This window comes from Plodia interpunctella, chromosome 22, assembly GCF_027563975.2.
Source record: "Plodia interpunctella isolate USDA-ARS_2022_Savannah chromosome 22, ilPloInte3.2, whole genome shotgun sequence".
Taxonomy (NCBI): domain Eukaryota; kingdom Metazoa; phylum Arthropoda; class Insecta; order Lepidoptera; family Pyralidae; genus Plodia; species Plodia interpunctella.
The window spans coordinates 5,956,497-6,057,819 of record NC_071315.1 but is presented as its reverse complement, the minus strand read 5'-3'; the positions used below and the strand labels follow the sequence as shown (position 1 = coordinate 6,057,819).

General features: G+C 34.8%; 6 protein-coding genes and 1 non-coding gene across 10 annotated transcripts; 2 read left to right on the top strand and 5 right to left on the bottom strand.

The window, feature by feature from the left end:
* Nucleotides 1-1,163: 1,163 nt before the first annotated feature.
* Nucleotides 1,164-30,478, bottom strand: LOC128679888 (uncharacterized). Of its 3 annotated transcripts, XM_053762377.1 has the most exons (5): nucleotides 30,307-30,478; nucleotides 10,164-10,242; nucleotides 8,936-8,962; nucleotides 4,168-4,263; nucleotides 1,164-3,467 (listed from the first exon to the last, which is right to left on the bottom strand). In XM_053762377.1, the coding sequence occupies exons 2-5, from the start codon at nucleotides 10,240-10,242 to the stop codon at nucleotides 1,690-1,692; spliced, it is 1,980 nt and encodes a 659-aa protein (XP_053618352.1). In that variant the 5' UTR covers nucleotides 30,307-30,478; the 3' UTR covers nucleotides 1,164-1,689. The 3 variants fall into 3 exon arrangements, with proteins under 3 accessions (XP_053618352.1, XP_053618353.1, XP_053618354.1); XM_053762378.1 differs by lacking the exon at nucleotides 8,936-8,962; XM_053762379.1 differs by lacking the exons at nucleotides 4,168-4,263; nucleotides 8,936-8,962 and having other exon boundaries at nucleotides 1,165-3,467.
* A 12,782-nt stretch (nucleotides 30,479-43,260) lies between these two features.
* LOC128679914 (facilitated trehalose transporter Tret1-like) lies at nucleotides 43,261-52,313 on the top strand. The gene is made up of 9 exons (XM_053762416.1): nucleotides 43,261-43,374; nucleotides 43,976-44,205; nucleotides 44,716-44,878; nucleotides 45,582-45,739; nucleotides 46,519-46,657; nucleotides 47,487-47,567; nucleotides 48,884-49,101; nucleotides 49,888-50,070; nucleotides 51,284-52,313. The coding sequence occupies exons 1-9, from the start codon at nucleotides 43,329-43,331 to the stop codon at nucleotides 51,524-51,526; spliced, it is 1,461 nt and encodes a 486-aa protein (XP_053618391.1). The 5' UTR covers nucleotides 43,261-43,328; the 3' UTR covers nucleotides 51,527-52,313.
* A 7,724-nt stretch (nucleotides 52,314-60,037) lies between these two features.
* Nucleotides 60,038-60,110, bottom strand: TRNAV-AAC (transfer RNA valine (anticodon AAC)). Its single transcript has one exon. It is a non-coding gene; the product is annotated as a tRNA-Val (tRNA).
* Nucleotides 60,111-61,022: 912 nt separating this feature from the next.
* strat (stratum) lies at nucleotides 61,023-61,539 on the bottom strand. The gene is made up of 2 exons (XM_053762471.2): nucleotides 61,393-61,539; nucleotides 61,023-61,262 (listed from the first exon to the last, which is right to left on the bottom strand). Exons 1-2 carry the CDS (start codon nucleotides 61,537-61,539, stop codon nucleotides 61,023-61,025), a joined length of 387 nt encoding a protein of 128 aa, XP_053618446.1.
* A 612-nt stretch (nucleotides 61,540-62,151) lies between these two features.
* On the top strand, nucleotides 62,152-68,233 carry LOC128679609 (uncharacterized protein). Its single transcript, XM_053761978.2, has 7 exons — nucleotides 62,152-62,364; nucleotides 62,553-62,651; nucleotides 63,171-63,291; nucleotides 63,529-63,646; nucleotides 64,658-64,746; nucleotides 65,368-65,503; nucleotides 65,848-68,233. The coding sequence occupies exons 1-7, from the start codon at nucleotides 62,268-62,270 to the stop codon at nucleotides 65,920-65,922; spliced, it is 735 nt and encodes a 244-aa protein (XP_053617953.1). The 5' UTR covers nucleotides 62,152-62,267; the 3' UTR covers nucleotides 65,923-68,233.
* LOC128679607 (zinc finger protein 37-like) lies at nucleotides 65,950-88,478 on the bottom strand. Of its 2 annotated transcripts, none has more exons than XM_053761976.2 (14): nucleotides 88,231-88,477; nucleotides 87,603-87,734; nucleotides 86,562-87,308; nucleotides 85,817-85,941; nucleotides 84,617-84,691; nucleotides 83,820-83,952; nucleotides 83,117-83,238; nucleotides 81,734-81,797; nucleotides 80,820-80,842; nucleotides 80,575-80,665; nucleotides 80,176-80,304; nucleotides 79,451-79,561; nucleotides 69,587-69,702; nucleotides 65,950-69,092 (listed from the first exon to the last, which is right to left on the bottom strand). In XM_053761976.2, the coding sequence occupies exons 1-14, from the start codon at nucleotides 88,336-88,338 to the stop codon at nucleotides 69,047-69,049; spliced, it is 2,022 nt and encodes a 673-aa protein (XP_053617951.1). In that variant the 5' UTR covers nucleotides 88,339-88,477; the 3' UTR covers nucleotides 65,950-69,046. The 2 variants fall into 2 exon arrangements, with proteins under 2 accessions (XP_053617951.1, XP_053617950.1); XM_053761975.1 differs by lacking the exons at nucleotides 65,950-69,092; nucleotides 69,587-69,702 and adding exons at nucleotides 75,346-76,483; nucleotides 77,280-77,395 and having other exon boundaries at nucleotides 88,231-88,478.
* An 802-nt stretch (nucleotides 88,479-89,280) lies between these two features.
* On the bottom strand, nucleotides 89,281-101,015 carry LOC128679608 (zinc finger protein 37-like). Its single transcript, XM_053761977.2, has 14 exons — nucleotides 100,755-101,015; nucleotides 100,464-100,595; nucleotides 99,449-100,003; nucleotides 98,619-98,746; nucleotides 97,920-97,994; nucleotides 97,320-97,452; nucleotides 96,534-96,649; nucleotides 95,616-95,670; nucleotides 94,566-94,588; nucleotides 93,933-94,026; nucleotides 93,016-93,138; nucleotides 91,373-91,483; nucleotides 90,543-90,658; nucleotides 89,281-89,498 (listed from the first exon to the last, which is right to left on the bottom strand). The coding sequence occupies exons 1-14, from the start codon at nucleotides 100,860-100,862 to the stop codon at nucleotides 89,315-89,317; spliced, it is 1,953 nt and encodes a 650-aa protein (XP_053617952.1). The 5' UTR covers nucleotides 100,863-101,015; the 3' UTR covers nucleotides 89,281-89,314.
* Between the last annotated feature and the right edge of the window lie 308 nt (nucleotides 101,016-101,323).

Below are 101,323 nucleotides of genomic sequence, written 5' to 3'. Positions count from 1 at the left end.
TTGTTTACGTTTTGTCTCAGTCCAAGATTAATAGGGTATAGGTCAATACATTTTGAATACACTTATGGAGTTATTGAATAAATCTGTCACATGCTTTCGTCTGATTGTGCTGGAAGCGAACAATCCCAACGAATGCTGGCTTGATGTCGTCAAGGACGATATGCGTGCCAATGGTCTGACAACTAGGGATGTCGACGACCGTGCGAAGTGGAGAAGAAAATTGCAGAACACTGAGCTTTGTTATATTACGCTGGTTACATACTATGGCAATTAGTTCGCCAATCTTTGGCAGATTCGGCGTACATTATTGGTTTCATTGCGGTAAATGAAATCTCCCATACAAACTACGTAATCTGCGCAAAAATCTACTCAAACTTCGCATTCTCCTTTGATACTCATACTGGATATAGATGATTAGTATTAGGTGCGTTCAACTGGATAAAATAATTCAGCCGAACTGGCATGGTCTCGATAGCTCAGTGGTTAAGAGCACTGTCCCGGATAGATAGGGGCGCGGGTTCAATTCCAGAATGCTCGATTCCAGAACTTTTTCATCTCATTATTATTTTCAAAAATAAGTTAAAATGCATGTGTGACATGTATAACAAATCCATTTAAATGGATAAAATAACTTGGAAAGAGATACCTACGATAGACTATTTTATTGGGAAGGTTTAAAATAGGTTTGTTGCACCACATTGAGAAACAACTTCCAGGTTTTAATCAACGGCATTGATCAAACATTTTAAACACAAGATAAACTCTGGTAATAATGAATTGATAACAGCGCTGGCATCCCACTTCGATTTGTCTTATCATCACATCTCTTGTCATATCTAAGAATTAATTCTTCTCTGTCTCGTCTTCGCATGTTAGATGCATTCGTGACCATTTGGTAGACCTTAAAATTGTCGGCAGTTATTTTACATCAGGTTATTTTACATGACGTTAACGCTCATTGGATACAACTGTTGCCTATAAACTGACAGACAAGGCTATGTGTCCCTTACTCGCCTCATACAACATCCATAAGCAACATCCTGAGAATAGGATTCTTCAACATTTTAAGGTTATTTATTACGTTGAAGCCAACTGCACGCCCTGAATTCATCCGAGAACATGTGAAGTTGAGAAAAGTAAAAAAAGACAATATCTACTTAATACTTTATTTCACAATTACATCTATATCTAATATGTACAAAATGATAGTTATATTTACGAATACAACACTCATAAGTTATTGACAAATTCATATTTTATTAATGTTCTAAAACTAGAATACTTAATTTCCTTAAGGTTAAGTATATAAACATATTATATATATTATTTATTATACAAAATATATATGCTTAACTGGCAGTGTTCCTTAATATTAACATATCACTTTTTTCGTTGTACAAAATGTGATGTTAATATAAATAATAATTATTACTGTAAATAATTAATATTCATTAATTCACATTTTAGTTTAAAATTATTTTTTATTTAACTTAAAAATGTGGAGGATTTTGTTACATATTCTATAAAAATTCGATGCAATTTTAATAAATGAAGTGACAGACAAAAAATACTAACGCATTTTTTAACATCATCCTATTCATTTTTCAAATGTCACAGCATTTTGACTTCAATTTCTTCATTTTATTATAAACGACTGAACCGGTTCTCTTGCTGCGCCATAAAAAAAAATCAGGGAGATTTTGGTGATGACCTGGACTTCATAAAGCACATGGAAACCATTACACTACTTAACAAAGACCCTAGGAGTACCAAAACGCTCCCCCATAACGCTGCATTAGGAGACACACAAAATCCAGTGGTTTGCTGAGGCAAGTCTTCAGCAAACACCACTTTTAGACCTTTACTAATAGTAGTTGATGGTTCAACTGTTCTGTTACCAACGTGAATGACGTCACGTCTTCTTCTCTTGGGCTCAAGACTTCCAGGTGTAGGGCATACGTCACAATCCGTCTTGCATAACTCAACGTCACATTGAATCACCAAGTCCATTTCGTCAGGGAATTTGAATGCATTGAAGAACGCGTAAGCGATAATCGAAGCACCTGTGTTGCCTGTCTCCCTGGTCTTCTGGAACGCTCCAAAGAGTTTGGGTTTGAGCACACAACCATTATTATCAGTTAAAGGTACAACATGATTGCTTCCTGAATCGCGGGCAACACATTCTCGAACAAGAATATCAAAGCCTGCATCACCTGTTACTGATACGACTAAAGTCATGGTTTCTCCAATCTTTACTAAACCATTAGCTTCAGGAGCAAACGGACCACGTCCTGTTTGAATGTCTAATCTAGCCATTGCTGTGTCACCACTGAAGTTGCTGGTTATTTGGTTCAGCATGCCAACGCTCAGAGATGAAACTAATTGTTTTGTCAAATTTCCCTCCCACAGGCATCTTACTCTGCGAATGTGATCCCATACTTCTTGGATACCAGGCTCGTTCTGCAATACTAGTACATTTTCTAGATATGCCTGTCCTTCGTTCTGGAAGTCACTGAAGAATCTAGTGCCACATGTGTTCAAGCTGACAGTGAACGAGAATTTCACTTGGTTTGAGTTCTCTCTTACGTAAACGCAGCTGTCATCATTGTAATGATCTTGAGAGTAGATGATGCCGTTATAAGGTTTGTTGAATTCAATGTTGATTGTCATCATTTCTTTGCCACAATCGACTGTGATCGCGTGAATGTGAGGTGGATGACGGTCATCGTCATCAGGAGCCGTTGGATTGCCAGATTGTGAAGAGCTGCCTTGAGATTCCTCGGGATTTTGTGGCTGTTCAGATGGGTTCTCCTCTGGTTGGCTGGGCTGGTACGGTGGTTGAGTTGGTTGGTTTGTTATCGGCTGATATGGCTGGCTTGGTTCGTTCGGTTGACTTGGGGAACTAGGTAGATATGACGTTTGAGGTGGTGTATATGATGGCTGAGAGGGTACATTTGAAGGTTGCGACGGTGTGTAAGAAGGTTGAGAAGGAGTGTAAGATGGAGAGCTTGGTTGACTTGGTTGGCTGGGTTGACTTGGAGTATATGAAGGTTGACTTGGTTGGCTGGGTTGACTTGGAGTATATGAAGGTTGACTTGGTTTGCTGGGTTGACCTGGAGTATATAAAGGCTGGCTTGGTTGACTTGGAGTGTAAGTCGGCTGGTTTGGTTGACTAGGCGTGTACGAAGGCTGGCTGGGAGTGTAAGAAGGTTGGCTCGGTTGATAAGATGGTTGACTTGGCTGATAAGTGGGTTGACTTGGTTGGTAAGAAGGTTGGGTTGGCTGGCTCGGTTGATAAGAAGGTTGTTCAGGTTTAGAAGGGGGTTGGTACGGTTGGTTCGTCACTGGTCCTTCGTTGTAAGATGGTGTTGGTCTGTTCCCGGCTGGAGGGTAACCAGTTGGTGGCAAATAGGTGGCAGGTTCAAATGGTCTTGGCTTCTCCGGTTTGCCTCCGAAATATTGTCGTGCTGTAATGTAAAAAGAAAGATATTAGTCATTATATTTTGATTGTTTGCTTTCGTGATAATAATATTTACAGTGCCGACTCCAAATCCTTGTGTCACTTCATAATATTAATTGCGATCATGAAGCTCGAAGCAAGCGTATTGAAAGTGAATTGATGGATCATTTCATTTTGACCTACTTAATACGTGTCACCTCTGTTTCAAAGAAAAAAGGTTATGATAAACTGGAGTATTGTCAAAAATCAGTATGTAATCAGTATCTATCCACCTACTACAATATATCATATGGCTTATGTAGTCAATATTATTGGTGAACGTTCCCATGCATTGCGGTGCCCACATGCCCGTGAACATCAGCGAGTTCAAAATCGTTGAGGTTGTCGCCATGACCGAAATTGGTCTGACACCATCATCATCACAACATATCATATATTTTCCCATTTTTTAAACGGCTGAACAGATTTTCATGAAACATGGCTAAGAATACCCGGGAAAAAATTATCTATGACACAATAAAAATCGGTTCATCCGTTTGGGAGATACGATGCCACAGGCAGACACGTTAAGCTTTTAACACCCCTCTTTTCGCGTCGGGGTTTAAAAACATGGACTTCGAATTAGTATCTTGCTTATTCTAATGTAGTCATTTAGAATGAGATAAATAGGTCTAGTATAACTATTCTATCTGTTCTGAACTCCAGACCTTTTCTCTTGTTGTCCTGGTATAAGCCCTGTATCCACTGAAGCAAGTTATGTACCATGTCGTCTGCCTCTGCCTGGCTGCTCGCTTGTAAGTCAGCTGGAAATGTCATGATGATCATCATTAAATTCATCATTAATGATGGAAGACACCCTCACCAAGAAGGAGAATCTGATAAAATAGATTTTCATATTGGAACAATTCTGTTTAATACAGGAAGGAAGAACACTGAAGATTGAAGAATTTACAAATTGGACCATTGTTAATAAGTAGTTAACTTAATATGTAAACTATCTACAGTTTAGTAATATGCACTAACATCCAAAACAAATACAAAAATTTAAATATATAAATGTAAAAATTGAAGAAAGAAACATCAACCGAGGACCAACAAGTGATGGAAGGAACCCTCACCACGGAACCAGATGTCAACACTTGTAGTTAACCAAATTTGAAAGTAGTATGTTGCCAAATAAACTGTTAGATTTTTAAAGAGATTAAGACACAAACAATTTCAGATATAAAAATCCCATTTTACCAAAGGATGTTTACCAACTACCGCCCTTAATTATAGACACGAAGAAAATCGATATACATATATAGAGATTATAAAGATGACCTAAAATTACAAATCGGTCACAAAAAAAGTTTTCAATGCTGAATTTGTGTTACTGCTTTACCAACTTATTTCGAAAATAATAATGCGATGGAAAAAATCTGGAATCGAACTGGAATTGAACTGAATTGAGAAAATAAGCCCCCAGGGGGCTTACCATCATCTCTTAACGCAATCCACTTTCCGATCTAAAATTCTTACCGTCGACTTAATTTTTAGTATGAATGCGATTCATTTTAGATCCCTAAATTGAACTGAGTTGCATTGGAATCGTTCTGTAAACGTTGATGGTAGGCCTACAGGTGTCCCACTGCTGGGTAAAGGGTCTCCATTCGTTCATTTACGTGTTAAAGTTTTCCAGTTTTTGAGGAACCTGCCAAAGTCGTCCTATTTTTAAAGCCAATCAAGTAATATCTTTATCCAGGAATAGTTGGGCATTTAATGATTTAGGTATTACGAAATGTAATTTTTATTTACGAATACATATAACTGAAGGTCACTTACAGGTCACTAGTTCATCAATTACATATCGCATTACATAGGTATTACATAATCAGTGTGTTTACTTGAATTTAGGTGCCTTTGAGTATCAAAACTTGCGTGTTATATTATGTTATTATGCCGTGCGCGTGTTCTGTGCAATATAGGTATAATAATTTATGTACAATTTAATAAAATTCTCAATTTTAAAATAGATTTAAATGTTCTGTGTGATGTCATAAAATTTAATAATATTGTAGGTGTTTTAGAAAGAAAGAAAAACGTGTATTTGGTTAAAATTTATTTATTTCAAAATAATTTAATATTTAATTGACGATATTAAACCTCTGAATGATCCCCGGTCTGGTCATGATGGAAAATGATATTTTTCTGATTGGCCCGGGTCTTGGAAGTTTATCAGCATATGTATTTGTTATAAAATATAGTATCGTTGAGTTAGTATCCCATAACACAAGTCTCGAACTTACTTTGGGGCTAGCTCATTGTGATTTATCCTAGTGTATATATTTATTTTCAAGATTTTATTGAACTTGCGATTTATGCATGTAAAAGGGTTTGATCGTTCGGGTAGTGTTCGTTCGGATGGAATCTTATCAACTCGATTTTGCAGAGATGTCTTTAGCAATATTTTTTGGTCACTATGTTGGGATGACAGAAGATCATAACATAACAATGCGTTATTATGGTAGGCATAATCTGATGGCGCACCCCGAATCGGCTCCCGACGAGGAAACTCTTAAACCGTTACTGGACATGATTTTTTTTATCCGACGTCAATAAATGCCAAAAGTGTCGAATTTTTTTTTTCAATATTATTATAGAATAATGAACGCCGTATTTGTTAAATCAAATGTGAATTTCAATCGAGGTGAAAGTTTACGAGTAACTCACATGTATCGTTTGAAAGTATGAATAAATTCGAATGTCTGTTGAAATGCAGTAAATACCGGTAAATATATATAATTGGTGTTATGTATACTTATGTCGGAAGTCATAAGATATGAACGGGTGTTATTTCTCTCGTATTGATATTTTATTTACACATAATATGTATAAATATACATTTAATATATATATATATACTACAGGATATTGAGACAAAAGATTCTAGTTCACAAAGTAGGCAACGCACGTGACACCCCTGGGGGCTTACCATCATCTCTTAACGCGATCCACTTTACGACCTAAACTGAACTGCATCGCAAATTCGTACCGTCGACTTAATTTTTTGTATGAATGCGATTCATTTTAGGTTCCTAAATTGAACTGAGTTGCATTGGAATCATTCTGTAAAAGTTGATGGTAGGCCTGCTGGTTTTGCATGCGTTGATAGGCTACGGTGACCGCTTACCAACAGGTGGGCCGCATACCTCTTCGCCTGCATGGTAGTATAAATTAGATCAATATCACTTTCAAAGTACCTAGGTACTGAGTCTAAGGCTTTAGGCTATGGAAATTAGAAAAAAAAATACAATTTCCGAAAATTTTTGTAAGGAACAGGAAAAGTTAAACGGTCGTAATGTACATAAATATATGTTGAATACGGTTGCTTGGTGGCGCCACAAGAAAAGGAAAAACACACCATTCCCCAGAACAATAATATTTACTTTGTAAGCAACAACTGTGACATATTCGTAATATATGTAATACGGTAAAAACCAAACTATTGCGCGTTTGAATTTCTAATATCGCCATCTATGATTTGGACGAAGAATTACAAAGAAATAAACAAAATCATATTTTTACAAAATAACAATAAATATTTTCAACATATATTTGATTTTACATAATCGCTTTCGCTTTTAAATTGATATATTTAGACGATTACATAATTGACGTAACAAATTAAACAAAAAAATGGACAATTACTTTTAAATAGATTACATTAATCTGAATAATGTGGTCGTCGTGTGATTCATGCGAATCTTATCACGCATCATTATTATAATTTAAAAATGACGCTCTGATAAATTTAAATGCATTCACATAATTTTTTTTACTTTCGGTCCGAAATAAATATTCATAAATAGTCTTTTTATCTCCCGCGCGAAAATAATTTTTAGATTAAAAAAAATTATATTATTATTTTTCATTCGTTTTCGGATGATTATTATATAATTATGTACATACATATATATAATTATTATATACAACTAAAATTAATTTTAATATATTATTCATTTAATATAATATTAATTCTTCTTCACAATGCACGTTTATCTTACGCTGCCTTACTTTGTGCGTTGAATGACGACCTCGGTGGCGCAGTGGTAAAGTGCTTGCCTCTGAACCGAGAGGTCCCGGGTTCGATCCTCGGTCAGGTCATGATGGAAAATGATCTTTTTCTGATTGGCCCGGGTCTTGGATGTTTATCTATATATGTATTTGTTATAAAATATAGTATCGTTGAGTTAGTATCCCATAACACAAGTCTCGAACTTACTTTGGGGCTAGCTCAATCTGTGTGATTTGTCCTAATATATTTATTTATTTATTTATTTATTTAATTATTTCCTTTCAAATACTTGGTTGACTGGAAGAAATCCCTTTCTGGGATAAGTCCGCATTTGTACGCGTTCTTTCTTTATTTTACTGCTTTCTTTGTATGTGTTTTCTTCGTGCAATAAAGAGACATAACAAACAAACTTATAATATGATTATATAATGTGTTAGGTGGTTATACAGCTGTGGTTTGGAGTGCAGTTCATAGATTTATATACAAACTAGACCTTTTCAGTGTGTGCGACACTACCAACAACATAAATAACCATTTAAACCGTAGATAAAATTAATTATTTATTTTATCTATGATTTAAACAAATTCAACCCATGTTACATAAATTTAATCAAATCAAATCATTTTTATTTGTTAAGCAAATAAAAATAGGTTAGTACAATATCCACATGATGGTTTAGAACAAGCCTATTCAGCCGTTGTCAACAACATGCGAATGTTAATAATGGCATATTTAAAAAACTATAAAATGACATCAGATTAAATTAAGATAAAATGTCACTTACAATCTGCATGTATGTTAATTAATGTCATTGCAATCCAGAAAATCTTTGATTGTGTAAAAAAACATTTGTCAAGAAGCCATTTCTTTAATTGTCTTTTAAAATGGTTTAATGGCAATTCGCGTATGAATTTTGGAATCTTGTTGAATATTTTTATAACCATAACATAACAATTTTTTTTTAATATAATGTTGAGTGTGTGAGTGTTTAAGAAACAAATTAATTATTATTATGAAAATGTTGATTTATTTTTGTTTATTTAATCAATAATTTAGATCATTAGTACAGATAAACAATATTGCTATAACAGATAATGCATTTCATAATAAAGTAACTACATATTGTGTGAAATTTGTAGTAAGTAGGTACATTTTTTCTTTATGTAGATGAAATTGTTCGATAATGATATTTTTCAATGTTATATTATACAATAATAAACACCGTATTTTTTAAATCAGATATAATTTTTATTTTTTATATATGATAGTGATTTAGTATCAGGGGTTGAACTTGCTATTTAAGAGTGAATAATATTTCACAATAATTTTGTAAGAATCTGTCAAAATAATGTATTTACCTATTATTTATCAAACTACAGGATTTGCTCTGATTTTAGATTGTAAATAATATACGTACCATTCTTATATCTAGGATTTCGTGGTTCTGTAAGAATAGATAAATTTTAACAAAATATATTACTAGAAAAATGTTGTAATTGTTATTTTATGTTCGTTATATATATGTATTATTATATACTATACATTTTTTCTATACAAATATGAGGTTATTATCGTATAAGATAAAAAAGTTTATTTTTCACCGCATTTATTTGACTAAGGACTTCAACACTTTCTGATAAATATTAACAAGCAAACTAATTCTATACTCTATACTAGATATCTGTTTCTGTTGTCTGTTTTGATTGGCCAGTTAGCCCTATTACAATTGGGACAACTTCCTAACTAACTAACCCTATCTGTATTACAATTGGGACAACTTTTAACCCTATCTGTTCGATATGTTACCTATAGAGTATGAGATAATTTATCAGTAAGCGGTGAAACAGCCCCTAAAATCTGTTTAAGCCTTATCTCATGCAAATTAATCACAAATTGCCATGCAATTGTATAAATATTCTATTACATCTCCATACATAAACGATAAAATATTATGTTTTTAAAATCATGCCCCGTAAAATGCGCTTAGATAATTATTTATTAAGATAAAACTTTAAACTATTCTTCTCAGTAGGTCGTTATTAAAACCATTAAATACTTTAAGATGGTAATCATGAGCCACATTGAAATTTTATTTTAAACGACAGTATTAATTTCAAAAATATATTACAATATATAATAAATATAGGTCTGTATGACGACCTCGGTGGCGCAGTGGTAAAGTGATTGCCTCTGAACCGAGAGGTCCCGGGTTCGATCCCCGGTCGAGTCATGAAGGGAAAGTAATTGTTTCGGGTCTGAGATTATATGTTTATGTTATAAAATTATAGTATCGTTGAGTTAGTATCCTATAACACAAGTCCGAACTTACTTTGGGGCTAGCTCAATCTGTGTGATTTGTCCTAAATATATTTATTTATTTTAAAACAATACACTTATGAACTAATAATGAATTTATCTACTTTGAATCAGGTCAAAATAATGCAAGCTAATTTGTCGATTTTATTACAATAAACATAACATTTTCGATGGACGTAGCTAAAGACGTTTATTTGATATTATCAACAAATGTGAGGCAAACTACAACCAGAGACTCTTGGAAGAAAGAACCAGCCTTTGCCCAGCAATGGGACACAAAGACACGCTAGAATAAATGTCATTTTTGTTAAAATTAGTAATTTACTTACGGAATCTCGACTGTGATTGGCCAGCTGCAATGGTCAGTGCTAATGCGCATACCGCCAGCGCAGGGCACCACCGCGCCATCTGTGAATCAAAAACAAAACAATATTGTGTTACTGAAGTATTTGGAAAAGCATTACTGAATAGAATAGCTAATATAAACTTTCATGCAGACACGTGCCGACGCGAATGCGTGAACATTGCGTAATTAGTATGAGTGCTTTTATTTACCGCAATGAAAACCAGGCAATGTATAGGGAATCCGCCAAATTTGGCAAACTGTTCGACGACAGCGTGGAGCTGGTATTATATTTGTATACAATGTATAGTTTTCTTGGTTTTTTTCAATTACCAAGCAGGCATGCGGCCCATCAGATAGTAAGTGGTTACCTCATCCTATGGATGCATGCAACGCCAAGACCACAGATTATACAGGGTTACTGGTATCGAACGCATAACCTTCCAAAGGCGCATAAGGTATATAGAGACTAACATCTTTTGTTCTACGACTTTTGTCTAAACGTAATAAACACAAAAAAAAATATCCGTTTTTGTTATAAAGTCGTTTCTATAAAACGTTAACTGTATATTCGATTCCGCTATATGACGCTACTGTACTGTCTCGTGTTGCTTAGCTATTACATAGAGTTAAGATGTCTGAATCGCAAATTAAATTGTTTTTTTTTTTATATGAAAAAAAACGAAAAGTCGTATAATAAAAGTTGCTTGTTTTGATATACCCAAGGTAGTCTATCCATGGGAGGTTTTGCGTTTGATACTAGTAACCCTGTATAATAATTCCAATAGCCAAAACCATCAAATGCGCGTTGCAGTCTTTGTGATTTTGCTTCCGGTGAAGGAATACATCGTGAGGGAACCTGCTCACTGGTTGATAATTGACAATTTATGCGACTACTTATCCAGATGTCGATAGGTAGGCGTAAAAGTCATGTGAAGAGCCCCACGCGACTTCAATAAAATCTGACTCCATTACTGGGGTATGATTCCGGTGTTAACACACTCGATTATAAAGATCACGTCCCTTTATCTTACAAGGTAAACAGAGCCATGAATTGCAGCCAATATTTTTTTGGGAATAAATATATATAAAGAGTTTAATCATTGCTATAGGCCTTCTGTTCTGGCATGCAAATTCCTATTCCTGTCCTTCCTTTTATTCCTACATTCGTACGGGACTGGAATGGAACGTCACTGCGTGTGAATTCAAACTTCGCGCGCTACACGATGTCAAGAAACGTCAGTCGAGTTCAACCACAAAAAAATCGCGAATGGCGGGCTGAAACCGTTGCTCTGCTCTTCTCAAAAAGAAAAATATTATCCCAACCGAAAGTAGACTGATCTTGGTGCTAGTGATACTTTTAGTGCGTGTTAGTTCCTGTATCTCTTCAAGTCATCGAAATCCAGAGATTCTACAGCGGGCATACAGCGCAAGAACTTCGCAGCTACTCAAGTAAGTCCCGTACTTGTCCTTTGAAGTCCTTACCTACCTATCCTGTGGGCCCGACGTCGGGGACTCCCAATGGAACTACTGAACGGGTTTAAGAATTATTGGTGGTATTATTGCTCAGGCTTCCTTTGTAATTCAAATAAACACCAACTTCCTTATTATTACAATTATAAAATAAAGTTCTCTATCGCGTCTATCTGTCTGTACTGCATGGATTTTGATGTGGTTTCCTCCAATAAATAATGCGATTCCTAAGGAAGGTTTAGGCGTATAATTTATTATGGTTTTACCAGAGCGAAGCCACAACGGGCTATTTAGATTTATGTAACATTAGCTACGCCCCGGGGCATCGCTTCCGTGAGAATTGCGCGATAAAAAGTACCCAATGTGTTATTCCAGTTTATATTCTACCCATGTACCAAATTTCATAACAATCGATCCAGTAGATTTTGCGTGAAAGAGTGACAAACATACATACACACATTCATCCTCACAAACTTAATGTTGTCAATATTTCAAGTTCCAAGCTACGTATCGCGATTAAAGTTAAACAAGATCTTAAGTTAGACCATTCGCTACACAACTGTTAAAACCGATCCAAATTCTATATACTTAATAGGTATTGTGTGATGCGCGAAAAAAATACAGACAGACAGACAACAATTCGGAGAATTACTCACGTTGATTTCTGTAATTCACATCGCAAATGCATGGGAACTATCTGATGAAAATTCTCGAGAATTTCCGAGAATATTTCCTAACCGAAAATTTCTTGAAAGACACATAGTTATACGTATCTCTAAATAGAACTAAATAAATATACTATATACTAATGTCGACATATAATTTGGTTAAAAAATAATAAATACTCAATTTTACGATTAAACTATAAAAAAAAACACATTATTTTATTAACAGCCAAGATCCAGCGATTTCTCTGGATCCATGAACAAAAACCATCAAATTAACATAAACACGTCAAAAGTATCAACAAATCTACAAGAAACAATTAGTGTAACAGAATTGGCAAACAAAATCTTTGTGTCAAGGACTATTAGACATTAGATAAGCACTATTGTTGCTTCCAGTGATACATCATGCCTGGGAAATCGAATCCACTTCCACAATGGACAATTGGAATGGTTTACGCAACTTAAACTCAAGTTAAATTCATAATGTATGGTCAGTTTAAACTTTAAAGTATGTTTTAGTGCCTATTACTTTATTACATAGTTAATGGAACGCGGTTGAGGTCTGGCGTAGATTTAAGTTATCAAGGCATCAGCTTCATTTGGGTGTAACCATAATTAAAAAGGCATCGCTCTAGCAAAGCCTAAATAATATGTTACTCCTGAAGCTTTCGTTTATCTCTGTGCCAAATTTCATCACAATCGGCCCAGAAATTTATGAATTTATTCATTACATACAAAAACACAAATCTTTTCTCTAGTATGAACTATCGACCCGCCTCGGCTTCGCACGGGTAAAATATCAAGCATTTTATATACATATAAACCTTTCTCTTGAATTACTCTATCTATGAAAATGACCCGCATCAAAATCTGTTGCGTAGTTTTAAAGATCTAAGTATACATTCGGACAGACAGAGAGCGGGAGGCAAATTTGTTTTAAACTGTTTAGTAGTGGTAGCATTAAGTATAGCCTCAAATTAGCCCAAATTTAAAGACATACAAACATACAAATCCCAGTACGCACAGAGGAAAGAGAATCGTTCAACGAAATGACATTGAAAACATCATTTTATAGGTTAATTTATTTATTTTTGAATTGCGCGCGCAATGCTACATTTTTCCTACTGACAACACAATACAACACTTCCCACAGTCGGTTAATTATAATGTTCAATAATGATGTTATCTCGCATTTAACGCGTAAACGCAAGCATTTTGGACGAAATCGAGACTTGTGAATGGCTATTGTTATATTGCATTCTCTGGGGTGAGTTGCACCAGTCAGTTTTGACGTTGATTTAACCTGCGCGTTTACGTTGACTGATTTAACATTCAATAGAGTTAATTTATATACCAAATTAAAATGCAAAATTCGAATTCAAATCATTTATTTTTTATTCACAGGCACTTTTTCACGACAATTTTTATATTAAATAGTTATTTCTCACAGGCTACAAACTAACTGGCATTTCGGAACGACCACTGCTGAGAAGAAATGCCGAAAGAAACTCATTTGAACAGTGTTGGCCCCTATCATGCCAGAAGGGCTTACCATTATTGTTACTTACTTTTTTTTTCTAATAACATACCATAAGTAGTTCCTTCTTGTCTGTCCATAGCGTCCATGAAAATACGCACAATCGGGCTGATTTTAAGACAGCGATTAAGCCATATCGTAGTGACGTTATGAACGTTACATGTGGTCCCGCCCTAGAATAGGGCCACTCCAAACCCTTGACACGAGCCTTGACAACTGATAGGTAACAAAATCATCCCCAAAAAGTTTAGACTTCAGACAGACCGGTTTAAAAGCATAGTATTCAAAATTTTATGGTTGACATTTTACGCGAACCCTGCACTTCAGGGCGTCACAGCTCCGAATGTATCCGATCACGCGAGTAGAGATGATGATGACGATGAAGTAACTGAGGTATATTCAAAGCAGAATCAATCGATCATTTCTTTCCAAAGCCCGAAAAGTTGAATACTAACCTCTAAAACGTCTATGTATAGTTTGTGACCTCCGAACTTTCTTACATTTTAAGAACATGCTATATACTAGCGATTATATAGCGGCGTTTTAAACGCCTTTATATATTATGCTATATATATAAATATGTATAAAACATATTTTATTTTGTTGGAATTAGTACCGTGTACAGTTTTTAATAATATACAATAAATTTTACATAATATTCGGCTGTCATTTTTGTTTTTGTATTTTGAAATGCCCCTTTTTAACTGAATAAAAATCAGTGTGACAAAGAAAAATTAATTAATACTATATATTTAAATTATAAATGCGAAAGTGTGTAAATTTATTTGTTCATTTTATCGACCTCGGTGGCGCAGTGGCAAAGTGAGTGCCCCTGAACCGAGAGGTCGCGGATTAAATCCCCAGTCGGGTCATGAGGGAAAATGATCTTTTTCTGATTGGCCCGGGTCTTGGAAGTTTATCTATATATGTATTTGTTATAAAATATAGCATCGTTGAGTTAGTATCCCATAACACAAATCTCGAACTTACTTTGGGGCTAACTTAATCTGTGTGATTTGTCCTAATATTTATTTATTTATTATTTATTATTATCTTCACAAATATTTTATGTAAAGGTACGTTGCACGGGTAAAAATTAGTATATATTTTTTATATTTATATATTTTTCTCAGTAAGTTATCGACTACGTTTATTGAAGACAACATAACATGACATAAAATAAACGCCCCATGAGAACAGCTCGTCTGCCCAGCCCATTGCACAACATTAGCGAATGTGTGTCGATGCGTGGACTGTCATTATTCAACGGTTTTGTCACCTTTGGCACTCGTGAAAAAAAATATTGCAATACACGTGACAAATTAACATGTGTTAAAAAGCTACACTGTTTTTCCGTTTTCGACTTCTTTACAAATAACGATTGGCAAATCTATTTTAGATACTTACGGACATAAGATAAGATTTCTCTTAGCAAAAATATGTATGCCTATACTGTTGTATTTCTGTTGTATGAAGTCGTATAAGTCATGTCAGGTGTCTTAAGGCGACTTGAATCAAATCTGACACCAGTGTTAGCGATAACACATTATAATAAGCACATAAAAGTATGGTCGGCTGCAAAAGTCCAATCAGATATATATATATATATATATATATATATATATATATATATATATACTCTTTCACGCAAAATTTACTGGAATAACACATGGGTTTTCCCACGAAAATTAGTTTTAACTGAAATGACAATAGGTTTAGATTTAGGGTATTTAGAAAAAGAAAATTTATTTATTAGAATTTGGTCGCGTATGAACTTATTAACGTCATCCTTATATATTATAAAAAAAAACCTTATCGCTTCTGTCTGCATGATAAACTCAAAAACTACCAGGCGGATTTTAGCACAGTTTTCACAAATAGATCTAATTCCTGAGGTTTATGTGCACAATTTATTATGGTTTTACACGAGCAAAGCTGGGACGATCCGCTAGTTATCATGTACATGTTTCTCGTGGCATCCGCAATAGAAATTAGACTACGCACGGGCACATTTTAAATTACACAATATTTCTCATAAAGCTACATAACAAACTACTGTAGGTACCTGGGTGAATCTCCGAGCGTTTCTACCGCTGTGGCCGCACCGTCATTATGATCCGTAAATTTTCATGAGGAAGCATTCATTTCCAAAATCAATTATTCATAAAATTGGCATTGACCACGGTACAGAGTAATGATTTTAAAGTCAAATAGTAAAAATACTTAATTCTTGTCTTTGTTAAAATTTGAAAAATTGACAAAGACTCGCGGCCGTAGCGCTACGCTAGTAAATTCACCCATCTACATACAAGCTATATTATTTTTTAAATCGAAATTATATCAATTACAGATTACCTCAGAACAGATCATCTTAAGACGTTTAGATAGATGAGAACAATTAAAACAACAATTATTCCAATGATTCAACCGTGAAAGCGGAACAAACATGCAAATTCACTTTTAGTTTCTTACGATAAAATAAAAATAAAATAAAATAAAAAACATTTATTGAATAAAAACATATGACATACTTAATACTAAATGTACTGTGACCATGCTCAACCAACTGCCTTCGAACTAGGAATTAACCTGTATCTCGAGTGGCAGAAGGCATTGCAAATGATACACCGAAACAGAAAAGTATTACATTTGAGTATATTTATTCCCAAACTAGTAAAAAACTGTACATTGGGAATTAATTAGTTTTAGAGTATTGTCTACAAATCTATGATAAAAAGAAAAAATGGAAATGCTCTCAGCCGCCTTGTGGTAACAAAATATAATAAGTAGGTACAAGAATAGATATAAAATTATAATGATATGTTCATGATCCCACTAATAAATAAATAGTTGCAACTAATTGTATGGTTAGGTACTCTCTAATAAATTGCCTGAAATTTTGAAAGAATATAATGTGCACCCTCCATCCTGACCCTCCTCCCGCGAGAGTGAAGCTCCATAGGTTGTAATAATAACGTGTAGTATTAAATGAAATATGTAGGTAAGGCGGTGCTAAGTTATTATTATTTCACTATTAGGCAAAAGATTTTCAGTGTTGTCATAATTATATGTCAACAACCATTCCTTTATTTTTTGTTTGGCGATTCTTTTTGTGCACGGATAAATTCTTATTAGTTTAGTTGCCTTATTGTACATTATGCAGCTAAGCACTTTAAAGTGTCGCGCAGCAAAAACAGTTCTGTGTGTAGGTGTTGCACAGACACGATCCCATCTGCGCCTTCTCCTACGCAGCGTGGGGTCGTAAACCAACTGAGAGTGCTTACGAAGTAGCAGCATAGAAAAAAACACTTGACGAACGGTCAAGAGTGAAGTCTCCGAATAGAGTTTATGAGTGGGATGTGTGGGATGGGGTGGGATTTGATGGGATGGGAAGGGGGACGATTATAACATTACATGGAATTTAAATGCTGGTTTAATTGGCGGAATCATGGCGGAACTATATATATTTAGTTTCGATGACAATGCATTATTATGATAAGCATGACTCGATGGTGCACCCAGGAACGGCTCCAGATGTGGGCACTCCTCAACAGTTTACTGCACGGACATGATTGTTTTTGTCACAAATTGATTTCTAGCTCAAAGATCAGTTTTTTTTTTTAATTATTTCTTTGTTATATGTTTGTATATATATATATATATATACATATATAGACATGAAAAATGATCTTTTTCAGATTGACCTGGGTCTTGGATGTTTATATATATATGTATATGTTATAACGATACTATAACGGAGGTCGTCAATGATCATAGGGTTATAGATATATTGCAAGTAAAATAAAAGTTTGTAAAATGTATTTAGAATGAGATAAAGATTAATCTATCAGTGTCCACGAGTCTAGATCTCCTATTGTTACTGTAGTATCTAGGTCGATACGGTGATGTAACGTGTCTATAGATGTTCATTATCAACGTACAAGTCAGCAGTTTACACGTCAAATACTAACAGACATAAAGTCATATCCGCATTTCTAAATTAGGTAATATATTTTCAAAAACTATTAGAATAATAATTTCGCTTCCAAACTACATATATATTACAATTTATACTTTATTGTTTTTACTAAATATACCTATTTCGTAGGTATAATATTCTTGTATATGGAGTTTCAGTTAAGTCCTATAATAAAAAGAATAAGCTAAATCTCTCGTTTTAAACCATTCATTTGTTATCTCGTCTATCTATATACTTAATATAACAAAACTAAAAGTGAGTGGTGTCTTTATTGTAACAGAAGCTAAAACTATTTTTTACTGTCTGTATGTTTGTTCGCGTATCACGCAAAACCTAGGTACTTGATGGAATTTGATGCGGTTATATAGCGGATGGTCTAACTTAAAATCTGATATATGTCTCATCGCGATACGTTGCTTAGAACCCGGAGATATTGGGAAAAATAATAACACGCAGGCGAAACCGCGGGCAAAAGCTAGTTTTCCAATATCTTAACATCTTAGTATGCATGAATGAAAATATATTCTCGTCACATCAGTGTAAAGTCCGGTGTGACCTAGATCTGCAGTCTATTCCTTTATACGACAAAACAATTCTCACCCGAATGAACCTGCTAGTGGAACTTAATATTATTGAGAAGATATTATGCATTTCTAGTTTCTAGATATCAACGGGTTAAACTTGTAGTTAAATTTCTAGAATAGATCTTAGTTCACAGGGCTTGACTTTCACTATTAGCGGGATGAGTCACGAACTGTGTAAGACTGTAAACGCAACCTTGTGTGTGTAATAAAGTTATCGACGATTGAAAGGAAACGTTATCAATTTTATAGTCTTTACCTGCGGTTGTGCTGTCCGCGTGAATTTCGCGTGAAAATTGTATTATCACGGAATTATTAATAGCAGCTTATGTCCATCTCCGTACTCTTAGCTACATGTATGAGAAATTGTAAGAAAATTGTAAGAATAACAAAGAAATAATAAAAAAAACTGAATTTGTTTACACCATGTTTAATGCCGGCTACACTGTCGCAGAATTGAGATGCAGTAACCTATAATTGACTGACATAGGGCAAAGTACACCATTTTTATAATGTTTACATCAGCAATGTGTCGTAAATTTTTGAAAATATAAAAATGAGCTTACGTACTCTAGTTGTAAGTAAATTTGAATGACAATTAAAGCTTAAGGTATTATCAATTAAAACTCCGTGTTCGTTACGGAACTAATAGGTAGTTAAAATAAAATACTTGGAGCTAAGAATTAGATAATTATATTTTTCTTTGTTCTTACAAATTGATATAATGAAAAACAGAAATCGAATCGAATGACAGGAAAAAAAACAATAGAAAAAACTAGATTTGTAGTGCGCGCGCAGGAATCAAATTTAAATTGTTGTGTTCGATAGCCATTGGCTGCCGCGCGAGGGGTCGCGGGCGGGACGGGCCTAGTGTTGTGGTGTACTGGCGTAGACACTCCGAGATACTTGATGTTGTTTGTTAACATAATTTTACTGCATGAACATGTCTGATCAGATAAGCACTTATGTGCTACTATGGAGTAGTTATAATGTGTAGCATTATTGATGTTTCTAATGGAGAATGGGATATATTTTGTTTTGTCAACATTGAGTGTTAGGCCGTTATCAGAGAGCCAAGAACAAACTTTTTTAAAACCTTTTTGGGGATGTTGATATACCTGGTCCCAAGTATCTCCGTGAAAGACTAGAGCTATACATACATAGTTATAGGTTAGGCTGGTACGGGCATATTTTAAGAAGAGATGAAAACCACGTCACTCAAAGGGCATTAAAGATGGAAGTAAAGGGTTCCAGGAATAGAGGAAGACCTGAGAAGAAATGGACGGAGTGTGTCAAGGATAGTATGAACAGGAAAGGAGTATCAATGGCAAATGACAGAACGAAATGAAAGGAACTTGCATACTGTGCCGTATGAGTGGGATAAGGTCAAGAATAAGAAGAATGTAAAACCAGCAATGTATGCCGAATCCGTCAAAGTTTAGCGAACTGAAGGATTCCCATCATCATCTCTTAACGCGATCCACTTCGCAAATTCGTACCATCGAATTAATGTTTAGTGTGAATGCGATTTATATTATCTAGATTCCTAAATTGAACTGAGTTGCATTGGAATAGTTCCGTAAATGTTGATGGTAGACCTGCTGTTCAGCGATAGTGTATAATGTAATAGTGTAATATATATATATATATATATATATATATATATATATATATAGCCGGCATAATGTAGGTATGATGTCGTAACAACACGTTTATTTTTTAAAAACCTATTACCTATTTTTTTTTATTTTACCACAAAACATTTCCCCATAGCACGATCATCACTCAAAATCGTAAAGGCTCATCTACTCGGCACAATAATAGCGATTTACGCAACGTGTTATCGATCAATCGGTACTACAATCGATATATTGACAAGTAATCATCACTATGGCTCAAATGTTAAGTAACTTTAAACGAGGACACTTTGACCCAATTCGGATGGTGGCGGAGTGGTTACGATTATGTACTGAGAAGTTTCAGGTTCCAGTGTCCTTTTCTTGTTTTCTTGTATTACTATATTATGGCTCCATTTTCGCCAAAACGATAATTTTGCCAACGTCATGGTTGAGAAAAGCACAGTATATTACAAAGAAAATAATTTCAAAAAAATGCATTAGGATTAATTTCGCTCCTGTTGGAATTTCGGGATAAAAAGTACAGTCAAATAGATTCTGCGTGAAAGCGTAACAAACATACATCCTCATAAACATTCGCATTTTTAATATCGACAGGCTGAGGGTCGTGTTCATTAAATAGAATGAAACACACGCAACGACTCTCTTGGCTATTTGAATGGAGTGGTTTGCGATTGCATTGTCCATTTCACACTAAGTGGTTCCTCAGGTTCGTATTCTACTCGTGCCATATGAGTTTGTTTATCAATCTGACTCATATATAGTAGTTTCATAGATCACCACTTGCTTCCGGTGTAGGAAAACATCGTGAGGAAACCTGTACACTGGTGGACAGTTTAGTTCACTAGTGTGTACGCGACTACCTGCCACTAGATGGCGGTAAGTAGTCGTAAAAATCATGTCAGATGCCTTTAGGCGACTTGAATAAAATATGACACCAGTGTTAGCAATAACACACTAGATATGATGATGACCAAGTGATTAATAATTAATTAGTGCAGATTTTATCACGATATTTTCCTTCACCGGTAGCAAGTGGTGGTCTATGAGAATGATTAAACATCAGTCAGATTGAGTATTGACGACCTCGATGGCGCAGTGGTAAAGTGCTTGCCTCTGAACCGAGAGGTCCTGGGTTCGATCCCCGGTCGGGTCATGATGGAAAATGATCTTTTTCTGATTGGCCCGGGTCTTGGATGTTTATCTATATATGTATTTGTTATAAAATATAGTATCGTTGAGTTAGTATCCCATAACGCAAGTCTCGAACTTACTTTGGGGCTAGCTCAATCTGTGTGATTTGTCCTAATATATTTATTTATTTATACAAGCTCATGTGGCTCAATTAAGATTCGAACCTTTCGATCACATACGGACGGTCTTATCCACTGGACCACGGCTTCATGAAATGTACAATATAATGACATGGTCTAGCGCGAACTTTGCATCAGTTGACAGTTAAATTAAACGATCATGTGACTGTTAAAATAAATTTAACGCTACGTTAAACTAATTTTTGTTTTAATGCATTTTATTCAAATTCTCCTATTCAGAGATGCGTTTGTATTTAAATTGTGCATTTAAAATTATGCAATAAAATATAAGGTTATGAATTAGCTGAGCATAGCTGCTTGCTTCCGTGGTAATTTTTCGAATTTCGTATAGCCTACAGCGTTCCTCATTAATGTTATTCATATTCTGTGAGGTTAGCACGTGTTTTTGATGTCGACAAAAATATTCATTTATTTATGTACCAAACATTATAGGTATAGTTCTGTATATTATATGTTATATTCTGTAAATATAGATACATCTATATTTACAGTAATAGTAATAGTCTACTATTATCAAAATTATACCTATAATAAAACTGTAAGAGGGCTATATCACATATTACACATATAGTTTAATATATTTAGTATGGATTATTGTATAGATAGATTAGCGTCAAGTATGTCAAGTTAACATAAAAAATACGTTAAAAATAACACACACAAGCTATCTAAACCGTTGATGTGGCATTTGCCTTGCGTAATATTGTGTTTGCACGCAAAAGGTCAGAAACTTCCTTATTTTGTACTTAAGAGTTGAAAGTGCTTTCAAATATGGCGTATTACGTCAATGTGTGTGATATTTAATTTGTAATTTAGAAGTTTTATGTCAATTTAGCGTGATTGGGCAAGTTTGAGAGAATGTAACATTTGGCTAATCGCATGGCGAATCGACGTACGTTGCTTGGTTTTAATTTAATGTGAATTATCGTACTTCGATCCGCTGCGCGTACGAGTACGCGTGTATAAGGTCAGGAAATGCCACAGATGAAATTTTTTTCATGGAATACTAACGGCCCGCAACGGCTTCGCCCAGTAGTTCAAGGTTTTGGTCACCCATCCAATGACCGACTATTGTCAGAATGTCTTAACCGCCACAATCAATTGGCGAGCGCGATAACCAGTGCACCATTGAGCTCCTCCCTAAATTAGGACAACATTTTATGGATGGATGAGAACGCCTACGAAATGAGTCCTGGCCTACTGGAGTCGCTTCCTGACCGAGGACTTAAACCCCAAACATTTGCACAAGAAAATAGTCCAGTAAGACATTTCATTATGTTACAAGCCTTTGCCTTTGTCCGGGTGGATATAGACCTTCTCTTGAACCATTCTATATAATATTTAAAAACCATCGAATATTTAGAATATTTACAATCCATCAAACGCATCAAAATCCGTTGCATAGGTATAATTTTGAAGATCTAAGCATACATAGCGACAGATAGACATCGGGAAGCGACGTTGTTTAATACTATGTAATGATTTCGAGTTAACAAAATATCACTTGACATAACATTCCACATCATTTCAAAATAAATGGACGTTCATGACTGTAATTTGATTGATTCGATGGTTGTCCAATAGGCGTCGACAATGTAAACAAATAAGTATAATAATGTCGAAATGTGATGACAGTCATGTGATAAAATGACTAAACAGACTGTGAAATGTTGTCGGAAACATTTTTCTACTTAGGTAGCGGACTGCACGTTCAATTTTGTTGGACAACGTGTGATTTGATGCCTCCTAATAATTATAGCGCAGCGGTGGTGGTGTAATGGTTAAGCCTGTGGATCGAAAGGTCCCAGGTTCGAATCCTACTCGTGCCACATGAGTTTGTATACCAATCTGACTCATGTATAGTAGTTTTCATCGACCACCACTTGTTGACGGTTAAGGAAAACATCGTGAGGAAATCTGCACACTGGTTGATTCTTATTAACTTGTGTGTGAAATTGAGAAGGCAATGGCAAACCACTCCATTAATAAGGCCAAGAAAGTTGTTGTGTGTGTTTCATTCTACGTAATAACCACGACCCTCAGCCATGAGGAATACGACTATGAAGAATAATTATAGATCTGTCAATCACGTCTTTAATCACCTCGTAGGATATCCACTTGAGGATACGGATTGGTCCTACTTTTGGGTACACGCGATAATTTTATTTCTTAAAATGAAATCATGCAATCAGCACTGCGCTTTTAAATCGATTAATAAGTCTAACCTAATTACCATCTCATCAATCAAAATGACAATTGCACCGGTTCTCAGTAACAAATCTAATTTACCTACATAATACAATGCGATGCTATCATCCACAAAAAACTATCTCACGCACTGATCCGTTTTGCTGCAATTCTAGTGGCATTAAGTCATACATTCTTGAGATATGATACAAGAGATTTGGAATATATTTGAAACAATTTTGATTCTGTTAAAATGTATTGTAGAGAAAAAAAATTGTGGTAACGAAAAGGAAATTAGGAAAACAGAAAAATCTTGAGTATTTAAGCGTTTTAAATGGAATAAAAAATCGTTAATTTTCACCTGTGAAACTATTTTCATAATATTCTCAATACAGAGATAAACAATTTTGAGTGAGTTGTTGTATGACAGTATTATCGAAAATAATAATGAGAGAATGGAATCGAGCGGGAATTTAACCCGCGCCCTATACGGGACAATGCCACCCACTGAGCTATCGAGCCGAACTGGCATGATCTCGATAGATCATTGGTTAAGAGCACTGTCACGCACAGATAGACAGACGGGTTCCATTCCCGCTCGATTCCAGAATTATCCAGTATTATTAAAATTCAAACAATTAACTAGAGCGCGCATCAATTTATATAATTTTAAATCACCACCAACCATTTAAATTCTTTCACTTTTTTTTTCATTTAATTTTTTCTCCAATTTTCTTTTTAATTTATATATTTACTAATTTACCCCTGAAAATCAAACTTATTTAAAAAAATATTTATTTACTCATCTGCGTTTTGATCATAGAATTAAATACTTACTAAATTTCACCTGATTTGGTGCAGTCGTCGATTCGGAGCAAATTAGCTGTGACAGACGGACGGATAGATAGACAGATAGACTCACGAGTAAGAGTTCCGATTTTTTTTTTATACGGAACCATAAAATCCGATAAAACGCGAGTTGTACTCGCAAATCCCGGGAAATTCTATAATATACGACTTCAGTCTTCAAACTTCCTTATTGCTTTAACAATTCATATAATAAATTATGTCAAAAATATTTGCGCCATCTTAACTGAAACCACCCAAGAAGCTTTTATTAGGTAAGGATCTTCTAATTGGCATAGACAGACGATTGGCAGTTCTCGAGTTACTTAACTTTTAAGTCCGCAAACAATTACTGAGCTTTCAAAGCTTTGTGAGCGTATGTTTTCTGTCACGTTTTAACGATGTAATGGGCATTCAATTTTAGGTTATAATGACGAAATTGACGATAATTTGGCCATATTTCGTTGCACATTCAATAATCTTCAATCACCATCTTTGTCTTTCGTCTCAACGTTTTGCTGGTTTCTTACTCAGCGCTGAACGTCGGTGCCCAGGGACCGCTTTCCTATTTTTTCCTGCCCATATTAACCAAGAATCTTACCGTTATTCCACATTTTGTGCTGAAAAGTCGCATGATGTTTTATTTATATGCCCTAGTAGCCCGTCCCGGCTTCGCTCGGATCGGATTCGCTCTATGTATTGGTGAAAACCGCATGAAAATCAGCACTCGGATCACAATCATAACCTGTTTTGATATACCTTTTGACTATGTACATTATGTACTTTTATATATTATTAGAAAAAACAATGTAAGAAACAATAATGGTAAGCCGATCTGGCATGATAGGGACCAACACTGTTTAAATGAGTTTCTTTCGGCATTTCTTCTCAGCAGTGGTCGTTCCGAAATGCCAGTAGTTTGTAGCTTGTGAGAAATAACTATAAATATAAAGATTGACGAGAAAAAGTGCCTGTGAAGGTCTAATTTCTGAATAAATAATTAGAATTTGAATTTGTGAAGTACTTTTTCAGTTTAGACAGTGAATAGACAGACAGATGCGGCAGAGGATTTTGTTTTATAATATGCTTAAGGTTAAGGATTCTATAAGAATATTGCATGTTTTCAATAATTTTCATTGGTACCTGATATGGTTACCGATCCCCTATTTGGTATGTATGTCCCTTGGGAAGTGAAGGAGAACAATTTCTTTCATCTATGGAAAACACTTGCTCGGGAACAAGAATAAAAAACTTCGTACGCGTGTAATAAAATACTTTTTACATGCGTACGAAGTCGCGAGCTAAATCTACTTCAATATAAGAAACCAATTGTACCTAAATCAGTTTTACTATCGCCGCCGTATGTATGTTTGTATGTTACTGTTGTCGTACAGAACATGTTATCGTTATGTCATTCCATTCAAATTGTAGGTCACATATATATATATATATATATATATATTCAAATTGTATTCATCGTAAAAATGAGTAGTGATACTAACACATCATATTTTATGCTATTAAAGATAAATTTTAGCAGACCCTAAAATTATAAAACACTTAGACTCAAATGCCATCCATAGTGTAATGGTGAATATAGTTACAGTCACTGCTATACATACTTAAGTAAATAACAATTCCAGATTTACATAAATGAGAGAATAATATAAATTCATTATCTTATTTTCTGATTTATTGTTATATACATTATTTATTGTTATATTCATTATCATAACAATTAATTTCCATTACCTTTCCCATCAAACTTATATCCGAAATAAAACTTAAAAATACAACTAAGTATTCATGCAAATAACCTACCTATTGAAAGCAAAAATAGTTACATCAATTACAGCGCAAAACATAAATCACAGAACGCGACAAAATTGCGGAACAGCCTCAAGGTTTTCCATTCGTACCTTCAGGTATATCCCGATGAAAGGAAAGTGAGGGTCGAAAGGTGCCGGAGAAAGTTCTAGGTCGGAGCCTGTCCTGGTATGACCTTAGATAGATGTTTGGATAGGCAGGGCTGGCGACCGACGGGTTTCTTTTAATGCCTATATTAATAAATGTTTATATATTATTATTATTCATTTCAATTATTTTACAGCTGACAGTGAAAAGATAACAATAATTGTGAGGTTGGTGGAAAAGTTACACACTGGAGTTACATTAATTTTAATTAAATATAAGGCTCCACAGTTTTGCCAAGGAGTTCGTCGAACTTTGATCTTTCATTGCGGTAAACAAAATCACTCACACATGCTACTCAATGTGACTGTGGCGTCCATATTATATATGGCGACTAAAGGAGACATTACCTAGGCAACTGACAGATAGCAATAGCCTTGGAGCGTTGATCTCAGGTAGGTTATAAAACCACAACCCAATCTTCAAAATTTGAAGGTCAATTTTTGCGTTCAACCCGAGCTTCGCGGCGTTACAGTCCCGAACGAAACCGAAAACATGCGGAGATGAGAGAGTTGAACTATAACTATATCTTATACTAACGGCACGTCCCGGCTTCGCTCGAATAATAACAAAACTATGTACCTACATACGTAAATCTTCCTCAAGAATGACACACAGTCGTTTCCTAGTTTATTGCGGACAGGCAGACGGACAAAGGACTTGTTTTATAATATGTTTGTGTGGTTAATAAATTTTAAATATTAAGAGGTTACCCTAATCTTGCATACAAGTAAACTTCAAGTCAACGAACTCTCAAAGATCACAGCTTACTTGGTAATGGCCGCCGTCACTTAGATTATGTTAATACCTATCTCGATACTATCTCAACTAGAATGAATATCAATTTATATCGATCTAAACTGTATACTTGTTGATCGTAACATTATCTGTTTATTATTTTGTTTATGACTTTTAGTAAACAGATATTATATTCTAATCCTAACTTCCTAACCAAATATTATAAATGCGAAAGTTAGTTTGTTCGTTTGTCACCTCTTCACGCTCTATCTACTCAACCAATCTTCTTGAAATTTTGCATACATGTAGTTTGAAGTATGGACAAGGGCATAGAGTACATTTTATCCCGGAAAATTGACGCGGGCGAAGCCGTGGGCAAAAGCTAGTACTTTATATGTACATATAATAAAACTTCAAATTGGCTGTGTCTGTATAGAGAAGATATTTTATAAAATTAATTTTAAGACAAATACCTAAAAGCCAAAACTTTTATTTTTTATTTTTGTCTGTCTATATGTTTGTTCGCGCATCACGCAAAAACTACTGGATGGAATTTGATGACGTTTGCAGTGCAATTCTCAGAATTATACTTGAACATTACACAAACCAATTTAAAACTAATGACGATATCAAATTGAATGGGCTTAAATCACTATAGGACATTTATCGAAGGACAAAATCTAATGATTTTACAAGTGTAAAATCATCTCATCAAAAATTTCTGCGTTGCCAGAGCAATTTGAGTCTTAATTCCTGTGCAACAATGTACATTTTCGAATTCTTTTATTACATTGTTATAGTCTAATGACTGATATTCGATGTGAAATAATGATGTACAATAAAATTGTGTCAGAATAAAAATGATTTAATAGAAGATATCATACATTGATACAACCTTAAGTCGGTGTAATATAATACTGAATATTTTTTTGTATGAAAGCAAAACCAAGATGGCGTAAAAAAATTTATAAAGGTGCAAAATATTGATGAAAATATAATATGGATCAGCTGATTTCTTTATTTTTTAACGTGTTCTTAACGACAATAATTTGTATAGAAAATGTCAGTTTTGTAATAAAACTTATTGATTTTTTTTATAATGTTTATCTATACTTTACTAATAGATATTATAGAGAGAAAAGATTTGTATTTTTGTTTTTTGTTCGTAATGAACATATTCGAAAACTACGGACTTGACTGATTTTGATGAAATTTGGCACAGAGATAGACGAAACGTTGAGGATTACATTTTTATGGTTTTACCTGAGCGAAGCCGGGACGGGCCGCTATATTTATGTATATAGGTATTATGATAATTTGTTTCCCTAGAATGCTGCGTCCCGGGGCTTCGCTTCCGTGGGAATTTCGGGATAAAATGTACCCTATGTGTTAGACCCGTGTACCAAATTTCATAACAATCCCTCCAGTAGATTTTGCGTGAAAGTGCAAACATCCTCAAACATCCTCACAAACTGAAAATGTTTACTATAAATTATGTAATACATGTAATGTCCAATCTTCACTCAGATAGCATTGTTATATTTTCTGGGTCGCTCTCAATTCATTCGTTTGGCACATTTTTCGAGATTCATTTTATTGCTAAACTTTATGGTCAAATAAACACTTTTGTATAGTAATTGCATAGTTTTATGACATGGTCATGGGGTCAAGTAAATTACGAATTTGACTCTATAGTAATAATGATAATTAGGTAACTATACATAATGTATGAAATTGAATGTTGTCCGTCTTCTTTCTTATCGAGTCTGGTATTGCTAACACTTAAGGCAGAATTTATTCTAGTCGCCTAAAGGCAACTGGATTGCGACTATTTGCCATAGGGCATGGCAAATAGTCGCATATACACAAAGGAACTAAGCAGTCAACCAGTTTGAAGGTTTCCTCGTAATGTTTCCCTTCGTTGGAACCGATTCATATGACACGAATAGGGATCGAACCGGGGAATTTTCGGTCACAGGCGGGCTTCTCAACCTTTTATGATTATAAGTTCCCTGAATAAACAACAAAGTTATGAAACAAAATGTCTAAACTTCATTACCAAAGAGCTAATTGTCTATGTTTGAAACAGCGCTTAAATTATGATTTGCCCGGGAATTTAAAAGCAAATCGTTTAAAATTAATACGAAACTAAAGCATGTATATTATTTTTGGGGAGCGCCCGGGAAAAATGGGAGTAATAAGAATGAAAGACGCGCGATTTCCGAAAACTCCCAGGGTAACGAGAAAAATGAGAATTTTCACAACATTTTAATCAACACGGAATTTGGCAAAAACTAGTTAGATTTTTTTTTTTATATAAAATTGTTGAAAATATTAAGTTAAACCGTTAAAAGGCCTGTGCAGATCGAACAGCAGTCAAAAGTGATGTTAATACAGAGTACTGAACTATGATCTGTGGTCTATTACAACTTGACCTAATTAAACATAACAAATCAATGTAGCGAAACTTTTTAATGTCTTTTATATCGATTTTACGAAGTTTATGGCGCCATTTCTCGACTTGTGCTGACTTACTGGAATAGTACAAGTCGACAGCATGTCTAGCTATCCAAAACAATTTTATTTATTCATAAAAATGTACATTGTGTTTGAACATATGTAATAAAAATATACATAATAAAATTAAGCACATTAAAAAAAATAATTCAATACAAAAATAGTACCGCAAATGTGACATACATAAACCCGCCAAAAAAACATTCGTGTTGTCACATTTTGTAACAAAAAAAAAATAAGTAGCTCAGGTATTCCTAAAAATACTTAGCTAAAATTAACATAAAATTGAGTAATGCCTTCAAAAAACTACAATCATCGTGTTAAAATCTCGAACGAAATGCGGACCCGTTAACAAAAACTCGATCGTGTGAGAATCAGTCGATTTTGTGTGTGAATGTTATTGTGCCGGTGAAATATTACGAGCGGCAGTCACGCACGGTGATCAATGGTGTTTATTTGAGGTTGTGATTTTTTTTTATTTTGTCATGATATTTTATTATTTTTCTTTTTTTTTAGCCATAAATACTGTTTACCCGACTTTTTTTTTCACAAGATAAATTTCAAAATTATAACTATTAGGGTGTCTAATGTATTGAAAATCTTAATAATATTAATTTTACATAACCTTAAATAAAAGAAAACAAAAATCATGCACACTGACCTCAAATTATTTAGTTCTCTTCTTTAAAAAAATCAACACAGAAGACCGAAGTAAAATGTGAAAAATTGCAATCCACAACACTACAGTCACTGTCAAAATCCGAACACACAATATAAAAAAAAAACAAATACAATTTATTTTTAAATTTCAAAAATAGAATGCGCTTGTCTACGTGTCGAAGGCGAATGCACGCGTGCGAACCATAGACCACTGCTTTATAAGCTCTTCCCACATGAACCACCATTTTAGTATGCCCCTTGAAATCGAAAAAATTATTAAACCATAGAGATCAAACTTAGCTGGATGTTTGCGGCGCTTTAGGTACTGTCAAATTAATGAAGATTTAGTAATTAGTTTGAATAAAATACATTGCATTTCAACCAGACTTTGCTTGCGTAAATAACACAATGAGAATTCGAAGGTTTTTTTCTATTGAGTTGTCTCAATAATTAGTCTTCTGAAGTTTCAACGTTATTTGTAATTGATAGTGTAAAATGTCAAAGATGGCGGTGAGATACTCTTCGTTTTTTAATTAGAGACATTGAAATCAATCCGAGGAAGATGTGACAATGTAATTATTTTTGAAACCTGCGTTTTGTAATAAATAAATATCTTGCAGTGGGTAACAAAATTAGCAATAACTAGGAATTTCAGGTAAAAAAATTATCCCTCTTTACATTGTATAATTCTATTGACAATGCAACTCCATAAAAAAAATAGAAAATACATCATTTACTAACAATTTGAACTAGAGTTATAAATTTTAAAATCTATAAAATGGGAGTTTTACTTTGTATTTTTGTTTTAAATTGAGGTTATTAACGAAAAATATGAGTTTCCGTTCCCAAAAAGACTAAATCCCAATCGGCGCATCCTTTAGTCAAAGTCAAAGTCATAAGCATTTATTGCAAAACTACATTTATTGCAAAATCTTTTACGAGAGAACCATAAAATTTTACGAGAATAAATAAATAAATAATAGACACAGAACAGATAGATCTATACAAATTTGGAAATCTTAAAAATAAATAAGTAAGTACTTAGTATTTTAGTCTGTCACCGACAACAAGACATGCAATTTCATTAAGATTTTCAAAAAGCGCAAATAAATTGTATTTTAATAGACACGATAACTAGGTATAAAATAAAAGTTAATTACTTTCTCCCGCCATTTTCACGGTCCGCCATCTTTGATTTTCTGAACTTGACATGCCAAGCGAAAACGGTCAATGTTACACATTGAAATTTAGTATTGGCACGCAAAATTTCAAATTTCTAATAATACTCTAGCCTTTACATGCGGCTTCGCCCGGTCTATTTTCTGAATAAAAATAAATAATTTCATTTGAATGAAGCGGCAAGAGTCTTCGATTTAAATGTTAACATTACTACTTGAAGGATTGCAATAAAATAGGTACATTATTTATATTTAAATAACGATTACATACTTTTAATTGCTTTTAAATCATTTTAAGACCTTTGACGCTATACTTTCTGTGTAATGGAAAGATCATTCTGAATAAGAATAGCTATATTATAGATCGCACGGACAAGAGCAAATATTTTTTTTTTATAATATGAAAACACCCTTGACAAGAGAGAGAGAAAGAGAGAATGATAAGTTTATTTCTAATGTATTGAATACCTACTTATTATTTTTAAAACTTTTCTTTCTTCTTTTCTTCTTTTCTAATCTTCAATGACTTTTACATCTACTGTTGGTTGAGAAGATGAATCAAATCAAAATCAAAATCAAATCATTTATTCAGAAATTAGGCCTTCACAGGCGCTTTTTCACGTCATATTCTAAATAAAATGATGTTTACCAAAGCTACAAACTACTAGAGGAATTAAAATTAAGAGAAAATTATAGGATATAAGTAACCGGGACGAATCATGATTGTGAGATAATAATAGTAGAGGCCAAGACCATCTCCAGTTTCGGTCTAGTCTTATTTCACCTGAAGGTGAAAAGCAGGTAGGTATTGATACACATCTTTACGTTGCTAGTGAAAAATGATCTCAAAAATAATCTGTAATCTCTGCAAAAAAATCGAGAATGAATGTAATTCGATTATTTTTAACCTGATTACTACTATCTCGATAGTAATAATTTTATTATGAATCCGATTACAAATGTAGTCGATTACGCTCATATCTGCTTGAGGAAAGAAAGTAGCAAATAAATGATTTATGATTTAGCCATTGTTCGTAGGAGCCCAGAGTCTGGTTTCCTATGTTTTCGTCTTAATTTCGCATCATCTGTCATCGGCATCCCTAGCTATCAGACCATCGGCACGCATATTATTCTTGAGGACATCAAATTCAAATTCAAATCATTTATTCAGAAATTAGACCTTCACAGGCACTTTTTCTCGTCAATATTTATAGTTATTTCTCACAAGCTACAAACTACCTACATCAGGCCAGCACATCTTCGATTTGCTCCTTCAGCCAGGGCCAAGAACACACTAGTGAACTAGTTTGTGCATCATCGTGTATCTATCACTTATTGTGAATTCTCTTACAAAATTACAAAACATATGAAGTTAGGTTTATTTTAATTCATTGTTTTTGTATATCCGCAGTTTGTCAACAATTTTTAAATTGAGCGCGCTCTGCTTTGGAAAGCTACGCTAACCCAATGTCTATATTCTGTTATATGTTGCAATTGCAACTGAATAAAATCATAAAGATTTGTTAAAGTTCACGGTTAACTTTAACTTTGTTTTTTGGGCCATTTAAAAATATATGTTACTAACGGCCCGTCCCGGCTTCGCACGAGTAAAATCATAATATCATTTCGTCCGTCTCTGTGCCAAATTTCATCTAAATCGTTCCAGTGCTTTTTGACAACAAAAATAGTAATCTTTTCTATTAATGGATACGGATAAAAAATTTGCGTCATAAACTGCAAGGAGTCACTCAACCGATCCCGAGGAGTCCCTCAACACTGTGTATTTAAATTTTAATGAGTATATTTTAGTTTTATAAAAAATATGTTTAATAAAATATTGACACAAATAAAATCTTACGTCATTTTGACATCGACCGTATATTCCACTATCAGTTTCAACTATCAGTTTACCAGAAATTACCACTAAAATAATGCAAAACGTTACACGCATGCGTTTTATTGCATATTATTTGCATGCAAAAACCGTTGGTTTAAAATCGTCAGTTACAAAATTTAACTGCTGCATTGTGATATACTGCGTCTCGGCTCTTGGCATCGTAAAAATTTGCATATTTGTATAACCGTAATCGCATATCGATACTCGTAATTTCCTAAGTTCTTCCTTAAAGGACCATTTATAACGTCATAAAATTAGCCAAGAAATTGTATAGTGAAAAAATATAACGTACGAAGCGGCTTGCGCAAGCGTAAGCGCGGGATGATACCTTTACGGCGCATACTTATTAGCGGCGTCATCACATTGTTATCAATTTTTTATTCAATTTTTAGCGAACAATAAAAAAGTATCTTAACAGATTACCGTACATACTGAAGAATTTTATAAAGTATTAGCTTTTGCCCACAACTTCGTATGTGAGTACAAATACGTTTCCCATGGGAATTTCAGGAAATCGCTCATCTACAGTCCCCCTCGCTCACCTACATGCCAAATTTCAGCTCCCTACGCCCAGTAGTTTCGGCTGTGCGTTGTCTGTCAGTCAAGTTAGTCAATCAGCAACACAAACGGATTTTCGTTCATCCGTTTGGGATCTACGATGCCACAGACAGATACACAGGTACACAGACAGACACATTAAACTTATAACACCCCTCTTTTTGCGTCGGAGGTTAATAAATAAATATGTATTATATACAATCACACGTATTGAGTTAGTCACTAAGTTCGAGACTTGTATATTTTATCTGTACTCTTGGTTACTCATACAATAAACGACCTATAAATTACATAGATCGATTGTTCTAGAATAAAGAAACCGTTATACCTAATCAAGATTGGACCACTGATACCGTCAAACAGATCAAAAATTACAGAAGTAGAAGGTTATATTAGCAAATCTATTATTTATATTATCTACACTATTATTATAAAGAGGCAAGCGTTTGTGAGTTTTGAAAGATGTTTGATGTCTCCGAAACTACAAAATCCGTTTCGTAGTTTTAAAGATCTAAGCATACATAGGGACAGACAGCGAGAAGCGACTTTGTTTTATATTATGTAATGTTGATTTTTCCTATGTTAGATATTATAGATAAAAGCGATATATTTAAAATGCAAACACGCGAGACTTTCTAGGCAATGTAGAGTTTACAATCAGCCGTACCTAATAGAATTATCGTCTGTTCGCTGAATACTATTTCGTAATTGCCATTGAGTAATATTATATGCTTGAGGTTCCGGAAACATTGATATAATACCTATATATATATATATATATACGAGGAGTCTAAGGGACAGTATAGACAGCTGCAAAACTACAATAGCATTTCCAAGGAGGGTCGGGCGAGGCAGGCGGCCGGTTGTAAAATCGCAGCTGAATCTTCAAAATTTAGGTTTTTTGGACCCCGGGTATTGTGGCTTCACAACCCCGAAGCAACCAGGAAAGCCGTCCATGCAGAAATGAGTTATGTATCATAGGTTAAGAAGGTTAGTTGCTAACAATATGGACGATATCTGAAAAAAATATCTTTTAGGTACTCACCGAATTCTACCCGATCGGATCCTATATTGAGATTCAATTGTTTTTATTATCTCCAGGATAGATAATTTTTATCTACAGGATGATTTCTTATACATTGCCATTATTTTATCTACATGCACAGCCGATGGTACTGAACAACTTTTCGTGTGGAAGCAACCTTGAAATGGACAAAAAAAAATCAGCTGATCTATAAAATTTTCCGCAGCTTAGGTAGGTAGCTTATATTTTGTATAGAACATCTGATTTTTGTTACTTATTTCGGTGTTACTCCCATACTAAAAGAATGACTGGACTGAGCATTTATAGACAAAATATTGCCAATGGAAAGAAAGAAAAAACGTTTAAAAACATTACATATATAACACGGGACATATAATAGTAGATATAAAAATATTGTACTAAAATGGTCTTCGCTCAGCACGGTGTCGTGGTGTGAGCCGCGACGCTGGTCTTCCGCGAATGCCACAAATGGAGACACAAAATAAAATAAAAATAATAAAACGTTAGAAGCACAAGTGCATAGCACTATGGCTGTAATTATAACAATAAATGGTTTGAAATGAACAGTGTATTTTTTTTTTATAATGCTGCTACTTTAAGACTTTTGGTTGTTTAAAATAATAATAATAATAAATAGGGACAAATGACACAGATTGGGTTAGCCCCAAAGTAAGTTCGAAACTTGTGTTATGGGATACTAACTTAACGATACTATATTCTATAACATATACATATACAGATAAACATCCAAGACCCAGGTCAATCTGAAAAAGATCATTTTTCATGTTGACCTGACCGGGATTCGAACCCGGGACCTCCACTGTAGCAGTCCGGCATGATGACCATTAAGCCACGGAGGTCGTCAATATATTACTTTAGTTTAATTTTGAAGGTATAAATAATTTTTTAATTTTTTTTTAATTTATTTATTTAAGGTACACCAACAGGTTACATGTTCACATTATCTGATACATTCAAAAGTATTTAATCTAGCATGCAAACCAATTACAGGTGAACACAGCATTCATAAAAGTAAAGTACAAACATTCCAAAAATTTACACTATAACATAATAAAAAGTATAAATGTATAAAAAGTCATCCTGTATTGCTTTTACACAATGCCAAATAATCTTTTTATTTGATATAGTATGATTAGGGCATTAGTATGTTTATTTAGTATGTTTACTGCCACGTTTTCGAAGACAACGTGGAATTAGTTAATATGAGAGAGTATATGTCGGAAGTCATTCTTCCTCAACGAACAGTGTGAACAGGACCAATTTATAGTGAAGAACACGCGGTGTATCAACTTGTGCATAAACATCACTTATTTTTTTCTTCATTTGGAATGGAGCGATGGCGGAAAATCTTTCCCACTCGTCTGCCTCAACCCCACACACTTTTGGTAGAGAAATTTAATAAGACATGTCTTTTTTTTCTTTGTTTTGTCAGTACAACACACATAGAACCACAGACAAATATGCTTTTGCCAGCTGATTCGCCCGCATGAATTTATCTGCGAATGCGGAACAGATACGATTTTCATACAAACTTTGACCCCCATTTAAGGACCATTTAGGGGTTGATTTTTTAAAACATAAGTAGCTTTTCTTTAAACGGCGGTTTTTAACTACATTCGTAACAAATTTCATCAAAATAGGTTTAGCGGTTTAGCCGTGAAAACGGAACAGACAGGCAGACCTAAAAGCCAGACTGACAGATAGATTTCCGCATTTATAATATTAGTATGGAGTAGGTAATCGAACTCAGAACCTTCGGGTGGCACAGCTAAAATGATTACTACGGTAATTATTTAAAGTTATTAAAGTACTTTATAAAACAGCGGTGGTGGTGTAATGGTTAAGACGCCCGCCTGTGGATTGAAAGGTCCCAGGATCGAATCCTACTCTTGCCACATGAGTTTGTATACCAATCTGACTCAAGTATAGTAGTTTTCATCGACCACCACTTGCTTCCGGTGAAGAAAACATCGTGAGGAAACCTGCACACTGGTTGAAAATATTAACTTGTGTGTGAAATGGAGCAGGCAATGACAAACCACTCCATTAATAATGCCAAGAAAGTTGTTGTCTGTGTTCAATTCCACGTAATGACCACGACCCTCAGCCATGAGGAATACGACTATGAAGATAAAACAGCCAGCCATTTTTAAATAGTGTAATTTTTCCTAATGTTCATCATAAAAAAACGAACAAACAAGAATTAGGTATGTTTAGTCTTCATATACAAATATGTATGCCAACACCTTGATACGTATATTGAACTATTTGGCAATTTAAGTCAATTCGATGCCTTAACAATGAAAATCACTACCTATTATTTTAATGTATAAATTGTTCGGTTATCACACGAAGACGAACACGCTTGCATTAGCAAAAGTTATAACCTTGACACTTCTATACATTCTACGATATGGTATTCATATGGATGAAGATCTTGAAACATGCTAAAATTCTACAAATAAAACAATTCCAAAAATATTTATAATAGTATAATAAATAGTCTTTAAATAATATTTTTTTAATCACCCTAATTTTTTTTCCTTAATTTTTATTTGTGAAATATAGATAAACTAGCTGTGGCCGGGGCTTCGCTCCAATGGAAATTTCGGGATAAAAAGTACCTTATATGTTATTCCAGGTTACATTCTACCCATGTAAATATTGCGTGAAAGAGTAACAAACATAAACACATTCTCACAAACTTTCGCATTTATAATATTAGAAGGATTCTCTTATACACGATCTTTTTTTTTTATTTATAAACATTATTGCACAAAATTACAAAATATATGGCTTTATCTACCAGTCAACCATACGAAATCAAAATCAAATCATTTATTCAAAAATTAGGCCTTCACAGGCACTTTTTCACGTCATATTCTAAATTAAATGATGTTTACCAAAGCTACAAACTACTAGCATTTCGGAACGATCACTGCTGAGAAGAAATGCCGAAAGAAACTCATTCAAACAGTGTTGGTCCCTATTATGCCAGAAGGGCTTACCATTTTTTAAATATAAATTTATGTATATTTTTTTATCAGTAATATAACAATGTAAGTACACAATAAAGTACATGGTCAAAAGGTATACTGAAACATATTATGATTGTGATCAAGTGCTGATGAAAGGAAAATATATATATACATATATGTATGTATAATTAACCAAACAAAAAAAAAACTTTTAATAAAAGATCGAGCTGACCAGTTCCCCCGGCAGCACCCGTTCACGAGTTGACGCGTGAGTCAGCCATCGCGAAGCTCAACCACAATAGAGGGAACCTCCCGACCCGATCCACGACGCCGCCACCGGTTTGACCATTTCAGTGTGCATGACATACTCGATCTCCATAATCTAACATAATAGATACCTGTGTTACTTTCAGACACTTGGAGATCACAAATTACGTATATGTTTTACTAGTAAATGTAATGTAAATGACCATGCAAACAGTACACCTCTGTTTGGTCAGGTGTCATAGGTTTGCGAGGTGTCATGATACATTAAAAAAAAAACAACATGTACCTACTTATGTAACTGAAGGTTAGTAATGCAAAACTTAATTAAAGCTTCATAATATAACAATACATTGAAAATTCGCGCCAGTTAAATGATTACACACGCTTCATAATGGAAATGCACCTTAAAATTGAGATCATAAAGTCGTTTTTATCACTTTTTGTAGTAATCAAGGAAGTTTTCGTTTTTAATTTAATCTTAGAAGGATATATGCTTCATTATTTTACCAAATCCTAAGCAGTCTCATCATATCGAAATCTAAAATACTTCCGGACATTTATAAAATAATTCTATTGAGTTTGTTTATACAACACCAATACTTGAATAAATCCTCTGCGTGCCGATGTAAAAATCGGTGTGTACTCTTGATAGATTGCGTGTGATTGTGTAAAATAAAACAGCGACATTGGTATTTGTAAGCGAAACTAATTATTGTTTAAAATTTAAAAATAACAATACATGGCTTCGATTTCATCCGAACATAGAAAAATATTTTAATATGGAACGCATATTTTCACTTATTCCTTTTTAGATCCCAGACGGCCACCGTATTACTCGTATAAAAACATATTTGAACCTATTTTAATCAATACGATAAAAAATTGTTAACCAGTCTGAGTAAAAAAAACCGGGTTGCACTCCGGGAGCGCCGGCAGAAGTGATAACTTGAATATTAACGTTGTGCATTTTTGACATCTTACGAATTTTCGATGAGGGTCACGTGTCCTGACGCGAGTTTAACATTTTTTACCCATCACAAAAAGTGCACAACGCCGGTAAAGAAGTTTTCTTTTCACTTAAAAAAAATGGAATGAATACGTCGGTAATCTACCTTTTCTCATCTTCGTGTGCCTCTTCACGCGTTATCTACTCAAACAATCTTCTTGAAATTTAGACTACTCAAACAATCTTCTTGAAATTTAGAATCTACTCAAACAATCTTCTTGAAATTTAGAAATAATTAATCTACTAAAATAATCTTCTTGAAATTTAGAATCTACTCAAACAATCTTCTTGAAATTTAGAATCTACTCAAACAATCTTCTTGAAATTTAGAATATGGATTAGGATATAGGTTACCTTTCATCCCGGAAAAAACTACTGTTCACGTGCAAAAAACTTGTATTCCATTGTAGGTGGCGCTGAATCCATGTTTAATAACTTTGCAATATAAACACTAGATGGGGCTGTGTGTATTTTAAACGCGCTATGGATATGAAGTTGGTATAAAAATACCAACTATCCCAATCCAAATGGGATTGGAATCCAAATGGTATTATACTAAAAATAATACAAAGAAAAAACTGTTCCCGCGGGAATTTCAGCGGGCGAGGCCGCGTATATACAGCTAGTTAAAATATAATTGAAAGATGACAGATGAAATAATTAGTTACAATAAAACTTTGTTATGCGATTAAGTTGACTAAATACTAGACGGATTGTTATGAAATTCGGTACATTAATAGAGTATAACCTGGAAATACTTTTTTTCCCGAAATTCCCACGGGAACGAAGCCTTGGGGTGTAGCTAGTACTACATAATGTCAAATTTTACGAGCATGAAACGTGAGGAAATATTTTTTCATCTTTGATGGAATAGCTTTCAGAATAAGTACCTATATATATGCGTAATATATATCTATACTATTATTATAAAGAGGTAAGCGTTTGTGAGTTTGTATGTTTGAGGCGGGTAATCTTCGAACGTACCGAACCGATTTCAAAAATTCATTCACCATTAGAAAGGTACATTATCCAAGATTGCTATAGGCTATATTTTATCTCAAAATCTCCACGGGAGCAAAGCCTCGGGCAACGTCTATAATATAATAAAACAGTAGAAAAAAAATCACTAAATTGAATAAATTTACATAAAATTAAATTAGGCGGTAGAGTCATGGTAACAGAGCAAGAATTTGAAAAAAAAAAATCTTTTTGTCTGTATATCTGTCTATTCGTACACGCTAATGATGGTACTTAATGCTAAACTATAGGATGTAAAAAAACTACGTTTTAACAAAAGTTGTTCAGCCTGATGGGTATTTCCTGTTGATGTGTAAAAATCGAAGATCTGGAACACCTGAAGAAGAGTCATAATGGTTCAGCTAAACTATAGTGAATATAGTTTTTCAGTCTGATGAGCATTTTCTGTATGTATAGCTATCGTTACGCATTGTCTGTACAATTAAATTTCTCTAATAATTTTGACTCCTTACCTAAAATTGTTAGGCCGCGCGAACGAAGTTGCGGGCATCGGCTAGTCTATCATATTTTATTTACATTGCGTCACGTAATCTGTTAAAAGCTCTACACTAATGTCACATTACACCATACTAATGTTATCGAATTACAAACATTATGATTAGATTTATGTACTGGTAGTAATCCTTAGATAAAAATATTGTTAATTCAAGTCCTATTACAAAACTGACTATAAAAGTTTTGTTAGAAAGAATTCATCAATTCATGGGTTATCATAAAAAAAACTTACATATTATAAAACAAACCGCGTCTGTCTGCCTGTCTGTATGCGAACACATACAGATAGACAGACGTTAACAAATGTAGGATGAGTGAACTCAAAAACTACTGCACGGATTTTCATGCGGTTTTCACCAATAGATAGTGTGGTGTCCTGAGAAGGTTAAGGTATATAATTTATTACGTTTTTACCCGTGCGAAGCCGGGACTGGACACTAGTAATATATAAATATACCTCCCTCTCATCTCTGCATGTGCCGGTTGAGTTCGGGGTTGTAAACGCACGAAGCCCATTTTTTTTTTTGTTTACCCAGGGGAATGCTTGTTACGCACTGAGTGTGGGACTCCTGGGCCGCTAGTCGGCCCAGCCTACTCACTAAACCCCTGGGGCGTTTTCACGCTGCCGTTATGGGGGACGTCACGGGGTCGCTAGGCATTCGACCGCGACGCCCCCCCGGCCGGCCTTTCGGCCCCGACCTGGGCGGGCAGCAAGCACAAGTGCTAACCACCCGCCCCTTACGCCACGCGAGCGTGGCGCGGACCATCAAGCCCACTCCGCACACCAGTCAGAAAGCTGACGGGGGGAGCGGGCATCACCGACCGCTGGTCCTGAAGGGACCAGCGATCACAACACACACACAAAATCTTGGGTGCCACAGGGCACCCAAGTCTGCCTCTGTACGGGCGCAAGAGGTGATAGGCAGGTGACACCCACACATTGCACCCGATACAGAGGCAGCCACCCTTCGGCCGCAGAGGACAGGGGGATCGTCGAGAGACATACCGTCTCTCCTCTTCCCCTGCGGCCCCACCGCACCGTGTTCAGCGCCACGGCCGCGCTGTGGTCGCGGAGGACAAACCCCCGCGACCCCACCTCTGGTCCCCTCTAGTTTCCACATCCAAAGGCTGGTGGAGGGTCACCAGCCAATGGCAGTACTACTGAGGGGACCGTCCACCAGGCAAAAAAAAAAAAAAACTTTATTCGAAGATTCGGCTATGATTTTACAACCGGCCGCTTGCTTAACGTGAATCCTCCATGGGAATGCTATTGATGCTTTCAGTTGCCTGGGCTGTTCTAGGGCGGAGCCACACGCCACAACTGATACTTGAAACAACATCAACTTCGCTTATGTCGTATTGTTTTATGGCTAAGGAAGTAACCAAGAAAACTCGCAGACGAGAGAAAGATGTGTGAAACACAAATGTCACATTTTAATTTATTTATACACTGCAATAAAAAGTTATTTTAATTTCGTATGACTTATGGTAAGTAATATTCAAATACTATAAATTATACCTAATTAACGGAAAATTCTACATTTCAGGGTAAACGTCACTATTGTTGACCAAAATAATCAGTTTCTATTGACATACCCATTTTTTACTTTCATATATTTCATTTATTTGCAAACATGTACAGCATAACGATTACAAAATATTGTGCAATGAAACATGTACCCAGTATAAATTTAAAATTAAAATTTTATAAAATTATTGCTTCTTATTGAAATTAAGTTTCATTACTCGAGGAGCTAAGGAAGAATTAGGACGAAATGTAGCCTAAAGTTTAAGCAAAAACCTTGCTGTTAAAATCTAAGACATTGTTTAATACTAATAATTATTATAAACGTGCAATTTAAACCTTTTGTAGTATAACTAAATAAAAAAAATTATAAATTATGGAGTAAGGAGTCTTTTGTACTTTTGTCATCTAAACTAATAATAATGTTTTTAATTAATTTTGGTGACAAAATTGTTAATGCAATTGGCACCTGATATTTGATAAGATTAAATTCATGAGAGCAAAACCAACAGAATTATACTTCTTTAAAAAAACATGCTTAAAATAACGTATATTGCTGCATCTGTGTACAAGGAATAACCAGCAATGTATTTCGACTCGGCAAGATTTATATAGCTGATAAATCAAGTAGCAATCTTGTTGTACTCATAGTGAAAGAATTTTTGAAATCGGTTCGGTAGTTTCGGAGATTACCCGCCTCAAACATACAAACTCACAAAGTCACAAACGATTACCTCTTTATAATAATAGTATGTATAGTATGGATATATTAAAAAAACTATATTTATTTAAACATAATATATTGTCGTGAATTTCGGAAAAAAATACAAAATTACTTATATATGGTGTTAACAGTATCGTTTACCCTGCAACGAGCGAACTAATCTCAAGTATTATATGAGATGATGTGTTAGATAAGTAGATTGCTTGATTGAGTTTCATTTCAGTTAATATAACAGTACAGTCAGTACAACATACGCGAACGTGTGCAAAAAAAAAAAAAACAGAAAAAAATATGAGGCTGAAATCATTTTTAGTGCAAGCAGCGGCGTGTCTATCTGGTTTGTTTATATTTTTTTATTATCTCTATGCTGTCCCACTACTGGGCAACTGTCATTATATTATATAATTAATTCATCAAATAAAATAAACTAACCTAACCTAGCGATTCCGGTTTCATGAATTAATTTATATAAAATGTGATTTAACCCTATATAAGTATTTTCTTTGGTAGCTGATATGCAACAGCATTCACAAGGAGGATTGAAGGCTGGATTTAAAAATCACAGTTAAATCTCGAAAGGTTATATTTTTTGCGCTGACTCCTATCTTCGATGCAACTGACGGGAATTACCGATAAATTGGAAGATAAATTGATAATTGATTTGACGACCTCGGTGGCGCAGTTGTAAAGTGCTTGCCTCTGAACCGAGAGGTCCCGGGTTCGATCCCCGGTCGGGGCATGACGGAAAATGATCTTTTTCTGATTGGCCCGGATCTTGGATGTTTATCTATATATGTGAATTTATTAAAAAAATATAGTCTCGTTGAGTTAGTATCACATCACACATAAGTCTAGAACTTACTTTGGGACTAGCTCAATCTGTGTGATTTGTCCTGATATATATTTATTTATATAAATATTTTTTTTAACTTTTCCAGTTTCATATCTGACCGCTCTCACTGGTTACATATACGCTTGGCCATCATTCACACTGGACAATTTTATGTCCAACGAAACAGTGTTATCTCATCCTATGAACTCCATGGAAATCGGTCTGCTCGGCAGTCTGACCAACATTGGAGCATTGGTGACCACACCTTTCTGCAGTTGGACTTTGAATGTTCTTGGGAGGAAGTATTCGGCTGTACTGTTCGGGCTGCCTTTTGTGGTAAGGAGAATCATCACCAGTATTAGCCACTTTAATGCTTCCACTTCTACGTACACTCGTGGAGTTCCTTAAGGAGAATGGGCAGGCTTTATGCGGATTGGTGCATTGAAACGACTGCATATAATGCAGTCGTTTCAATGCACCAATCCGGGAAAAGCCGGGACCCACGGCTTCATAGAAGGAATGAGAGATAACATATTTTTGTTCACCTATCCGATGACCGGCCATAAAGAGACTTAACTGTCTCTATCGCAGTCCGCCAACTATGGAAATCCTCTTTTTTACTGAACAGCTCACCTCAATTACACCAATGAAAACACCAAACAGAACATGGCCTTTAAGTTTCCCAACTCTTGCCTTGGCAGTTCTTTGCATTCTTCTTCACCTTCACCATCTATAGCCGGGTCTTCTTGTACATTTACTCCATGTAGTCAGGGTATTGGGAACCTATCTTTGCGAATCTCTTTTTCCATGTTTTTCTGCATCTTTAATGTGTAATGTTATTTACAGATCGCATGGGCAGTGATATCTATAAACAACACCGTAGGTGTAGTGCTAGCTTGTATTGCTGTAGCCGGTGCAGGGGCAGCAGGCCAAGCTGTTTCATCTGTATTTATAGCAGAAATTGCTGAGGATTCCATCAGAGGAGCATTCGCTTCCACCACTGTTACGGGTGAATTATCTAATCTTTTAAACCTGATATTTACAAATAAACTTTTGTTAATGAAAGCAAGTAAGAGCACCAATAATATCACAACCCTGAGGCAAATGGATAATTTTTTGCCATAAATCTCGACACTTCTCATCGAGACACTAGGGATCCAAAAGCAGATAGTTTCTTTACTATAATAAATAAATAAATATATTAGGACAAATCACACAAATTTACTCAGCGTAAATATATTTGGACAAATCACACAGATTTACTCGGCGTATAAGCCTTGCACTGCAGCGAGAAAATGCTGTCAGAATTCTGGACATATTGCCTCAGTGCGGCACGTATGTGTTTCTTTTATATGGTTTAATATGGTTACAGTTGTAATTTGTTCAATAAGCACCAATATATTGAGCACATCCAACAAATGAATACTGGAAAAGACGGGCCTGAGACAAGATCGTCAGATGACTTAAATGTATTTGACAAGACATTTCTTGTGCGACCAAATACAGGAAATGGAAGAAATTAGGCGAGACTTTTGCTCAGCAGTATGACTTTGATATCTAGAAAAATACACCAATCATATGGACGGCTGACAACACCAACACACACAATAGACACAAACCTAGATCATCAACACTCATTCATTAAAAATTGTCAACATCAATAAATTAGGCATCGCATCCAGTATTGAAAATAAACAATTTGTATTCGACAGGATACTACGTGGGGCTATTAATATCGTACGTTCTGGGTGGACTGCTGGACTATCATCAGGTTGTGTACACGAATCTGATGATGTCACTCCTGTATATAATACTGGTGGCGTTGTTGAAGGAATCTCCGGTTTATCTAATGCAGAAAGGGAATGAAGAGGTAAGGATACTAATGACAATAAAACTGATTTTGCTCCTCTCACATTTAACTATGTCGACAAGTTTTAGTGTCAACAACATCGATATTCAACAAGTAAGAAGGAATATCGAAGATTCTGATAAGTATTTACTTATCTAAAATCAAAATCTCGCATAATTTAATTCGAAAACCCAAATCCAACTTAGGTGTAATTTTATATGCCCATGAAATTTTATTACAAATCAACGTGATATTCGATTCATTTAAACAAATCGTATATATTTTTTCCAATAAAATTGTCTTCCAAAAATATTAATTTGGATTTATATTTAAAAAATGGTAAGCCCTTCTGACATAATAGGGACCAACACTGTTTGAATGAGTTTCTTTCGGCATTTCTTCTCAGCAGTGATCGTTCCGAAATGCTAGTAGTTTGTAGCTTTGGTAAACATCATTTAATTTAGAATATGACGTGAAAAAGTGCCTGTGAGGGCCTAATTTCTGAATAAACGATTTGATTTTGATTTTAATTTTGATTTTGATAATCGAATTCAATTCGCTTCAGGAAGTGAATAGGATTTGCGCACCCCATCCTACGTTCCCGTTAGAGTTTCATGATAAAAGTACTATGTACGATTCTTTTCTTGTCTTATTTTACCCGTGTACCAATTATCGACGAAATACATTCAGAATATTTTCAAGCATCGAGGTTTAAAATCTTCTGGATGATTATTAAACCATCCATTTAACTTTCACGATTATAATCACAATGTACTTAAGCTGATATACTTATGTTTTAGGAAGCAAGAAAATCTCTGGCCTTCTACCGCCAGGCAGATGTGACGTCAAAAGAAGTGGAGGCAGAGATAAACCAAATAAAACTTCAACTGGATCCCAGACTACAGAAGATGCTTGAAGAAGAAGACGTATCATTGGAAGGTATTATGATGATCTCAAACTTTTCGACAATGTTATAAATAGTATTAGATAAAGCTAACGACCACCTACAGTGTACACATATGTATCCGTACACATGTGTATACGTAATACACAGTGAACTGTAGCTACAGTCAGCGATGCGTGCAGAAGTCCTCAATTTTTCTCTTCATCAAAAGGAAGTGATGTCTGATAAGAATAAATCAAAGTACATCATTTTTATACACACATTGTCCCGTTACTTGTTAACATAACCACTGATCCAAATTAATAAAATAATTTATCCATTAATATTTTAGAATAAAAAATATCTAAAACATAACTAAAATTTTCTGAACATTTTAAGATAGCACATAATTAATTTGCAAGTAATTATAAATAGATAAAAGTGTTTATAATGTCAAACTTAGGACATCGTTTTATAGACTGTTTATTTCTTCTGAAATGAAACATGATATTATACGACTAATCAGATGAATAGCAAGAAATCTAATTAAAATACACTACGATCTTTCTAGCACCACCATTAATAAAACAAGCCTAAATTCAGATGCAAAATCTGTCCGATTTGAACAGATAGAGTAACAAGTATACATACCTCACATCCAATATTTTTATTTACAATTTCCCAAGGAATCGAAAGGAAACGTACCACATAATAAATGTGGTTTCTGGAACATAGCTAGTCAAAAATATGTAGATGCCTCGATTTGAATTTGAATTTGGTTCGCAGATAAATAAAATCAGTTCCAATCATAAAACAAATGTAACAGTCACAAGCAATATAAAGACTAAGACTGAACAAAGATTAATAAAACAATAATTGTTGCAGATATGAAAGCGATGGAGTTGCTACTCAAAAATAAGCCTAAAGCGGAGGACGAAAAGAAGGATTCGGAATGGCGGTTTTTACGTAAGTAATAGTGATTACTGTGTTAAACAATTTGTTAGGAAATTATATAATAAAAACAGCTGACGAGAGTAAATATACACTGCACGTGATAAACTCAAGTGTGACTGATAAAAATACTTTCATAAAGACTTCGAATACAAATACTTTCATAATGACTTCGAATAAAAATACTTTCATAATGACTTCGAATAAAAATACTTTCAACACTTTTTTCTTTTTAAATCTTTTAACAAGAACAGAAAAGCTGTCAACGTCAACACAATCTAAAAGGGTTGCAGAAACTTTTTGCGTATTTTTTGAACTATCTATTATTATTTATTTAAACTTTATGTTTTATCATTCTTGATTTTTCAGTTTACTTTTTACTAAGATTAACTGACCAGTTCAATATACTCGTATTGTTATCTGAGCTAAAAAGTGTCTTGGTCTCCAACACAGTCCCGCCAGTCGTCATCAGTTCTTATTTCAGATAGTTCTGATTCTTTTATATTTTTTATTAGATTGTTTACAGTAATTAGAGTATTTTCTTGTTTTGTATTCCATTCAAAGACATTTTCTTCTTCACCATATCTCATTTTTTTTAACGCATAATCCCTGTATAACTTTAGATGACTCGTTTATTTTTAAAATTCCATTGATTGTAACCTCTCAGTTGTATCTATCATCACCAGCCACTATTTTATCACCACTCTATTTGCAAATCTGATACTCTCATCAAGGTTCGACTGAAGGCATTAAGTGATTAAACTATGAACTTTTATTATTCAAGATTATTTATGCAAATGGAGATAAAATTAAACTATTATCTAAAGTCGGGTTTAATCATGATTAAAGGAGTTATTGCACTGCGATTTTCTGTTTTTTCACAAGTTTCATAATATATTTAAAAGACAGTAAGTAGTTAGACTATTAATAGACCTAAAGTTAGACCCACGCATCAGGTAGGCGGCCGGTTATAAAATCAGATCCTAGACCAGAGAGAAAATTTTGAAGTTTTTTTACCCCGACCTCGGGCTTCACGGCGTCACCACTTCGGACGCAACCCGGAACATGCGGTGACGAGAAAATCTGTATTACACCGTCAAGAGACATTGTCTATGGCACAGACTCTTGCTGCATCTGGGAAACCATTGAAATTCTTTTTATCTTTTTATATTCTATCTCCTCACTATCTGAAGATAGAATTTTGGGTCTTTCCATAATTGTCATTATTATAATAAGTGGTAGTTTCCTTTTTTCTTGCTTACCATTATCATCGTGCATGCTATTTTGCATTGATCTGAGTTCTCTTTGGTGACCGTAGTTTTAATTTTCAGTGAAATCAAAGTCGTCAAAGCGCGCTCTCACCACCTGCCTCATCATCATGAGTAGCACAATCATGATGGGATCCGTAGTGATGCAGGTCTATGCTGAGCCTCTCTTCAAAGAAGCTGTTCCTACCATCAATGCTAACCGGTTGTCTATATTCCTGGCTCTGGACTTTATCGTCGCCAGCGCGCTTTGCTCCGTCTGTGTGGATAGATTTGGACGGAAGGTAATTCTTAATCTTGTCATCATCCGTTTACATATGAGTGGATTGAATAATTTCAGATATTCTGTTGACTGGAAGAAATCCCTTCCTGGGATAAGTCCGCCATTGTGCATTATCTCCTATTATGTGTTTTTTTAATTAATTTATGTACAATAAAGAAATATGTTATAAACTGAATTACCATGACGGTGGTATAGTGTTTAAGAGTAACGTGTTCCTAATCTAAAGGTCCCAAGTTCAAAACCTACTCACGGTTGAGCCGTGAAAGCTAGACAGATAGATTTTCGCGTTTAAGACATGCATGTTTGTTTGTTAACGAAATTATTTGTAAAGATATAAGTACGCTTGCTAAAGCTCATAGTACTAAACACTTTTACTGCTCGTAATCATCTCGCAATGAATAGGCATTGATAGCTTCTAAACGTCATTAAATTTTAAGCGTTATGTTTTTAAGATTTGGTATTTTAGTAAATATATTTATTTTGTTAACCTACAATTTTATTAATTAGGTACGCTATAATTTTGACTATCGATGACAGATATCATATTACAGCGAAAATGTGAAAGTATGTTTGTTTGTTTGTTAACTCTTCAAGCTCCATCCACTCAACCAATTTTCTTGAGATTTTGCATACATTTAGTTTGAAGTATGGAGAAGGACATAGGGTACCTTTCATCCCGGAAAAGTAACAGCTCCTGTGGGAAATATATGCGGGCGAAGAATGTTGAAGAATAATAGTAAAAATCGCCTGTGAAGGTCTAATTTCTGAATGTTTTGTTTCTTAACAGCCTCTGATGACGATAACGGCAGCCGCCTCAGGAGTTTGCACGTTCCTCCTAGGCACTCAGATCAGGTTCCGCTGGGCCCCCGACTGGTCCACCGCCTTCATCATATACCTGTACTCATTCGTGTACAACCTTGGAGCTGCCGTGGTGCCTTTCATATTGCCTGCTGAGATGTTCTTGCCCGAGGTGAGAAGGCTAATCGTATTTTTTAATATCCTTCTTTTTCATAGTCTTATTCCTCATGGCTGAGGGTCGTGGTTATTATATGCAATGAAACACACACAACGACTTTCTTGGCACAATTAATGGAGTGGTTTGCCATTGCCTTCTCCATTTCACACACAAGTTGATAGTCAACCTGTGCGCAGGTTTTCTCATTATGTTTTGCTTCACCGGAGGCAAGTAGTGATCTATGAAAACTACTATACATAAGTTAGAGAAAGTACTCTTACCGAACTTCGAGTTTGTATACCAATTTGAATTGGAAACTGGGATATTTCGATCCACAATCTTAACAAAGGTTAAGATTGTGGATCGAAATATCCCAGTGTGCTATAGGATAATAGGAAGCTTCCTACTATCCTATAGCACAGTATATTAAAGAATACTAATGTACCTATAATGCTGGGCAAGGGCATCTACTTTTCCATTCCTGAGCAGAGGTCTATTAGCGCGAAAAAGTCATATATCGGCACACTTATAGCACAACAGAAAGATGACGTTAATTGACAGTGAGTTTTAAAACTAAAGAAATACCATATCATTTTAAAATATACGTAATATGTATATGAAAAAGTGCTTATAATAATAATAATAATTCTTTATTTCGTACACAAGATCCTTATCCAGCAACACAGTGACAATAAAATATAGAACATTTCAAAATAAAAATTATATATTAAATACTTTCATAATATGTAACATGTTAAGAGTTTATGGGTTAACCTTACCCAACACCCATATGTTGAAGTCGTTATAAGAATTTCTGCCAGATGAGGATAGTATTTTTACACCGGTCAATCCGGGATATAAAGGACGCTATTCGTTTTCTCTGGATGGCATGAAAGGATGGCACTCGGGCTTCTGTAAACATTCCTGAAGCACTACAATAGCGCTTCAGGTCCATCAGTTGCCTGAAGATATTATTGTAAGCGACCCTGATGCTGTCCAGTGATTTGACAGTGTAGTCGGTCCAGATTTGACAAGTGTAAAAATTCTGACAGAACGGTCCAAATAGTCTAACTTTCACGTCAGGAGCAGGCCGCGAATTTCCTGGCAATCATGTTGCCTATCACACCTAAAGTCCTACAGTGCCGCTCGATGGCGTAAAGCTTTATGTGTGCCTATGAAGTTCTGAATTCTTAATAAATGTTTGACATTTGATAACGTTGTCTTCCAGGTCCGAGGCCTCTGCAACAGCATCATCATGGCTTGCATGTGGATCACAAATTTCGTCTCTCTTATCATTTTCAACCCACTCGTCGACTGCCTCGGCCTAGGCAATGTGTTTTGCTGTTTCGCCATCACCTGTTTCCTAGGAGCTCTCTATAGCCATTTCTACCTTCCAGAGACGAAAGGTCTTCCAGCCGACGCGATACAACTTCTATTTTTGAAAAAGAAAAAAGTTGTTGTCGCTGCGTAGCTTTTGTTTTTAATTTTGAAACGAAGTCGTTTTTACTGGCCAGTGCTGCGCCATGTTCACTAATGTACAGATTAAATGGAGTATAATCGATGGAACAGATTTAAAAATCGATAAATACTCTTCAGTGTTAGATCGAGGCCTCATTGCTACGTTGTGTCGTGCTGCTCTGTTCTGCTCCGTTAATTTCCGTAAGTTTTAATATACTTAGACGTACTTTGCCGTACGTTGAATCTCCATACAACTGTCAATAGATGTCTTAACAACGGAGTACGATTGAGCAACGGGGCAGCAATGTTTCTGTAAAAAATACGTGTCAATATTTTTTGTATTTTAGGACAATAACTAAATTGGTTTCAAACTTTTGTATGACTGAACTATTGTACTCGTATATGTAAAAAAATATGAGTGGTATCTTTATAAATCAATTATATATTTATATAGAATTTTAAATTATTTCCTATGCCAAATTTTAAAGATTCATTGTGCATATACATTGTTCTACAGATAAAGACTGGATAAGACTAAGATCATGCCAATAGTTTTATTACAAACCTTTATTTAAGTCTTGTCTGTCTGTCTTTAATGAAATCTCGTTTAGAAATTTAATATCTGAATTACAATCCAGTCTTTTAAAGCAATGAGAATGGCAGACAGTAAGTTATAACTTATTACCTCACCTTTGCGTTTTCCTGGCTGCATTCGCGACTGAGACGCCATGAAGCCCAAGGTGACGAAACAGATAAACCATAGTTACCGATTAACTATCGGCCGCCTGACCTAGACCCACCATGGGAATACTGTTGTTTCCTATCATCTGTCAAAGCGTGTTATTCTTTTGATGCTTCGTACGACATCGCCTGAAGGATATAGAGTGGTCTTTTTCTAGGTCGGGAACCACACACCGTTCAACGAATTACAGAAAGCCAAGCAAATCTTTATAATTTGAACGTGAAATATTTTGACTAAAGATTTTATACATACAAAGTATTTGTACTAAACATTTGTTTTATTTTAAAAAAAAACGTGTTACCTTTAACTATGACATTTCCAAATGTTTACGTGTTTTATTATGCAATGTTAAAAGTGTTAACCACAAGTTAAATTCAAAGAACGCATTTGTCAAGCAAATGTATTTTTATTCTTTGTATGAAGTTTGTATCGAATTTTTGGCTAGCGGTCTGAGGTTTGATGTACTGTCGCATACAGTATTTTAAGCTTACTATGTTTTGTTATAAGTATCTAATAATAAAATAAATGTCTAATGAAGTGGCAATTTTCATCCAATTACAAACTAACAAAAAAAAAATTAAGAATGTTTTTTACTGTATTACTTATCTAATGCAGGGATACCTTATAGATGATATTCGTAAGGAAAAACCGATGTTGTGTGTTACGCATTATTTATTGCGTACTAATGCGCGATCCTTACAGGTATACCTAAGCACAGATTATATAATACCCCAGTACCTAAGTATATGGAAAATGGTCTGTGAGTAAACGTCACAATCATAACTTAATACTACCTTTTAAATTTCATCAAAATCAGTCAAACGGTTCGAAATGTATCACGTTACAAAGATATATTTTTGCCCCAAGTGTAAAGCAGAAGGTTTTAAAAAAATATTCGTTTTTTAAAACCTTCTGCTCCAATCGCGTAAAGTTCTAAGTTAATAAATAAATATAAAAAATATATATACTAATATATTTATATATATAAATATATTAGTACAAATCACACAGATTGAGCTAGCCCCAAAGTAAGTTCGAGAATTGTGTTATGGGATACTGACTCAACGATACTATATTTTATAATATATACGTATATAGATAAACATCCAAGACCCGGGCCGATTAGAAAAAGATCATTTTCTATCATGACCCGACCGGGGATCGAACCCGGGACCTCTCGGTTCAGCGGCAAGAACTTTACCACTGCGCCACCGAGGTCGTCAAAAATAAAACAATGTCAGTTTTAAATTTGGAATTCCATCACAACTCTATAACACTTTTTGCATCGATTGTACAAAACTAAGGTCACAATACAAAATCGATAAAAGCTTGACCGTGAATTATGTAAAATTAGCCACATGTGTATAATAGATTTGTCAATCGAGATATGGCAACACCCAACCCTTTGACCTACGATGAATTGCTTATCTAATTGTGAAATATCACTTTAAAATTGACAGTGAGATTTCGATTGCTTTGGTTTGCCCTTAATTTATACTTTTCGAAACTTTTAATGGTTTTAATTGTACGCGTTCACATATTTTTGTTATTTCAGTATAGGTACGATAATTTTTTTAATCTTTCTTGAGTCCGAATCGCACTTGACCGGTTTTTTTATATAGCTACAGCATAATATCCCACTGTAGTATTGAACAATCTGTTCTTATTGGACGACCTCGGTGGCGCAGTGGTAAAGCGCTTGCCTCTGAACCAGAGGTCGCGGGTTCGATCCCCGGTCGGGTCATGATGGAAAATGATCTTTTTCTGAATGGCCCGGGTCTTGGATGTTTATCTATATATGTATTTGTTATAAAATATAGTATCGTTGAGTTAGTATCCCATAACACAAGTCTCGAACTTACTTTGGGGTTAGCTTAATCTGTGTAATTTGTCCTAATTTATTTATTGGAGCTTTATTCTTAAATTGTTAATTGTAATTTCGGATATATTGCCAATTTGTCATTTTATTATTTGTAATTGATTGTTATTATCGAAATACAAAGCACATTATATAGAACTAAAAAAAATAACGAATCAAAACTACATAACTATGTAATTAAAACGGACAAAACGTAACTTCATAGTCGTATTCCTTATGGCTGAGGGTCATGGTCATTACGTGGAATGAAACACACATAACAACTTTCTTTGCATTGTTAATGGAATGGTTTGCCATTGCCCTCTTCCTGCACACTTGTTGATTATTAACTTTTCCTCACGATGTTTTCCTTCACCGGAAGCAAATGGTGGTCGATGTAAACTATTATATATGAGTCAGATTGGTATACAAACTCATGTGGCACGTGTAGGATTCGAACCTGGGACCTTTCGATCCACAGGCGGGCGTCTTAATCATTACACCACCACCGCTCCTACGTAAACGTAACTGCTTAATTGAAATATAAAAAATAGTAAAAAAAAATAATTCAAATAAATTGCATAAAACCATATTAAAGTCTTGAATATATATTTTTTTAATTTATTTGACACAAACAGTCATAAATACAAATTAAACACATATGCAATTTATGAAAAATAGACCAAACAGTGTCGAGTATTATAATAACATTGCGTATTTATAAAGTGCGTGAGATGGTAACAGATAATGCAGACATACAAATAAAAGACAAACTATAAGTGTATTGAAGAAGTCAGGAATAATAATAATAATAATAACAAACTAGACATTTTGCTAGGAATGTTCAAATATTTTGATACAATTATTTTCGTATTGATAGCAATTTAAAATGAACTTCATTTTTTGTACGCTGCATTGTGTTCGAGAAAATATCAACATCAGAGAATTTTTTATTGTAACCGAGTAAACAGTGATAGAAAAAGTAGGGCCCCAAAGGAAAGGAAATCTATATTTTTTTATGCTAAAGCAAAAAATGAATCTCAAGTATGTACTTGAGATTACGGTACATAATGTTATGTACCTGCTTAGGTAGATATTGACTACCAGTTAACCTATGATATCATTGACCTTGGTTTAAACTTTGTCATAGTTTACCAAAAATCAGAAGTCATTGTAGTAAGCTCCACACAGATTGCTTAATCATTGGGTCATGGAATCATGATTATAAATTGGTTACGTCTTCACATGTTACGTTTTATAAATGAACGTAATTATACCACTTTGGACAACGAATACAATAGCACCTGGCATTATTCAACAAACGTCACCTATATACATCAATAAAAATGAAAAAATAAAACAAACATACATAAGACATAAGTATAACCTAAATAGGTTTTTCATTGTAATTTTTTTAATATAATATTTTTTTGGCAAGAGCTTACCTAAACCTTCCGCAGGAATCACGCTATCAATTGCTGAAGAACCGCATTAAAATCCGTGCAGTTGTTGTTCAGTTTATCGCGAACAGGCGGCAGATGACATTGTTAATACTATGTAAAGGATAAATAAGGATAGATAATTATATGTGCCGATTTAAGGAACACGGTGTGCCATTTTTTGTTGTGTTCAAAGTGGAAAGCGTCTATAAATGAATACACAACCTTTACCCACAGTTGTGCTTGCTGTGTTAGATATGCTTCATAATATTTTAATTGAATACTTGAGCAACGATGCGTGTAATTCAACTTTTCCGGAAATAAGCATATTACGAGAGCTTGAGAATTATAAAATTCGATCTCTGTTAGCCTAATGGTCATCATGTCGGCCTGCTATTGGTGGACCCGAGTTCGATAAATCAGAGTCAGAAAGTTAACTTTTTCCGATTGACCTGGGTCTTGGATGTTTTGTCAACTTTGTTTAATTTACTTTGGGGCTAACTCAATCTGTGTGATTAGGTTTAAGATCTTTATTGACTCATAAAGAATAAATTCACTTACAATGAGTATTATAAACTAATACAAATCATATTAAATAATTAGCTTTAAAACAGTGTTCAAATCAGGCACAGTTGTCACTTTAATAATTTTAAACTTGGTTGTAAATATGTTTCTTCAGTCTTTCTGTAAACAAAGTCAGAGATTTACACTCTTTTAGTTCGTTTGGTAGTTTGTTGTACGTTTGCACCCCTTCATACAGTATGTCTCTCTTGCCATAATTGGTTCTAGGTGTAGTAGTTTTTATCTTATTAGTATTTCTTAACTTATGCTTAAAATTTCTTTTGCTGAAACTTATTTGTGAGTGGATTTTTTTGGTAAGAATTTTTTCAACGAGAATACACATTCTGTATTTATAAAGTTGTTTAAGGTTAAACAGATTAGTTATTTTGTATATATATTCGGTTCTAGTTGTCAACAAGATCTTGTCATCAATGGTTATGATTTAGATACCGGGACGTCCCGTGTCTCCAAGTTCCGGGACGTCCCGAAATTTTGATCACGAGCATAGGTTGATCATGTCCCGGGATTTTGAAGTTGTCGACATTATAACCATGGTACTTTACTTACATCTTTTTTTTGCAGTCTGCTATTCCCAATATTGGCGTAGGTTCATTACGTAGGTAGTCGTTTTACGCCTGTAGTTTGTAGCTGTTTGACACAAATATGTAAGTATTTATATAAGAGCATAAATTTGTTGTGAAAAGTGTTTGTAAAGGCCTAATTAATATTTTCAAGCTGCCCAAATTCATTGCAAACTCGCCGCTATTACCGCGACATAGAGGTTCTTGCAGGGTAACTTGGTGTGCTGTTGACTGTACCTACTTAGTCAGTAGGGTTGTCAGGCGACCGGATAAAGTTATAATTAGTAAAATCACTTTTTAAATATTACCTACTTATGTTATTATAAGACCTTGAATAAATAAATGAATAATGTGCTGGCAACCCTATTCGTAGACATCTACTGCATGACACCCGTAACGCGTGGCTTTCGGCGACACTATGAATAGATTGTGCCACCATTATGGCAGCTAACCTCACGATAGTGGGGCCTAATTCTCAGATCAGATTACATAATAGCAATGACGGCAACTTAAAGCGAAAAAGATTATGACAAATGATTTTACATCAAAAGGTGACATGAGTAAGTAAATGTAGAATAAATTTACGACCTCGGTGGCGCAGTGGTAAAGTTCTTGCCACTGAACCGAGAGGTCCCGGGTTCGATCCCCGGTCGGGTTATGATAGAAAATGATCTTTATCTAATCGGCCCGGGTCTTGGATGTTTATCTATATATGTATATGTTACAAAATATAGTACCGTTGAGTTAGTGTCCCATAACACAAGTCTCGAACTTACTTTGGGGCTAGCTCAATCTGTGTGATTTGTCCTAATATATTTATATTTATTTATATATTTATAATAAATTGCAAGGCAAGCGTGATCATGCTTGCCGATGTGCGTCGTGTTACATTGCTTATTTTTCCATATTACTTAGAATATCAGAGCGGTCTTGAGATTCGTTGCGGTGACTTGTGTTTTTAATCTTGTAATTTTCAATTTGTAATTCCGAAAGTATATTTTCTTTTCAGTTTCAAAAATTAGTTTTTTTTTTAAACCTAATCCTGACCCACCCCGTAACAGTACCTTATTAGATTAAACTTTTATAAGTGAGACTTGTACTTAAAGCATCTCGTCTTGCGAGGCAGACAGAGTCAAGATATTGCGACTTATGATTGTTATAGGTACTGAAAGGTTAAATTATTTAGCGGTGGTGGTTAAATTAGATAATGATAACCATTATCTAGGCCACCAATGTTTAAAGCAAGCGTTCCAAACTATAATTGTATAACCGGTTACGATAGTCAAATTATCAAGTTAAAGTCAGCAAGAATAGGTAACCGGTTATTACAAGTGCAACAATTTATCGAGCGGTACGAGATGGTATCAGTCACTTGAATCGTGTGCGAAATAGGTACCTATGCATGGGTGAAAGCCTACAGCGGCCACGAGACGAGCGGAGTGAAACACTGCTATTCATAAAAAGGTTACATTATTTCAAGAATGATTTGTTTCGTTTTATCATTGTAAAAAAGTGTAACGTGTGAAAATGACAAAACATACCTATTTACATATATTATCTTAATTTCTTAATTTGTAGAAATTGGTATTTAGCTAGATTTTTAACGCCTAAAACACATGATGTTTTACATCCTAGCTCAGGCACCCTTTGTTTTTATGTTGCCAATTTTTAATACTTCTGTTTATTGTAAAACTTTCGCATTCGCATTTTTTTTAAATAAAGAATCTTTTTTATTTAATTCAACATTTATACAATTAGCATTGTATCAGTTCTTTACTTATTTATAAAATAGGATAATTAAATTGACTACTGTGTTTGGTACAATTTAATAAACACTAATGATAGCCCACGGCGACGTTCAAAACTCTCGTGAAATTCCCCAAAAACATTTAAAGTTATGTTATGATTCTAATGTAACTGTTTCTTCGCTTAGACAGTAGTTAGTTTTAAATTTTTGGTCCCAGTGTGTGATGTGTTCCATCTTGAAAGATTGTATATTTTGAGTGGATCGAAAATGGACGATGGTTGGCGGATTAATTTTTAAGGCTGTCACTAGATGGCGCCAGGTTAATGTCAGTTAGGTTTCGCTCGCAGATTATCTTATTTTCAGGTTATACCTTTAATTTTTTTAGTCTTTCATACAGATACTTCTAATTAGTGCGCATTTACTTTTAGACCTAAAGGACAGTGATCACTAGTCAATAGTATTTTTATAATATCCAGAAATATCATTCAACCTGGCAATGCTGTCAGCCTTCTGGTCCTCAGCCTCAAGGTAACGAATTGCAGGGATTGTCATTTTTGTAAATATATATGAATATTTTTTTCTTTCTTTTTCAATAATTTGTTGTTATTAATTTTCATTTCTTTTGTTATATATTTTCATGATAAATATAGTGTACAGGAAATAATATCGCTATCCGCTCACTCCCTGGCCATCCAATCAACACACAAAAGATGAACGTAACATGCGATTGTGACATTTGACCCTTTTCCTCCGTGACCGCACTGTTTGCAAAACTAATTTGAACCCAATCACATGGCAATTAGAGTCATTTTAAAGTGTTGACTTACTATTGCTAACCAATTTTGCGTCTTGCGTTGTCGGAACAATGTATGGACATAGGAAATAACTTGAGGCGTTTAGAAGAATGTAATTCGTTGTCTAAACATTACGTTGCGTTTTCTCTATATCTTTCTTAGCCATAAAGCGCTGGAACACAGGATCCGTTACCTTATTATCGGTCATTTATTTTGAAAAGCCAGAGTCAGGCGGAAACTGTGCCATTGAGTCGCAATTTTCGTTCTTGTATCAAGAATACAAAAAAAAATAATTCAATAGATGTATTACTAAATAGGCCGACTACTAAATAGTGAATTGGTTGCTAGTTTATAAAAGCTTCAATGGCCCTTTCCCTTGATTGGCTGGATTTCTCTGTAAAAACAAGTACTTAACTAGATCTCTGTGAATACAGGTCTATTTTTATATTCCCGAATGCATTACAAAAATTTGTCATACTTTTATATGAACTGACATCTGTTTTATAAATCTTGGGAGCAAAACCAAGTAGGTACAATCCATAGTTAATAATAATTCTTCTATTTAGTAATTTAAAACAGCAGTTATTTTAAAACGCCTTAACCTGTAAATACAATAGTTTTTGCAAATTCCAGAATTGAAGACTTGCTATTTTTTTCGAGTAGGAGCAAAAAAATATTTGACGTTATTTTTTATAGGTAATCTAAAAAAAATAATAATACTTTATTCTGACCACATTATTGCTTGTTTATAAAATCCAAGGCAAAAATATAAATATAAAAAGAATAAAATTGTTACAAAATATGTTTCCGCCCGGGATCGAACCGGGGGCCTTCTGCGTGTTAGGCAGATGTGATAACCGCTACACCACGGAAACTGATGACTGAAATGGCAAAAATAAGCTATGGTTTCTATAGCCGATACCATTACGTCATCATCACTACAAATTTTTGAGGAAACGTATTACATTACTGTAATAGGTGGTTCTCAGAGCGTTTCGACCGCTGCGGCCGCGATGTCATTACGATCCTTCTTGAGGAAGGAATCATTTCCAAAATCATAAAATTTACATTACCACAGTACAGATTAATCATTTTAAAGTCAATAGTAAAACTAATTCTTGTCTTTATTAAAACTCAAAATATTGTAATGACAGCGTAGCCGCAGGGGTCGAAATGTTCTTAGAAACATCCAATAACAAATTCATATCTACTACCTAATTAAAAATAGATTGGTTAAAATATTTTTCTTATAAAAACAAAATAAAAATAAAAAATTATATTAAAAAAAACAACAGTACTTACAGTTTTGCTTAACAACGTATCATTATGAAAAGCGGAATGATTTTTAAAAAAGCAATTTATGTATCAAAAACAACAATTTATATGTACCAAACCAAAACAACAAAATCAATTACAAATGTGTGACCGCGTCCAAAACAAAAGGGACCTTATGGCGCCCGGCACTTACGCCATTATGCCGTTGTTTTGTATTCCAACAACGGCAATAAAGACCTAAGTGCCAGCCGCCATAAGGTCCCTTTTGATTTGGATGGCCACATAAGAAGTTAAAATTTTTAGCAAGGTTGTTCATTTAGAAAAATGACTGCAATCAAAATGATCGCAAATTTACCATAGTACCATTACAAAAACAAAATGAAAAAAATATATATAATAATGTCAGATACAATTTTTCCAACACAAGCAAAATTAAATACCTATTGATATTAAATTACAATCTCTATTACTTAACCTATCTTTCTCCATCAATATAATATCAAATACGCAATTTAGCATTGTACAACTCTTGATAACGCAACATAACTCTGTTTACTGTCTATTTCGAAATAACCAACAGGTCCAGCATCACAGTCTGCACAAGTCAAATACTTGTAGGAATCTACTTGATGGGTGAAACCTATGTTTTCAAACATATACATGTTTTCAACATGGAAATATTCCTTTACCATCTCCTTCTGTATTTCGCCTTCTTTCCTATTCACATCTTGCTGCATAAGTGGTAATTCTTTCTGCAAAAATAAAACAGAAATGATCATGATTAATTAGATTTTTTGAAACTATATAACTATGAAACTATATAACTACAAAATTATGAATTAAAACACGCATTTACAGGGCAAAAGAAAGAACACATTTCACCTCTTGCAAGATATATGTAGCTGTTTTCTTTTCAAGAATTTTAGATCCGCAAAATTTACATTTCACAATCAATTTATTCTTTCCGTCTTCTATGTACTCATTCTGTGCATCTTCTGGAGTTGCGTTGTTAGTTTCCGCCTCAGACATGATTTCAGATAATTAGCAAAATAATTAATTAATAGTATTCAGTTTAGAGAAAGAACATTTAAAATAAACGTTTTATATTTATTTTATTTCGGTATTTAACAACAAGACACTGCTCGACTCAATCGAACCGGCAGCAGCTGACAGGGCGAGTAGAAAAAAATTAATTTGACGACGTGACTTTAGCGATATATTTTTTAATAGCAATGAAATTAACAGGCCTTTCCATAAAATAGCACCATTTTTCGTTTGCGTTTTTTGCTGACGAATTGCTTTGTTCATTTTTTATATCCCAACTGATATTAAAAATGAGAAAGTAAGTTTGTTCGTTTGTTACCTCTTCACGCATTATTTATTGGACCGATTGTTATGAAATTTAATACACGGGTATAGAAAATAACCTGGAATAACACAAAGCGTACTTTTTATCCAGAAATTCCCGAAAGCCTCGAGGTGCAGCTAGTATAATAATATGAGGAAATGACATCTATGTCTTTAAATTTATCTTGGAAATATGCGGGATTTCTCCGTGAACAGATATTTCTCAGTGCCACATCGCTAGTAGCTAGTAGTACATCATTATTTTAGTTTATTAGCGAATAAAAAAAAACAAAATGTCAAAATTGACAAATCGAATTTTGCGTTGCGTTTTGGATGGTTTTTGTGTTGTGGTTTCAGATCGTGTCGTTTTATGTACTGTATATTGGATATAAATCCATAAAAATATAAAAATGAGTTCTGGGTTCATAACAGAAACCGAAATATTAGAAGCTAGACGTCGCCGGCAAGAGGAATGGGAGAAAGTTCGCACTGAAGACCAGCCCAAAGGTGACAATCAATACCTATCTACCTATTTCAATCTTAGGTTGTTATCATTGTGATAAGATTTTGTTTTTACATTTCATCTCAACATTTTAGTTCCTATGATTAAATTTAACATTATCTGCCCTCTGGACATGTTGTGCTCTTGGTGACCATATAATTTGATGTTTATAACTACTAAATACTGTTAACAGAGGCCCCAGAGGAGTCATATGATACCAGGCCGCTGTACCAGCGCCTTGAGGAACAGCGTATGAAGAAGGAAGCCGAATATGAAGAGGCACATAAGCTGAGTGAGTTTATAAAGTACCTACACTTTTCTTTTTCTTTATTATTGTTTCTGATAAGTTAAAAATATTAATTGCTTTAACAATTGGATATTTATTTATTCAATAATAGACAGGTGGATTTTGCAGCAAATGTATTGGTATCAGGCAGCATTACAAGTTCTGAAGTAAAAAAAAAAACAATGATACATTAAAATAAAATAAAACATTTTACTAATGATGCAAAAACATTGCATAAACATGCATTCAAAAATTGAAAAAGGGATGTTAACCTCGAACAACATGCCACAATGAGTTTGCGGATCTCTTTTGTAAGGATGATACTCTGCAGAAGTGCGTGCTATGTGTGAAAAAATGGAAGCGATTGAGATTTGTTATGATCATGGCAAGTGGAAATCGTTAATATCTGCCTACCCCCATGGGAAACAGGCGAGATAATATGTATATAATTTATAAAAACAGGAATATTACACTTAATATTTGTTTTTATTAGTATTTTATTATGACACCTGATTTTGCTTACAGAGAACATGATCAGAGGCCTAGATGACGATGAGGTTGGCTTCCTGGACCTTGTAGAGAGGACCAAGGCTAAAGCAGCGCAACAGATATCCATTGAGGAGCAGAAAGAAATGCAGGAATTCAGGTAAATAGTAATAATAAAAATATTTGGATAAATATGTACATCAATGCCTAGCTAACAATTCACTGAAATTATTCCTACATAATTTGCTGGGTAATGCAAGATGTGACTGTTCTTCATTTGTTCCTCCTGGAACTTCAAGCTCAGGTTCTGCTAAATTATAGATATTTCTTTTATCTTGTTTTGCTGAAACAGTGTTTCTACTTCGATTTTGAACATGGAATTGTTTGCTTTCACCAGAGAGAGAGTATCTCATCTCGCGGAGAGCGAGGAGATGTCGCGGCTGCGCGCGCAGCTGGCGGCGCCGCGGCCGCCGCCCGCCGCGCCCGCCGCCGCGCACAGGAACAAGCTGCAAGGGGTGAGTGGAACGATTTCGAAAACGAACTCGTAAACGTTTACGCGTTTGTTTTCGAAAACTCCTGTCGTGATTTCTTATTTTTGTTAGTATTTGTAAAAACTATACTGGCAATTCTAATATAATTAAGTAGTAATTACATTCAAAATAATGGCAATGCATCACAATGACATTGACATGATAGATGTACGAAAATTACCAATCACAGACTGACGTGTTCTTGAAAACAACCAATCGGAAAGAATTAGATTCTGATTTTTGGAGGGAAGGTTCTTGTCAAAAGAATAGAAATGGTGCGAAACAAAAGTTCTCTAAGCATTTTTACCTCGATTATTTGAGTCATTGGAAATTCTAAAGTTATAAATTGAATGTTTTGCTTTTGTATATAAGGCGTAGTAAATGTTATGCAATTGTAGAAAATGTATCGACATTAAATGTATTGAGTGCATATTCTTTGATAATCTTCGTAAGTAGGTATTACTTAATATGGTATATCAGTAGTAAAACACACCTACGTTTGAGTATGTTTTACACAGTTTATAGATCCCTAACTTTGGAATTCGCAAAACTCCGTTGTTTTCCATAATTTTTGACAGTGAATGACAGTGCATCGAAGCTCCATACAATGCTCCGTTATTCGACGGATATCAAAACAGCGGCAGTCGGAGCAATGGGACTGCGCCGTAACTCAAAGCCTAATGACAGAACAAAATTACGCCGACTTTCCACTATTGGCAAAGTATACCAAACTTGGCAGTTTCGACGTATATTGCTGGTGTTTCCTTGCGATGATAACAGGTACATACAAATTACGCGCTGTACGTTTATTTGAGTCTGCATCTGTCTAAGTTCGAACATTTCGATATCTCAGTCAGTTAAAACCATTGAGTTTTAACCACTTACCTTACCGGAACAGTTCCCGGTAAGTCCTTTCTTCCCAGCCTGCCGTGGGTCGATTCCCACTCCATTCGAGATTTTTTCATCTCAGTATTAATTTTCAAAAATGATTCCCAGGTGATTGTAAGGAAGAGGAAAGCCAGTAACCTTGATGGGGACAAGCAAGATGAAGCTGCCGTTCCCGCCAAAAGCAACGGAAACATCAGGTTATTATCACAGAAATAAGATCATGACATATGTAATCCTGGTTTGGTTGATTGGTTGTACTAGCTTAATAATAAGTTAATTGGTTGAGTAGATAGCTACTCAACCAATTTTTTTGAATTAACGGGAAAAAGCTAGTGCTCTTATATCAGTCCCAGGTTCGAATCCCACTTGTGTCACATGAGTTTGTATAACAATCTGACTCATGTATAGTAGTTTTCATCAACCACCACTTCCGGTGAAGGGAAACATTGTGACGAAACCTGCACCCTGGTTGATTATCAACTCTTGTGTGCAATAGAGAAGGCAATGGCAAACCACTCCAAAATTCAAATTCAAAATTATTCAATTTAGGATGATATACACTATATCACTTATTGACGTCAAAAAAATTACTTAAACTAAGTCTACTGCGGACTTAAAAAGCGCAGGTGAAGAAGAAGCGGCGCAACTTTTCTCCAACGACGTCAATTAATAAATGTAGGCCTTATCCGTTAAGTGCCAAGAAAATCGTGTCTGTTTCATTTCACGTAATTACCACGAGCTTCAGCCATGAGGGATACGACAATGAAGAAGAAGTGATAAGATACTTCACACTGAACAGTATATTTTACGTGTTGTAGCAACAACCAAAATGGCAAATCACAAACAAAGACAGCGGGCACAATAAAGTGTGTGGGGATCCTTCCCGGACTAGGCCATTACGGCTCTGACAGTTCGAGCGACACGGACAACTCTAGTGACAGCGATAGCGATGAGGTTAGTATCAAAATAAAATAAATATAGACTAACCACACAGATTGAGCTAGCCCCAAAGTAAGTTCGAGACTTGTGTTATGGGATACTAGCTCAACGATACTATTAATTGATTATATAAGTAACTTGCTGCGCCCTGGGCTTCGCTCCGGTGGGAATTTCGAGATAAAAATATCCTATGTGTTATTCCAGTTTATATTCTACCCACATACCAAAATTCATAACAATTGGTCCATTAGATTTTGCGTAAAATAGTAACAATTAAAAAAACATTCACAATATTTCATTTATATAATATATTAGTTAGGATTTAAATATTTTAATTATGTCTCACTATTTGTTTTCAGAATGACAAATGTTGTAAAAGGGATTTATTAGGCCGGAGACCGGAGGAGAAGCGAAAGGAAGAAGAGAAGAGTTAGATTAAAACTAACTGAAATTAGCATAAATTATATCATTCAAGTTATATATGTGTATAAATTCTGATAACGTCTTTTTTTAAACATGAAAAGCTTTCCTTTCTATAAAGATGGGGAAAAAAATGATTGTAAAGTATATTTTTGCCATTGCAATACCAAATAGAATGGTTATGATTGGTTGATAAACAGTGTTGCTAGCCAAGAGTAAAGATATATGTATAATGTATTGACCCGAGTTTTATAATTAACTAGTGCCTGAACAAAAACATATTACATTTTATCTACTAATTGAGATGTATATTCAATATTAAAATGAAAATTTAATACTTGTGGACAGTGTACTGTTATAGCAGTGTTACAAATAAAATTTTGGATAGCATTCTCTGTGCAGTGATTTTTAAACGTGGACCCACAGATTCCATTGCAGTCACGCATCGAAATAAATTATCTTCGCCAATATTTGGCATTGAACATGTAGAAAAAATCATATTTTTCTAAAAATGGGCTGCTTAAATGACTTCATTTGTGGCTGTTCAATTTAAATACCTAATATAACGTCTTTAGAAAGTTTTAGTGATATAATAACAATAAAACTTACATTATAATGTAACCTATATTGTTCGTTACGGAACTAATAGGTAGTTAAAATAAAATACTTGGAGCTAAGAATTAGATAATTATATTTTTCTTTGTTCTTACAAATTGGTATAATGAAAAACAGAAATCGAATCGAATGACAGGAAAAAAACAATAGAAATAAACTAGATTTGTAGTGCGCGCGCACGAATCAAATTTAAATTGTCGTGTTCGATAGCCATTGGCTGCCGCGCGAGGGGTCGCGGGCGGGACGGGCCTAGTGTTGTGGTGTACTGGCGTAGACATATATCGTATAGTTTTTACAGCTCAATATAGCACATTTTGAAAATGAAAAGGTAAAATTCAATTCTCACTCAATCTTATTTTCAAATGCATTCAATATAACACAATTTTGCTTTCAATGTATGTATGTACATCTATGTTCGGGTGAAATCTTACAACTCAATTTTGAAGCAGATATCTTCAACCGATTGAGCAGAAATTTTGTGCACACGTTTAGTTTGGCGGACAATGCATTATTATGATAAGCACGGGCCGATGGTGCACCCAGGAACGGCTCCCGACAAGGGAACTCCTCAACGGTTTACTGCGCGGACATGATTGTTTTTGTCTCGCATAGATTGCATTCAAATTCTTTCGATAGTAATCAAAATCAAATACAAAGAATAAAGATTTTCGACTAGTAATTTTTTTCTCTGACAACAATAGAAGTTTGTGTCAAAAATAAACGCCCGCCTGCATGAGATGACAACCGTGTTAGTATTAATATTATAACATTTATATTATTCTCAACCGTGACGTTAGCAAAATAGCAAAATCATCGTTTTGTCGATGGAGCCACACACGACACGAGAATAGAAGAAGACATTTTTGTAAAAACTCTCACGCAAAGCACGTTCGCTTCGCATAATGCCGGCGCCACAATATCGTCGTACAGTTCGCCAAACTTTGTCGGGTTCGGTATACATTGCTGGTTTTTCATTGCGGTAAATAAAAGCACTTATACTAACTGCGCAACGTTCACGCATTCGCGTCGGCTCGTGTCTGAGTGTGGTGACATTGTGGAGCTGGCATAAGAGATGTCTTATGCCAGCTCCACAATGTCACCAAACTATATAGAAAATAGATGTATTTTCTATATATCCAACGTCTATCGGTTTCCACCGATAGACGTTTTACATGTATCACAGGGGGATAGGCACGCAGACATGCTTACTTTACGAGCTGCACTTGATCGATTACGTTTATTGGGTCTTAAGGTTAAATTAAAAAATGTTCCTTTTTAACCAAGTGTCATATACTTAGGCCTTATTATAGATACAAATGGGTATTGCTTTAGTTTTTCAAATTCAAAATTCTTTATTCAATTTAGGATGATATACATCACTTATTGACGTCAAAAAATTACTTAAACTAAGTCTACTGCCGGCTTCCAAAGCGCAGGTGAAGAAGAAACGGCGCAACAAACTTCACCGCGGCCTTTTCTCAAAGGACGTCAATTAACAAATGTAGGTCATAATTCACATTTTCGATTTTCAAAGAATAAACAACTGGTATACACAATGTTTGCAATGAATTTGGTTAGGTTTATGTTAAGTTGATTGTACCATGAATGAATAATTAAAAATAATAATATCACAATTCTCATATACAATATTAACTTCTATATGTATATTACTTATGTAATAAACCGGTTTAATAAATGAATAAGTGTTAATTGAAGTTTCATTTTGGATTCCTGCACTTAGGCGTGGGGTTCCCGCCCTAGAATAGGACGCATACTTACGTAGAAGAGGCTAAGGGATAAATTTGAAGTTTACGTAATGCAAGCTTACGTAATGTCGTATTAAACGGCTAAGGGATAAGACTTACAGGTGACAGGCAACAGTATTTCTAAAGAGGGCCGCGAGGAAGAAATATGTAAGTAATTCAATTTAGAATTTGTAATAGCTTTAGGTACCCGGAAATTAATCTGAAACTCTTTTTATATTTGAAAACCCTTTATTAGCAACAAAACTAGAGTATTGGTTTTAGGTACAGTCAGTAGCACCTTTCGTTACGTTCCGGTTCCATTGCTCCGTTGCGTTGAAGTAGCGCGTTGCAGCTCCATTGTACAAATTTTGACATTGACGGCACGCATAACGTCGGCACGTCTAAACAACGGAACAATCGGGTCGGAGCCTACGAGCCATGCCCCGTTGCGCTCCGTCATTTTCCGTGACGTCCGTCGACGGATCAACGTAGAAATTGTATTTAGTCTCGACCTAAGTATGTCTACGCGCGTCAGTGTCGGAAGTCCTTCGTTTACGTACGTCAAGTGTTAAATTCTATAGCAAACGTGCTGCGTCGCCGCAACGGCGCATGACTGAACAATGGGGCTTGGCTCTTGCATACTCTATGCCAAGTCAAAAGCGGTGAATTTACAATGGTTGGTGTGGTGCTTTCGGTTGCATCGGTTGAGGGTGCCATTTCAAAAATGTAAATTACTTTAGTCGTATCGCGGTAAAATACTGAGGCGGATTTATAGAGATCAGTCGTCTTCGTTTAGATGTTCTTCAACTTTTTTTCTTCTATTTCTGCAAAATAAATAACAAGTATGGAAATTAACTGAAGTTAAGTATATATTAGAAGAAAAAAAAAACTAACATCGGCTCCTCTCACGGCATGGTTTTGTTTTTCGTACAAACTTTCACCCCCCATTAGCACCTTAGGGGTTGATTTTTTAAAAAACAAAGTTCTATGTTTGACATCGTGTAACCATTTTTTAGCTTATTGGCAAAGGTCTCCCATTTCCTTCCATAAATCTCTGTCTATGGCAGAAAACTATTACATATATATGCCAAATTACATTCCATTCGGTTGGTTCACTGTTCAGCCGTGAAAGCTTGATAGACAGACTTTCGCATAAGTCTAGCGGTCTAGGGAGTTGCATATTGCTACAGAATAACAAACTTATATGATCACTTGAAAGCGTCGCTACTGTTGAATATTTAAAAAAAAATTTTGGCCGACGCGTCAAGTAAATTTGGGCCACGTAAAGGCGGGTCAATTTATCATTCTGTAGACTTACCGTTTCGGATGCGGCTCCTTCAGATGGACAGTTCGATAGTGGAGTTGCTGGCTGTTGGATTGCGTGAAGCGTTTCCCACACAATGTGCACGGATAAGGTCGCTCGCCTGTATGTGTCTGCAATTGTTTGTCAAATTTTAGAAAAAGGTCCCTTGTAAAAAACGCTGTGATTAGCCTTTGATCAAAAATGTCCCGGGTTCGAACTCTATAGGTATAAAGTGACGTGTGATTTTTAGTGTGTTATGGCCACACAAAAATCTGGATTCCAGTAGCGGGATGAACGGGACAAAGGTATTTTCACTAAATTACTGCAGGACCAGGCTATTGTTGTGCCAAAATACCAATGTTTCTACAAGTTTGATTAATGTGTTCGTTTGGAGTACGGTTCTCGCAGCCACCGCATGCGCACGTTTCTATGAGCCATTCCGAGCAAAACCAGTGATCTAGACCTCTCTCTTACGACCCTTAACACCGTGTCACCGTGTCTACGGTCGCTGGACGCAGACGTACCAACAAGACCAATCCACAAGACCTCCGGCCTACGGCGCTTAACCCGGGCGCTCAGTGTCTCGCACGAATGGTTTCTACATTTACAAAGAAGTGGACACTCTGTAGCTCCTTCTCGCACCTATGCTATTCTAAGTTAAGTGAAGTGAAACAGTGCAAGTGAATGATTTAAAATTAAGCTACCGGCGCTTGCGATCATATCACAGAAGAAATCATACCAAATAATTATAAACCTGTTCATTATATCACAATAATAATACTGTTGCCTATTATAGCTAAGTAATAACAAAAAGTTTAATAATTTATAGCCTGGCCAGAGTTTCGAAGCAAAATATTAATTACAACAAAAGGATTACTTGCAACTTATATCTATCCAGTCCAGAAAGGTGAATCAGCTGTGTGCCTACGCATTTTCATTTTCTACTATTTGCTCAGCCTATCTTTTTCATTTGACTACGGCGCCGTAAAGCGGTTGATACTAACGATTCCCGAAAATAAAGCTTTTCCATGCCCTTAAAGCGTACTCCACCAACAACACCAAATATGTCAAAATCAGACACTGATTTGTCAATCCCTCGCACCGAAATAAGTTCTGAGGACCTCCTTCACAATATTACCACACGACATAAAAGGCCGCGTCAGGGCTCCTCATCACCTACCCAAGTGAATCAATTTAGCAGTGAATTGAGGGAAATGATGGAGGCACTCCACACATCATCTATTAATCAACAAAAAATGATGAATAAACTAATAGAAGAGGTCGCTGAGATCAAAAAACAAAATATTAAAATCCAAAAATCTAACGTGCAAATTGAAAATACCTTGGAAAGCCTAAAAAATAGTAATGAAAATATGTTGAAAAGAATACAGCTTCTTGAAAAAGAGCGCTTTGATCAACAAAAATATATAGTCAGCCTAGAGAAGAAAATAGAGAACATGCAGCAGACTTCTCGTCCATCCAATGTAGAAATACGAAATGTTCCAGCGGTCCAGGAAGAATCGTTTACGGACCTGACGGCCCACCTACAAAATATAGGACAAGCACTACATGTGGAAATCCAACCCTCGGATATACGTGACACTTACCGCATAGGAAAGAATAAAATAATCGTTGCCGAATTTCAATCTGTTCACCTGAAGAATAAAGTTCTGGCAGCGGCACGCAAATATAATAAAGATCACAGTGGTGACCAACGACTCAACACTTCCAATATTGGCCTTGCAGGGGACCCCACCCCCATATACATATCCGAGTACCTTGCAGGAAGCAACAGGAAGCTGTTCTACGAGGCCCGAGAATACGCTAAAGCCAACAATTACAAGTTTTGCTGGACCGGAAACGGAAATATTTACATGAAGAAGGATGAGCAATCGAAAGCGATTCGCGTAGACTCTGAAATCACGCTGAACTCTCTCCTAACAAAACAATGACTATATGTCAGTACAAACCATTTGTCTGTATTATTTGAGCCTTTTATTATGAAAATTTCTTACAATATGTGTTTTTGCATTTACTTAGACTATCCTTATTTACAAATTTATCTGTTTAATAACATTTGCTGGGAATATAAAAGTTTCATATTATATAATCTACATACATCACTTATATCACACAAACCATATACATATATTATAACACTTACACTTAATTCGTTATACACAACACAAAATATGAATACGTATCTTGATAAGCATAATTGTCTATACTTAATGACCTTCTTTTTGTGGTACAGTGCGCAATTCCAACTCTATTTAAAAAATAATAATACAATAAATTTATTATTAAAAATAATATGACAGATATCAGCTCTTATTTCAATGAGTTGGAGGCGCTTAATGTATCACAAAGTTATTTATGTGCACCGGATCAATGTTTCAAATATATAAATTGTAATAAAAAATCTCTGACTGTTATTCATTTGAATATTTGTAGCATAAACTGCAACTTTGACCAATTCCAAACACTTCTTTCAACTTTAAACATACAATGTGATATTATCATCTTAACAGAATGTTGGTTATCAGTTACGCCATATCTCCCTAAATTGAATAACTTTACATCATATCAAACGATAGATGATGGCAATCAAAATGCAGGCGTCGTTATATACATTAGAAACACCTTGGATTGTAATGTCTTCGAACCTAAAATTATAAAGGAAGCTGATTGTCTAGTTTGTACACTTGGAACGGAGTTCGCTTTCATAGCTGTTTATAGATCACCATCATATAAAAACACAGACATATTCTTAAATTCTATCAATGATCTTCTATTGACCCTAAAATCCTATAAAACAGTTGGTTTAATAGGAGATCTTAATATAGATATACACACTTGTGACAGCGATAACCGTTCTGACAATTACCTCAACCTGATGGCAGCACACGGTTTGCTTCCGACGTATACCTATCCCACTCGACTGCAAAAATGTATTGATCATATTTTATTAAAAACTGATAAAAATTCCACTGCAATAGTTCTCGAATCTTCTATCACCGATCACTATCCAACATTGCTGTCGCTTCAGTTGACACGAGAAAAATCTGTTAAATCCATAACAAGTACTAAAATAAACTATGAACAAATAAAAATTGACCTAGCTTCTTTTGATTTTTCGCAAATAAAACAGCTTCAAAACGTAAATTCTGCTACAGATCTTTTGGTTTCATCAGTCAGTGATATAATAAACAAAAACACCGTTAGGTACACACCCCCCCGTAGTAAGAGAAATCTGAAGCCTTGGATTACGCCAGGCCTTCTACGCTGCATACGAAATCGAGACCGAATGCATAAACAATTAAAAAAACAACACAATAACGTCACGCTTGCGATTACTTATTCAAGATACAGAAATTATATCAATAAACTTTTGAAGAAATTGAAGAAAGAATACAATAGGCAGGCTCTAATGAGGACGAAAAATGATCCCAAATTAAAATGGAAGGCGATCAAAGAAATCACAAATATTGCACCATCACGCGTTAGTTCTAAAGCCCTCCTAAAGTCTACACATGATCCTACCAAATCTGTGAATGAGGTTAATAACTACTTTGTAAATGTTGGGAGAAACTTAGCTAATACAATAGGGCAAACTAATAAAACTTCATTTGTACCTCCCACAGCACCAGTTTCATCCCCTCGAAACTCCTTTGCTCTTTTTAATGTCACTAATGACGAAATTAATGACCACATAATGAATTTAAGAAGAGATTGCGCTACTGGGTGGGACAACATTTCATCCCGAATTCTGCAATCATCACGTGAAATTTTTGTCCCATTACTAAGACATATCTTTCAACTATCACTCACAAGTGGAGTTTTCCCAGATGCATTTAAGAAAGCCATCATTCATCCAATTTATAAGGGTGGTGATGGAGACGATGTCACCAACTATCGTCCGATATCTGTACTTACTGCAATGTCAAAATTATTGGAAAAAATTATTAATTCTCGGCTACTCAGATACCTTAATGCTAATAATATAATCTCAAATAATCAGTATGGTTTCAGAGCGGGTAGATCGACGGAGGATGCAGTATCTGCACTGGTTGATGACATAGTTGACTGCTTTGAAAAACAGAGAAAAGGACTAGGATTATTCCTAGATCTATCAAAAGCCTTCGACACCGTCTCTATCCCCAAACTTCTTTTAAAGTTGGAGGCTGTCGGTATTCGTGGTGTGGCTTTGGATCTTTTTAGAAGTTACCTGTCTAATCGGACACAAAAAGTAAAAATTGAAGAATACACAAGTGAAGAGGAGTACATAACAACTGGAGTCCCGCAGGGAAGTGTCCTTGGCCCCACACTTTTCATTATATATATCAATGATTTGTGCAAACTAACAATTCCTTTTTGTAACATATATACTTATGCTGATGACACAGCTTTATTAGTATCCGGTCGCTCATGGGAAGAAGCCCAAATACATGCAGAATCAGCCTTGGCCGTTGTTATGTCTTGGTTATCTGATAACCTACTCTCGCTTAATTTATCAAAAACTAATTGTTTGCCATTTGGACTTAATTCGACAACACTTCCTTCACATCACAATTTTGTAATCAAAGCCCATATATGCCAAAACCTGACCCCGAATTGCACTTGTTCAGTTATCCCCCAAGTAACTAACGTCAAATATCTTGGTATTATTCTAGACCAAAAATTAAAATGGCTACTACAAATTAAGTCGCTTATTTCTCGCGTGCGGAAAATGATATTTGTCTTTAAAAATCTTAGAAACGTGGCGGATTCTGATACACTGAAAAATACCTATTTTGCCCTATGTCAGTCTATTCTAATGTATGGTGTTCGGGTCTGGGGGTCAGCAGCAAAAACAAACTTACTGCCATTGGAAAGGGCACAGAGGGCTGTCCTTAAAGTGATGACACGTAAACCATACCGTTACCCAACCTCTCAGCTTTACACCGACGTAAAAGTGTTGGCAGTGAGGCAGCTCTTTGTGTTACAGACGGTACTTAAAAAACACTCTCTGCTAAAGTTTGACCCAAACCTCAACGCTAACCGACGACGACATCTTCAGTATAAGGTTTGCATAATACCACAACACAGAACATCAACAGCAGCCAGAAACTTCAGTGTATTAGGCGCAAAACTTTATAATAAATTAAACAAAGAAAGCAATATTTACTCATGCTCAAAATTTGTTTGCAAAAAACGTGTGCAAAAATTTCTACATTCATTAAATTACGACGAAACCGAAAACCTGTTACTCTAACTGTCTTCCATTCTGTATCCAAATCCTGCTTTCAATTTCCTAACAAACACACATTTATTTTCACACAACCCACACACACACACAAACACATACACACTTCACACATGCCACCTTTTGTACCCAGCAAATCAATTTAGTTAAGTTCCTAGCTAAGGTTTCATTTCTTTAGTAACTTTTAAATAAGGTTTCCCAAAAATAACAGACTAGTCTAGTTTGGGAAACCTAGATCATTACTCTGTTCTTATTGCCATAAACACTAAACTCTATAAATTTCCCTACCACCCCGGGGCAGCGGTCTCTGAGATACAGACTAACGTCTAGTTCAGAGATTGATTGTGTCTGGTTGGAGCAGGGGACTTTATAATACAATTATATAAACATGTACTTACTCCCTTTGTGTACTATGTAATGTGTTCTATGTTATAATGGCTAAATAAAGAATTTATTTATTTATTTAATGTTTTGTATGAAGAATAAAATGTTAGGTCCAATAACGATGCTTTGTAAAAAAACCACAGTATTCATAAAACTACTTTATTTATAATTTTAATTAGAATACATTATATTAACTAATTAAGTTATACAAATAAAGAATACTGGTTTTAATTGCACTGATTCACAAGAAAATACTAACAAAAGTAAGTCTCCGTGAAACATTAAGTAAAAAAATATAATAAAAATTATATAAAAATACAGCACTACCACTTTTATAAGTTACACCGATGTACTTGCGCAGAAATATTTTTTTTGCATGGCGGGAAAATATCTGAGCCAATCATAGCGCGCCATTTGGACGCGCGAACAAAACGGTTCGCTATTGGCTAATGCGTACGCGCCATGTCTGGAGTTGCCCTCAAGTGTAATGTTGTACAATTATTATGAGCGAGATAGCACGACTCCTGTAGTTTTTGGATTTAAAATCTTACGTAGTAGCAATAAGTTCGTTATTTCACTAATGTTCTCATTCGGCCAGAGTCGGGGGTCGGTTGTACTATTCTGCGCCGTCGAACAATGCGGAGGTAACTTATAAACGTGGTATTACTGTACGAACTCTAAATATGTGATGTGTAATAGATATTACCAAACATATATTGTTAAAAAAAGCTGAGATCACGTGCGTAGTGCGACTTTGATATTTTACATCACACCATCGATTTGCAGTACAGCCAGAGCTAACCAATCACAGCGCGCCATTGTGACGCAACGACAGTCACATCGCAATGTGATTGGTTCGCTTTGTCTCACTTCGAATCGATTCGATAGTGAGATGTGAAATACAACCCGCACATTGCCCTCGTGTAATAAACTTGACAAAACAGATATTTCGTAATTATATACGTTAATAGCTTTTCCTCACAACTTCGTCTTCGTATGTGAGAAAAAATCCGTTTCCCGTGGGAATTTCAGGAAATCCCGATTCTTAGTGCTCCCTTACACTGTCCTAGGAACCTACACACCAAATTTCAGCTTTCTACGCATAGTAGTTTCGACTGTGCGTTGTCTGTCAATCATTCAGTAACGCAAGAGTTTTTTATATATAGATTGCTTAGTATGTGGAAATCGACGATAGATCTCTTCCTCTAATGATCCTTGCTTGGGAATATTATTCCGATATACGATCTTCTTCACAATGAAGTTCGGATTTCTTTCTTCGATTTCTATAACAAAAAAAAAACCATAAATTAAAATTTATGCTTCAAAAATTAGCATACAAAACAACTAACCGTTCGCATTTACTGCCACAAATAAAATCTGTACTATCACATAACTTTCGTTACAGAAAGAGTTTTAAGTTTATATCTAAAAGAGAATCTATAAGAGCTTATCACTTTCTCAAAAAGTCTATGCGGGCTCCGACGCTCAATGGCTGAGGAAGAAATAGGAAAATCTGAATATATACAGGGTTTCTGGTACCAAATGCAAAACCTCCTAAAGACTACTCGGGTACATCAAAACAAGCAACTTTTATTCTACGATTTTTCGTGATTCGTAGTTTTTTTTTTCATATAAAAAATAACAATCTAATTTACGATTGTACACATCTTAACTCTATGTAATGGCCAAGCAACACGAGACAGTACAGCAGCGTTATGTAGCGGAATTGAACATAGAGTTAACGTTTTATAGAAACGACATTAAAACTAAAATAAGGAAAAATTGTGTATTTATTACGTTTAGACAAAAGATAGTTAGTCTCTATGTGCCTTATGCGCCTTTGGAAGGTTATGCGTTAGATACCAATAACTCTGTATATAAGTATATGATTTTCCGGTTATTATACATTTATGCAACAGTTTACTTGTGTTTATAAATACTTTTTTTAATGCACCAACGTTTAAACATTTTCAGTTTAATACCAAGGTTTGACTGCAGAGAGTGCGTCATGTCATTAAGTCCACCTACTGTTAACTTTTAAATTGTGCAATAAAGTTTAAATAAATAAATAAAATAAACCTTTTAGGATGCGGTTGTTTCAAATGCACCGTTCGGATATGGAGCGCTTGGCTGGCCGCTTGCGTGAATCTCTTCTCGCACATCGTACACGGAAATGGTCTTTCTCCTGTGTGTACCTGGATTTAAAACGAAATTATAAAAAATTACACATATTGTAATTACTATGTGTAATGAAGTGTCATTGTGTCATTACATGTGAATTTGCTATTGTGTTTTTGATTAAAACTAATTAAATATATGTATATTAATTTGCGTTTATTTTTTTCTATTGTGTCCCGCATTTGACGAAATTACTCATAAGGTATAAAAATCCCGCTTCGCCCAAAAAAACTCTGGCAACGCTGGTTTAATTACAGTTTTGATATTATCAAACTAAAACAAAAACATTAATATTTTTATATGTGGTCGTACAAATCAAAAGGGACCTTATTGCGCCCGGCACTTACGCCATTATGCCGTTGTTTTGTATTGGAACAACGGCAATAAAGACCCAAGTGCCAGCCGCCATAAGGTCCCTTTTGATTTGGACGGCCACATATAAAAATATTAATGTTTTTGTTTTAGTTTGATAATATCAAAACTGTAATTAAACCAGCGTTGCCAGAGTTTTTTTGGGCGAAGCGGGATTTTTATACCTTATGAGTAATTTCGTCAAATGCGTATGTCAAATGTCTCTAGTAGTAATTAAAAATACGAGCTAAATCGTTAACCAATCAATGAGTTTAAAAACAAACTCAAATGGTTAATTCCCCGTCGTCGGGGCCACTGTAATGAACCAGTTATAAATGAAATAAAAAACAAAAATATCTATACTATTATTATAAAGAGGTAAGCGTTTGTGAGTTTGTATGTTTGAGGCGGGTAATCTCAGAAACTATACCGAACCAAAAATTCTTTCACCATTATAAAGGTACATTATCCAAGATTGGATGTAGGCTATATGTATTTTATCTTAAAATTCCCACGGGAGTGAAGCCCCGGGCGACATCTAGTATTAAATAAAAAAAGAGACACTTGCCTCCTTTCCAGCCCAGGCGAAGAACGAACACTAACTCAAATCACCTTTTTTATTTATTGATATGCATATTTTCATTATTTTTAATATATATTTTAAAATAGTTTTTCATTTTTAATTAGCAATAATTGTAGTTTAATTATATATTTTTATTTATGTACACAACAGGAAGACCCAAGAAGAAATGGATGGAGTGTGTCAAGGATAGTATGAACAGGAAAGGAGTATCAACGGATATGGCAAATCACAGAACGAAATGGAAGGAACTTCATACTGTGCCGACCCCGCATGAGTGGGATTAGGTCAAGAAGAAGATTTATGTACACAAAAATCTTAATATTATTAAAATATATTTTTTTACATTACACTAACAACTAAAAGAGAAAAAAATATGTTTAATTTAAAACAATTATTAAGTAAGTATATTAAGATTGGTAAATAAAGATTAATATTTTATCTCGATGTTAGATAATTATTATTGTTTCCATGCATTTTAGAATCAACACATAATATTATCATTGTTTTTAAACCGGGTCCACAGCAGTTATATATAAACATTTAGGTATATGTAGATATTCTATACAGGACGAATTTCGGATGTAAAAATTTAGGTTTATACCGTTACTAGCTGCGCCCCGGGGCTTCGTTCCCGTGGGAATTTCGGCATAAAAGTACCCTATGTATTATTCCAGGTTCTATTCTACCCGTGTACCAAATTTCATAACAATTTGTCCAGTAGATTTTGCGTGAAAGAGTAACAAACATACACACATCCTCACAAACTTTCGCATTTATAATATTAGTAGGATTTATCTTTGCCAAGAAGATCTCTGCTTTAGTTTTACGTGATTTTTTGTATAAATGCACTAATATCTTTCCTGTTTATACCACTACTAGTTTATGCCCGCGGCTTCGCCCGCGTGATTTCCCACGGGAGCAATTATTTTTCCAAGATGAAGGGTATCCTTAACGCATAAAAAATTCAAGAAGAAGACAAACAAACTTTCGCATGTATAATATTAGTTTGGATTTTATTTTTCTCATTTTGTTCTATGTGTGTTTTCTATTTTTTCGTGTCATATATTTTGACAATAAAATATTTCTTTACTTATTTATTACGTAATGAGAAAAAAATCGATGAATTACGTAAACTCACCAGCATATGTCTTTTCAGCGTGGAGTTCTGCACGAAGCTCCTGTCGCACAGGTCGCATTTGTACAACTTCTCCCTCGAGTGCATGTTGAGATGCGCCATCATGCTGCTAAACTATAAATAAAATTTTATCTATACTATGATTATAAAGAGGTAAGCGTTTGTGAGTATGTTTGAGGCGGGTAAACTCTGAAACTAGCGAACCGATTTCAAAAATTCTTTCACCTATAGAAAGGTACATTATCCAAGATTGCTATAGGCTATTATATTTTATTTCAAAATTCTCACGGGAGCGAAGCCCCGGGCGACATCTAGTATTGTAGAATCTGAATAAGGATCTGTCAATACAATTTAAAGTTCGTGGATCAACGAAATCGATTAAGTCGTTTTTGAAATATACATTCAATTTTGTAAAATTTCATGAAAAATTTATTATTATTGATTTTATATAAATAGTAGCAGTAGCCTTCAGGAGGTTTGCTTTTGATACCAGTAACCCTGTATATTTCTTTATTATATACTAGCTTTTTCCCACAACTTCGTATGTGAGTCAAAATCCGTTTCCCGTGGGAATTTCAAGAAAGCTTTCTACGCCCAGTAGTTTCGGCGTTTAGTTTATAATATATATATATATATATTAGATGCTCACTAAGTACATAGTGTAGTGCTAAACAAATTATTGTGTTCGCGAGGTCTAAGTTAATATTAAACAACTAGTTAACTCTAACCGCTAAGTCGGCCCCACATATTTCGCATATCGTTCTCTCCGGAGTCCCGGGACAGACAAATGTGGTGCGAGGGTGCTCCTTTAAGTGATGTTTTCGACACTGCATCTGTGATTCGAAGTGTTTGCCGCACTGGAACAAAGATAAATATATATAGACACAATATAAACAGATTGATTTGGACCCGTAGTGTGTTCCGAGACTTGTTATTGGAATAATAACTCAAATATACTTAATATTTATAACACATACAATAACACATACATTTCTATATTTAAATGTACATACAATATACATATACATACAAATTTTGAAATGTTCAATATAAGTTGATGTAGGTATTCCATGTACTGAATATATAAGTGAAATCTTTAACATACGATATAACATTTAAAAAAATACCTGGTAACAATTCATTGGAGTTTTCTTTGACACCCTCACACAAGCCCTCTTCATAGGCTTCGTTAGTACCAACGTTGGATCCTGTTCCCTCCTAAATATGGTAAAGAATCGATTTAAAAAATGTTATTGTGTACAACGCAAATCCGATGTTTTACTGTACGGAATAGAGCTCAAAATGGAATAGAACATGAATAACTACTGGCAGGTGACATTAAGTAACACTGGCAAGAAAGAAAAATAAATACCTTATTCGAATTTCTTCTGCTAACTGTAACAAAATAATGTTGTATATTAAAAAGAAAACATTTAAAATAGGGTTTAAGTTGCATTTAAGACAAATCCATGTGTTAAACACCAAAAAATATATGGAATTGGGACAAGTGACGTCACGCATTAAATTACAAAAGTATTTGACATCAAAAGTATTGGATGTGAGGTATCAGGAGCTATTGCAGATCTTATTAATTGTAGTGTAAAAGAGGGAACATATCCTTATGATTTAAAATTTGGATGTGTTCGATCTTTATTTACATAAAAAAGGGAATCGAGAGGATTATGCAAACTACCGCCGAATCATACTGCTTTCGTCTATAGATAAAATTGTCGAAAAATACATGAACAATTACAAACATTCTATAGGCTAATATTATAATTCAAAATCAATTCGGATTTCAGAGGGGGAAAGGCACATCCGATTTACTAATTAAATTCACAGATGAAATTAATGCACACCTGAATAGAAGGCTTTATGTGTGTGTTCTCTTTATCGACTTTTCATGTGCTATAATGATATAATGTTTGTAAGATCTTTTATAAGATAATAAATTTAAAATAAGAAATAAAACTAAAAAAACATATTGGATAAAATATTACAACTATGAATACCACTAGTAGGTATCGCGTGATTGCGCGAACAAACATACAGTCAGATAGACAAAAAATATATTTAAAAAAATGTTTTGGCTTCTATTATTTCCCATAAAGACCCCCTTATATATTGTTTTTTTAATATCTCCTATGTACAGACAGTTTTATTATATGTATAGATATATATTCTATTGTATAACCAGACAACCACAGGGAACTACCTAATTGAAATCAAATTATTAAAAAGAAAAAAATATATTAAAAATTAATTAAGAAACAAAAAATTACTTACCACCGCCTTTTCCTTTATCCCGCATACTTTTTTCTGGAACCTTAACAGTTCATTGTTCGGATCGCTAAAAATAAAACAGGAATTTCACAATAGCAATTTTTCACGCACTCGCTTGAAATATTATGGCGTGTTTTGTACAAAAGACTAAGAAAATATAGACGATGGACGAGTAACTAAATACAAATAAAGTTTTACGACCTCGGTGGCGTAGTGGTAAAAGTACTTGCCGCTGAACCGAGAGGTCCCGGGTTCGATCCCCGGTCGGGGTCATGATGGAAAATGATTTTACTGATTGGCCCGGGTCTTGGATGTTTATCTATATAAGTATTTATTATAAAATATAGTATCGTTGAGTTGGTATCCCATAACACAAGTCTCGAACTTACTTTGGGGCTAGCTCAATCTGTGTGATTTGTACCAATATATTTATTTAATTATTTATTTAATAAGATTTTCATAAAATAAATCTGAAAGTTGTACAATAAATTAGATTTATTTTCACAGCGCTTCGTGATTTTAACCAAAATCAATCATTTATTTAGTAATAAGCCTTTATATAACGTTTATGTTTTCACGTCATATTCTGAATAAATGATATTTACCAAAGCTACAAACTACTAGCATTTCGGAACGACCACTGCTGAAAAGAAATGCCGAAAGAAACTGATTCAAACATCCCTATCATGCCAGAAGGGCTTACCTTTTTTTTTTAATACAAATTGATGTATATTTTTTTATCAGTAACATAACATTAACACAATAAATAGTCATGGTCATATTATCAAAAGTTATACTGGAACATATTACGATTGTGATCGAGTGCTGATGAAAGGAAAAAAATATATGGTTATATGTATAATTTTATCGATAAATAATTTTAAACATATATGTTATCGATAAAATTTGAAAAAATTAAAATCATGTTAATTTTGTTAAAATTTGTGATTCATAAACAATATTTTAATTCTTTATACAACTTCTTTTTACTTGTAAGTACTCTCAGCTTATTTTTTGATTAAACTGTGGTTAACGGTGCTGGTTTAAGCCGGGCCCGCTGCTGAACAGAACATTTGTTCAAAAACATAAATTACAACGATAAAATTATGTTTTTGAACAATGTTCTGTTCAAAACATGGCGTAAAGTTACACAATTTTTTTTACATGTATTTTATACCTATTTCAAAATAATCTAAAATTGTTTGTTAACCCAAACACGTGAAAAATAAAGTGTCAGTTTGGGCCAGGCACGAGATGAAGGACAAAATATTTCTAATAAGCACTTAGATAAAAATCGAAACGCTACTGAGAACCAGCCCTTACTTGTATGAGTGAAACGGCAGATATGACGCGGTCTACAGCTGTCTCTATCTACGGCATACTCACACAATATCTTCGGTATGGTTAGCGGAATGAAACACATGTTCCTCGTAAGCGGCCCGAGCTTCGAACTTGATGTCACATCGTTCGCAGTAAATCGTCTCCGTGTCGATCTTGGCTGTATTCTCCTGTCAAAATATATCATCGAGTGTGTTATTACTAACACTGGTGTCAGATTTTGTTCTAAAGGCATCTAACATTACTTTTACGAATATTTTTATTATGTATATCTCCTTGGAAATTCATGCGAAGCGGTCTGAATCATGTGAACCGACAGGTTCCAGGTTCGAATCCCACTCGTGCCATATGAGTTTGTATACTAATCTGACTAGTGTACCTACCTATAGCAGTTTTCATAGACCACCACTTGCTTCCGGTGAACGGCAGATATGACGCGGTCTACAGCTGTCTCTATCTACGGCATACTCACACAATATCTTCGGAAAAACATCGTGAGGAAACCTGCACACCAGTTGATTATCAACTGGTGTGTGAAACGGTGAAGGTAATGGCGTAATGGCAAATCCACGTAATGACCACGACCCTCAGTCATGAGGAATAAGATAATGAAGAAGAACTTCACCTCTTTGAGGGGCTTGCGTGGGGATATAGTATGTGTGCGGTGTTTAAAACTATTACTACATAAATTATGTGGGTTTTTATTATCAGAACGGTGACACAGTCCTTCAAAATAGTATATAAAACTTACATTCAGATAATTAACATGCGTCCGTTTCTTGTGAACATCCAAACCTAATTCGCTGACAAACGACCGGCCGCAGAGAGTGCACACGAAGTTTGTGCGGTGGGTCGTCATGTGAGAATAGTACGTTGACGAGTGGCTGGTGGGAAAAACGGGAATTTTAGGAAAACCGCACCAATACAAAATACAATTCTTGTGTGTTTGAATAAAAAAAAGAGTTATTAATTTAGAAATGGGGTAAACAACATATGAGCTGAGCTGGGTCCTTTTCAAATTGCGAGCACAATGTAAAGTTTTTTTTATTTTTTATTACCTAGTTTTATTTTTTATATATGTTTTGTGTTTGAATTTAGAATAACTACTTCGAAATGCGGCAGTTGATTTAGTTTAAAGTCATTTTTTAAAGTGAGATTGTTGACTCGTAAATTGATTTAAAACTAAGTCCACAGCCGAACTCCAGATCGCGGGTGTAAGAATGGTGGAATAAAATTAATGCATAAACGGGAATTTCCTACAAAATATTAATTAACTTGAGATTGTAAACCCACTTCTCTTATAAAAACATCTCTAGATAAATCTAAGCCAAAATTAAGTTTGTATGAAACTACTAACTAGCTGTGCCCCGGGGCTTTTTTTTACTTTTTATATATAAAAAGTAACCTATGTGTTATTTCAGGTTATATTCTACCCGTGTACCAAATTTCATAACAATCCGTCCAGTAGATTTTTCGTGAAACATACATACATACATCCTCACACACTTTCGCATTTATAATAATAGTAGGATTAATTGAAACACTTACGTGAATTCCTTGTAGCAAACATTGCAAGTTCTTATTTTACCATTATGAGATTCGTCGTGAAATATAGCTGATTGTCTGAAATTTAATTAAGAAACTTAGTAAAACCAAGTAGTACAACCGGTTGGACAGAGCTGTTGTGTCACGGATGGAAGACGCTTGTCAGGAATTGTTTGCAGTTTTGTGAGATTGACGAATGTGAGTCCACGTGTTTAGGATGATAATATTGTGTTTCTCTAAGAAATTATTGTAAGTGCCTATTATTTCTTACTAAATACTTTAAAAGGATACATATTGTGTACCGTTGTATTTAGCTAAATAAATAAATCACAGCCCCGTAAGATCAACCATCACATCATTGTTATCAGTTTATTTATTTTCAGTAGCTATAACATGCCCCACTGCTGGGCAAAAGGTTCTCCCCTCTCTCTTTCCACGTGTCCCTTTCTTTGGTCTTCTCCGTCCAATGTCTGTCGAATGCCCTAAGCTCATCCGAGCGTCTAGTCCTAGGCTTACCTAGTCGCTTTCTGTACCAGTCAGTTGGAATCCAAGTTGCAAGAATGTTATTATATTATTATAGTTAATATTTGTTAAGATTTCTATTTATTAGATCTATATTATATATTGCATGTATGGCACTACTAATTGCGCTATCGGTAGTACCACGAAAAAATATTTTTTTAAATACTACCAAGTAAGCAAGCATGTGGTCCACCTGATAGAAAATGGTCACCGCAGCCAACGTACGTACACCTGGTGAATCAATGATATTTAACATCAACCATTGGAACAGTGTGGGCGTATCTAGAGATGTTGACAAGAAGGGGCCTAAGACCAGAGTTTTTCTATAGAAAAGTCGACTATAGTTTCAGTCTTACTTATTTCAACATTTTTTTGTAACACATATTTTTATTTACAACTAGCTTTTGCCCGTGGCTTCGCCCGCATGAGTTATTCTGTGAAAGCGGAACACAAACTTTAACCCCCCATTTTAGTCAATTGGGGGTTGATTTTTGAAAAAAAAATCCACGCTATGTTCGAACTTTTAACTATCATCCTCATCATTTAAGAACGTCATTCTTGTCGGTGGAGTTCCTTCCATCTGTTTCTATACTTAGCCATTATTTTGACTTTAACTTCATCAAAATTGGTTAGCCGTGAAAGCAGAACACACAGACATTTAATTAAATCAATAAAACTTACTCGAGAGGGCACACGAAGTAACATCGCTGGCACTCGAACACATTATAATGCTGTTTCATGTGCTTTTGAAGCTGGTGTCCCAATTTGAAGCGCATTTTGCAAAACCTACATTCAAGGCGTAGAGACTGAAAAAAAAAGAAACTAAAAGAAACATAGTAATTAGTTTTCTAAATTTAAGACATAAAACAAAAAGTATATTTTCCATTTTATTTAAGGGTGATATATATTGTATGAATGAATGAATGAATATCTTTATTGCATGCATGTGTATTAAGAATAGTTTTGTAATAGCACTAAGCTTCAATTGTAATTCCAATAGACAAAAACATGTATTGTGTTTGATTCGGATAGGTACGTAGTTTCTATGTTCACTTCATTACATACATAAATTAGAATAACTTTTATTGTGAAACACACACACACAAACATAAGAAAAACTTAGGTACCTGAGTTTTTCTAAGCTTTCCAGGTGTGTGCGCACATTACAACAAATCTATTATTTATATACTATACTAGATGTTGCCCGGGGCTTCCCTCCCGTAGGAATTTTGAGATAAAATATAACCTATAGCAATCTTGGATAATACACCTTTCTAATGCTGATATAGTTTTGGAAATGGAAAGGTTCAGTAGTTTCCAAGATTACCCGCCTCAAACATACAAACTAACAAACGTTTACTCTTTATAATAATAGTAGAGGTCAATAAAGCTACCAAAAGAAATAATTGTTCTAAATAATAATTACCTGATTGTGTCTCAAAACCATATGCCTATCATAAATGTCCACATTTGAAAACCATCTATAACATTGTGTGCATTTGAACGGTGCATTTACATATTTACTGTCCACACCTTTAGCCTCAAATCGCTGCATTGCTTCATCATCTGTCAGGTTAATCTTCTTCCAATTGCCATCACTTAATTTAGGCGGTCCATTTTTGGACCTTTGAAATTTAGGAACCTTCTTCACAGGCTCTAAGTGTAACTTTCTATTTTTCAATTTATTTCGTACTTTTCTCGCTAAAACTTCATCGTCAGACGAAATTGGACTGGGAATATGTGTTTCAGATTTGTGTAAATTATGCTCAGGAACTTTTTCAGTTTCGATTCTATCGTCATTCAAATTGGGAATGTTGTCAAAGAGAGCATTATCGTCAAATTCATGATTGTTCTGATCGAAATTTGATTTGGTTTCATGTGTAGTTTGGACATTATTACTCACACTCTCCTTTTCATTCTTAACATCTATTGAATTGTCAAAATTGAGCTCTCTCGTGTCATCTTGACATTTTTCATCTAAATCATGATCATTTCCTAAACAATGTTTATTGATTATGTCTATTTCGATTTCATTTTCCCATTCCTCGTCGCCATCATATTTGTAAATAAATGTCTTCACTTGTTTGGAAACTTTTATTATGCTCAAGTTCAGTATAAACGGTGGTTGTGATTTCCTTTTCTTGTATATCTTGTGTACTTCATTATAATTCAGCTGAAAAATTATTTATTTATTTACACACACTGTGACAGTAGATTTGGTAGAGTTTTTGTCTTATGTCTCTCTCTCTCATTATATGTCTTAACACATAATGAGATTGTTTAAAAAAGTGAATTATAAATTTTGAAGACGACACTGTTATTTTATTACTGGCTGCCTGCCTGACTTAACTCTCTTTTTAGAAACACTATTGTAAACTGTGTCCTTTAGTAGTCTTGTATGATATGCATGGGATGATATGGATTGTTTTCTAGGGTGAAACCACACACCAAGTTCTTAAAAACTTACCTTATTCTTAAAAATCAGATCTTGCAGGGTGTTTTGTCCATTATAACATTTTTCTTTAAACTTATGAAACTTGTGGAGCATTGTGGCACATTCATAGCAGAAATATTGGGGCAGTATGTCTTTGCCTTTACTCTAAAAAAATGGTTTTATGATTTTTACAAGGTCTATTCATTTATACAATTCATTATTAGAAATAAGATGCCAGCACTACACTATAGGCAAACAGTTTGCCAAACTTTGTGGTTTGCTGGATTTTCCTTGTGACTCACAAAAGCTCTAAAAAAATTATGCAGTGTACTTAATTCGTGTCCGAGTTCGGTGATAGTGTGTAGCTGGCATTAAAAATAAACATACATATAAAGTACTTAAAAGTTCATAACATTAATTTTAATAATCATGGTACAGACGCAAATATATTTTCATAGCTGTAACCGTAATTCCACCATAATTTGTACTCATAATTCGGCTTTTCGAATTCGGGACACTAGCGCAAGCACCAGACGAGAGATCGTTCCTCCCATTCTGTGACTATTCACCCACGTCGTAATTGGGATAGGAATACTATTAAAATATGATGATATTCATTAAATCCTGACAAAATATCATAAATTTTCTAAGAAATACGTACTTTAAAAGTCATTAATTCTTCATAATAAAACTTCAGCGGTAATTGGTCGTATTTATAAAATTTACACATTGTCCGCAGACATATTCTGCATATTTTAAGGTCGCACATATTTTCAGGATATTTGCCATTAAATAATGTTTTATTTTACATATATAACGGACTAAAATGAGTTAAATAATGAGAATTATTTACAAAACACCAAATAAAAATTACAACAATAGACGCTCCTGTAGTTTGACAGTGATAGATCACAGAATATGTTTTTTTTTTCTTCTTGTGATGCACAGACATTTAATTTATAATTATGTCTGTGGTGTTATGGCTCTATTGTTCGTTCGTTCTTTGATGATAAAAATGCAATTTCGCCCCACAAACATTTTGGCCGATAAATACCTTTTACTACCATTCCCAGGGAGCATAAAAAAATGTCTATTATCATTACAAATTGACCCGTTGTCTGCAATCAAATGTTGCATGTTAGATTTCTCCTATTTCTAGTTGACCTACAGAGTTGAAATTTGCCACGTCGCTTCAGTTTCCATGACATTGTATTATTATGATACATGACCAGATGGCGCAGCCCGGACCGGCTCCAAACGAGGGAACTCCTCAACGGTTTACAACACGGTCATGGGTCTTTTTTCAGACGTTAAATGTCCATACTCTCTGACAACAATAAAAGTTTGTGGCAAAAATTAAGCTGTAGTTATATATACCAGTAGGTACTACTTTTGAGATTCGCTCCGTTCTATTTTTGAGCTTTTTCTTGTGCAGTCTACATGTAACTCTTACAGCCGCTATAATATAAATTGTTGAAAACAGTACACAGTAATAATAAGTGTGAAGTTGAGTCACGCCCAAAAACAAAGTCGCTTCACGCTATCGGTCCCTACGAATGCTTAGATCTTTAAAACAGCTAGGTAAGCAACATACTTTGATGATTTTTTCCATATAGATATAGTGTAGATATATACATAATAATATGACATGCATAATATTGCACCCGTGCGAAGCCGGGGCGGGTCGCTAGTTTTGAATAAAAACAAAAAAAAATGGACAAAATCACATTTAATATCACTGAAGTCTACGTGAGTGTCAAATACACATTCTCCTCCAATCTCGAGTCTAATGGCACATTGGGTACGGGTTCGAGTCCCGTCTTAGGGTCCCGTATGGACCCAATTTCCGGTTCCGGCAGGCTGTCTGATTCGTCTGATTTCGAATCGTCCACGGTAGTTTGCGGTTCGTTTTTCTTTTTTCTTCTATTTCTGTAAAAAATTTAAAAAATAGCGGAATATTAAAATCTGATTTTAGCAATATACTTAATTAGTTATTTAGAAAAATGTACACAGGATTACTGGTATCTAACGCATAACCTTCCAAAGGCGCATAAGGACTATAACATGTTATCTAACTAAAACTATATCTTATATCTTAAGTTAATATTATATCATAGATTTGTTTTTTCTTTTTGAGATTCTATTATTTGTACTTATAGGATACTAATGTTCTTAGAACATCACTGTATTAAATTATTATTAGGATGTGATAATTTAGATCATATTTATTGTTAACACGCATGCATTTATAAATCACTACACCATATACATAATCGGCACTGTTTGGTCTATTATATGGTTCACTGTTTTTGTAATACTATTTGTATCTATGACTGTTTGTGCCATAATAAATGAAAAAAAAAAATCTTTTGTTATACGACTTTTGTCTAAACGTAATAAATAATTTAGTTTTAATGTCGTTTCTAAAAAACGTTAAATGTATGTTCGATTCCGCTACATAACGCTACTGTACTGTCTCGTGTTGCTTGGCTATTACACATACATAGAGTTAAGATGTGTACAATCGCAAATTAGATTGAATTTTTTTATATGAAAAAAAAAAAACTACGAATCACGAAAAGTCGTCGAATAAAAGTTACTTGTTTTGATGCACCCAAGTAATCTTTAGGTTTTGCGTTTGATACTAGTAACCCTGTATATGCATGTATAAAATTGTTTTTGTAATACAAATGGCTAACTTGAACGAAGTTTTAATCACAAAAATATTTATTTTCATGTGGCAATAAATTTGAATCTGTTGCAAATTTAGAAACAGTAAAATCTATTCTTTTATTTTGTAAGTAATATACTAAAAAATCACATTTAAATACCAATTAATATACACATGAAATTCTGTGAGAAAGTTTATTATAATACATAAAAAAAATACAACAAAAATACATATTTCGATAAATTTTCGTAAAAGAATAAAACCTCAACTATTAACGTAATGAAAGCTACAATCTAACATACCTCTTTGGATATGGCTGTTTGAGGTGCACCGTTCTATAATGTAACTTCATACTGTTGCTCTGAGTAAATCTTTTGCCGCACACCGAACAGACAAACCTCTTCTCGCCTGTGTGTGTCTGTCAGAATAACAATTAGAAATTATCGCCACTCAGCACACTAGCGTCATCATCTCATATTTTTATTTTCTTTTGAAAACATTTTGACACTTTAATGTCGACTAAAGTTGACTAAATCGAAAACGGGTGGCTTTGGTTCAACTGTGACCACATTGTATTCTAGAAAACTACAAAACTAAAATTATTTACCTAGTGTGTCATACTACTATATATACTTAATCGGTTAAATAATTTTTATTTTTAATTTTCGCTAAGAAATAAAATAAATTAATGAAATTGAGATTCAGAATTGAATAAATACAGCAAAAGCTAAAGGATAAAATATACCTGGGGAAATGATCCATGCTAACATTATAAATGCGAAAGTCTGTCTGTTCCGCTTTCACGGCTAAACCGCTGGACTGATTTTGATTAAATTTGGTATGCATATAGTTGAAGACCCAAATATATTCGGCTCGGTCGAGTTTTGAAAAAGTAGACTTACTTTTTTTTTCAAAAATCGACCCCCATATTACTATAATTGGGGGTCAAAGTTTGTATGAAACTCATGTCTGTTGAGCATTCACATAGAATATATCACATCACACTATGCGGGCGAAGTTGAGTTTCTAATTTAAACGGACAGACAACGAAGTGATCCTATAAGGGTTCCGTTTTTACCTTTTGAGGTAGTTACGAAACCCTAAAAAAAAGTGAAATAAACAAATGTCCCACCACCAGGTGTCGCTTCAGGCTGCAGCTGGCGTGGAAACTCTTGTCGCACAAGCTGCATGGGTGCATCTTCTCGCGGGAATGCATGTTCATGTGAGTTATTATACTGCCCGGCTGTAGGAGAATATAATGGTTTATTTGTAAGAATTTTACATACTTAAATAAATAACAATAAATAAATATATTAGGACAAATCACACAGATTGAGCTAGCCCCAAAGCAAATACAGTTAAATATGGCGCAATATCATTGTGACGTTAGAAAAGGTAGACAGGCCGATATAAGGTACGAAAGGTACCTTATATCGGCTCCGCATTATCGGCGAACAGTTCGCTAAATATGGCGTTTAGACGTACATTGCTTGTTTTTTATTGTGGTAAAAAAAGCTCACATATAAACTACGCAATTCGCGTCGGCATCGGGGTCTTCTTCGTTTCGAGTCGAAATAGCTATCAAATTATATTAATTTACACCGGTACGTGGACACAGCAATTGCCTTGTCATTGGCCTCATACAGGTAGGCTTGCCAACTAAAAAATGGCATTTCCGGGATTTCCCAGCTCGACATCCGGGGCTTTGGTATATTACGAGCGACACAACCAACACATACAAAATGGTAGCAAAAAAAAAAACTATACATTTATTATTTATAAATAATAGCAAAAAATCAATATAAATTTACCTATGTGTAAAGCTCGAACGAATAAACATCGAACGTTCCTCAAGCGAAATATGTATTGCGTAGGTGATTATTAATTAGTAAAAAAAAAACATATAATAATATTAATGATCACTGATTTCCGGGACAAAAGGCGTCCCGCAAGGGGTCATGGCGGGACGGCCCCAAAATTGATCCAGGAGTGGGACGTCCCGGAAAATCCGGGACGTTTGGCAAGCCTCATACAGGTCCCATATGCAGCTGGCTGAATTGATCCGCTCCACAGGGCAGCCTGCGTTACATCAACTCTTGGGAATGCTATATTGCCTATCAAGCGCGAGTGGTCCTATGTTAGGACGGAACCACGTACCCACCGGGAATTGTGAGAAATAACTATAAATTTAAAGATTGACGAGAAAAAGTGCCTGTGAAGGTCTAATTTCTGAATAAATGATTTGAATTTGAATTTGGAATCTAGCGCCGCAGATTTCACAGCGCGCTCGTTGTTTGGATCATATAACTCGTTGTTTGATTATATTGCCTATCAACTGGTCCTATATGTTAAAATAAAATAATTTATTCAGAAATTAGGCCTTCACAGGCACTTTTTCACGTCATATTCTAAATTAAATGATATTTACCAAAGCTACAAACTACTAGCATTTCAGAACGAACACTGTTGAGAACAAATGCCGAAAGAAACTCATTTGAACAGTGTTGGTCCCTATCATGCCAGAAGGGCTTAACATTTTTTAAATGTTTTTAAATAACAATTTTTTTATATATTAGGGCGAAACCACGTAACTCACCGGGAAGTCAGCGCCGCAGATCTCATAGGTGGCGCGCGTTCGTTGTTTTAATCTATGGAAATACTATTTTCGCCTCGTACGACGCTACGGTGTGGTCCACAGTCACACAGAACATCAGTCGTGAAGCTCCATTAAACTCTGTTTCTGTACCTATTTTAGGGCGGAACCACGCAACTCACCGCGAGATTAGCGCCGCAGATCTCACATATAGCTCGTTCGTTGTTAGAGTAGAACGAAGTGCGCGGATGCATCTCCTTGTGGTGGGCCATACACGCCGCCTGTGTCGCGAAGTGTTGCCCGCACTTATAAAAAAAAGTGAATAGACATTAATTAGTTCATCGACAAATTGACATCGCGATCGTAAATAGAATCGATCAATCGATTTTCATTTGCAAGAATATAACTATATAAACATTATCCACATATATTTATATGTGGACAAATCTGACTTTGAGCCCCAAAGCCTCAGAAACTCTGGTGTCAGATTTTATTCAAGTCGCCTAAAGGCATCTGGGGTGACTTTTACGACTAATTACCGTCACCTACTGAACTGAACTGTCCTGCCAGAGTGCAGGTTTCCTCACGATGTTTTCCTTCACCGGAAGCAAGTCGAAACTTGTGTTACGGTGTACGTACTAACTTAACGATATTATATTTTAAATAACGTATACATAGACTAGCCCTGGGGCTTTCGGGCTGTGAATTTCGGGATAAAGAGTACCCTATATGATATTCCAGGTTATATTCTATCCGTGTACCAAATTTCATAACGATCTGTCCAGTAGATTTTGCGGGAAAGACTAACAAGCATACACACACACGCACACACATATATCCTCTAAAACTTTCGCATTTATTATATTAGTAGGATAAAAGCATGACTTATACAGGTTCATTTATTTAATTTAATATTGTAAAGTAATGTAAATATAATTATAATAATGTACACTGCTCAATTTCATATACAATGTAAAAAGTTTTTGAATAAATAAATAAATAAATAAATAAATAAATAAATAAATAAATAAATAAATAAATAAATAAATAAATACATAAATAAATAAATAGATTTCCAAATGATATTGTAGTTACATACCTGATAACACGTTGTGGGCTTGCATCTCATGCGTTTGTACTTCCTGACTCTCTTCCTGGGATGACTGAGAGCCAACAGATCGTCATCAGAATTCCTGTGTATCAATAAAAAAAATAATTAAAAATTTTATAAACCCCCTCCTCCTGGCATCCTCTCAGCAGCTAGAAAAAAACTGACGAAACTAAAATTAAAAAAAATAATAAAAAAAAAAAAACTAGACTTTAGATGATCATGTTGTGTACACAAAATTTGGCCAACTTTACTTGTTCAGCAATGTATAGCGCTGAAGTATAAAAATGCAAAATTGTAATTTGTCTGTATGTGTACGGTGTGACGGTTTCCAAAGGGCCGAACACATGCTAACTAATATTATAGATGCGAAAGTAAATTTGTTACCACTTCACGCTCTATCTACACAAACAATCTTGAAAGTTTGCATACTTGTAGTTTGAAGTATTAAGATGGACATAGGGTACCCTTTATCCCGGATAAAAAACTGTTCCCGTGGGAAATTTACGCGGATGAAGCTGCCGGCAACTGCTTGTATTCCATATTCAGCTAAGAACACAATATAAAAAACACTAGATCAAAATCGCGGACATCGGTTAGAAACTTATTTGAATATATACGTACATTTTTCGTAGTGTATTGGTAATCTGTAACAAAACATATTTATACATGAGTATTAGAAATATTTGTACATTACAAACATACTAAAATGCATGTCCAACAATAAACTCTGATACTACTAGACCGATTTCAATAAAATCTTGCACCAACAGAACACTCATGTTTTGAAGATATAATATAATGTATAACATTTTGATATATTATATAAATGAAATTACGCAACTTACGCGATAGACTGTGTTTTTGTTTAATTTGTTTTAATGTTTTTTTTTCTTTACAAAAAAAAAATAATAGCCTTACTACTTAGTTATTAATTTATTTTTCTAAAGAAAAAAAAATCAATACATTTAACAAAACAGTAGAAAGAAATCCTGTATATTGAATAAATTTATTTATAAATAAAATTAGGCGATAGAGTCACAGCAACAGAGTAAGAATTTGAAAAAACAATCTGTTTGTCTGTGTATCTGTATGTCTGTACATACAGATATACAGACAAACAGATGTCGTTTAAAATAAAATTAGGCGATAGAGTCACAGCAACAGAGTGAGAATTTGAAAAAAACAATCTGTTTGTCTGTATATCTGTATGTCTGTACATACGTACAGACGTACAGACGTCTGTCTGTTTGTACACGATAATTTTCAAAACTACTGGACGGATTTAAATGAAACTTTTTTGTTATATAGCTATTAAGCCTGGGCAACATATAGGGTATAAATTATTTTGAAAGCTGGAACACCTGATGGAGAACAATGATGGTACAGCAAAACTATAGGAAATATTGAAATGACGCCTTAACAAAAGTTATTCAGCCTGATGAGCATTTTCTGTTACGATATCAAAATCGAAGATCTGGAACACCTGAAGAAGAGTCATAATTGTTTTTCAGTTCTGTATGTATAGTTACCGTTACGCTTTGTCGGTACGATTAAATTTCTCTAATAATTTTCACTTCTTACCAAAAATTGTTCGGCCACGCGAACGAAGTCGCAGGCATCAGCTAAGTAATTGAATAGTTTTTGAGTGTACACTCGATTCAATTAACTAACCTTCGCTTTTATCTTCTTCCCCAAGGTTTTTTTCTTAAATTCAGCCGGGTCGTCTCTGAGAATTATAATAATAATAATTTTTAAGTTAAATTTTATTTCTCAAAATTTAAATTAAAAACTATACATAGTTAAGATACTAGAATAGGGAAACATAAAACGCGCCCACATAATTCTCTATTTACACGATGCCAACACGATATGGGAAGAAGAGCCAGCATTCTGACGTTAATATAAATAAATAAATAAATATATATATATATTAAGACAAATCACACAGATTGAGCTAGCCCCAAAGTAAGTTCGAGACTTGTGTTATGGGATACTAACTCAACGATACTATATTTTATAACAAATATATAGATAAACATCCAAGACCCGGGCCAATCAGAAAAAGATCATTTTCCATCATGACCCGACCGGGGATCGAACCAGGGACCTCTCGGTTCAGTGACAAGAACTTTACCACTGCGCCACTGAGGTCGTCACATAACATGCTATGTTTGTATGTTTTGTGGTAGGCCTTACTCAAGTCGCCTAAAGGCATAAAACGCGCTGACGGCTGATAAGCAACAGCATTCTCAAAGTGCGTTGACGTCAGGCAAGTGGACGGTCGGAAAGTCGCAAGTAGATCTTGAAATTTTCTTTTTTGAGGTCACAGCCGAGAATAAAACATGCATCAAATTAGAGAGATATCGCCAGAACAATAAGCAGTACTTTTATACTTAGTTACCTATTTATAAGTTTTATATTTACGTTAAGTACAGGCATAAATAAACAATATATTAAGATATGTCATGCAAAATAATTGCGAAAGCGTGTTTTTTTTTGTCCTTTTTTCACGTCAAAACGGGAGCATTGATTTGAGGTCATTTTTGGCGCGAAGATCTAGCTATAGCTTATTGTAAAACGAAACATTACCCATCAATATGCATGGTGGAATGTAATAGATGTTCCTCGAATGCCTTTCTAGTCTCGAATCGAATATCACAACGTTCGCAGTATGTATTCAGATCTTCGAAGTCATCGGGACTATCCTGTGAACAATATTATTAACTTGTGTGTGAAATGGAGAAAGCAATGGCAAACCATTAATAATGCCAAAACTGTTGTTGTGTGTGTTTAATTCCACGTGATGACCACGACCCTCAGCCATGAGGAATACGACTATGAAGAAGTGAACAATATAATATATATATCCTAACTAATATTATAAATGCCAAAGTATGTTCGTTTGTTTGTTACCTATTCACGCTCTGTCTACTCATCCGATCTTTTTGAAATTTTGCATACATATAGTTTGAGTATGGAGAAGGACCTTTCATCCCGGAAAAATAACTGTAGCCGTGAGAAATTTACGCGGGCGAAGCCGCGGTTAAAAAGTATCACATATTGAAGTGGTGGTTGTGGTCTAGTCGTTAAGACTGCCTTTGGATCGAAAGGTCCCAGGTTCGAATCTTACTCGTGCCACATGAGTTTGTATACCAATCTGACTCATGTATATGTAGTTTTCATAGACCACCACTATGTTCAGTTGAATGAAAATTCTTGAGGAAACCTGCGTACTTATTGATAGTTTAAGTTAATCAATTAATTTAGTTAATTTACTGGGCAGTCGTAAAAATCGTGTCATCAGTCTCTCCGACGACAATAAATACTTTTGTGGCAAAAATGATTAATTTTTTTTCGTTTTTTTTTTTTACTCACAACTTCCTCCAATATATGCTTCCTCTTCTTGTGCTGATGCAACCCGGCTTTGCTCACAAAGGAGACGCCGCACAGTGTACACACAAATTTGCTGCGGTGCGTGCGCAAGTGTGTATAGTACGTTGACATGTGTCTGTTGGTCAAAGTATCAATACTTATATATAAATCAAGTTTCAATCATAAATTTGTGCGTATATTAATTACAAGCTGCCCGGGGCTTCGTTCCCGTGGGAATTTCGGGATAAAAAGTACCCTATGTGTTGTCCCAGGTTATGTTCTACCCGTGTACCGAATTTCATAACAATCTGTCACTAGATTTTGCGTGCGAGAGTAACAAACAAACATACATACATACACACATACATCCTCGCAAACTTTCGCATTTATAATATTAGTAGGGCTAGCTTTCGCCCGCGGATTCGCCCGCGTTAATATCGTGCATCCGTTCATAACTTATTATCGAAAATATCTCGGGTTCTAAGTACGTATCGCGATGAAACCTATACCAGATTTTAAATTAGACCAAATCGCTATATAAATTTGTGAAAACTGCTTCATTTTTGATATCATCAAATCATAAATATAATTGTTTATACTCACTTGAATTCTTCATCACAGAACACACATTTCCTCAATATTCCACTGTGATATTCATCATGTAATAATGCTGTCTGTCTGTAAGAATTTAAAAAAAGTTACGACTTCGTGAACGCGTGCCATGCTTAAGATTATAAGGGTTGGCGAAATAATCGCAGTGCGTTCGGGAACGTATGAGGCGGCTTGTGTGGCTTACTTTTACCTTGTCAGTATAAACATCACAGTGATTGACTTACATTATATGGGATTCTGGAGACATAGGGAAAATAACGAAAAGTGGAATATGATAATTAGTATATTTTGTAGTGTTGTATGAAATACAGCCTGATGACAGACGAATGTTGTGGCGACATCTATCATTGTCAAGTCTATTCCGCAGACCAGTCATTAAAATAATAAATAAATTATATTAGGGCAAATCACACAGATTGAGCTAGCCCCAAAGTTAAGTTCGAGACTTGTGTTATGGGACACTAACTCAACGATACTATATTTTGTTACAATCAGAAAAAGATCGTTTTCCATCATGACCCGACCGGGGATCGAACCCGGGACCTCTCAGTCCAGAGGCAGGTACTTTACCACTGCGCCACTTAGGTCGTCAAGATTTAAAATGGAATACAAATTGAATGAAGTTTGTGTCTGCCCCTTGCCCCGACGGGAATAAAAGAATATGAAAATTACACTGTAACAGGTACTCACTCCAAGTTACAGACAAGGTCGCACCGGAGACATTGAAACTTTATGAAGTGCGTGCGCATGTGTGATCCCAAGTAGCATTTTTGTCTGAAGCGCATTTTGCAGAAGCGGCACTCCATACGCCCGATTGACTGTCCGAACAAATTAGATTATTGAGACGTAACGTACGTAACGTACGTTTAATACTAGTTGTTCACTGCGAACCTCACGAACACAATATTTTTGCACAATTTTTCACAAAATTGTGAAAATTTCAAAAACGACTGAACAGATTTTGATGCCTGCAGAACTTAAAATTTCTATTGGCATATCCTACATACCTTTTAAATTTCATCAAAATCGGACCAACGGTTCGAATGTTATCGCGTTACAAACAAACAAACAAACAAACAAACAAACAAACAAACAAACAAACAAACAAACAAACAAACAAACATACATACATACAAAGAATGTATTTTTGCCCCAAGTAGGATGTTAGACTTCACTTGCTCGGTCAATTATAGTATTAAGAGGCTCGTCGGCTTCGATCGGATAAAACCGTAACAAATTAGATACCATAATTTATAAAAAAAAAACCTGTCAAGTGAGAGTTGAACTTGCTTGAAGAAGTTTTTTTAGGCACATAGTTTGGTCCAGTAGAATCGAAGCAAATTAGATGTGACAATGACAGATAGAGACACAGTGATCATTGAGGGTTCCGTTTTTTTCTTGGCTTTGGGTGACAGACAGACAAGGCTTCAGTGCACTTTGTGTGACTATGTCAGCCTCATGGGGGATCTAAGTAAATGTTTCCAATTAAGTTTCTAAATAAATAAGTAACATGTTTTTACCTCACTGTGCTTAATTTGATGATGTCTCTTTAACATTTCGTTCTTAGAAAATCCCTTGAAACACAGCATACACTGATACGGAGCTTTCAGAAACTTGGGATTCTTTGCCCGTGCACGAAATTCATTCACCGCTTCTTCTTCACTCAAATTAATTCTCTTCCAATGTTCCACACTCAATTTCTTAATCTTCAAATCACCTTCAAACTTATATTCAGCCTCATCTACATCAAGTTTTTCAGATTTTATGCTTATTAATTGTATGTCATTATGTATATTGTCATTTGAAAGTTCTTCAAGTTCATCAGTTTTGGTTTCTTTATTTAAAAAATTGGAACAAATGGCATTGTTTAATTCAGTTTCATCATTGATTAATTCCACATCATCATTATTGAATTCAATGTCATTGGTGTCAATTTCTTCATCACTGCTCATCGCCGAGTCCAGGATAGAGAATGTTTTGACTCTCCGTGAATGTGAAGGGACCATTATGATGCCTAAGCTTGAGTCTAAATTTTGACTTTGTTTGTCAATATCGTATATTGCTTGATAGGTTATCTGTGAAAATAACATTTACAGAACAACAAGAATAAATGAGAGTGCATAGCAATAAAGCAAATTTTACAGAATGCTATGTGCACAAACAGAACCCGCATTTGTTTGGATAGGTAGATCATCTTATCACATTAAAACAAAGGCAGTTTTGTGACAAACATGGTAATGGTATAAATGCCCTACCTACCTAATGGTAGCTTTAAAGAACTATCAATGTCTATAAGTAACTAACCAGGTACACTATGTTTCTTCTTAAAGGTCCTAACATGTAAATAATCTTCACAGATTTATTGTTGAATTATTTCAAACTTATAAATTCTGAAGTAACACAATGATAGATTGACAAAAAAGTAAAGTTCCTAGTAAATCTATTTTCTATTGCTGTAAAATCATAAACAGTCACAGTAAAATTGTTTACACAATAAGACTTGTAACAAAAAATGGAGTTTAATTAAACCCTTACCGGTCCTTTCCATAGCATCTCTTGTAGCACTCTCAGCCCAGTGTGACATTTCTCCTTGAATTTATGGAACTTGTGCAGTAAAGTGGCGCATTCGTAGCAGAAATAATTAGGGAATACATCAACCTCATTGATCTGTAATAATATAGGTAGTATTTTAGATATTTGTTGATAGAGAATATAAATACATGCATGTAGTCGTTAGATAATACGAGGAATAGAGAAGGCCGATAGACAACTTGTGACCCTGGCAAAGGTATCTGTATATTTAAAAAAAAACGAAAAGAAACTCACTTTTGCTGCCATAACTTCTTCATAAAAATGCTTGAGTTGATGTAGATCATACTTGTAGATTTTACACTCCGTTCGCAAACAAATCCTACATATTCGAAGATCAGACATGTTTTAGCTTTTTGTTAAATATTACACAATACATATTTTATACAGTAATTAATATAAATAATTAGGTATACAAAATGATCAATCTGCGAGCGTCTTCGTTCATTAATACTAGTAGTTATTTTATTTATCCTGTTTTGACAGTGACAGTTGAAAGAACGTCAAACAAACTTCAAGCTAACAGCAATAAATAAAAACGATCCGAACGACGGTCAAACGAAAGACCGAAGTCTATACGTCAAATACAAAAAAAATTAACTACCTACCGTAAAATCGGGTCAATCGGTATGAAATCCAACTTCAGGCAAAAAAAAATGAATGTTGTACTTACTATATTTATAATATCGTAGGTAACATTTGCAAAGATGTTCCGGCTGATATAAAATTTACTGAAAAAAGTGTAAATATCATACAATTTCTTATAGATTTTAAGCAAAATATTTGTCGTTAAGCAAAATGTTTGA

What these genes read in the sequence shown, in the direction of transcription:
- strat (XM_053762471.2), bottom strand. Translation starts at nt 61,539, where the DNA reads ATGTCTGAGGCGGAAACTAACAACGCAACTCCAGAAGATGCACAGAAT. An exon ending in CTACATATATCTTGCAAGAG is followed by an intron (nt 61,263 to 61,392) that starts GTGAAATGTGTT and finishes TTATTTTTGCAG; the next exon opens with AAAGAATTACCACTTATGCA.
- LOC128679888 (XM_053762377.1), bottom strand. Translation starts at nt 10,242, where the DNA reads ATGGCGCGGTGGTGCCCTGCGCTGGCGGTATGCGCATTAGCACTGACC. An exon ending in CCAATCACAGTCGAGATTCC is followed by an intron (nt 8,963 to 10,163) that starts GTAAGTAAATTA and finishes CTATTCTTACAG; the next exon opens with AACCACGAAATCCTAGATAT. An exon ending in CCAGGACAACAAGAGAAAAG is followed by an intron (nt 3,468 to 4,167) that starts GTCTGGAGTTCA and finishes TTTACATTACAG; the next exon opens with CACGACAATATTTCGGAGGC.
- LOC128679607 (XM_053761975.1), bottom strand. Translation starts at nt 88,338, where the DNA reads ATGTGCGACCTTAAAATATGCAGAATATGTCTGCGGACAATGTGTAAA. An exon ending in CTCCAATGAATTGTTACCAG is followed by an intron (nt 80,305 to 80,574) that starts GTATTTTTTTAA and finishes TCTTTGTTCCAG; the next exon opens with TGCGGCAAACACTTCGAATC. An exon ending in AAACAACCGCATCCTAAAAG is followed by an intron (nt 76,484 to 77,279) that starts GTTTATTTTATT and finishes TTTTTGTTATAG; the next exon opens with AAATCGAAGAAAGAAATCCG.
- LOC128679914 (XM_053762416.1), top strand. Translation starts at nt 43,329, where the DNA reads ATGAGGCTGAAATCATTTTTAGTGCAAGCAGCGGCGTGTCTATCTG. An exon ending in TGCAGAAAGGGAATGAAGAG is followed by an intron (nt 45,740 to 46,518) that starts GTAAGGATACTA and finishes CTTATGTTTTAG; the next exon opens with GAAGCAAGAAAATCTCTGGC. An exon ending in AGAAGACGTATCATTGGAAG is followed by an intron (nt 46,658 to 47,486) that starts GTATTATGATGA and finishes TAATTGTTGCAG; the next exon opens with ATATGAAAGCGATGGAGTTG.
- LOC128679608 (XM_053761977.2), bottom strand. Translation starts at nt 100,862, where the DNA reads ATGTCTGATCTTCGAATATGTAGGATTTGTTTGCGAACGGAGTGTAAA. An exon ending in GACCTTGTCTGTAACTTGGA is followed by an intron (nt 97,995 to 98,618) that starts GTGAGTACCTGT and finishes AAATTCTTACAG; the next exon opens with ACAGACAGCATTATTACATG. An exon ending in TCCACCATGCATATTGATGG is followed by an intron (nt 95,671 to 96,533) that starts GTAATGTTTCGT and finishes TATAATTCTCAG; the next exon opens with AGACGACCCGGCTGAATTTA.
- LOC128679609 (XM_053761978.2), top strand. Translation starts at nt 62,268, where the DNA reads ATGAGTTCTGGGTTCATAACAGAAACCGAAATATTAGAAGCTAGACGT. An exon ending in CACTGAAGACCAGCCCAAAG is followed by an intron (nt 62,365 to 62,552) that starts GTGACAATCAAT and finishes TACTGTTAACAG; the next exon opens with AGGCCCCAGAGGAGTCATAT. An exon ending in GTGACAGCGATAGCGATGAG is followed by an intron (nt 65,504 to 65,847) that starts GTTAGTATCAAA and finishes ATTTGTTTTCAG; the next exon opens with AATGACAAATGTTGTAAAAG.